At 46.5% G+C, this 132,375-nt stretch overlaps 3 protein-coding genes across 3 annotated transcripts; 1 reads left to right on the forward strand and 2 right to left on the reverse strand.

Annotated features, from left to right (window-relative positions):
* Positions 1–23,880: 23,880 nt before the first annotated feature.
* On the reverse strand, positions 23,881–70,852 carry LOC126533963 (uncharacterized). The gene is made up of 10 exons (XM_055072934.2): positions 70,575–70,852; positions 63,986–64,080; positions 60,950–61,023; positions 53,313–53,403; positions 51,882–52,152; positions 42,658–42,817; positions 40,686–40,810; positions 30,872–30,989; positions 27,368–27,535; positions 23,881–24,294 (listed from the first exon to the last, which is right to left on the reverse strand). The coding sequence occupies exons 2-10, from the start codon at positions 64,056–64,058 to the stop codon at positions 23,881–23,883; spliced, it is 1,494 nt and encodes a 497-aa protein (XP_054928909.2). The 5' UTR covers positions 64,059–64,080; positions 70,575–70,852.
* An 11,424-nt stretch (positions 70,853–82,276) lies between these two features.
* LOC126534924 (uncharacterized) lies at positions 82,277–87,372 on the forward strand. The gene is made up of 4 exons (XM_072289504.1): positions 82,277–82,740; positions 83,232–83,563; positions 84,044–84,240; positions 87,119–87,372. Exons 1-4 carry the CDS (start codon positions 82,537–82,539, stop codon positions 87,298–87,300), a joined length of 915 nt encoding a protein of 304 aa, XP_072145605.1. The 5' UTR covers positions 82,277–82,536; the 3' UTR covers positions 87,301–87,372.
* Positions 87,373–123,944: 36,572 nt separating this feature from the next.
* On the reverse strand, positions 123,945–127,579 carry LOC140219317 (uncharacterized). The gene is made up of 2 exons (XM_072289099.1): positions 126,917–127,579; positions 123,945–124,458 (listed from the first exon to the last, which is right to left on the reverse strand). Exons 1-2 carry the CDS (start codon positions 127,278–127,280, stop codon positions 124,205–124,207), a joined length of 618 nt encoding a protein of 205 aa, XP_072145200.1. The 5' UTR covers positions 127,281–127,579; the 3' UTR covers positions 123,945–124,204.
* Between the last annotated feature and the right edge of the window lie 4,796 nt (positions 127,580–132,375).

The raw sequence follows: 132,375 nt of genomic DNA on the forward strand, positions 1-132,375 counted from the left end.
CACCCACATATAGGCTAAAGCAGATTGGCGTGTCAACTTACGTAAAGTGGACACGTGGCTCCTGCGAGTCGCGTGAGGGGTACCTGCGCGCAAGAAGCAAAAAAAAAAAAAGACAGAAAGCCAACTTGGTTAACCGCGTAGTGCCTTTTTTTTCGTCGAAACTACACTCACGCCGCCTCACCCTGACACGAACGGAAGATTTGTCCGCGCAATGAATTAGTCCGCGCATCAAAATGGGGTATAGCATGGCTTCTATATAAATTGAACGGCTGCTTTCCTGACACAGTGCCCTCCTCTCACGCTGTTTTCGCGAAGGTAAGGACGATTATTCGCTCGGAAGCTGCAACTCTCCCTAAAAGCGGCACTGCTAATGGGCCGCTGTCAGTGACAGGCCTCGCTTATAAGAAGTCACGTGTCCGCTATCACCACAGCGCATGCAAGTGGGCAAAGAGCCAAGCGCTACCAAGCACGCACGCGATTGCCATCACTTGACCTTTCGCAAGTCAGCACGGTACCTAACACTACCATGCACTTGCTTGGCTGAAATTACTAGAGGGTTTGTAATCAGCATGCTACCTATACTACTGCCAAGCGCTGGCGTGCCTGCTATGAATATGGACTGTTCGCAAGTCATCATGGTACCCAAGAACTACCAAGCGCTTGCGTGTCTGTTATCAAGACAATGTTGGTTTACAGCCAAGTCACTGCCGAGTACTTGCGTGACTGCTATCACTAAACCACTTGCAAATCAGCGTGGTTCCAAGCACTATATCATGCTTTTCCTTCCCTATATCACACGGCATTTCTATGTAGAACTACTCTCCGCGATGCTTTGTTTCTGCGAAAGCCCACTTCTCGCAGCGGATAGATCATCACTGTGTGAAACTTCACGTCTTCCTCATGTATAGAGCAATAGAAAGCGGGAAAATTGTTTTTCAGGCCTTTAGAAGAGCTTATTCACATACAGGCACTACGAATGCTTCTAACCACCGTGATATCATTCTAACAGACTGCATGCAGAAGGAGAGTTCCTTAGATTCCCTTTACGTGAGCATGCGCGAGCACAGAAGTACCACGTGCGCTTTACACTCGAGCACAACAGTTCAAGCAGGAAGTGTCCATTGTCCCTTTTGAAAAGGTTCAGACAGCAACGACATCCCCCTTTGACCCTTACCTGTTTTATGGCCTTCAAGAATGGGTGCCACTTCGTCCTTGGGGATGTAGGGTTCGTACCAGCCGTACGCGTACTGATGCTGGGGATCTTGGGGCTGGTACTCTTGGTTGTAGGCCTCCGGCTGCTGGTAATATTGCTGCTGCTGCTGCTGCTGGTCGTAATTGCCTGAACACGCAAAGAAGCAGCCACGGAGCAAAAATGTTAGTAACCTGCAGCGCTGGTTTAGAAGCTGCAAGAGCAAGATGTCGAGGGTTAAGGCGTAGACCAGAGCGGCCAAATTGTGACGGCATCTTGAACGCAAAAATAAACGCTTTCGCTCGGTGCTTCGTTCGGACAGCATACGTGTAGTGCGCGCCGATGGACGCGCCACTGGTGGCGGCCTTGCGCAGAACACTCGGGAGAGGATCCAGCCGCGCGCCGTAGTTGTTTTTTTTTTTTCGTTGATAGTGCTTCTCTGTCTTATTCACGTTTTCAGAGTAAAATAGGCAACACCCTTCGCATGTGTGGGGCGGCCAAAGTTTCAAGGAACGTCCCAGAAGAATTGTTGCTGGGTGGGGGGCTCAAATACCGGCGAAAACGGGCCGGCGATACGGTTCTAATCATTCCCCGCAAAGCCTCATCAGCTGGAGCAACTGTAGCAAAAATGTATCCTCGCTTCGGCAGGAAATTTGTTGTTCGCACTCTTTCGTTTGTCTCATCGGCGTTTTTTTTTTTTTTTTCACTCGATCATAGTTGAACGCTTACGCGACGAAGTTCGTCTGCAGCGCAGCATGCAGGCTTAAAGTCATTTCGCTAAAGTTCGGAATGCCGTTTGCCGCTTATATTGTTTTCCGCTTCTTTACCGCGTGGGGCTAGCTAGGCAGCACGACTGCACGAGCGCATTGTGATGTACATTAAAGCTACTGAAGTTCGCAAGAACTGAAATTGTTGGTTTTATGTGGCACGGTAAGTCCTCGCGCCAGCTGTCACGCACTTCATGTTTTTACATCTATTTCATGCGTGGCTTCGCACATGTTTAACTGTTGCTATTTGCTCCATGCATAACTCTTGTTGATTCTTTTGAGCTGCAAGGTTTTCACCCTGCCTCGTTTGTAAAGGGTATAAATCACGCTGTGTCTTATCGGAATGATACAAAGAAGTGCTTCTTTAACAGCTTTATTCTTTCCGCCCGAGCGCATCTTAGATATTGTGTTTTTTGGGGAAATGTGTTTAGAGAATAGGTAGTTCAGGGCGAGAATTGGTAATAGTTGCTGCATATGGTATTTTCGTTCCATTTTTCGCTGAAAAGTTCACGTCACGTTTGGGAAGTCATCAAACTTCGATGCGGCCTGAGCAGACTAAACACGCCGAGTGATTTGCTTGTTTCACAACGTAGTCCCTTCTTGCATGTGAATTTTGTACTCAAACGAATTCTTCTTTATTATGCTTGCGCTGCAGAGGACTAAACCCGGCCTTGCGGCCACCGATCATCTACTTTGACTGGCGCAGCTCCGCCTTTAAATATATCATGCGGGACCTCTCTCTAGTAAAGTTAGACTTCAGCTTTGTACGTTTCCAAGCAGCTCCCTTAGGGAATGTAAAATTGCAAAAACTGCAGCGGGAACGGCAGTTCATCGGCGTATGCAGCAGAACTCATTGTCGGTACAGCACTAACACGCACTTTTATTGGCCCGTGTGTTTGGTTAGTTCGTTGACTTGGTTAGTTCGTTGACTCGTGTACGCGTTTCCATCAATAAATTTGCAATTACTCTTCTTGAGGCGGCTCTGACTGCACTTATTCAACGAGGTCGCCTGTATTCATCGGCACAAAAATCACAACGGCATGTGCAGACATCACACCGTGCGGATTTGTTTGATATAAGTCTGCACTAACGACGGGTGCTTATTATTGAAGTACAAAAGCAGCATTACGGCAAGGGTAGAATTAAAAATAACGATCGAGAGATCGCATCACTCAACAAAACTTATCGGCTAGTTAACATGAGCTCCACTTCATGTAAATGGGGTTCATGGAGTTCGTCTGCGGGATACACCTGGCACGTATGTGGACCATGTTTTCCCAAACACCGGTAAAATCGTCTTCATACCCGCTGCCACAGAGATTAGCGTCTTCCCTACAGATGTCACCGCAGAAGAAGCAGCGTGGCACCCGAACAAAGGAGAAATCGCAGCCGCGAGCTTCAGCCATCCTTGCTGCAAAGGGTTGTCGTCTGCTACTCCTCCCGAGCGTACTGTTGGAAGCGCCCGCTAGTGGAGGTGCATAGACAGCTCTTTGGCACATGACGTCACAGACACAGCTGCTTACGGTGCTTGTTCGCCAACATGCCGCCTATGATGACGTCAGTGCAAGTCATCCATACAACCCCAAGGTGTCGAAATGAGTGCAAAGGTCCCCCTCATCCCAATTACCTATAGCCAAAGCAGCTACGGCTCCTTTCAAAAAGCAGCGTTTTGCTCTGGGACGTGAAACCTAACCAATTTTCTGCGTTTTTTTTCTTGCAATCAATAAATACAGTGCTAACTAATTGTTAACGTCCTCGGCGCTTCGCTGTTTTAGCGCTTTCATCCGTTCATCGTTAACTCTCGAGGAATGAACTCTCCGAAGGGCAGTACCACCGACTGACCTACAGGCTGGCGCAGCATTGCCCACGCCGCTAAGTCGACTGCATTTTAGGTCTACAGGAAAGCGAATGTTTATTGGAGCTGCATTTTATCATAATTAAGTTGCCGCGTTTCGGCGGAGACCTATTCATATAAACGGAATCGCAGTGTTGTGAGTGGAAGTAAAGACGTCATTCCTCGCGTTACACGTGCCGGAGGAAGAAATTAGCTTCGAAGGTTCGGCAGTCATGTTTTCAATTTAGGGCACGGGTTCCCACAGAGGGACTGAAGCTGTTGCGTACTCAAAGCATAACCACCTAGTAGGTACACCCCTGCTGTTACCACGTTTCCAGGTGTTAATCCTCGAAAACTGCCACGAAATACATCAGTGTTCAACACAGCCGAGTCCTGCACAGCGAAAGCAAGGATTTCGGAGAATGTGCTTAGTGCATTGTCGGCGTACTTCGGCGCATGTCCGCTGAGGGATCACAGTCTCAAGTTATGCCTACTAAGTAAAGGTACCTCGAACATTGGCTAGCCACCATGGGCGATTGCAACATGTTCCCTAGAGTATTTGATTGTGGTGTAAATAATATGTAGAGATAAACTGCGATTGCGTGTGGTCCGCGTCGATGAACGCGAACCGCGACGGATGCGTAACATCAACCGCGCCATTTCTTCGGGCTCTTCGGACCGCCGTCATAGCGGGCCCTGCAGCTTCAGGCTCTTTTTCACAGCTTTTTTCTTATCTTTAGAAATGATGGAAGCAGAAGCTCTAAGTAACGATTATAATTCGTAACTGCGCAGATAAAGAGTCCACTTTAACAGCGGTTTGCGCGAGCTGTGAAACAATGTTTTCACAGCTTGTCTTGTTTTAATTTCTACGTCGTGGGCGTCGACATATTGGTTACACAGGGCCAGAAAGCGATGTTGGGTAATTGACTGTCTTGAAGATAGATTATTTTCGTGAAGACAAGAGACGCCCTAAAGGCTGTACACCGTGTTATATCGTGCATATTACTCAGTACGACAGGAATAGAGACATTACTCATCCTCTGCGTTTATTCCATCCTCTTTTTCCTCCCTCTTGGGCGGCTCCAAGCGCGCGCCTCCTCATGGCGCTGCGGTAGGTAGCGACGCCTTATATAACATATCTTCTCGGGGAAAAAAAAGAATGGTCCGTTACTTCCTGATGTAGTCACGCAGCTTCTTTGGTGTCTTTTTGTTGGTGATCAAATATCGCTGTTCTTATCTCACGACGTTCTAACAGGGCTAATTGAATATAGGATTTTAATACCCTGTTAAATCTTTCCACTAAACCGTTAGCTTGCGAGTAATACACAGAAGAGTTGTAATGGGTGATTCCGCGCTCTGTGAGAAAATCTTCAAAATTCCCTGAAGAAAATTGTAGTCCATGATGGGATACGATACCACGTGGATATCCTTCTCTTGCGAAAAGTAGAAGTAGGAATTTGGTCACTGTAGATGTAGTCGCATCGCGTACGAAAGTCACCTCTGGCCACTTGCTGTAGTAATCAATAAGCGTAATGGCGGATCGACAGTCAGCTGGAGCTTCCGCGAAAAGTCCCACAATGTCGATAGCAGCTTTGTCCCAGGCTTTCTCGGGAAGAGTGACAGGTTGCATTGGGGCTGCAGATGTACGCGCTGATTTGTCACATGACTGGCAGGCTACACATGTGCGTACAAGTTCTTCAATGTGATTCTCCATGCACGGCCACCAATATGACTCCCTAAGACGAGCTTTGGTACGACTAATTCCTGGGTGTGACTCATGAGCCAGATCCATTAGAAGGCGGGTCAAAGCTGAAGGCACGACAATCCTGTCACCCCGGCAAAGAATGTCGGTAACAACAGAGAGTTCGCATCGCACGTGAAAGTAAGGTAGCAGCTATTTTGACAAGGATTTTTTGTCAGGCCAAGAAGTAGTGTTAAACTGCTTAACTTGAGAGATAGCCTGATCGGCGGCACTTGCTTCTTGAAGCTCTTGCATGGTAACTACTGGTGACAAGAGACATATAAATTCTTCTTCGGGTGCATCATGGATGAAACTCTGTACGGGAAGCCGGAAGAGTGCGTCAGCCACGACGTTTTCGCTACCCTTCCTGTATTCCACGATGTAGTTGTAGCACAGCAACCGTGATGACCAACGCGCAATCCTTAACGGACGGTGACCTGTGCCTTTCGTTGAGAGGAGCGTCACCAAAGCAGCGTGGTCTGTCCGCAAGATGAAAGGTCGGCCTCACAGGTAAACGTGCCAGTGCTCGCAGGCCCAGACGCAGGCAAGGGCCTCACGTTCACCGACGGAGTACTTCCGTTCATGCGGTTCAAGAGTGCGTGAGGCGAACGCGACAGTTTGCAGTGATGTTCCGTTATCCTGCTGCAGTACAGCACCTAATTCATATCCAGAGGCATCAGTTGTAACGTACGCGGGTAACTGAGGATCGAAAAGGTGAAGAACTTCGCAAGATGTTATCAACGTTTTCAGCTGCTCCAAGCCGGTTTGGGCTGCCGCAGTCCAAGCGAAAGGCGCGTTTCCTCGAAGCAAAACACGCATTGGCTCCACAACATCAGAAAAATGCGGGATTAACTTGCAGTAGAAGCCTGCGAGTCCCAGCAGCGAGCGAAGTTCATTTATATTTGTAGGTGAGTTTGCCTTGGTTATCGCCTCGATAGATGACATCAGTGGGAATAACCCTTCGGCGCTAACAACATGGCCTAGGAAAGTCAACTCTGTGACGTCAAAAACACATTTATAGTTGAGCCTGAGGCCAGCGTCAGAGAGCCGTTTCAAAACAGTGCGCAAATTGACCAAGTGATCCTCTCTGGAGCGTCCGTACACGATTATGTCGTCAAAGTAAAACAAGACGCATTTGCATCCTTGGAGGATCATATGCATCATCTTCTAAAACGCTGACGGTGCCGATGCCAGTGCGAAGCACACCCTCTTAAAGCGAAATAGTCTGTCGTGGGTTATAAACGTCGTAAGATCACGACTCTCTAGACTTAGTGTTAACTGATGGTATGCAGAAGCTAAATCTAGCTTGGAGAATCGCTGTGCACCAGCCAAGCTGGTGCACATGGGTTGTTAAATCCTCGTCGCCAATTATGTTATATCGTGCATATTACTCAGTACGACAGGAATGGAGACATTACACACCCTCTGCGTTTATTCAATCCTCTTTTTCCTCCCCCTTGGGCGGCTCCAAGCGCGCGCCTTCTGATGGCGCTGCGGTAGCCAGCGACGCCTTATATAACACACCGTTTTTAAGAATACTACGTTCCGAGAGGCGGTACTCAGTGTATACCGTGTGGCCCGCATAGCTAGCGTGATTGAACGAGAACCGGCGCACCCAACGCAACATGGCCAATAGCCTCCCGCACGAAGGTCGAGCCGCATCGTGCAGCGAGGAACCGTGGCAGGAAATTTCCAAGACTGAATGAATGAGGTGCTGAGGCATCTGACGAGGTGCCGCGTGCGAAGATGAAATGTTCCGCACTCACCTTGTGCCTCAGCCATGTCTACTTCGGGGAGGAGTCAGTCAGAGGAGAAGCTCGAACCTGGTAGGGGCTGGCGGTTGAGGGGCTGAGATACGCGAGCGTTGAAGCCGTTGTAGTGAATCTCGTGGCACGAGGTTATGATGATGACGATGAAGAAGCCTCAAATAATGGCACAAACCCACTATGGGGGATAGGCCACTAATCGGGTGGTAATATGAATGAATAAATAAAAGAAATTGAATAATAAATAAATAACACAAAAAGGAAAATAAATATGTAATCCAAGCGGAAAAATAAACTGTGAATACACGATATAAAGTAGTGATCAGTATTATAGCAAGCCTTGCGTTGATAGGAATACTAAAAAAAGGACATACTTAAACTTGAGTATGGTAAATTTTGAATAATAATACTAGTAAGATTTAAACTGTGAATTTGTTCTTTTACTTTTTGAATTTTCTAAACTGAAGTAGAAGTAAATAAATTGTGGGAACTAAGAACTATTAAGAAGGCATCCTTTTTGTGCCACATAGAAAATCATAAATGGTTAGGCAAACGTCACTCTGGCAGTATCCCTATACTGTTGCTTCAAGGGAGAGTATAACAGTACTGCTCAAAGGCAATCCTAAATTTTGAAGTGGAATTTCTAGACATAGTTTTCGATGAGCAAGAAACCGCCGACATGATAATAAAAATGATCTATAGATTCCGGTTCATTGCCGAGGTAGCATAGAGGGGATACCACCAGACCACACCTGCGCAAGTAAAAATTAAGTGTTGGAATACGGCAACGGGGGAGCCTAGTAAATGAAACCTCGGATTTCCGGTTTGGCCACCATTGCAGGTTCCAAGAATAATTTAGGTGCAAAAAATCGGTAGATTTTGCTGATGACGGTGGCCCATGACTACGGTGTACTCGCTGTCCGAGTCCATCGCTTCTGGCGTTGAGCTCTCCCAGGAATAGAGCTGGTCCGAGCTTCCAAAGACACGTCGTCCAAAAATGAGCGATGAAGTAGACGACTGACCTTGTCCAGGTGGTCTTGGAAACATCTTCTTGCTCATCCTTGATGAAATGATTCACGAAAATGGCAAGAACTTTAAAAATGCATAACAGCGAGAGGCCCAAAGCACCAGTGAGCTCTGGGTGACGTGGCTCGAGGCTCCACGTCGCCAGCGCGTCTCGACAGAGAAGACATGGCGACGCGACGCCCTGGGGCGACACTGGCTGTCGCCGGCGAGGCAGTCACGTGACGCGCGAGAGCGGGTGCAGCCGTCTCGATCTGGGAGCTCGACGCGCTGTCTCTATCTCTCTTTCTCTCACGCACTGGACTTAGCTGCTGCGCGCGCCTGATGACTTTGGTGACCACTGCTTCTTCCTCGGCCTCTTGTCGCGGAAGACGTCGGTTGAATGCGGCTGCTTGCTGGCTCGGACAGCACGTACCGGTATGATAAATTAGTCGCAGCGCAAAACTCGAGCAACCGCTCAGTGGCGTTCAATTGGATATTAATGCTTTCGCATTCATAACTCACAAGAAGTGCTTTGGTGTCCTCCGATTTTTCTTGCGGGGAACTGAAAGCTACGAAACATTTCTTGATAGAATGTGCCCTTCGCCTACTAGAACTGGTTATTACGAGTCCTGTGATACTATATTTTAGGCCTCGGCACTCGGGGGCTGCACTAGGTACGTATGTGATTTTGTAAAAGAAACGAGGAGACTGCGACGTTAAATTTATCGTTTTTCCCCTCAACACGACAACAAATAACAATAAATCCAAATTATGATATAACATAGCCTGAAAATTTATATTAACAATTAGTATTCGCCTAAATCTCTTTCTTGAGTTACAAAATTCGATTAAAGGTTTCTTCCCTTTTTACCTACTACCGGCCGATTCATGCCCGATCACCCGTAGTGAATTGAGCCGTGCACATTGAAACAAAACCAAACCAAACTTAAATTGGTCGAAAACTGGGATCCAGCTACGAGATATTTTAAACCCTTCGATGTCACCTTGTTACTCAAGAACAACTCAATGCACCCAAGGTTACTTTCTCTTTCTTACTCTAAGCAAGTTGTTGAAAAGGTGGCGCCAGTTTCTGCCGATGATAGATGCCACAGACCTCCATTTTCGTTTACTTCCATTCCTAAGCAAAAAAAAAAAAGGCGAGCGAATGTGGACATTAAAGCAGGAAGGAGTACGGGAGAATCTAGAACTTCACCTTGCTTACTTCGTTGTAAAAGCACTGAAATCAGTCGAAGACTGGGATGAAACTACGAGATTACATTTGAATCCCTCAATGTCACCTTGTTGCTCAAGGACAATTCAATGAACTCAAATATGCTTCCTTTTTCTTGCCGTGTGGAAGTTACCTAAAACGTGCCGTCATCAGCTGTCGCGGATGGATGACAGAGACTCCTATTTCGATTCCACTCCATTGTTAAACAAGACGTAAAGGTAGCGAATGATGAGAGCGAAATAGGGGTACCGGAGAAGCTATATCTTCATCCTCGTTACTTCGCTGTCGAAGGAATAAAATTGGTCGGAAACTGAAAACTTTCGTGATATTTTACAGCGATAGCTGTTATGTGCTTGTTTTAACCATGAAATGCTTTTTGCTACCGTTGTCGGCGACCTTCGCTTGACCTTGAGGCAAAAACCAGAGCCGTTATCCGGGCGCTCAAACGAGAACATCCGGCCAACCCGTCAAAACTTAAGAAAATGCTGCTTCTGGCACCCACTCCTTCGTACAGGACGGCATTACATACACCAGTTACTGCCCAAATAAGTTACAAAAATTATTGCTACCGAGTTCTTCCTAATGGTTGTTCAGAATGTCACTCCAGCTGTAACTTCTAGTGCGCTGAATGTTTATTTGTCATTTCCAATAGCGACGTTCAACAGGCAGATACAAGGCACCATACACTTCATTGTTTTCGCTCAGACAGGGCTGCCTGTGCTCTTTGGACGCCAGCGGTCCGTGAGTCCCGCGGCGCGGGTTTCGCGTCGTCTCGAGAGATGGCGCCACGCTGCGTGGCGCTTCCTTCAGGCTCTTTGCTTCTTCTAGCGGGGCAGAGCGCTCTGGCTCCCTGGCGTCTTTGCTACCTGCCGTGCCTCCAACAGTCGGTCTTCTTTTATCTGGGCAGCGTCCACATGGGTGAATGCACAGTATGGCGCGATGCAGTGTGGTGCGGTGTGGTGTGCTGTTGCGAGCATGCACCACACCCATATTGATATTGTGGCTAGTATCATGTCCCACCAATTTGTTTTGCCGGTTCCCATCTGATGCTTACATCTACTCTCAAATACGGGAGAGCCAGCTATTTTCGCTCCACCGGCATCCTCCGCAGCGCACTGCTGGAATTAAATTAAATGACGGGGTTTTACTTGCCAAAACCACGAACTGATTATCAGGCACGCTCTAGTGGAGAACTGCGGAAATTTGGATCACCTGGGGTTCTTTAACGAGCACCTAAATCTATATACACGAGCGTTTCCGCATTTCGCCTCCATTGAAATGCGGCAGCCGTGGACGGGATTCGATCCCGCGACCTCGTCCTTAGCAGCCCAACACCATAGCCACTAAAGAACTACGGCGGGTATTGCTGGAATTCCCAAATTGTTTGCGAGTAAAGTCAAATTGAAATTAATTGTTCCGCGGGGATTGTAAGTTACGACTAAATGATTGCCAGTTCAGGATTGTACCTGTCAGCCACTTTGCCGCTGCTACAGCTGTGCTGAATAGTGATCCTGGAGAGCGCGATCCACCCCGAAGCTGTTTTGGTTGGCTGACGCTCGCTCAATATCTGTGCACTCAATAGAGCCGGCGCTCACGCTTTCTTCTTGTTCTAAAACCTCACCTTGCCTGTTGTTGCTTTTTCCCCATTACGTAGGAGAAACAAGATTTTTTTTTTCTGCTTGAACTGGAAACGAGTGAGCCCGCCTGTTTCGTCACAAAAAAGGACCGAAAGACATGTCCTGTGGAATAAACATGTGCGTCAAAACCTAATAAAGAACACATGAAAACTGAAGGGTTTGTCCTGTAAGTGATATTAACGAGAAATACTGCAGCAACTCTTTCCCACTAAGGGTCACAGAAATCTTGCTTATGAATTTTTCTTCGTGATCAATAAATAATGCTTCCATAAGTGCTCTTGTGTTCTGGTCTTTCTGATGAAACAATCGTTCTTTCTGCCCTATATACCGCAACACCAGAGGAGTTCCAGAAGCAATATTTATTGATCACAAACGAAACAAATGCATAACCAAGTTATCTGTTGCCCTTAGTGGGAAAGAGTTGCACTTCTCAAAAGAGTATTTCTCGTTGGGTAGCATCACCTATCGGACAAATCTTTAGCTTTTTCGAAACATTTGTCCGAAAGTTCTCGTTTTTCACGCACGTTTATTCTACATGACATGGCTTTTTCATATTTTTTGTTGTCGCACGTGGCTGTTTCTGCCACGCATGCACGGTTTTTTACCTTTGTCAAGTTGACCAGTCTCTTTAATACATCTGTCTTGAAAAATAAACTTTTACTTGAGCTTGCGCTCGTGTGTGTATTTCGTCGTCCGTCGTCCACCTTTGTTCGCGATGCTGTTTCCAGTACGCACGTATCACTTAGTTAGGCTACTAAACATTCTCGCAAGCAAAAGGAAATACCTCCCCTCAAAAGGTAGCCCATCCTTTACTTCTAAAAGCCAGAGCAAATCGAAAGTAAGCCTTCACAGCGTTCATGCGGCAGCTAGTACACCACAGAGCAGCAAAAAAAATAGTTAAAAATCCCACTTGATGGAGTGGTAACAGAGATGCAAGCTTCCTAGTAAATCAGATACATATCAACGGGTGTCTCTTGCACGACGCCAAGCTTCTCTTGACGTAGAAAACTTCAGCACCTGGGCATTTGCTGCATGCGTAACCTGTTAGAAGGGAATGCGGACAGAAACTGAGATTACGCGGATTAAAAATCTGCCACACACTGCACATAACTACGCACGAAATAGAAGTACACACTATACTGGCAAGCAAAAATTCGCGACTCTTTATGAGTGCCGTCGAGAAAAGGAAGAAATAGGTTGCTACGGTAAATGTTAGCTAAAACACGCACAGCGATGTTTCACAGCGGCGAAAGATATTCCCGGCTCTCTCGCAGAACCAAAAACCACGCGACAGTGCATATCCGATACCAAGCAGATATCGAATCCTTGGGTAGAAGTCCCGCAGCAGGAATGACCTAAAGATACGCCGAGAGCGATGCGAGTGTGAGCGTGCCTGTACGAGTGAGAACATGTACCGCTTCTTTGAAGCTCGCCGCTCCGGCGTGGCTCCGATCATCCCACGCCATTTGTGTGCGGAACTTCGCGTAACACCGTTCGCCGCGCAAACGGTGCTCGAGTGCGACGCTTAGCTCGAGGCGACAACGCGCCGATTGGCGCTCCTTCCGCTTCTGCAAGCAACGCACATTCGGATCGGTCCAGCTAAAAGAAGCAGCAGAACGGTGGCATGTTTCGGTTATCGCCTATTGAAATTGTACAGTACGCCTTCAACGGCAACCCGCCGCGCTAGATAAAGATGCTTACCGCGGTAGTTTTGGCGGTGATAGGCGATAAGGCGAGACCGTCGGCGGCTGTGTTCCTTGCCGACGTCACCACACCTCTGTTCATTTGCGCTTTGTATCCTAATACAGTCACCGCGCGCAAGCTGCGACTTATCGGTTGGCCGTTTTCCGCAAATTCCGAAGAGGCAAAATATATTTCGCGATGCGCCGCATCATTAGCCACAACCTAAATCGAGGCGCACTTAAATGCTACGGCACAAAACGTGATCACACTAATTGTATAGAATACGATGAGTCACTATGGATTAAAAAATAATAATTCTGATGTCCTCCGTGCCAAACTAACGATCTGATTACGAGGCAGGTCGTAGTTGGGGACTCCGTATTAATTTAGACTTCCTGAAAATATTTACGTGCGTACAATGCACAATGCACGAGCGTTTTTGCATTCCGCCCCTTTGGAATGCAGCCGCTGCAGGAATCGTATCCACGACCTCGAGCCCCAAATTGCCACGGCGGCCGCCACAGTTACGAAATGCGTAAGCGTGAAGTGCAACACTGCCTTCCGGTACGAGTGTGGTACAAGCGTAGCACAGCTGCACACCTGCTGCACGATTATTTGTCGCGGTTCTCCCAAGCTCGTAATGCCGGCCTAAATACCTTGAAAGGCAGCGCGCCTCTCACGTATCGGAACGCGATAACAAGCACTTAGACGGCCCACGTGAGCCCCTATGAAAGATGGCATGGACTCTGTACAAAATTATCACTGCTCAGAGAAGCTGATCCTTATGTTACACTTGTGTTCTCTCATACAAATTAAGGAAACATTCATTAGACAGGAACAAACGAAGCAATGCAATTTTACGCGCGTGAGGCGCCGCTGCCTCTTCGCCTACCATTGTTTCAAACGAAGTGACGGCGGCAGCGAGCGTTAGTATCGCGCGCTTTCGCTCCGGGGCATGCGGTTTGCTTGAAGAAAGTGAACGGTGTGCTTAACATCTCACGCTTGTCAATGTCAAAATAGAAATAAAAGGCTACGTGCCCAAGAAAACGAGATTACTTACCTATCTGCAGAAGTTCGGCTGCGACTGTTTCGGGGTGCCTTCTCTCCAACAGGCATAATTACCTCTGCCGCGCAACTCATCAAAAAGCCAGGCTCGCACATCAGTCGAAGACTAGTAGCTGGGTCAGCCAACGACTTCAATGGATAAACGTTCTTATCGTCGGTAAAGCATTTCACTAAAACGTGCGTCATGATGTCCCAAAAAGAAAAAAACACTTTCATCAAAAAGCGTGAGGCTTGAACCACCGCACAACTGCGACCAACTGAGTTAGAAAGCCGTTCACAGCTTCACTATCGTTTTGAGTTATAAAAACCTCTCAAACACAACATAACCGCACTGAAAAACCGCTAATTATTTAGTGATAATTTCTCATCTACTAACTTTCATAATTTTTTCAGAACAACCTAATTGGTAGCGTAAACAATACATACTACGACAAAAAAACGCGACTATGAAACTAGCGCTAACCATGTGTACTGTTGCAAAAGTTTGCGCAAAACGAATCTGCAACGGTTACAACCGCTTGCACACACACACACACACACACACACACACACACACACACACACACACACACACACACACACACACACACACACACACACACACACACACACACACACACACACCGGAACGCTACCTTAATGTTTGTAGCTCCACCTAGAAAAAAAATTATTAGTAACTTTTAAAAAGGAAACTCTATTAAAATAGTTTACAGCGCCTTTACAGATGACGAGGTGACAAGTAAGGTATGATAAGAGTCCGTCACCTGTATTTCTTTCATTTCCCTTTTGTCTTCTTCTATTTAACTGAACCAACGGGACCTGCAGGCTTGGGAGACGAGAGGACGACAGTTCGGCGAGGCTCAGATAAAGCGCATGCTTCTTGCAAGGCGAGAGTCAAGAGCAGTCGCAGATACAGCGATTAGCTGTGATACTGTTGCGGCTGTTGCTGAATCCGAAGCTCTTTGAAGTCAATGGTTATAGCGGCTGCGCGCTGCGATCTCAAAGCGCGTTCGTTGTTTGATCTCTCGTACCACGGCCTTTGAATAAAAAATTTGCTTTCCGGACAGAGGGTGCGTCGCAGGAAATTCGAAGATCTCTCACGCGTATGCTTGCAGCGTATGCGCCGCTTGCATCCTACGGTTCCCACAGCGCGTGGGATGCTCGAAGGTAGCGTCGTCGCGTGTCGACGCCTGTCTTATCGCCGGCCGCGTTGCCGCCGTGTCTACTTTTGGGGAACTCAACATGCGCGTAGTCACCGTGTTTGCAAGTGAATTTTGCGTTCTTCTGCTCCCCGAAACGTGCTCATTTTGGATCGTACCGATGGCTATGCCATCTAGTGTATGTTAAAACGACGATGGCATTTGTACACCGGCGAAGAAATGTTAAATCGTTATGAACTTGGGCGGTCACGAAGCTAGTCTAACGTTGCAGTTCTTAATTAGCGTAGCGAAAACGGCTACGAAAGTGGAGATAGGCGCTTCAAAGCGGCAGCTGTAGCGACAGCACGAGGAAGTGGCACGCGGCTGACGCGTCAAGTATTTCTGAGCTTACTGGCTTTCGAACGAGAGGAGTATGCGCGCGCTCGTGGCCTAACGGTTAGAGCACCGGGCTCGACGGCCGACGTTCGATGCCACACCATCGGTCGCCCATTATTTTCTTTTAATGAAAGCGAGGCGAAAGAAGAACCTACCTACCGCAAAGTGACAAGAAAGACTGGAACGCTCCGCATTAAATATTTGGAATGTCTTCATTAAGAGTCCTAATTATTGTATACTGGACTCAACTGCTACACAACAAAAAACAACGACAAAAATCAACACAAATTACCCAATAAATTGTTTATTGAGAGCACTCAACGGTAATATTGATGTGCAAGTGTTGAGCGAACTCAATTGCTTTTGAAAATTTGTTGAAGTCCGTTGTTTCAACAATTGCCCAACAATATATCTACGGTTAATCAACAGTCATTTTTGTGCTGGTTGGAAACGCCCGGATCTTGCGTTTTCCTTGTGTTTTTCTTTTTCGTCCGCGCCATTTTTCTCCTCAGCTCGGCTGCCTTGGCGCTTTAGCTCGGCGTAGCGAACGTTGTACGCTGTGTTTCCTGCTTTCTGTGCTAGGGCTATACCGCACTGTTGCGCGTATAACTGCAGCAAGAAGCCTGAAGTTGGTTATGCAATATTTCTAATGCCACAAGGAAAGCGTAACGGCTTCCGCAGGAAGCAGTGACTGCATAACATTGGCCGAAAGAATTTGGTTCCGACAAAGAACAATGTTGCTTGCGAGGTGAGGCGTCTTATTGGTCGTATCAAAGCATCTCCTAATGCAGTGTTTTTTTTTATTCTTCCGGCCTGCTCAACAGCATTTTTGCTTCGGCAATTTGTACGTTGCATAAAAATCGGGTTGTCCTCAGTCTGCTTACTATTCTGGCAGCACTCCATCACCTCGCAAGTCGCCAACTGTAGTTATTCAGTGGGAAGTGAAGCACTATAGGTTGTTTTCCGCTGTGAAGAATTCTGAGCGATGATACAGCCTCTCGATCGCATTTTTAGTTATTGTTAGGATCCGTTGCCTGTTTTTATTGAAAATCTATATAGCGGCTTGTAGAGTAGCTATTATTTTCAGCTTGCGTCGATGTGTGCGTCAGTCATACAATGAATGCAGGCCCCGAAAAGATTAGCGGCAAGTATACCTGTATATGGCAGGTGATGAGCGCTAGCTAGTCCACATTGCGTTTTCTTTTAAGTTTTAAGGCTAGAGCCTTAGGGCTCTCCTTCAAGGTCGCCTTGTGAACATAAAATATCACGCGACCCAGGAAGACCAGTAACGACCCAAAGCATGTTCAGCCGTGTATAAGAGATTAATGATTAGCCAAGTTAATTAATGATTCATTAGTGATTGAATTAAGGTGGGTTAGGGTAGAATGAAGGTTGATTATGGTGGATTAAGGTGGATTTAGGTGCGTGAACAAGGATTAAGGTTATTAAGAAGGATTAAGGTGGATGACGGACGATTAAGATGGATTACGGTGGATTCAGGTGTATTATGGTGAATAAAGGAGGATTAAGGTACATGAACAATGATTAAGGCGTAATAAAGACAATACGGATGGATTAAAGGAGATGGAGGATTAAGGTCGATTAGGGTGTATTAAGGTGAATTATAATTGACGACAGAGGAATAAGACCAACAATGGTGTATTAAGGAGGATTAAGGTAGAATAGGGTGGATGAAGGTTGATGGAGATGCATTAAGGTGAATTACAGTAGGCTTCACAAGGCTTTCGCATTCGCGCCTCTAGGGGAAGCCTAAGTTCACTTTGGATTTTTAGAATTTGCTTTGAACTGCACTTCCACGCACGCATGAGTGGGCGCCGATTATTATTTGGTTTTCTCGCGGATGCAGGCAAATGCAAATGTTCACATGATCGTGCACGCTTGCTGTTGATATCGAAATTTAGGCGGCGGGCGGGAATCTGCGCTTCAATAGCGAATGTTTTAAAACCACCTTTCTGCGGTTTTGTTCTGTGTGGAAAGTTTTCAATGGATTTAACGCGAGTCCAAATCATTGCATCAATGCGCTTTGATTACGAAGATTGAGCAATCAATTATGATTGTGGTCATGATCCAGTAATGCAAGAAATATTTTGCAGGCAATGATATTTAACACTGCAACGTATTTCATTCTAATCAACCTTCATCCTCCCTCATAGACTTCATTAATTCTTAATCCACCATAGTTCTCCTTCAACCACCTTAATCTACTCTAATCCTCTATAATGCACCTTCATACACCCTAATCCTCCTTCATCGACCTTAATCCATCCTAATTCTCCTTAACACACCTTATTCCTCCATAATACACCTTATTCCTCCATAATACACCTTAATTAATCCCAATACAATCCCTAATCAATACTTAATTAACTTTGATAATTACTAACCATCTCTTATACATGGGTGGACATGCTTTGGTTCGCTTCCGGCCTTCCTTTGGCAACGTGATATTTTCTATACCTCACAACGCGACCTTGAAACAGAGATCTAAGGCTTTAGCTTAATTAGCCAGACGCAGAGCGATGTGCCACAAGCAATACTATTTCAGACGCAGAAAATAAAACATCACATCATGTGGCAGAAGAATTGTCTCCAGTATCAAACTCGCCTCAAAGCTCCTCTTACATCAGTATACCCCATTCATACGGCTTTAGGAAAAAACCAACCTCTTCAATAAATGTTGCCTTCAGCATGATCGAGGCGCCTATAAGCATTTCTCAAAATTTTCAGCACCACTGGGCCGTGCAACTGGCCCAAACGAACGCGCCTCCATAGAATGCTGCGGCCCCTCCGCATGGAGCCGAGGAGAAAAGGCGAAGAGAATAGAGGAAAAAAGCGCCGCGGGGAGGAGAGTGTCGCTACTTTCAAGTTATCAAGGGGAACAACACTCGCGCCACCTCCCGTAATATGCCGCAACAACACCGATCGCGGCCGGCGCTTAGCTAGGGGAAGAAGCCGGATTACAGGAGACTGGAAAGCCATGCGAAACAACATCGGAGGACATGTGAAAGTCGTGCGTCCCCACACACTACGTGTGTGTGGACGCACGACTTACGTGACACGCGCCAAGCAGGCCTGCGTACTCTGAAGACTGAACAATTGCCTTACGCTTTCATATACGAGTGTGCATGTGTTTGGGCGTGTTTGCACATCAACTTACCTTATTTTCTCTACTCTCTCTACATATGTTGCTCTCGCGAGGGAAGATGTATCGATATGTGGCAGGCTACGCGGTGTGGTCTGGCCGCTCTGGTCGCACCCACACAGCATATAATGTCGTGCAACGCAATAACTGTGGTTCCTGTGCCGGTCGCAGTGCCAGCGTCGTGTAACTCGAAGTACGTGGCTGCTCTGTGTATTGAACACACAAGTGCGGAATTGCGCTGCTTTTTCCGTATCATAGAAATTACTTATGACCTTACTTATTAGCACTCCATAGATCTTGCCCTGTTCTACGCCAAGTTTTCTTCCGGTTTTCGCACAGGAGCAGCGCCATCGGAATAGGCTGAATGGAAGCCCGACGCTCAAAAAAAAAAAAAGGGGGATATTGATGTACCCAAATAAAAATTTCGTTTTGAGCTAATTTAGGGTATAGTAGGAATGACCCGTGCGTTTCTCACAAACATGGAGCAATGCAAGTATCGAATTCCGCTACTTTTACTAAATCATAGAAATTTGCTTATGACCTTACTTTATAGCACTGTATAGATCTCGCCCTGTTCTACGCCAAGTTTTATTATTTTTTCACAACAGCAGCGCCATCGGAATTGGCTGAACGGAAGCACAACGCCCAAAAAAAAAGAACGCGACATTGATGTGCCGGAACTGCGGCTTGTGCTCATTTAGCGTATAGTAGCAATGACCCGTGCGTTTCTCGCAAAACTGTGGCATTCGAGGGCAACACAGCAACAGTTCACTGCAGTCGGCGTGTTTCATTACTAAGAAATTGGCCCAAATCGATTGCAGCGAACCTCCGCCGTGTATATTTCAATGCGCGCCGCCAACCACCCATCCTCATCAACGGGATAAAGCCCCAACCAGACGTACGCGTTGGAACGCGTCCGCACGCGCCGCGCTCACTCGACGTCGCGTCGCGCCCGGCGGAGGAAGAGGGCGCGCACCCAAACGATGCAGGAGCTGCCACGCGCTCGTCGCCACGCGTTTCGTCGCGGCGATTCAAGGCCGCCCAACGCTTAACGGTCACGTTAAGCAATGTGCTAAAGACGGCAATAGCACGCACTAAGTTATAACTTAAAATTTGTTTTTCTATTTAAAAAAAAATGGTGTTGCAGGACTCCTAGTGGTTCAGTCAGCTCAACTGTCAATGTTGTGAACTCGGCGAAGCCTGCAGCAGCGTCGGCATAGCATCACTCGCGTGCTCTGTGCCTTACGCGTTCTGCACGCCGTGTCAGGTCCCGAATGTCGACGATGAACATTTCGTTAATAATGCATCCGTTGAGGCTGAAGACTTGAGCGGCTGCCATCAAAAAAATAGCACAACCCGCGCGCAACTCCGATCACAACGCACGCAGCTTGCCAGGGCTTGCCTGCACGCCGTGCGAAGGATCGTTCCGGAAGTCACGTTGGTTGGCCGTCGTCACGTGAGGCGCGACGGGCGGGTGACGCGAGCGGCAGCTTCGGGTGCGGGTGCAAGAAACCTAGCAGTGCAAGGTCTCCACGGCGCCGCGCGTCAACAGGCGGTGCAGCCTCCGCGCCTGACGCCGTACGCGTTCAGACGCGGCGCTGCGCAGGCGGCCGCGTACCAGCGCGTACGTCTGGTTGGGGCTAAACCACCCTGCCACCCGATCTCGTGGCCATTAGTGAAGGTGATCCACCACCCGAGACCACTCAGGTAAAAATTGCTAGAGCAATGAGAAAGGTCCAAAACCGTTTGACCACAATGTGTTTATCGCATGCAGTACCGCAAAGAGGAACAGACGTTGAATAAAAATATAGGCTTTTTTTTTCTTTTTCTACCTGGTCAAGTAGGGCTAACGAAAAAGCCCGCCCATAGACACGTCACCCGATGGCTCGCAAAACGGTGCGACACCTGCACTTCGATGCGCAATTACCCCACAGCAGCAACGTATGCGGCTAACCCGTCGGCATCTGTGCTCGCCCGTAGTAAAAGTCTCTGAATCCCTTCACGCGCTCGAAGGGTTCTTGGAGACAACGCCTCGTTGAGTCCGTCAGGTCGGCGTTGAGCAGCAGCCACGTCAGGTTTGTCCGTACGTCGCGCTTCTGCATGATGATCGTGGCCTGGGAAGCCGAAACGGAAAGACTGGTTCTCCGCTTCCTTAAGAAAGCGCGGACACCTAATCTATAGAAGCTGAATTGAATATAGCATAAGCTAGGAGTGCTTATGAATAACGCTTTCACAAAGTGTGACTGACAGCACACGGCTAAAGGGTAATATATTTCAAAGTCTAGAAATATAAATGTGGCTCGTTTCTTCGAATTCGTCGCAATAGCCATCGCGAAAACGTCACGGCAAAGCAGCGTGACGTTAAAGAGGCTGGTGGAGACGCACCTTCAGAGTGGATGCACGTCTCTTTGCCGAAACACTGCCCGGGAGACGCAAGTGCGCGTCTTCCGCGTGGCTCAGGCGTCGACCAACGTAAGCGCCCGTGTAATATTGAGCAGACCCCTTTGGAGATGTGGTCAGTTCAGCCATACCTACAAGTGGATTCGACTCCTACCAAGGGTCGGGCGTTTGACTCTCGACCTTCACAGTGTCAATTGGAATTCAACACGGAGATATGGCCGATCGCCCATATCTCCAAGTGGGTTCGACCCCTACCAAAGGTCATGGGTTCGAGTGCCTTAGGTAACTTAATCAAATCTTAATCAAATGTACCTTAATTAACACCAAAGGTAGTGGGTTCTACTCTCGACCTTCGCGATCGACCTGGAACCCAACTTGGATATGGCCGAACGCCCATATCTCCAAGTGGGTTCGGCTCATTGTGAGTTTTTGTGACATGAATTTTTGTGCATTTACACCGGTAATCGTATTTTTCGTCGCATGAACCGTCTAAGGCTTTCGTCTTAGCATCGCTAATTGGAAATTAAAGCAGGGAATACGACTAGACGTCCCATCGAAAGACAACAAAATTACATGAAGTGAGCACTAGAACAAATTATTAAGCATTTTATCAAGAAAACTAATTATAGGTAATGTCCGAGTACACTGTTATTAGCTCTCCTAAGACCAGATTTAAAATCACGGAAATTAAACGTTTTTTTTTTGTATATGAAATGTTCAGGGCGAAGCAAGTCACCTTGTCGATAAGGTGGTCGAGCGTATCAAACGCCAACAACCTAGGCTTCATCAGTCGCTTGGATTGCGCGCTCGAGGTCAAGCCGATGGCTGTCTTCTCGATGTTAAGATCCGTCTCTTGCACCTGGCATGCCTGGAACATTCAAGGAACGATAATGCAGAATACTGTCAGCTGTGCTTTTCTTTTTAGCGCAGTCACTGCTGTCCGAGCTCTACTAGCTATCGCGAAAGTTGAGCACCCAACACAACCTAGTGTCTTAATTTCGAACGTTGCTGTGATTAATAGAAAAGTGTGCCTGTCGTATCGCCAGAACCTGCCTACGACAACGAGAGCTCACTGTGCTAGTTGGCGTTGCAGGTTAGGTGTTAGAGTTACACACCGGGCTCGTAGATTGTTTTAATTCGTAATTTTCAGAGTGGCAGTTATTCGCTAACGCAACAGCAGCAGCCATGGCCGGTTTCGAGGGTTCGGACGCACAGCTTCGCAACTGAAAGCGATCAAGCCGCATGCTACGTGTACAAACCGCGCAATTTACTGAAAGAGCCGCGCTGGGGCGACAACATTTGGTGGATGTCAGCTAGGTGTTGTACCACCTTCTAAGTTTTCTGATTGGATTTATATGGTCCCCCCCCCCCCCCCCCCCCGCCCACACACACACACCTCGACGTCAGGCACTCTCTGCACGTTTGTTTATCCGCTCGACAAAGTCCGCTTCGGTCAGCACTTTCTTCGGACGCCGCATGGCAAACGCGAAGGTGAGAGGCGAGCGACCGTGCGCCCATGCCAATCCACACCGTAGCCCCGATTCGGATAAATTTCCTAGGCGCGAGCGGGATCTACCGCTCCTCCACGTAGCGAAGGCGGGTTCACGGTGCCTGGTGCTATATATATATATATATATATATATATATATATATCATTGTATATATTCAAGAATTCAAGATATAGCAGTTTTAGAATGATAAGCAGCTATACTATTCTACGGGTACAAACCAAGGATGTCTATGCAGGTATACCATCTACGCATCAACCATGTCCAGCTAAGGGTACAAACAAGAATGATACAATCCAGAAAATCAAACAAACAGCAAATTTGTAACTACAACTTATACAGGTACTATAGAAAACACATCCGCCATGTCTCATCAGAGATTAGGTCAGTCTGGTAGCATTATACTCAGCTCGGCAAGCTCTAGAAATTTCAGGGCTGTCTACTACGTTAGAGTTGAGGCGTCTAGCGCATTCCAATCGCTGACTGCTTGGGGGAAAATATTCTTTTTCCCCCAAGCAGTCAGCGATTGGAATGCGCTAGCATTGTTATTGCAAGATAATTCCTCAAAAGTGAGAGGGTGTTTGTGACGGGTGATTCTGGAGTGGCTTATATTGATGAAGTCTTCGGAGTTAAACTTAAATTATTGTGCAGAAGTCAGCATAGGAACTTCGAACGGTATATCTGCGGTCGGCTAGATATAGCGTAAAGCTCTGCGCGAAGTGTAATTTCAGTCAGTGAATACGTGCGACTGTATTTGTTGTAGATAAATCGCGCAGTTTTTCGCTGCACCCTTTCGAGTGTGGCTACGTTGGTAGCTGTATAGAGAGACCATGCAATATTAGCATATTCCAATATCGGGCCTATAAGCGAAACGTAAGCCAGTAGCTTTATTCCGGGAGGCGAGTTATTCAAGGCATGTTTAATTAAATAGAGCTTGTTCATGGCTTTTTTGCTACATGCTGAACGTGTGTTGTCCAGTTTAAGTCGAATGTGATAATACCCAGATATTGGTATTCAATAACAGTTCGCAGTGCGGTTTTATCAGAACCATAAGTGAACTTGAGCGGAATTTTTTTCTTTGTAACGGACATAGGAACTGCCTTTTCTTTGTCAGCGATTATGCTTCAATCGCGACACCACTGAAAAACATCATTTAAGGCGCTGTTTAATTTGGTCTGGTCGGACTGGTGTTTTATAGTGTCACCCATGGCGTGAGTGGAATAGAAGGAGCGTCGGACATTACACTGCACTACCTCCGCAATCGGCCCGCGATTTTAGGCTGTACCATCTCCAGAATCGGCGATAGAACAAGGCTAGAATAAGGAACTGACATACACATTTCGATCAAATTGGCGGTCACTCGCCAAGGAAGATATTGTTACCCAAATTTGGTTCTCTTTCAGTTGAATTTCTTCTGCCTTCAGCAGGCTCCTCATTTTCGATGCGAGTGGACGCGGAGGCACCGGCGTGATAATGTCGCCTGACGTGCAGCTGTTCATACAGGTTCTCTGCGCATGCCTTAGCTTCATCGTTGGAGACGCTGCGAAACCGTTTGACGCTGGAAACATCACGCTTCCCTACCATACTAGCCTGCTGCGACACCTCTGTGTGGGCGGTTACTTCGGCCAGTTTGCTGAGCTCACCGGTATCCAGGAGCATCGACACGTGGATGGTCTTTTCGGCTCGCCATCTGGGCCACGATGACGTCAGGAACCGCATGCCCAGAAGGGATGAGCTGTATGCTATAAAACCATGCCCATCGCTCACCAGCTTCAGTGGACACGGCAGCACCGCCGTGACAATGTCGCCTGACGTTCATGCAGGTTGGTGACCAAAAAAATTGGTTCCATAGTGATGTTCTTGGTCTTGTAGTGCTGCCGTGTCCACAGGTTGTCGTTGACTATATATGCGACTGTTTTTCTATAGCGAGCCCGTTGTAGAGTCTCTCTGGGGCGTGGAGAAAAGTCCAGAACCAATAACAGAAGTAATGTGCAGGGAATTGCTTCACAACCAGAAGGAAATGTTGTCTAAACTCACTGCCGTTCAAGACAAGCCAGACTCGTTTGAAACAAGAATCCTAGACATGCAGAACCGGCTTCTTGTTATCGAGAGTAAGGTACAAAGCTTAGACGAGACTCGAAACAGGCTCGCAACTCTTGAGGGAATTGTAGCTGACCACAGCGTTGAAACATATAGTCTGGTCAAACATCTGGATGATCTGGATATCCGTTCACGACGAAATAATCTTATCATTAGAGAAATTAAAGAAGAACATGAAAACGAAGAGACCCTATTAAGCAAAGTATAAAAGACGGCATCCAGCGCTACTCTGAAGGTGAATATCTTCTATTGAAAGAATTCATAGGTTAGGCAAAAAGATTTCTGGTAGAACTCGACCAGTCATAGTGAGGGTGGCAGATTATAGGGATACAATGAAAGTTTTGCAGAACTGCACAAAACTGAAAGACACGGATTACAGCGTAAGTCAAGATTTTTTGAAAGAGTACAGGGAATAAGAAAAAAGTTATGCGACTGAGCAAGTCAGGAAAAGAAGGCAGGAAAGAAGGTAAAGCTTCTTTTTGATAAATTAAAAGTAAACAATACGCTGTACAGCTAGAATGAAGAATGTGGGGAAAGGTGCAAACAGCGAACTGTTTCAGGAGCAAGTGATAATCGCGTATGCAGGACCAACATGCTGGTTTCAAAGCAATAATGTTTGCATTTGTACCTGTTTCTGATGCGCATACTGCGGGTGTTTTGTCTTTGATCACCGCATGTCCCTTTTTGCAGATACTGCTATTGTATTGTTTTTTGTTCTACATGTACCGATATTATGTATCTTTTTTTGTTGTGTTTCCATCCCCTCCTGTTATGATCCATCCTTGGACTGACAGTATAAATAAACACACAAACAAACAGCGTAATTGTGATCAAAAGGTATCAAACACAGAATGTCGCTAAAGCGAACGTTTAAAACACCGAAGCTAGTCTTAAGCAAGGCCCCTTCTTTGAGTTGGTCACACTGAGTCCCCGAATAGATCCTCACAAGTGTACCCGACATCCCTTTGGTGCATTCATATCAATGCCTCTGTAGAGGAACCGAAAGCAGCCAGATAAGTTCATGGCAGCGTGTTCTAGTATTTCCCCTCAATGTTTCTTAGGAGTTACCACTGACCAGTTTCCAAAAAGTTGGCAACTGATTGACCAACCCACAGTGGCGGTGGTATTACCCGCGACCCCGTAAAGGTCACACAAAACTGCGTGAGCCAACAGTCGCGCATACTTTATGCGGATTCACAATAAACATCGCCTTTTGCTTATATAGGCTACTGAACTTTCGGTGACCCCGAGACCCTTGAGCAACTTCTCTGCGCTTGCGCAGCGCTGGCACGGGAACGCTCAAGGGTCATCATTGTCTACAGGCCACAGGGCGCACCTGCTGCAAACACGCAACGACCCCTGTTCCCGTCGCCTCTCCACATCGAAGCTCTCCACAGCCTCTTGGAGTTTGTGGGGGCGAATGGGATGACCGCCTACCGATAGGCGCCCGCACCCTGCTGGCCACTACCTTCATCAACGGCCTCTTCCATGAACGGACGAGACTCCTGATGCTTCGCCTTCTCTACCCTTTCTCTCATCTTTATTTCCCACTTCCCCTTCCCCTGACGCTTCACCGTGCTCCATATTGGGGAGCAAAAATAAGCGTGATTTTCCACAGTAAACCACTACTACCACTATTCAACTTGAAGTTTCCGTGACGAGTCTGCTAAGTAGCCTAAGTTCAATTGCAGAGGTAGAACGTGTTTAGTCGAAAGTAAAATTAATACAGTGGGGAGGGGAAATCATAATAAATCTTTTCCGAAAAAGCTCTGTATATTCGTCTACGCAGCCTACCATGGCTGTCGTCACACTAAACAGCGTTCACTTTTATGTGTATTTGTGTATGTGTACAAGAGCTACCCATGTAGCGACCGGAGGGATAGCCCCGCCGCAGCTGAAATGGTAGAGAATAAAGTGGGGCAGCTCGATATGTGCTGTCTTGACAGAAACATTGGGCCGCTTTGTGTGTGCCCGAATGGACACCTTGTGGCTGGCTTTGACCGAATAACCAACAGGGGTCACTGAGTACGTGCCATTGGGTCGGTACCTGAGACAAACAACTTTGGCACTGGTATGCGGCACCGAATGTGTGCCAGTTCTTGGTCAATCCACAAGAGTGATATGCGACTAGGGAGGCAAGAGGTGTGAAGCCCTAATTGTATGTAGGTGTACGTTGTACTGCTCTGAGCCCCCGTAAACCTCTCATCAACGTTCTCCCCACAACAAGCGTCATAAATATCCCTCAGCCTCGTTATGCAGACATCTAAGAACTTCAAGTACAAAGGCTGTGTTCGCAGAGGGAGAATTCTTGCGACCGCCAGTGCTCTTCCGAGAGGACAACACAGTAGCGGCAAAACTTGTCACTCTCCGAGCAGGCCGACACTGGCACTGAAAACGATTATTAATGAGAAGGCTCACATTAGTGACGCTGTAAACTAGTTTCAAGGCACAGGCAAAACCTCACTGCCTGCTATGCGGAGGATTCTTCGCAGCCTACGAATGGATTCTTTGTGCACTTCGTTTTACCACTGCAGATGACAGATGCCTTTATAAAGAAATCTTCACAAAGCTACATTTAGATTATGGGCGTGCTGTTGGTGCATAAACCTGTTCGTTATAGTCATGTTCAACTGCAGTTGAAATTGCAGCCATGCATCCATTTGGATTCAGACACCATACATTGCTATAGGAACAGGAAGAAAAAAAAGAGTAAATACACAGATGCTGGAACACTGGAACTTGCCTGAGAGTAGTCCGAGAGGCCGAAGCCAGTGCATGGTTTGTACAGCGCACTGTTGGCACTGCTGTGGCTCTCGTTCATGCTGTAAACGGCGACGCCCATCTGCAGTGCCAAGGCCACGACGAGCACCGGCCTCGAGAATTGTGACGTCGCCATGCGGTAGGCCTTGTCCTGTTGATTTCACAACGCAAGTTCACCGACATAAGCTCTCTACGAAACGGGAAATCTGCCTTTAATTACCATCGCTATTCGTATCTTCCGTATCTTATAATGTCATTTACAGAGTGTTTCACGTAACTTTAACCAAACACTTACAAAAATAGTGGTGAACTGCAGCTGTATGAAACCAATGACCTCTGGTTTGCCGCGACATGGCGCTCCTTAGAGTATTGTTTTAATATTCCGCTTAATTAGTGAATTGAATAGGATCAATTTTGCAAAAATATAAATATTAATTTTAGGGCAAAGTGCGTTTAGTGACGCTTTTAAAGTTTCCATATTCCTTTATGGTGACGAACATGCTGTGTGGGGATTAATCTCGCCGTTTTACGAAAGCCCGCGAAATAAATCAAACCACGTGACTACGCTCATGCGCTGTCGTATTGCAGCGCTCTCAACCGTGCTTGCAGTTTCACTGCAAGCACGGTTGTAGGCATCGACTTGTAGGCACCGAGACTGTAGGCATCGACTTCACAGTGCGTCAGCATCTTTGACGGTAACACGGAATGGGGGCGCCGTCGTCCCTTGTAAGCGATAGGTTGGCCGCGCACAGGGTTCTTCCGTTCAAAGCACGGTACATTCTCATCTCCGAAGAACTGGCGATGTGGCTGCAGCGTGGAACATTCTTCTTAACTACAAACTCCCGCATTGGAAATGGAGCCATCCTGGCGACTCCTGGTGAGCATAGTATGAGTGGTTCGTAATACGGCTTTAGGCGCTGTACGTGGACGGTTTTACGACCACGACAGCACTGGCCCGTAGGTGGCATGAGAGGCTCGATGATATAATTCCCAGGTGATTTCGGCGCTACAACACGGTAGGGTTTGTGACATTTGGAGGCAAGCTTGGGTGAGAGGCCAGCAGTATTAGCTGGGGCACAAATCCATACAAGGGATCCGGAAGTGGGTGAAAATGCGGGGGGTCATAGTCACGTCCCGATTGTTGTTGCGATTCGTCGACGGAATGGTAAAAGAATGGGCAAGCTTATAGAATTTCTCGGCACGGCGGGCAGCTTCACGGATGCGCGTCCACTCGGATGATTCGCGTAGGTACGGGAGAATGGTGGCGAGCGTTGTCGAAGGCTCGCGGCCCTACAAGAGGAAGAATGGTGAAAAACCTGTGGTCACTGTGGTGCAGTGCTGTAGGCGTACGTCGCGAACGGCAAAATAAAGCCCCAATCAGTGTTATCAGAGGCGACGTATAAGAGAGCATGTCATCCAAACCATTAGTTTGAGGATGGTTGGCGTTGGTGGTTCAATAAACGATGCGACATTCAGCAAGGAGCGCGTTTACGACCTTGGAGAGGAAGACACGTTCTCTATCCCTCAGGTCTTGGCAAGGTGCGCCGTGACAGAGGAGGAGGAGGAGGAAATACCTTTGTTGAGCCCTGAGGAACCCCTCTCCACCCACCGATGCCAGAGAATAAAATTTCTCATGAGGAAGGATGCTATATCACGAGCTCTGGCTGTAGGCAGAGCGGCTGTTTCCGCGTATCGCGTCAATGGCGAAGACTATCAATAGTAAATGGGCGATGGCAATAACTATTCAGCAGTTTCCGAAAGCCGTGCTCGGAAGGGTTCCATACAAATCAATGCCAATGCGATCGAAAGGCCTGGCAGGGCACGCGACTGACTGAAGTGGACCAGAGATATGGTGAGCAGGAAGCTGGAGGCGGTGTCAATGTGGGCACGGTCGAAAGTACTTGCACACAAAGGTGTACATGCCTCGTGAATAAAACCTGGAGCGAAGCCGGGTGTACATTTTGAAGACACCCGCATGTGCACACTGTGGATCAGCGTGGAATGCAAGCATATTGCACCACGAAGATACCGAGGTATAACCAGCAACCATTTGCGGCCGTCAGAGAGGTAGTTCCGGTGATAGAGAAGGTCATCCCACACTTCGAAGTGAAAAGCTTTACGGTGCAAAGCTCGAGAAGGTGAAGGAAGAGCCGACGGGTTTGAAACAAAGCGGATAAGAGCGCTAATCCAGGCATTCTTGCTTTGCTCCCAAGCCATGTGGCAGCCTGCTGGGAACGAAGGGACTTTATCAACGGCAGACAAGCAAGCAGCGTTTCGATTGACACGGGCAAACGGGAATGCACGTCGACATCAGTGTGGCGCGGCGGCCAGACTTGTAGACAACGCGCACGTCGAACTGTTGCAACCGCAAAGCTCACCGAGGTAACTGGCTTGAGGGGTCCTTCAACGTGGACAGCCAACAAAGCGCACGGTGGTCCGGAATTACGTCGAAGGGACGCCCATATAGGTAGCGTCTAAATTTACCAAGGGCCTAGATTATCGCGAAACTTTTTTTCGCAACGGAATAACTGGTCTCTGCTTCGGTGAGGGTGCTGCTCGCATATTCAACGATGTACTCGTCGAAACCAGATTTGCGTTGCGAGAGCATAGTGCCGTGTCCAGCACCGTTGGCGTCGATGTGCACTTCAGTCGGAGCTGTGGGGTCGAAGTGACGCAGCATCGGCGGCGAGGTTAGCAGGCGACCCAACTTTTTGGAGGCATCGTTGAAGGTCGTGATGCCTCGGCGGCCTTCAGTGTACCTCGTTCTCCCTCGGCGTAACCGAGCGTACGAGCACGGCGAAGGATGAAAGAGCGAACGCGGAGCGCAGCGGGTGATGGAAGACGGTGATAGCGAAGAGAGCGCGAGGGGGAAAGCGGAAGTGGAGAGTATCTCGAAATGGCGAGGAGAAAAGCAGAGTGCGGCGCGAGACTAAGAGATGGCGCCAGATTATTCGTAATGTGATTGTACGGGCGACGCGAATAGTGTGGTACTTTCTTTAAGCCACGCACGTACCACTGATTACACTGAAACCTTCGACGATTCATGTATAGAAGCCAACGCGCTTGAACCATAGATCAGATTTTCGACGATCGCCGACTGTGATCGCGGCTATCGTTGTACTTTATTGTGTCTTGTTTTTCAACGCTTCGCTCCGTCTGCAACGGGCCGCACGAGAGAGATTCTCCGCGCCAGCCAATATATCACGAAATGAAAACATATGCAGAGGTGGGCTCAGATTCCGCATTAGGGAGTATTATCATAGTCATCATCATCGGTGAATTTTCGTGCTGTCTTTTTTTTTTCTATCTACACTCTAGGCGTATACAAGCCGTTCATAATGGCTTAACAGAAATAGAATATTTTGTTATTTACCCGTTTTATTTCTGGCTGATCTCTTCAAAGCGCAAGTACTTTGAAAATTTTTAAAAATATACCTTTTTTCGCACGCTTTCTTAATTCACCCTGTAAACATGCGGATACACTTGCCAGAGTGGCTGGATGCGAGTCCCGGCTCTTGTACACGTTGACAGGCAGCGTGAGGCAGCGTGCGGGGCTCGGCATCGTCAGAACTGTGGTCAGTATCACCACGATATCTACCTCAGTCCTGCGGGCAACAAAATTTATTCAAATGACACGAGGTACAGAGAGTGAGCAGAAAAATATCTTTCCGAAACTAACCAACGAAAGGTCCGCGCAGCGTTGTAATGCCAGACTCCAAAACGTTGTTTTCGCTCACTCTTGTTGAACTTACCTTCGTATTCTAGAACTTTCCTCGACACAACTCCACCGCGAATCTAGAAGGCGAATGGCAGCACCAACTTTCCACAAAAGGGGGTCCCTGCTATCCATTGCAGCCGTTCGACGGTAACAATGGACGTACGAGGCGCTCCGGGCTATGTGGAAAGGTGTGATGGTTCGAGGAATTACATTTGTAAATGCGGTTGTTCGCTTCAAATCAGGTTTACAATCAGGACTCGATGGCAACCAAAGGTTTGTGAGACGTCTCGCATTGGGTGCTCACGGGAACACTACAAATGAAACTTTCCAAGGTGGTAGGGGCTGGACAAGGTTTGAAGAGAGAGAAGCTCCCAGCAAAATTAGTTATCAAGAACGACTCAGGCATATCGAAGAAAAACATTGATTCACAGTGAAGGAAGAGCACTAGGAAGCTTACCAGCATGTGTGCGGCCTGTAGGTGAGCAACACAGCGACAAAGAACGGCTAACGGAAATCAGACAAGCTGAAATAATCTCGTAGGTGGCGGCAATAGTAAAGAAACCTGCCACGAGTAGCTACTTCAGAGGAAAAAACGAAATCAGGAAAGAAACAATTTATAACTCAAATGGAAGCTCATTACTTGTTGAAGCGAGATCAGGATGCCTTAGAAAACGCACTTATAACGCAAGATATAAAAGAAGGAGCATGTCCTTGCTGCGGTAAAGCTAGGGAAACGGTAAAGCATGTTTTATTACAATGTATAGATATCTACCCAGCGGTTGATATATGCGCCACTGTCATCGTTGAAGCCCATGGGTTCAGCGAGAGCAGGGGGAAAGCAAACATATCCGCAGTAGAGATTAGTAAGCGGCGATTGGAAAATTGGTGGAAGAAAAGTAGGGAAACGACAAACAACGGAGGCGTACAAAAACAAAGTTCACAATAGGGGTTCAGAAACTTTGCTTACGGGAATTTATGGTAGTTTCTTTTCTTTTTAATTTTTTATCATTATTTAACATAGGTAGGGACACTAGGCAACATAATAACAAGAGCTTGGTGGCGCAACCCACCGCCCCATTCCAAAAGGGACGCTAATCACATCCATCCACCCGTCCATCCATCCATCCATCTATCCATCAATGAGAGGATGAAGACGTTCCAGTGGAGTATTGTCTGAGAACGCGAACGTTAGCATCTTTCTTATTCTCAGTGTCGTTGGAAATGTAAACCTGAGACAGTGGATTCGTAAAGGCTATTCTGAATATAACACGCTTCATAAAATGGGCATGGCTATAGAATGCATAGTGCGACTAGACGCAGTCAGCAAGGCGACCACGCAACTACAGTGATCCTTTCAACTAGAAATTTTGCTTTGAGAGGTGCCCCATATATATATATATATATATACGCACCCAATGAACAGAAATACAAACAAGAATAACATTCATTTAGAGCTACGCATTGGAGAACTGTGCACGTGTGCACAGTATGTAAAACATAGAATGTAAATGTAAATAGCCGTAAATCAAGAAACAGAGGGTTTATTATTTTCGTTTTTTTTACAGTGATGGCATAAGCGTGCTCACGCGGTGTCTTTCCTTCCAATCCCGCACGCCTCATTTTTTGCTCTGGTCATATTACAACCGAGTCCCGCGTCATTTATGCATGCATTGCCGAGAACGCGGCTGAATCCCGGTAACGGAAAAAAAAAACATAATCGCGCCAAAAGTAAAATAGCAAGATAAATTATTTAGGCCTCTGAAATCAGAAGAATATAAGGGTGCTTGAGCCTGCGTTCAGTGTCGCTATCAGAAAACTAAATGCGGTTTCTTGAAATATATATTGTTACGAATGATGGTTGTTTACAGGCTGAAACGAGGTCCGAGAGGGAAGCTACATGCCAGGCCCAGCCGGCGCAGAGTACCCCGAGATCACGCGCGCACACTCCACTTCTTTCTCTGCCTCAGTCGCGCCGGGCTACGACACTTTCCCCGGGGGCAGGCGAAGCTCGCTGAGCGAGTCAAAGGGACCTGTGATTGTACTGCTTGAGTCTGGCCACGTGAACAACTTGCGTCGCACGTGAACGCCGATTACTTGCCGTCACTTTGGCGACGACATAGTTCACATCACTCAAGCGGCTGAGTATAACGAATGGCCCGGTGTAAGTGGCGAGAAACTTGCGGTACAATCCCGTTTTGCAAACAGGTGTCCACAACCAAGCATAATCACCGGGAGTAAAGCTGACGGGGATATGCCGCGCATCATAGCGAATCTTGCTGTTGCCTTGTGAGGACAACGGCCTAAGATGTGCCAGTCGACGTGCTTCCTCAGCACGACACAGAGTTTGGGCGATGGAAAGATCTTATTGGCACGATAAAGGTAGAATAGTGTCCAGAAAGCTCTGGGGAGCGCCTGCGTACAGCAAAAAGAACGGCGCATATCCAGTAACTTCGTGCTTGGCACTATTGTACGCGTACTTTACAAAAGGTAAGACGGCGTCCCAATTCTTGTGGTCAGCAGTGACATACATTGATAACATGTTGGTAAGGATTCGATTCGTCCGCTCCGTGAGACCATTGGTTTGCGGGTGGTAAGGAGTGTAATGACGATATGTAGAACCACAAAGCCGTAAAGGTTCTTCACTGACGTCGGCGGTGAATTGCAGTCCACGGTCACTGATGAAAACACGGGGAGCGCCGTGATGGAGTATGACGTGGTGCAACAAAAATGCAGAGACATCTGCTGCAGTGGCAGATGGAAGTGCCGCCGTTTCTGTGTAGCGAGTAAGGCAATCTACCATACTATTATCTAGCGGTAGCCAGCTGACGTCTTTGGGAGTGGGCCAAGCAAGTAGATGCGGACTTTTTCAAAGGGTAACGTCGGTGGCCTAATTGGTTGTAAATAGCCTGCTGGGGCGTCGTCGTTTGCTTGTGGCGCTAGCGAACAGTACAGCTGGCGACATACTGTTCCGTTGTTTTCCAGAGCTTGGGCCAAAAAAAACTCTGTTGAAGTCGGTGTCGTGTGCGTGCAAAGCCAAGGTGTCCGGACGTGATATCGTCATGCATGGAATGAAGGACAGCAGGGCGCAGGTTTTCGGGCACAACTAGAAGCAATGGGGGACCACCAGCCGAGTAATTTTTTTTGTGCAGCAAACCATTACGAAAAGTAAACGGTGTTGTTCCTGCTGGCTCACGTGCAGCTGCCCGTAGAGATTTCAAGGTAGGGTCGCAACGTTGCTCGCTCTCGAAGGTACTCAGGTCTGGAAAGTCGGAAGAGATGGAAACTAGGTAGCCATCGAAGTCATCATCCTCAGCTTTAGAGTGCGGGGAAGGTAGACAGGATAGGCAATCAGCATCCGTGTGACAGCGTCCGCTGTTGTAGTTTACGGAAAAGCTGTACTCTTGAAGGCGCAAAGCCCAGCGGGCCAACCGGCCAGACGGGTCACGCAGCCCAGCCAGCCAACAGAGTGAATAATGGTCAGTCACTATCGTGAATGCGCGGCCATGTAGATACGGATGGAACTTCTGAATGGCGAAGATGACTGCTGGGCGCTCGAGTTCAGTAACGGTGTAGTTTGTCTCCGCTTTTGTAAGTGTCCGACTAGCGTAGGCAATGACATGGTCACGGCCACCGCAGAGCTGAACAAGCACAACGCCAACACCCGAACCTTTGGCGTCAGTAAGCAGCTTAGTTGACGCCTCCGGATAAAAATGCCGCCGTACCGGTCCAGAAGTCAACAAAAACATCAGCTGTTGAAACGCCGACTCGCAGTCAGCAGTCCACAAGTATGGGGTGTCTTTGTGAAGGAGAGACGTGAGGGGAGAGGCAAGCTGTGCGAAATTCTTGATAAAGCGCCGGAAATATGAGCAGAGGCCCAAAATTCTTCGCAGATCTTTCACCGTTTGTGGCTGTTGGAAGTCGCGAACCGCTGCTATTTTTTCAGGGTGTGGTCGTACGCCGTCTTTGTCGGCCAGAAAGCCTAGTACGAGGACTTGACGCTCACCGAAATGACATTTCTTCGAGTTTAAAATAAGGCCAGCTTGCTGGATAGAGTCAAGAACGATCGACAGGCGCTGATTGTGCTCGTGAAATGTCCGGCCGTAGATAATGAATTGTATTGTATTGTATTGGGTTTTATGGCGCATAAGCAACTTTGGCTATCATGCGCCAAACACATGGTATACCTTATTTCAAAAATTGGGTATCCTCAGCGAGGTCCTTGTCCGGACAAGGCCTCTGAGGAGCCCAACAAACCAAATGAAGACCTCAGCCTTCTTCTCAGAACTGAGAAAATGGGTGAGGTGCATCATAAGATGCGTGAAAAAAACCAGGTAATAATTTTTTGAATTAGTAGTTCTGTGATACATTATATTTCGTTTAGGATCGCTGCGTCTTTCAAAAAACTAAAAACAGATGAAGTTTCTACTAGTGGGTTGTCTCCTAAAAGCAGACTTGGATGGAAGGGAATGCGTTCATTGTAAAATACAGTAAAATGTTTTTTTCCTTAGCCGTTCGAGTTGTGTGCACGAGAATAAAATTTGATTTACAGTGAGTTCATCTCCACATTTCTCACATAAGGGTTTGTCTTGTTTTGTCAGTAGAAAGTTATGTGTTAGGTGTGTGTGTCCGATGCGCAGGCGGCATAAAATTACTTCTATAAAACGTTCCTGATGCCTGCATGATCGCCATTCTCCTAGAATAGGTTTTACTAAATGTAGTTTGTTATTTTCTTCGTTATTCCATGTACGCTGCCATTTTTCTTGAAGCTTGTTTTTTACTAACTTCATGCAATCTGCATAGGGTATACTTACAGTACTCACATCCTTATGGCAGGCTTGAGCGGCGCACGCGTCAGCTCTCTCGTTGCCTCTAATTCCTTGATGGCTTGGTATCCAACAAAGCTTCATTTCATGTCCTTGTGTTTGAGCGGTTATTAAGTTATGGATTATATTTCCTATTAAAGGTTCCCTTACGTTTCTGGCTTTCAGTGCTGTGATTGCACTTAGCGAGACCGTGTAGATAATGCTGTTTTGAATGTTCATCTCGACTATTTTTGATACAGCCACCGAAATGGCATGACATTCGGCTGTGAAAATTGACGCGCACAGAGGCAACCGTCTAAATAGCACAGGCAAATTTCCCATGTGAGTCCGCGGAGCACGGTATCCATAAATCGCTCGAATATCGCTGGAGCGTTGCATAAGCCAAAGGGTATAACGTTGAACTCAAAGAGACCGTCAGGTGTCACGAAGGCTGTCTTCTCCTTGTCTGAGCGGTGCATGGGAATTTGCCAATATCCTGACCGCAAATCAACAGAAGAGAAATACAATGCGGAGTGGAGGCAGTCGACGGCGTCATCTATTCGTGGTAGGGGGTACACGTCTTTCTTTGTTACGGTGTTTAGGCGGCGATAGTCCACACAGAATCTCCATGAGTTGTCTTTTTTCTTGACTAGGATCACAGGAGCAGCCCAAGGGCTACATGATTCCTGGATCACTCCTTTCTGTAACATTTCTTCGACCTGCTCGGCGATGGCTTTTCTCTCTGAAGGTGAAACGCGGTAGCGCTTCTGACGAATTGGCGTTGCTTGCCCTGTATGGATGCGGTGCTGCATACGAGACGCCGGTGGTGTATGGGACGCTCGTCGGCCTTGGGAAAAATCAAACGCTGTGGCGTAGCGAGCGAGCACAGTTTCCAGCAGACACTGCTCACTAGAAGACAGCGACTTGTTAATCATGCGCTTAAAGTCAGCAGAATTATCGTGGTTGGAATCGGGGCTGGATTTTTTTTCGGCAGTTGACATTTCGACCGCTCCGACGCTGACAATGGCTTGTTCATCAAAACTTGCCAGTTTAAGTCCTAGCGGCAATGTTATAGATTGGGTTGAAATGTTCACTGTCCACAAACGAGAACAACCATCAGTGGTGACTACGAGGGAGCGAGGGACTATCGCATTTTTCTTGAGCGCATTGTTATAATCGGGCTCGGCTAAACCACAACAAGAACCTGTACGAGGGCGAGAAGTATTGACAGGTACAAATATTGCAGTCTGAGGGGGCAAACACACATCTTGTGACACGGAGAGAACGTCGGCGGCATCACTGGTGCTATCTGTCATTGACGTTCGCACGTCGCGGCGAAGAGAAATCACGCCACTTCCCCAATCCAAAGTTGCCTCCCACTCACGCAAGAAATCGATTCCTAAAATAATGTCATGCGTTGTACGTGCAAGCACAGCAAATTCACTTCCAAATATCTGGTCCTCTATCGTAACTGAAACAGAACAGACCACAAGTGGGCGTAACATTTCCCCGCCAACTCCACGAAAGGTAGCGTTCCGGTCCCAAGAAAACATAACTTTTTGTCCAAGGTGATTTTTGAAGGACAGGCTCATAACAAAAACTGCCGCCCCGGTCTCAACTAAAGCGAAAGCACTCACATTGTCAACTAAAACGCACACTTTGTTTTTAAACAATTTTACACAAGGGGATCTTGATTAAGATGAACATATTGCGGCCTCACCCCCGTCGGTCGCACCAGCTAGTTTCCCAGCGGCGGTGGTGATAACGAGCGACGAAGAGGTGATGGAGAGCGCCGTTGTCATGTCGATGGTGGTGTGAGGCTGCGATCGGAAACGGGGGAGTCCCTGCGGTTCGCGCGTCCCTGCTGCAGCCGCTGGAAGGAACTGAAATACGGCCAGGGCTCGTCAGCGGGCACGCGGGGTGTGTAGGAATTAAACGGTGGAGCACGCTGCTGGCGGCGGTGGCAATACCTAGCAATGTGTCCAGCCACACCGCAGCTGTAGCAAATGCGGGAGTCGCGGCTTCTCGCGGGTGACACCGGTGACATGGGTGTCATGGGTGGAAACGTACTCTCAGGCTGGTTGTAGGAGGGAAGAGCCCGCGGAACAAATCGTTGTGGTGCATCATGTCGGCGTTCCAGACTTGTCGGTTGCGGTGGCACTTTGCTGCTCTCCGGACGATCAGCATAGGTCCTGCGAGGCTCTCGGTAATTATGATGTGCCCAGGTGGTCGGTGGCACACGAGAGCGATGATCAAATGCACACTAATGGAACACATGAGCGTCGTCAACAACTTTAAGGCGTTCAAGCTCTTCTTTAACCACTTGCCGAATTACCGAGATGTCGTCGCGGGTTGGGACGGACACACTTGCAATAGTAGTAATATTGTCCAAGCGTCCGAACTTTGGCCCAATCCTTCTCATTTTCAGCGCTTCAAACGCCCGGCAGTGTTTCTTCAGATCAGACGGAGTACTAAGATCTTCCTTCGTTATAAGAAAATTATAAACATCTTCAGCGATTCCTTTAAGCAGATCTCCTACTTTGTCTTCGTCTGGCATAGTAGCGCTGACGATTCCGAATAATTTGAGAACAGCCTCTATGTACGTTGTACACGTTTCGCCAGGCAGTTGAGGTCGTCGGGAAAGCGTCTGCTTAGCCTTCTTTTTCTTAGAGGTCGGGTCCCCGAACCACTTGGTGAATTCTTCGACAAAATTATCCCAGATTGTCAGAACGTCCTCGTGGTTTTCAAACCAGAGAAGTGCGGTTCCAGCGAGAAAAAAAAAACCGCGTTATCGAGCTGCTTCGTAGTGCTCCAGTGGTTGTGGTGACTCACTCTGTTGTAGTGTTTAAGCCAGTCTTCGTTCGCCTTCCCCGAAAAGATGGGTGGCTCTCACAGCAGTGTCCAGTAGCCAGCTTGACCTGCGTGGCTGCTGTATCGTCCACGGCAGGTGGGGTCGTCATTGCGTTCTCCGGAATCGGCCATGTCCGCTGCTTGTGGCCCTAAACCGGCGAAGCGTCTACTCCGTCGGACAGTTGGTAGAGCTGGGTCGTCCAGGATCATCCAAGATTTACCCCGCACGTCCACCAAAGATGTTACGAATGATGTTTGTTTCCAAGGTGAAACGAGGTCCGAGAAGGAAGCTACAGGCTAGGTCCAGCTCGTGCAGAGTACCCCGAGATCACGCGCACACATTCTGCTTCTTTCTCTGCCTCAGTTGCGCAGTGCAGCGACACACACACACACACATATATATATATATATATATATATATATATATATATATATATATATATATATATATATATATATATATATATATATATATATATATATATATATATATATAGAGAGAGAGAGAGAGAGAGAGAGAGAGTAGCGCTGTCGGGTGACACATCGCGCACGGGTACCAGGATCTACATACCACAGAACGCGTTCCCTGTGTTGCTGAATTTCGTAATGATTTCTTCGCACGCGCGTGACAGAAATCTGAAAACCTTGGATGGAGTCTACAGTGGAAGTTAATCTCTGAGAGATGTTCACGAATGCTAACACAGACATCTCTCAAATGCAGCGTGAGAAATCTTGCGGAACATTTATTACCATTAAAACGCAATGTGACAATGTTCAGATAACATAATTATGGTGAAGCCGGCATTTCCAATGTCTTCGCAACACAATTTATTCGTGATTCTTCCGGGTGCAAAACTTGCCCGGGTTGAATGTTTCCGCTTTTCTAATGTAGATTTGTCAATACTTAAATTCCGGCGTTTTACGTGTCACAACAACGACGTGATTATGAAGCACGCCGTGGTAAAGGATTCGCGATTCATTTTCACCACCTGCATTTCTTTAACGTGCACCAGGCTTAAGAAGTGCAACGCGAAATAAACTGCGCCACAATGGCGGGTCTGATTTATCAGCTCAGTAGCCTCAAAGGCCTATTAGTTCAATCGCATCCTGGATTGAGAGATAGACTGAACAGAATTGCCTTTTTGTAAATCCCAAGATCGCTTTCGATAGGAGGCTGGATCTTTGAATATAGCAATAGTGGTTGAACAAGGTGAACCTTAGTCTTGAAGCAACGTTTCGTAGAAGAAATTTGCATCACGTGACGACTCTAATCCGAGCCGCCTTTGTTTGCGTAACTGGTGCTTTCAAGTGAACAATACTTCGTTGACGAGATATAAGGGAATGCGTGTTTGCCAGGGTCCCACCGATGGCAAGTGCTCCCGTCGAAAACGTTGCCTCCGGGTTGAGGTCTCCCTTGGCCATTCACTATTGCTGACAAGGTTGTTATAAAAATTGCGAAAAAAAAAACCGCACCGAGTACGTCAAACTTTTTTTTTCTGTTCTGCTTGCGTTTAGAGTGACGCCGAAGACGGAAAACATTCGAATGAACAGAAATAAACACCGACACAAGGGAACGCGTTCATTAAAACGCCACCGTGTGACATATTCGACGCTAACAGGTTTTTCAAGCTGATTCGCGCAACAGTGATCGTAGTTATATTCTTGCGTACATTGTCCTAATCTTCGTCGCTTTCTAGTCAGGTACGCTCTTCGCGTCTAAGCGCTTCAAATGATCGGGGGTAGGAAATTGTGGAAACAGAGGTGGGAAACTATACCGGAAATTTATATGAAAATCTTGCGCTCTGCAGTGCCTAGTGACGAACAGACGGATCGAAGCTTGTAAAATAAAGTCTCCGCCTTTCCCGGGTATCTTTGGAGCAATACGCTCCAAACCTCAGGCTGCATGCGTTCACTGGACGTTGCGTACTCACAATGCGAGGTTTTCCGCAGTGTACTCCAGGTCAGTCCATGCACTTCTCTCATCGTAGAAGTAGTACCCAACGCCCACGAAGACCTTGTTGCGTTCTCTGTTGGAACCCAGCAGCTTCCGCATTACCTGTCAATATTAACAAGGTCGGGAGACCCATTTCTTTATTTCAGACACAATATTGGGGGGAAAAAAGAACAGCAGCAAGATTTTCCAAGATAGTCGCAAATACATATGAAACTGGTCTACTTTATCTGCCTGAACAGACTACTTTCTTTATGGCGACTGTTTGGGCATATTGGTAGGACATGAGTGCAGCTTTTTGCACACAAGACGAGAACAAAGAAGAGGCTGAGACATGCGAGCGCGCTCCTGTATCTCAGCCTGTTCTTTGTTCTCGTCGTGGGCGCAAAAAAGCTGCATACTTTCTTTTCGTTCTTCTTAACACATGTCGAGATAATAGCAGACTATTAAAACTAGATTTAGAAACGCACTGGTAGCAGACATGACAAGTTTTCTTCTTTCTAGCCCGGTTTACAATCGTATTCGCAGGTAAAGCAGCGGGGAGGAGAGGAGGGGGCAGACATAATGTTCCGTTTTTGAATATGTCACGTACGTCCCACATTGCATAATATAGGCTAAGTTCGAGATATGTGGCCCAGTTGCGGTATTTGCAATGTATTAGATGCGCGAGTTCTCCGGAGCTTTATGACTATTCGTTCGTTTTACGAGTGGTGCGAAATTGAGCCCGCTTCCTTGTCATAAGTGCACTTTACACCAAGTCCAAACCTAGAAAAAGCGCGGAGACCACTACGGCAAATGAAGTTAAATGCGTATGGATTAGTTTCCAGCCTTTGCGTCAAATTCTTTCTTATTCAAGCCTTCTAGGATATCATATTGTCATTACCAGGAATGTTTCTCAGAGTCCTAAAATAGCTTTATATGACTAGATCATATACGGAGAAAATGAGGGAAAGGAATGTGGGGAGGAGGGGCAAGGGTGTTTTATAGCATCTGAGAAAACATCGTACAATGTTTGCAGCCTATTTAGGGGCAGGGGCTTTGAAAAAAGATACTACCCTCTTTTGTTTGTTTTGGACTATTTTCATGCGTTACACAGGTTCGTAGTACGGTTCTCCGGTGTCCTCGGTGAACAAAATAAGGCATCTTACATTTGGTTAACATTAGGAGTGACTTATGGTCAACGTAAAGGCGAAGTTAGAAGTGTGTGGATGTACCAACGCCTTAGCAGTAAGTTACGTACGCCAGTGATCATAAACGTCACAAGTGTGTTTTACGAACGATGCACAACTTCAACCGCTCCCCTGAGCACGCTATAAATCTGATGTATAAAATTGAGGTGAAGTTTAGCAAAAATGGTGGCAACACTATATGGAACAGGTACTAGAAGTCAGATGAGTATGGATAGAATAAAGGCTTCGTAATATGTTACTTAAGAAAGTGCTCAAAAATCATATATGAGTGCACGACTTCAAAAGGGCGAGCACATACGGGCAACGGTTCAAAGTACGTGTTTTAATTTGAAGCCACGAAAATTCCAAATGCACCTTCTCGAAAGGAACACCTTCGCTGAAGATTCGGTTGTGAATATTTCAAGGTTGCGAACAAGTATCATCTGTCTTCTTTGTTGAGTGACAGCTCGTGCTCAACGGTCTCCCCCGCCAAGTCTATCCGGCACAAGATGCAGCCATCCATCTAAGCGAAACCTTCGGGACCAGGCTAAGAAACTGCGTCCACTAACACGGACACAGTGAAGAAACACAAGAAAACACCACGCTCGCTGTCTTTTCTTGTGTGTCTTCACTGTATCCGTGTCAGTGCGCTGCTTCACCAGCGAGGTATGATGATTAATCACCAATTAGCCCAACATTCCACATTACTGAACTTCGCTTTGGAACTTGTCGGCCACCTTTAGTCGAAGTGACGATCATTGAAATGACGTGCCAGCCCCTTACCTTGAGTATAGCAGGCACGATCACGGTTGCGAGTCTTTCGACATGTGTGCTATCTTCGATGATGTTCAGGATGCCGTAGTGGTACACCCGGTGGTGCTGCTTCAACGTGGACAGGTCGTCCCTGACTTCCACGGTCTGAAACATGTCCTGTTCGAGGTGGCTACAAAGGAAACAAACGGGCATCTCTATAAGTGTTGTGTAGGAAGTGTCCAGCTTTCGAAATTTAATTTAGTAATAAATATTCGAAACAAAAAACACGGCATTCGAACGCCGAACCTTCTATAAGTTGGCACGTGGCGTTATCACGTGCCCTTCAGCATTATTCCTACCAAACGACATAGTTAACATTCTTGACCCTGTATCCTTAAAATCACGCTTATTGGTATTATTTCCATAATTCATCACATCTACACCTTAGTGCGCACATAAGTAAATACTTTTAACGATGTTGTATAGTTTATTTTGTTTTGTTTGTTTCTTTTGTATTGCGTTAACATTGTTAGAGACTGCTTGCATCTTCACCAGCTACCATTTGTATAATTTCTTGGTACTCCCTTCTTGCTACTACACAAGGTCGTTTTGTTTCATTTATTGCGTCATTTATATTGTTAGATATTTGTTCTTTCATGCATGCTTACTTGCTAAAATGCATAATTTCATTGTACTCCTTTTTTTTATAATTCCCTGTATCCTCCGCTCACACAATACTCCTTCGGGAACCTGTGAGCTAACTGAATAAATGAGTAAATAAATAAATAAATAAAGTTGTGGGGCTTTAGGCCATGCTGGCGTCTCGTTGGCACCGCAGATGTGTTTGCACGCTGCAGTGCGTGATAAAGTGCGAAAAGGTATGTGCCGTCCCTCCTCCCCGTGTCCACTGTAAAAGCAATACAAGCCCCGTGCGTGGCTTCATGTTCTCTCTCTCTCTCTGTATACTCACTATACTAATTGTCCGGAGGCGTCAAACAATGTCGAAGAAATGTTTGCATGCGCTTTGTTACGGTACCAAGTCAACCAAATAGATACAAGTAAGCTGAACTAGCGTATAGGCATTTCGAAGCAAAATTTTTTTTTTAAATGAGGTGGAGTAGTGACTTCTTTGCCGAAGTGAAAGTGCTGATCATGACCTAGTGCACTCCTTTTTCAGTAAGTTGTTTCTCAATTATTAAGGGTTGTTCATCTTTTTTTTTCTGTTATGAGCTAGTGCACGACGTATACTTTGGTGTAGAGGGAAGCACCAAGGAGAGGCCTTCACCACTACAAAGTCGAAATCGAATTCTGCAGAAAAGAGAGATAAAAATCAAGGAAACCCCTATACTGCAACTATTGTTAGCATGCATTTAACACTAAATATCGTTGTTCTAACAATAAATTGAACTTCTCACTTCCCTTAACTTTTCTCGCTCACTGCATAGCGAGCGACTCGACCTTGGCAGCCTTGAAGCTCTGAGGGATCATTGACCCGTTTCCTGCGCGTACGTTCACGTGATGCCTGCGGTTGGCGGGGCGCTGTTTTTGCAGGCCTCTCCAATTCACCCACGTGACCACCGCAATGATGTACTCCGATAACACGTCACTCATCTCCTAAGTGGTTACCCTGACAGTTCCCGCTTTCCGCTCTAGATCAAGTCTGGTCAGTCAAGTCAAAGTCAGTCAACATCACTTTATTTCGACATCCATATTGAAAAGTACAGCGATGCTGAGACTTGTAAGCGACAAACCACAAAAGGGGTGACAGGGCCTGCACCCCGTTTAAAACACAGGCAGCAGGATGCAGCAAGCAGCAGCGTCCAGTTAGTCTGCTCACAAATGAAATCTCTTTAGAAAATGCTTTAAGCACATACAGTACTTGCAGTGTAAAAAATTGAGAGAAGGTTCATTTAGATTCGCAAATTGTCAGATAAATACGTCATTATGTTTAACGCCTACATTGTAGCGGCTCATAAGAATGGATTTAGAGGCCAAAAACGAGTAGCAATCTGAGGTAATCAAAGATAGGCCTATTGTGGCAGCCATACGGGACATTTACGACTATTCACGCTGCTTTCTTCTCCAATTTGTGAATGTCTGTCAAGTTTGCAATGATAGCTGTGCCCCATATAAGGTGACAATATGTTAAAGTAGAAAAGATGAAAGAGTTATGGACTAGAAGCTTTATGTGCGACGGGTGAAGAAACGACAGCCTCGATAAAGCTCCAACTGTCCGTGATAATGTAGAACAAACCTTTTCAAGGTGTTCTTTCTAATACTTGATTTCATGCAATAGAACTCCACGACTCTTAACAAGTACAACTTCAATGCTAGGAGAGCTCAGGGTAAAATTTATGTCAACATGCTTAGTTTTGTTCTTGGCGCGAAATATTACAGATTTATGGCCAGTGAACTCCACTTATATATATCTGCAAGTACATCATCAGCTCGATTTATAAGTGCCGGCCGTTGAGAATCTGAGAAATATAACTAGTATTGTCGGCGTATACGATAAAGTTTGTATTTCTGCCGATATTTACTAGATGGCTTACATATACGTTAGAGAGCAAAGGTCCACGGACATATCCAGCTTTTCTGGACACGTACCAACTAGCGCCCCAAGCGGGCCCGGCACGAAGCTAGCGCGTTTTCAATAGAACGAGCGGGCTTTTCGCGAATAACAAAGCTGAAGGTCGATTATTGAAAAAGGCAGGTGACAGACGTGTTCTGGAACACAATCCACACGAGCCAAATACAGTGATCACGCTATGGCACGTCAGAATTTTGTTCCCACAGCGGTCAAAGATTTAGCAATGGAAGCCTATGGAAACGATGAAAATTTGTGCTCGATTTTGGAAGCAAGAACAATGTCTGTAATAAAACTACGGCGTCCATCATAATACCCAGTGCAGCGTATGTAGTCCGGAGACTCAGGTTTCGATTGATGCCTATCTCGACTCTCCACACCATGGCGTAACATTGTTCCTAAAAACGATTGTTGTAGCACTGTCGTAAAAATTCACGTAGTATCTATAAAAACATGAGCGTAACTCTTGGCGAAGCCTTTGAAGCCTGAGTGCTAGAATCGCGCGCACCTTTAGTCCCGCATCACGGTGGCCGCGGTTCGATTCCTGTTGCGCACTTATTTTTTAAGCCGCATAGAACCTAGTTTTGTAGTCTCTCACTAGATGGCGGAAACACAAAACACAAGATTTGCTTTCGGTTCTCGTTTTTCAGCAGCGCAGTTTTTTTTTAAGCCGCATAGGACTTAGTTTTATTATCTCCTACCAGATGGCAGAAACACAAAACTCAAGATTTGCTTTCGGTTCTGGTTTTCCAGTGGTGCTCTTGAACTATTATGTTTTCTATTTTTCCTTCCTAAAACGTAGCAGTGTCGGGTTCATTTGTTATGTCATCGCTTTTATGAAGATTTTGTTCATTGGACATCATAACTAGAAGCTTGCGCATGGCTTCGTGTTATGCAAAAAAAAAATTTCGTGCTTTGTAGCGTGGAACCTGGGAGAACAAAATGGCTATTCTTATTGCGTTCTTCTGGAAGGCTGTTTTCTTCAACTTTCGCCTGTCCTTAATGGCACACACTCCGAGTGAATCAGGTCCACCTGGGCCACAATGCCACCCGGTGACCAGTGCCATTCCTATGCAACATTTGTGTGGAACAAAGGGTCTGCTAGGCTGAGGCGCTGCCCGAACGTTAATTATTTCTAAAGATTCATCCGAATAAGAAATGCACCAACTAGGAGATGTGCAGCATCTGGATTAATAGCTACTGTTAATGTGTTACCTACAGCCAAGGGGTATGAATCCGTAGGTATGGCCGTAAAAAAACCATTTGAATAAATGTCCCGTGCTGTGTCTGCCCCGGTCGCTCTACAGAGAAGCTAGCTTGGCTAGCCGTCAGCATTTAGGATCAACATATGGCGTCCCTCGTTCGGTGCATTTGCTTTTAATGCGCAGCATTCTTTGGCGAGTACCCCAGCAATGTGGTAGCAAAATCGTGCAAAATCGTGTCTGTAACGCCAAAAAACTTCACGCATTTCCCATATAGATACAGAGGTCTTTATAAAAAGGGTTGGGGTGGCCAACTTGAAATTGTAAGTGGCATCAGCATAAATTTGGGCGTGATACAGGGATGGGGCAAGCTGAATTTGGTAGTGATATGGGAGTGGGCCAACTTAAATTTGGGGTGAAATGGTAGAGAGCCAAGTTGAATTTGAGGCTTATATGGGGGTGGCCCAACCTAAATTTGAGGTGATATAGCGGTGGGTAGGCCTAAGTTTGGGGGAATATAGGGGGTGGGCCAGCCTGAATTTGGGGATTTGGGGAACCCCATATCATCCCCAAATACTTTTGCTATCTTCCAGTATTTAGGAAGCATACCAGTTGTAAGGGATTGGTCAAATAGGTGTAGCAGAATTTTGCTTCACACTAGCATTGCGTTTTTAGTATTTTAGAATTTATACCATCTATGCCAGAGGATGAAGACATTTTAGGGTTATCTATAAGATCTACTACGCATTTTAAAGTGATAGCGATGGGAGCCATGTACCGGAAATCAAAATCGTGTACAAAGGGTACGTTAGAATTATCTTCTCTTGTAAAGACGGATGTGAAAAATGAGTTGAATGCTGTCGAACATTTACTGTCAGGAATAGTTGAGTTGTTTTTATCCTCCAATGAAATATTACTATAATTATTACTAGGGTTAAATTTCTGGTAGGTCTTTTGAGAAATATTTATCCTTGGCGACCAATAAAGCTGTGCAGTATTCTTTTAGGTAGCTTTTGTATTTAACCCAAGCCAATGTTGTTTGTACATGCTTCGCGTTTTCACATAGGCATTTTTTTTCTTCTCGTTCTGTGAAGAGTTTTAGTAAACCATGGGTTGGAATTATCGTTAGTTATAGTAACAAGAGGAATGTGCTTTTCAATGAATGCAGACAACTTATCTCTGAATAGCACCCAATTTTCGTTGACAGATCTGCTGTAAAAGGATGCCTCCAATACATCAATAAAAAAGTTGTCTAGTTCTAAGTTGATGATACTATAATCACCTTTATTGTAGTCTCTAATTTGCTTTGTTGCGAAATCGGTGGACGTGTACGGAATATCGATGGTCACTTGGAGTAGCTGGTGATCACTGAATCCATCTAAGTAAGTTATGTGTGACAGTTTCTGGAGCTGTTGTTAAAATGAGATCCAAAAGATAGGAATTACGAGTCGGTTCATTAACTACTTGAAGTAGGTTAAAATCTAATGTTAAGGAAATAAAACTTGTGCACATATGACACGATGCGGATAAATTGACCCAGTCGATTAAAGGAAGATTGAAATATCCGAATATATACATTATATCTGCCTGATACAGACGAATTACCTCATTAATACTATCATGTGCAGTTAGGAAGGAAAAATCAGAATCCGGCGCACGGTAACAGTTACCCAGCGGTACATTCACGGTTGATAAAGAGCAAGCCACCCATGTGATTTTGAGGTTAGTATGGGTTTGAACAACAAAAGATGTGATATTCTTTTTAATTCCTATCATGACACCGCCCCCTCTTTTCTTATCACGGTTGCGCCTGTATATGTTGTAAGTTGTGTTACCGGGGAAAATTTCGTTGTCAGTTGTTCCAAGGTGTAACCAAGTTTCAGTGAAAGCAAGAGCATCCGAATTGCAGTCGTCAAGAAAAGAAGAGACAAGATCACGCTTTGACATAATACTACGGATGTTAGCAAAGGATAATGACAAGGAAGTAAGCGTTTGATTTGGTTTATGGTGATTGAGCACATGTGTATTGGGCCGCAGCTATATATTGACCATGACAACTGTATCAGTTGCGACATCGTAGGTGTACGTCTCAGTCTATGCGCATTCGGTCGACACAACTAAAACGCCTTGTTTTTATTCTTAGCAAAGTTAATTAATTTCCGTCTCGCTTGTCGCGTTGCGGGTGAAAAATCCTCGCAGATTGAAAACCTTGATCCCTTAAGAGGAAGCTTTAGCTCGGGCGCCGAACTCCAACACGGCCTATTCAAATACATGTAAAACGCAAAAACGTTTTTTCTGAGATAATCCCTGGACCAATTTTAATGAAGTTTGTTGCATTTGAGAGAGAAAATTGAATTCTAGTGACTGTTGGAAGCGTAATTTCGATTCAGGACTTGAATTTTGTTAAAAAGATTTTCAAATATTCGGCCGTTTGAAAAAATTGAAGCACGAAGTTTACAAATTCCTAGTTCTGCATCACATTCTGTAAACGGCATCCATTAGATCATTCAAAGCGGACAAATTTCATACGTCATTTTACATCTTACGTGAATTTGTTACGTTGGTCACAAGGGTTCTGGAAAAGCTGTATTTCCATATTACTCAATTTTTTTTATATTCATGTGTAACATACCTATTTTGTCCGCTTTAGATGTACTATTAGATGCAATGCACAAGATTGCATTTTCATTTTTGTTGAGTTACAGAGTTGTAAACTTGATAGTATCATTTTTTGAGAAATTCCGATTTTCGCCAACTTGTAATAAAAAATTTACGACCTAACTGAAAAATCCAGAACCAACAGGCACCACATTTTGAGTTTTTCTTTTAAATGCAACAAACCTCGTCCTATTTGGTGTAGTGGTTGCCGAGAAAAACGAATTCTCCGTTTGCATGTATTTAGATAGGAGCACCCGAGCTAAAGCTTTCTCTTAAGCTTAGACGCTGAAGCCAAGATACGCTCTTTGTCTTTGAAAAAGGGGACCTTTTGCTATGATGGGCCTGCGCTTTTCTTGCGAATGTTTGACCAAACGGTGCACGCGCTCGAATTGCTGACCTGTCGTGGTAACGCCAGGTTTTTCTGAGCAAAAGTTGATAATTGTTTATCTGTAACATGAACCAGCGTGAGCGTGCCATTCCCGATGCGCTGTCGTGTCCAAGGTGCACTGTCGATGGCTGGCTTTTAAGGCTTCCGCACGATGTGTCGATGGTAGTTGTCGCACACCCGGGTTGCCAGTTGGTGAGGCAAGCATCGTTCAGAAGCGGCTTCCAGCGCTGTGATGCAGACTCTGGCAGCGATAACTTGATACCAGAGTGTTTGCTTGGATGAACAAGCCAAGAACAGACCGCCCAGGAGATAGCGCCCTGTAACATGAACCAGCGTGAGCGTGCCATTCCCGATGCGCTGTCGTGTCCAAGGTGCGCTGTCGATGGCTGGCTTTTACGGCTTCCGCACGATGTGTCGATGGTAGTTGTCGCACACCCGGGTTGCCAGTTGGTGAGGCAAGCATCGTTCAGAAGCGGCTTCCAGCGCTGTGATGCAGACTCTGGCAGCGATAACTTGATACCAGAGTGTTTGCTTGGATGAACAAGCCAAGAACAGACCGCCCAGGAGATAGCGCCCTGTAACATGAACCAGCGTGAGCGTGCCATTCCCGATGCGCTGTCGTGTCCAAGGTGCGCTGTCGATGGCTGGCTTTTACGGCTTCCGCACGATGTGTCGATGGTAGTTGTCGCACACCCGGGTTGCCAGTTGGTGAGGCAAGCATCGTTCAGAAGCGGCTTCCAGCGCTGTGATGCAGACTCTGGCAGCGATAACTTGATACCAGAGTGTTTGCTTGGATGAACAAGCCAAGAACAGACCGCCCAGGAGATAGCGCCCTGTAACATGAACCAGCGTGAGCGTGCCATTCCCGATGCGCTGTCGTGTCCAAGGTGCGCTGTCGATGGCTGGCTTTTAAGGCTTCCGCACGATGTGCCGATGGTAGTTGTCGCACACCCGGGTTGCCAGTTGGTGAGGCAAGCTTCGTTCAGAACCGGCTTCCAGCGCTGTGATGCAGACTCTGGTGGCGATAACTTGATACCAGAGTGTTGGCTTGGATGAACAAGCCAAGAACAGACCGCCCAGGAGATAGCGCCCTGTAACATGAACCAGCGTGAGCGTGCCTTTCTCGATGCGCAATAGTTCCCCTGTATATATGCCGAGGTAATGTATGTAATGTATATGCCGAGGTAATTATATTGCTTAACTATAAGGGTATGACTCGCTATTGAATTGAGACCATGTAATTACTCGTCTCTGGAATAAAGATCATAATTCCAGATTTCTCTGTGCTAAACTTAAGGCGTAGATTTGAAACTGCGTTGCCACAGAAATTCGCAAGTGTGTGTAAATGTCTTACATTGTCCGCTATGTCGTCTGTTAACATAAGTCCTGGGACCTTCTGTTGCATCGATTATCCATTACGCATGCAGGATAAACCAAATCATAAGTCACCGTTTTACAACCGTATTTCTGGGCCCTTTACATAAAGCGTGCATAACAGTGGAGGCAGAGGTCACCCTTGCTCCAGCATTTGTTGATTGTGTATGACCTGATTACGTTTTCGGCCTGTCCATACATTTGTGCTCGGTTATGCCGATATACCTCCCTCAGCAGCGTCCCCGAACTCGTGATCTATGTCTTCGTTTTTGAGAATATCCCATAACAATTCCCTGTCTGCGCTGTAGTAGGCTGCCTTAATGTTGACAAGAGTATTTATTTATCGTTTTTCCAGGTACTGCATTTCACGCGCTAACAACTTAATGTTACCACCTGTCAACCACTGATAACTACTTCATCTTATCTGTCCTCTCCCGCCTGCCTGCCCGCCACCGCCCACCCGCCCGGTGGCTCGACATGTTGCTCTCTATTGAGTTGTCTGTCTGTCTGTCTGTCGGTCTGTCTGCCCGCCTGTCTGTACGTCTGTCTGTCCGTCTGTCTGTCCGTCTGTCTGTCCATCTGTCCATCTGTCCGTCCGTCTGTCCGTCTGTCCGTCTGTCCTTCTGTCTGTCCGTTCATCCGTCCGTCCGTCCGTCTCATTGTGCACCCCGGTTTCGGACAAAGTATGGCCCGCAAAAATTAGTAGAAGGGACTTTGGTCCTAATATCAACGGGAAACACAAGCATGGTGGTTCAGCAAGAATGGAAATTGTGGTTTGTACAGGTACTTGCCTAAACTTTGTCCTTCTGGCGTCAACCGGCTTTGTGACTATGCTGAATGATCAATTTCAACAAACGATTGTGTTATAAATGCTACAATAGGTGGCGTCTAAAACTTTGCGACCGTGACGTGTACACTTCACCCATCGCAGTTAGCGGTCCGTATACGATCGTTATTAATAACGACGGTTTCCTCTGCTACAGTTCTAACCAGTCCTTTCAGTCGGATACTAAGGGTCCAAGCTTCGCGTGTGTCAGCGACTCACCGGACGTGGAAGGACAAACCGCACGAGGTGTCAACGTAAGTGCTGCAGGCGTTCCTGAATGCCTGGTAGCTGATGTCGTTGACGGTCCCAATCACAGTTTTGTGGAACACGCGTACGTGCGTGTATATGACGATGTCGCATAAATTGTCCGGCGGGAAGAGCTTAGAAATCGCCGTCTGCGTCCCCACCGAGCACAGCAAAGGAGGGGGTGGCGTCGTTGTAGTTGTCGAAGTTGTTGGCGTTGTTGGCGTTGGTGTCGTCGGTGGAGGTTCTGCGGGGTGCGAGAGATTTGCGTTGGCGTGAGGAAAAAGAAGCATTAGAGAACCTCGAAATGATCGAATAGAAACAATTATAAATTATGCATGCTGCAATATAATATCGAATGGAATAGCGAATACTTTTCAGATTCAGAACGTAAGAAACGAAGACAAAAGTGGCGGCCGCAAAAAGAAAAAAACAAACATGCTTTCTATATAAAATCTGGAAAATGCCCCACATCAAAGTATGCTGAATGAGACGAGCAATCTCAGACTTGGCCAAACCAGAACTGAACTGGCTGCTAGAGACAGAATAGTGTATGCTTGGCGTGGTTGAATTTTTAAGACGTCTTCTTCCATGTTAATAGCAATAAGTGTGATTGCAACAGCTCCATGCGCTCCTCATGCGATTCTGGGCTTGACGTCACATCCGCTTTGGTCGCGTCACATGGGCCTTGAGCGCCACAAGGGGTGCGTGTCTTCTTATAAGTGTCAGCCTGAATTCTGTTAATTAAATAATCGATGTGTTCGCTTAGCGTTACAATGTTGCCGTGTGCTCGGTGACGCCAACTATAGGGTTTTCAGCTAGATAACTTGCGGCAAGTCTTAAAAAACGCTAATATCCATCCCGAGAATCTGACCAACTTGTTATTATTCATCATCCTCTTGATCAACCCAAGGTATTGCTTTCACATGTCATTATTTAAGCAAAATATTGTATCATGCAAAACAACCAAGCGAATATTCCTAACACTTTCCCCTTGAAAATTTTCTGCTTAAGCCAATATCTTATGTGTTGCATAATTTCTAATTATAGAGCTAACCACATAGCAGAAGTTGCTTGGATGTCTCAAGGGGCAGTGAACAACGCTGAATTGATCACATTCTTGTAGTGCCCACTTTCATTTTCTAAGGCTTGGCAGACGCTACCTGAAATGCCCTGTACTGCCAGCCTCTACCAAACGGGCATGTCGAATCGCAATATATATATATATATATATATATATATAGTGCGTGAAAAGTTGGCGGAATGAGATAGATAATAGGAGCTCTACTGTTCTTTTCGTTTTTTAGATACCACGTAAAGGTTGAAGCAGTTCTACGAAAGCTAGCAATCGCCCTCATCACCAAGCACCGAATTCCCGATCGTCACAAGATAGTCTGAATGGCTCACTTGGCCTCCGAGTCTCCTTTGTAATGGACGAGCCCGTATCTTCTCCCGGTACGACGGGTGGCGGAGGTGGTGCCGGCGCCTGCGGAACAACCTATAGAGAGGTTAACGGTGAGATTTAGTCTCTTCGGTACGGATGCTTTAAAACTGCCTTATAAATATGGATTCCAACAACTGTCACGAATTTGACCAAAAAACACCGAAAAGCAAGGAACTCTGTCCCTTTTTTTCTCCTTCTTATTTTTTAAGCTTAGCTTTACTCGCGAACCCTGCCTGAATTTCCAGACCGTGATTGCTAGGTGCTGCTGCTGTTTTACCGAATAGATCACAGCTTAAAAAAGAAAGAATGAGTTACGTGCCCGACGGTGGGATCGAACGTCGGTCACACAGCACAGCAGCCCCAACTTCTAACCACGAGACGACACCAGCTTTTTGAGATAATTACCAACTATAGCTCTTTGAAATAATGGCAGCGTCTGTCACATTGCGCATCCCAGGTGTGCGATAACACCTGCCCGCGGGCCAGTCTCCCTTACGCCAATGACGTGGAAGTGAAATGGGTAAATTTAGAGCGTTTGATTGGTCGCTTCCCGCAAGCTTTGCTTCGAGTAGATATCGAAGCGTGCGTTGGATGTGCATATTTTTTTTTTCTAATATGCAGGTAGTTTGTTTTAATGGCTGGTAATGGGGGGGGGGGGGGAAGACACGTGGCTGTGGTGAGTTTAATTAGCGTGATTATTAGGCGTTCGGCCGATTCAATTGTGTGCAACAGTCAAATCACATACGGTCGTTCAGTTTAAGCAAATACTATAACATTATAAGATTATAAGATGACTATTACTATAAGTTATTATACTATAAAGGTGTGATGCTGATATTTCAGAAGCTACCACGCGTGCTCTCCAAACCCTGCTTTCGCTCATCCCGAAGCCACAAGTGCCCAGCTATGAGGCGTGTAGGTGCCAATACGAAGTCGCGACCTCTGTTAAGGGTGTTGTCAGTAGTCTGCATTAAGAGAGTTTATATGAGGCCGTGATGACACATTGCGGTCTGTCACCAACACGCCAGCCTGGGCGTGTCGGTGGGCGCACATAATTGTGTTTCCAGGTGCTTCAACATCCTGCGCTAAGGCATTTGTCGACGTGTTTCCCTTCTTGACGTCATTCTGGTGCTGCTCCGAACACTTGTTTAAATTTGCAGTCTCATCTACATACAGAAATTTCCAATCCGCGCATGGTATCTTGCACACTACACCAAGTGTAGTGTATCACTCATCATTCGAACTACTGACAAAACCCTTAACAGAATGGACTGCAATCTTCACGCCATCTATGCGAAGTCACTTCACATATTAAAGATTACGCCAACAGTTTCAGTGATGGCCATTTCGTTGTGTTTCGTAAACAGGGTTCCCATACGAGCACCGACGCGTCACTATCGTCGTTTGCTGGTCGGTTGCAAGAACGACCCAGCCGGGCGGTTCTCCGTGAAACCACTTACAACATAAAACGATACATGTCGGCTAATGCCGGGCCTAATTATATTGTTTAGATAATCTAGAACGGGTCTTTCAAACATTTTCAGAAGGTTGATGTAGAAATAGCCTTAGCAAGAACGTAAGCGAGCCCTTTGCCTGGCCTATCAGCATGCGGTTTTCTAAATGCCTTCAAGTAGTAATCAAACAAAGCTGGTCTAGAAGTAGACTTGAAAGGTTTATGATGATCTCAAAATTCACTTTCGCGGGTTCCAGTGAGTCGAAGCTGAGAAGAGGTTTATTGGCGGCTCCTAAGGCAAAAGCGCAGCGACCGGAAACGGCGAGACAGCCCGAAGCACTGTCCAAAACAGGCGACAGTAATCAACAGCGCGAGCGGAGCCGAGCCGCGCGTTGGCGATGTGTCTGTGCCGGGAGGCGCGTCTTCTTCACAATCTCCCCCTGGACAAAAAGAGCCATCCTGGCGCCTTAAGAATCAGAAGGCAGAGGGTCGTGGTAGGGCTTGAGACGCGAAACGTGGACAATGTCACGTCCACGCCGGCGCAAGTCTTCAGGTGGTGACAGTGGCTCAGTTAGAAAATTCACCGGAGATGTTTGCTCCAAGACTCGGTAAGGCCCTTCGAATTTTGGGACGAGTTTCGAGGAAAGCCCCGGAGTCTGGAAAGGCACAGACAACCACACAAGAACGCCTGGAGCGTAGGTGGTGTTCGGAAGCGTGTCGGTGCGGTTTTCTTTCTGGCGCTGCTGTTGCTCGGCCGTAAAGGAGCGCGCTAGCTGGCGGCATTCTTCGGCCTGTCGGGCGACGTCGGACACAGGTAGAGACTCGGAGGCTTCAGAACGGTATGGAAGGAGCGTGTCGATGGTATGCGTAGGCTGGCGGCCATACAGGAGGAAGAAAGGTGAAAATCCCGTAGTGGCCTGGATCGCGGTGTTGTACGCGAACGTGATGCATGGAAGGATGCGGTCCCAGTTACCATGATCAGATGCCACGTACATCGACAGCATGTCACCAAGTGTGCGGTTAAATCGCTCTGTGAGTCCGTTAGTCTGGGGATGGTATGCCGTGCTTGGCCGATGAATAATACGGCATTCCGAGAGCAAACTTTTGACGACGTCGGAGAGGAAGGCACGACCTCGATCGCTGAGGAGTTCTCGAGGTGCGCCGTGTCGAAGCACGAAGCGATGTAGAACGAAAAAGGCTACATCCCGTGCCGTAGCACTTGGTAAAGCAGCAGTTTCGGCGTAGCGTGTCATGTGGTCAACAGCAACTACGATCCACCGATTGCCGTCTGGCGTCATGGGAAGCGGGCCGTATAGGTCGATGCCGACGCGATCGAAGGGCGTGGCAGGGCACGGGAGCGGCTGCAAGGCACCAGACAGGCGTAAAGGCGGCGATTTGCGGCGTTGACAGTCAAGACAGCACCGAACAAGCTTTTGTACAAAATTGTACATACCGCACCAGTAGTAGCGGTGGCGAATTCGTTCGTACGTCTTGAAGACTCCGGCGTGGCCACACTGTGGATCGTTGTGGAAAGCGGCACATATTTGTGACCTTAAGCTGCGGGGAATCACCAGAAGCCACCGACGGCCTTCAGGAGAGTAATTGCGTCGGTGGAGCAGCTGGTCACGAATGGCAAAATGAACTGCTTGGCGTCGGAGGGTTCGGGATACAGGGATGGTCGATGATCCAGAAAGATAGTCGAAAAGAGAAGCGATCCACGGGTCACGACGTTGTGCGGTGGCAAAGGAGTCCATGTCGAGAGATGAGATGGAGTGTGCGGAAGTTGTTCCGCAGGCCGAGTCTGGAGATAAAGGTGAACGAGACAGGGCGTCGGCGTCGGAGTGTGTTCGCCCACTGCGGTATACGACGCGAATATCGTACTCCTGGATGCGTAATGCCCAACGGGCTAGGCGGCCAGTGGGATCTTTCAAGTTGGCAGGCCAACAAAGCGCGTGGTGATCTGTGACCAAGTCGAATGGGCCCCCGTACAGGTATGGTCGGAACTTGCCAAGTGCCCATACTGAGGACAAGCACTCTTTTTCGGTCACGCTGTAATTGGCCTCAGGCTTCGTCAGCGTGCGACTCGCATAGGCGACTACGTATGCGGGGTAGCCTGGCTTTCGTTGGGCGAGGACGGCGCCGAGACCGACCCCGCTGGCATCTGTGTGTACCTCAGTTGCAGCCGACGGGTCGAAATGGCGAAGAATAGGTGGGGAGGTGAGAAGACGACGCAGCGTAGCGAAGGCGGAGTCACATGCAGGGGACCAGGAGGAGAGGGTGGTGTCACCGCGCAGAAGCTGAGTCAATGGCGCCATGATCGATGCGAAATTCCGAACAAAGCGCCGGAAATATGAGCATAGGCCCACAAAGCTCCGAAGTTCTTTGATGGTCTGAGGCTTCGGAAACTCAGCGACTGCTCGAAGTTTTGCAGGATCGGGTAGAACGCCGTGCTTGGACACAACGTGGCCTAAAATGGTGAGCTCTCGCGCGGCGAAGCGGCACTTCTTGAGGATGAGTTGGAGGCCAGCGTTCGTTAGACAGGTCAAAACAAGTCTGAGGCGGAGCAGGTGAGTCGGAAAATCAGGCGAGAAAACCACGACATCGTCGAGGTAACACAGACATATGGACCACTTGAGGCCACGCAGCGTGTTGTCCATGAGTCGTTCAAAGGTGGCAGGGGCGTTACAAAGCCCGAACGGCATTACGTTAAATTCATATAAGCCGTCAGGCGTAATGAATGCGGTTTTCTGTCGATCGGCTGCAGCCATCGGTACCTGCCAGTACCCCGAACGCAAGTCAAGGGACGAGAAGAATTCTGCTCCCTGAAGACTGTCGAGGGCGTCGTCGATGCGCGGCAAAGGATAGACGTCTTTGCGCGTTACCTTATTTAGCCGACGGTAGTCGACGCAAAAGCGAATAGACCCGTCCTTCTTGCGAACGAGAACGACAGGCGATGCCCAGGGACTGTGCGAAGGTTGAATAACGTCACGGCGCAGCAAATCTTCGACTTGGGTGGTAATGACACGACGCTCTTCGGCCGAGACGCGGTAGGGTCGTTGACGTAACGGCTGATGTGAACCGGTGTCAATGTAGTGCTGCACTTCCGACGTGCGGCCCAAGTGACGTTGTGAAACGTCGAATGAACTTCTAAAGTGGTGCAGGAGATCAAGAAGGTCGGCGCGTTCGGCAGGTGTGAGGGTATCGGCGATGGCACTCGAGAATGCATCCTTCGACGTCTCTTCAAGCGCGGAAATCGAAGACGACTGGCCGGAGTCGACATCAAAAGAGTCTCCGGGGACGTCAACCAAAGACGAAGAGTCGAGGAGTTCCACGATACCAAGACATTCACCAACTAGCAATGTAATAGGCGCACAGAGGGGGTTGCAGAAGTATATATTGCTACAGCCGCCAGCCATGTCAAGTGTTTCGAAGGGTAGTCAGAGATTTACGGCTCATGAAGACGTCGGAAGGTGTGAAGAGGACCATTGCATCATTGATGGCATCGCAAGAGACGGGTACAAGAGCGAAGGAGCCAGGTGGAATATCTGTGTCCTCGCGCACGGTAAGTTTAGAAGGGCGGTCACAATCTTCGTGCAAGGGTGCGTCACAAGGGGAAAATTCAACTTCGGCGCGTGCGCAGTCGATCACGGCTTTATGACGGGATAAGAAGTCCCATCCGAGGATGACGTCATGCGAGCAGGTGGGAAGAACAATGCACTCGACTATGTAAACAATGCCGTGAATAAGCACACGTACAGTACAGGCTGCGTGCGGAGTGACGTGCTGAGCGCTTGCCGTACGAAGCGACAGTCCAGAAAGCGGCGTGGTCACCTTGCGCAGCGAACGGCACAGTTTGGCGGCTATCACAGAAACGGCTGCGCCGGTATCCACAAGAGCGAATGCAGGAACACCTTCTACACTAATTTCGACCACGTTAGCAGGACAGGCGCGAGGACTTAGACAGTTCGAATGGGGCGCAGTTCTTGCCTCGTGAACTGCGACGTTCAGTTTTCCTGGTCAGGTGGTGCGGGTCGCCGACGCATTGAGGAGAGCGAGCGTCGGCGAGGGGATGGCGAGCGACGCGAAGGAAATTCTGGAAGGTCAGCACGAGCATACGGTTGGTGGGAAGGAGTGGCGTATTGGCGAAAGGGCTGGCTGCCGTACTGGAAGGGCCGAGAGGCGTCGCCGAACGCTTGAGGCCGACGTCGGCAATATCGGGCGACGTGTCCAGGAGTGCCGCAAGAATAGCAGATGGGACGATTATCAGGCGTCCTCCAAGGATTAGCTCTCGGTGCGGTCCAAGATGCAGCATGGGCTTCCGGTGGCACCGGTTGGGAATGGGTCGCGAAAGACGCAGGCGGAGGCCTGCGTACTGCCTGCGCGTACGTAAGAGGCGCAGCCACAGGCAGGACTGGCGGCGCATAGGTGGGAGGAGTCGCGACAGGCTGCACTGCCAGAACAGAGTGGAGATTCGTGGCTGCAGGCGGCGGATGGTGTGCGGAAGGGACAACTTGAGCGACCTCTTCGGAGATGAGAGTGCGGAGCGTGTTTGGAAGACGGGAGGTGGGCTCCTGAGTGAAGGGGACTAAAGAAAGTTGGCGGGCAACTTCCTCACGCACGAAGTCCTTGACCCGTTGAAGTAATGAGCATGGGTCGTACATGCTGTCAAGGCTTGCCACCAAGTCGTCGCTGCCCAGAGCACGCCGAGTCGAAGCGCGTTGCTTCCGTAACTCATCATAACTTTGGCATAGGCTGACGACTTCGGACAGAGTGCGCGGATTCCTGGCTAGAAGCATCTGGAAAGCGCCGTCATCGATGCCCTTCAGTATATGGTGAATTTGCTCAGCTTCGGGCATTGCCGCGTTGACTCGTTTACACAGGTCCACGACGTCTTCAATGTAGCTCGTGAATGTTTCTGCTGTCTGCTGTGCTCGGGCGCGCAAGCGTTGTTCAGCGCGCAGTTTGCGAACAGCGGGTCGGCCGAACACTTCTGTAAAGGTTGTCTTGAAGACTGCCCATGTGGGTAAGTCACTTTCGTGGTTGTGAAACCAGAGTTGGGCAACACCAGCCAGATAAAAGATGACGTGGGTTAACTTCGCTGGATCATCCCACTTGTTGTGCGCGCTCACCCGTTCATATGACGCCAACCAGTCTTCTACGTCTTCGTCGTCTGCACCGCTGAAGATCTTGGGGTCGCGTTGTCGTGCAACGCTGGTGCAAGTGACGGACTGTGGCGTCGGCGCCGTTTGGGATGAGCTGTCGGTCATGGCGGGCGATAGCGTTCTTGATCGCAGCTCCAGGGTTACAAGCGACGGGGTTTGAGTCCCAGCACCTCCACCAATTGAGAAGAGGTTTATTGGCGGCTCCTAAGGCAAAAGCGCAGCGACCGGAAACGGCGAGACAGCCCGAAGCACTGTCCAACAAAGGCGACAGTAATCAACAGCGCGAGCGGAGCCGAGCCGCGCGTTGGCGATGTGTCTGTGCCGCGAGGCGCGTCTTCTTCACAAAGCTAAGAGTGTGTGTGAAGTGATTTTAGGAAAGGAAACGGAAGAGATGAGTGCAGCGCCGTAACTGTCTCTCACAGGAGGACACCTCAACAGCACTGCACGGGGAAGGGGGAATGGGAAGAAAAAGACGAAGGAGAGAAAGACAGGTCGAACGTGGCAAGGGGAAAAAAATGTGAGTGCGGGGCTCAGAGCCGCGCTCTCAAGTGCGTCGCATCACAGTAGTCTAGCAATGCCGAAAGAGCGCCCTTCACGATGGACGAGTGGGCTGCAGGGAATAGCAGCGTGGTCGCCGTATCGTAAGTCAGTCCCAGTCGCCGATAGACTGTACACAAGTCCGTGCGCTCCACATTGAAGGCAGGGCAGCGAAGTAGCAAGTGGTCGAGCGTCTCCAAATCGGCGCAGTTGCTGCACGCGGGGTCGCCAATTCCCTGCAGCCTGTGCGTTCTAGCAGCAGTCCTATAGCAGCCGACGCGCAGGCGAAGCAGGAAAGAGCGGTCCGCCCGGGAGAAGCCTTGCTATCCCTTTAAACGCTTGGCCATTTGAACAAAACTGCCAGCTCTATTTAAAGGTAATTTGTAATTTAGAGGCAGTTGAGGTTTCAAGGGACTTTAGGTTGAGGTTATATCAAAGCTAAACTCACCAACACGTTGCTTCCGCCACCACCGCCTTTTCCAGATGATCCTGGTGCAGCTTCATTTTCCTCCATGTCACTGTCTGACAAATGCAAAGGAACACGTTTGTATAAATCACGCTCCAAATTACTAATGACTAGAACAAACAGCCTTTTATTGCAGCCTGTGAAATCCGCACCCGTCGCTATATAGAGACGGCGATTAGAACTGCTTATTTCCGCATCGTCGCGAATGAATTAGTGAGATAAACTTCACAAGAATGAGACTTCTGTGTTTCATTTTTCGCAGCATAAAGAAGAAAACACTTCCTACGAGATGTGTTTTAAAGACGAAAGTCATGAAGGCGAAAACGGTGCGCTTGCAGCGTTTTGTCAAAATATAAAAGCCTGAAAGAATTTATCGGCAAAAAATTCGTGGTACTAACCACTTTACCTTTTGAATGGTCCTTCACTTGGCACCCCATCCCGACACAAGAAAGTGCGGGGCAGCGCCACCCCTCAAGTAATTTTTTTACTCGGCTTTGTGACACTCGACGACCTTTTCTGAGGGAACATCTCGCAACCAGAAGCTCGTGGCGTGTACTCGAATTCACTGGATTGGAGGCGTGATGTTTTATATGGCTACTACTCTTCGTAGACAATTCGAAGCGTCGTGTCCTTTTGGCGCGGGGAGTGGCACTATGGGGTGGGCAGCCTCCATTCAAGCGCTTGTATGAAGGCTCCGTACTCTGTCGAGGCACGTCGGCAATATGCGGGCAACAACTATGTTTTTTCAAGGAATACGTACCACATTCTCCTATTGCGAACAACCTGTGTGCCCGATATGCCCTGCATCCGTACGTGGCTATGGACGTATACAATACTATGATCATATGGCTATGAAAACTCATATGTGCTTGATTCTTCACTGTCGCTACAACGTGACAATGTGAATATAAATTTATGGTACGGCGCACATGGTATTTTTTTACTGGATTGTCCTGCGTACGCAAAAACGCTTGCAAATGAAACATCCACAGCACAGACACAAATGTGCTCGCAACTGACAGAAACTGAAAGCGCTACGATCAGAAACATGTCCCTGCTGTTCTTAATTCTCTGATGTGAAAGGTTTAGTCTGTACTTTTTTATCTGTAGAGGTTGTAACGTAGGTGTACTTGACACAGCGTTGGGTCCGCACATGTGAGCAGCACCTCAAGAGCTCGTCGGGCAAGACCAGCGGAAGAGCCTTCTCGGCTCATAATAACGACACCAAACCAAAAGAGGCTATCACAGTGCTCCCGTATGGAGGCCGGCTTTGTGTGCTCTACGATGAAACATGCCGGGTTTTGGCGAGAAGCCTGAAAAGCCTCCGAAAAGTGCCTCATCTTTCGCGGCTTCCGGTTTCACGAATGTTACCTCGCAAGCTCTGCCAGCTCACATCTTCCTGTGCTTTCTTAAGAACTTCAAGACACCCAAGATTACCAGGTCACACAACTTAAGAGACAATACTATACTCACGTGAGCTACTGTTTATCCTCACGAGCTGTGCCATGAAAAACAAACGCGATGAGCAACCTAGACAATTATGGGGAGTCAAGCCTAATGATTTTGGTCGCGGTGCCAACAGCAATCGCGGATATCAGCTTCAACAGGCAGCTCACCGTGACATTGTACAGGTGTATCCCGAATCTAACAAGGTGAAGCTTGTTACAGCGATGGACAGCGCACACGGCTGTCATCCTCTGACGACACCTCTCTCACATAAAACCTCCCAAACAAATTTCTCTTAAGCCCCGGAGCTGGGTGCGCCATTGTTCGTTAGCACAGTTACCGCAATCGCTGTTCGTTTGAACCATACTGCGTTTGTTCTTTCAGAGCACGAGCTACGAAGTGTGTGTGCCACCGATGCTCTCGCATCCTGTCTTTCATTGTTTTGCGTCGCTCTAGCTTTTCAGCTTGACTATACCGTAGACATCAGAAGACGCCCCCACATCACCGGCTAGATAGCCAACGGAAGGTGGTGCCTTATACGTGTAGCGAACCAATCAATGCTAGGGCTGGGAGTATCGCAGAGTTGGGCTGAGAGTCTTAGCCGCGGGTGCGAGGAGTGCGTGTAAAATGTGTCTGGTCGCAAATTCCGAAGCACCGATGCTCAAAAGGCTTAGCTGCGCATCCGAGGATTCCGCACGCAATGCTTGGTTACGAAGTCTGCATCGCCGATCCATCGGACTGCTTATCCGCTGGTCTGAGACGTCCATAGACGGAGGGAGCGGCCACGCTTATGGCGACGACCGCGTAGGCGTAGCGCCCCTATTTAGACTCGTCGAGATTACGGAGACGGTCGAGAGTTCGCGATGTGCAAAGAGCCGAGCAGACGACGCCCATGCGAAGCGAGCCTTAGACCAATGGCGAAGCGCGCTGGAGCCACGTGACGCGCACGACCAATCGGAGAATTTCGCATGACCTTCAATCATTTGATTTTTGTGCGGGTGTATCTGTGGCAAGCATAGATAGCTGAAGCGGCACATTTAAAGCAGGAGATACGAGTTCCGCAGACACTGCGGCTTGAAAAACCTTTTTTTTTTCGGTATTTCCGTGAAATATTGCACCACCTTAGCTGATGCAACAAATCGAGTACCTCTGCGTAATTTTTAGTGAAGACATTTCGCATTCGGATAGAAAAACAGTAACGGAAACTTAATATGCGATTTCCAAGAATTCATTGCTCTTTATCATTTCTCGCGATACGATAGCCACGCCCAGCTTTGATAAAGAATGCTAGCCAAAATAATTTGGCAGAGTTCTGCCATTACGGTGCCCTCTATAGCCAAGTGGGGTTTTTAAGGACGTGAACTCCGTTTAGAGACGCTCGAAAAGAAAAGGGAAGTGGGGCTCTCAGTACACGTTGGAGGAACGACACTAACCCTTCTGATTTCCCTCCCCCTTCCTTTTTTCGTCATTTGCAAACATGCCCGAAAAAAAACACGCTATACTGCAGCGAATAGACACCGTCCTAAGCGTGTTCCTCTACATACTAAGTACATGCGACATGTAACATCTCACCTCTTATGGACAGAAATAAGACCGTAATGATGATCACCAAGGCCCCGAGAAGCATGAGAAAACCGCACACCATGGGCCAGTTGCTGCTGTGCGACCTGCAATTCGTGGAACACGAGTATAGGACACACGACGAAAGGGGCACCATTTTGCATTGATGACTTTTTCTTTTTGTGCGTTCTTTCTTGCCCGACACCTCACTTGCCCAGGTTTAGCTGGGATCAGCCGCTAAGCGTAGCAGATAAATTACTAGAATCAAAAGAAAGTAACTCTTTATTTGTGATTTGTGATAGCAAAAATCAAACGAGAATGTCGTCCTGTCGAGCGCTGTCCATACAAGGTAGCAACATCAGTCAGCGGAGAAACCAAAGATGTCAGCACTGCATCATCGCACGGCCAGTGTTTGCAGTCGAACTCTCACTTTAAATCCCCATTGAAATGAAAGATTACATTCGGTGAGCCTCATTGCCATCCTTCCCGCGACCTCGCAAAAGAAAGCTGATCAGACGAGCGTTTCAATGGCCGTTAATCTCAATTGTCACTGAAAACGAAAGTGCGACTGCTGTATTAGACTAGTCAATGCGAGACGTTTCTGTATGAGAAGGAGCGAATCAGCTATATGTTAGGATGAATATCCTATATATGTAATGAGGTCTGCTAATCACTCTTTAGGGAGCAAATTTATGCTATGCAATACAACTTTCTGTCGCATCAGGTGGCTACGCGCAGGGCTCTGTTTCAACTACGTTATTGAACACGTAACGCTTTAGCCGAGTTCACCCCTGAGCCCATCCGGCGAGAAACCCAGCCAGCGAACCAAGCTGAAGCCAAGAGATGAAGGCTAAAGAATGCAACCTTGGTTTGAAAAAAAAAAAAGACAAAATCTGCGAGAGATTTCCCTCTTGACGGTGAATGAGATGTACTGAAGTTAGCTTGAAATCCAACCTGTTTTCTTCGATAAATAGATTTACAGGAACCCTTTACAATGGCTGAAATAAAATGGGTCGACACCATATTTACGGCGAACGTAGACTGCATAATTTACTGACATTCCCTGCGACAAGTGTTTCAGATTTATTGTGCATCACGTGGGTAATCTTGCTTTACGCAAAATAAATTTCCTTTTTCTCGTACTCGCGTGGCGTTGCAGCGCTTGCAACAACAGCCTGGTCCTTCGCAAAAAAAAAAAAAAAAAAACGGTCAGACTGCGGGTTCTCTTTTCCAGCGTCTGCATTGCTCCTCATACTCCTCATATTGGGTGAAAACCAGCAACACAGCCTCAAACTGTCGTATTGTATAAACTCGCTCGCCAGTGCACAAACCTTAACCCTTTTGGATACTTACCTCGCGTGAGTTCACGTGGGAAATGTTGGAATACTTCTGAGGTATCTATTCCTACACATAACCTTTCTTTATTGTTTAAATCAAACTGCATCCCACTTAACGGTATTGCTATAGAAACAATGCATTTGTTATTTTAGCAATGCGCCGTGTATGTGCGTGCGTAAGGTCTGGCGACACCGGCGGTGCAGGAACGGACACAATGTTTCTTACCGGAGGTGAGAAAATATGTTGGCCCATGGGAGCACTTGGCAAAATACATCAGTGCACCAACTCAAATGAACACCTTTAGAGCTCAGCTGTTAGGCGCCCGTTCCTGAGTTGAGCGTCGGCGTCCCTTGGCGTCGTCGTAGTAACCGAGCGAACGAGTACAGCGAACGATGAAAAAGCGAACGCGGAGTGCAGCGGGGATGAAAGACGGCGACAGAGAAGAGTGCGCGATGAAGAAAGTGGAGGAGGAGAGTGTGGCGAAAGCGTGAGAAGAAAAGCGGAGTTCCGCGCAAGACGGGCTCTGCAGCGACGACCGCTACTAGATGGCGCCAGAGTAGCGCACCTTCGTCTGTTCACCAATGACGCCATCGATAAGGCATGCCGCGGCGGCGTCCACCGATACCATATATGGAACCATAGCGCTGCAAGAGGGGAGGTCCGTCTGCGGCGGCGGCTGCTGTGAATTGCGCCCACGCGTCACCCACGCGCTACCTCTCGCGATCTCCCGATTAGCGAGGCAGTCGCGCCACACCTCCCTCGGTTTGCAATATGCCGCACAAACAGATTGTCCGTGCTAGGGACGCTTTCTAATATAATATCGACATGTTTGCACAGCGTGAAAGACGAGGACTGAAGGAAGAACACAGTACAGGCTTTGACTTCAACTGATCTTTATTTGCGAAATTGCCAGAACTATATACATGAGCAAAAGTAATAAAAAATAACTTTTGCATTAAATCACACGTGAACACCTATTGCATCACAGCCAGGTACTTGGTTTCGTTTTTTTTTTTTTTGTGAGCGCAATCGACGGCATGCTGATGCACAGCCACTGTATCTTGTCAGCCTCTTTGATTTCATGGGTAAGCTATTCTCGGTGTTAGGAAATTATGGCGCAGTTTTGAAATCCAGTGTCACAATGGCAGTCTCTGCAGTGAATGCCAAGATGACCTTGCAACGGCATTCACTGTAGAGACTGTCATTGAGACCCTGAATTTGAAAGCTGCGTCATCATTTCCAAACAGCGAGAACAGCTTACACGTGAAATCATAGAGGCTGACAAGATGCAGCGGCTGGGCGACCTTTGCATTAGCATGCCGTCGATTGCCCTCACAAAAAACGAAATCAAGTATCTGGCTGTGTTGCAATAGGGTTTCACGTGTGGCTTAATGCAAAAGTTGTTTTTTCATTACTTTTGCTCGTGTATATAGTTCTGGCGATCTCACAAATAAAGATCAGTTGAAGTCAAAGCCTGTACTGTGTTCTTCCTTCAGTCCTCGTCTTTCACGTTGTGCAAACATGTCGATATTTAATCAACTCTCCCATGCTTCCACCTTATCAAGTTCTAATATAAGCCGTATGCCCATATAATCCTAATACACAATATTGACACGCATACTCTTTAAACGCATAGAGCTGCGATCAAATTTCATATAATCTAATACACAATTTGACACTCATACTCATTAAACGCATAAAGCTGCGCTCAAATTTCGCATTAGAGGGTACCGTAATAGTCTGATATTTTATCTGCTTAACTAGAGTACGATACTCACAACTGAAATATTTAGGAACGTTACTGCAGCCTAAACGTTTCAATTTCGGAAACGAAGATAATCAATGCCAAAGGCATGTGATCGTAGTGGAAATCGTTATGCTACATGTACTAATTCCTAAAAATCTTCTCTCCAATACTTCGATCGAAATGCGATGGCGTTCCATGTATTAACTTTTGATAAACACTTCCTTCGGTAATGAGGAACAACTGGCGGGATAATAATCTATTGTTTAATAAATATTAAGGGTAAATATCTTGAGAAGTTGCTAGCTTCAATACTTCTGCGGAGTAAATGTGGCATAGAACACAAACCGCGTTCTGTGGCCAATTGGAATAAAAGACCCGATGCAATACAAAGCGTTCGCTTACCGATCACCTCCTGTAAAGGAAAATAAAACGCAATGTGAGTGATATCATGCACGGTCATCAAGGTGGTCTTGCAATAACTGTTCAAATGGCGTATAAAAAACTTTCCACCATGCCAGAAATCATTTTAACCGCGAACAGCGGTGTCTGTAGCGCCATGCTAGCGCAGGGGGATGGAAGGATGGATGGATGGATGGATGGATGGATGGACGGATGGACGGATGGACGGATGGACGGATGGACGGATGGGCGGATGGATGGATGGATGGATGGATGGATGGATGGATGGATGGATGGATGGATGGATGGATGGATGGATGGATGGATGGATGGATGGATGGATGGATGGATGGATGGATGGATGGATGGATGGATGGATGGATGGATGCTATGAGCGTTCCCTGTGGAATGGGGCAGCAGGTTGAGCCACAAAGTACCTATTATATTTCCAAATGTGCTACCTATGTGGAAAAAACCCACAAACAATTCCTATAACCAAACTTTGTTTTTGTACGCCTCCATTGTTTCTCGTGTCCCTACTTTTCTTACACAGTCTTCAAGTCGCCTCTTACTAATCTCTACTGCGGACATGTTTGCTTTCCCCCTGCTCTCGCTGAACCCACAGGCTTCAAGGATTCCAGAGGTGCCCCAATCGACCATTGGGCAGATATCTTCACATTCTGATAAAGCGTGCTCCATCGTTTCCCGAGCTTTACGGCAAAAAAGGAGCCCGCGTGAGGCCAGTGCCACCAACATTCCGCCACTCAATCAGCCACTAAATCCCCGCGGCTCGTTGTCAGTTCACGTGTGCCGATGTGCTCCCGGCTGGCTTTGTCAGCGGGATAGTTGAGAAGGGAATGGTTCGGGAATGGACGAAGCGAGCAGAGCCCGACTAACGGCTATGGGCAAATCGCAGATACCCCGAAACGAGCGAATGCAAGCACTCCGTGCCCGGGACGTCGCTCCTCGTCAAGAGGTTTTCCCAGGATGTCGACGACGAAAGCTCCAACAGGGAAGCCAACGCCCCCAATTGCAAAAAAGAACAAGTTAGTCGCACTATGTAAAGCATAACCGTCACAGCAGTTCCTTAATTGTGATCGCGTTTTTCAATGACGTCTGACGTCTAATAACGTATGTCGTATAAATTGGCTGCCTTCAGTATCAGGCATCGAACCGTCCTCGAGATGTTCCACTATTTTGCGTTCTTCGGTCATTTAGACACTCATGACTGATTTGCAAAGTCATGACCGTCGAAAAAATTTAGGGAAGCAAAAAAAAAAGCAGATCTCCTCGACGGTCTGTTGTACGACATGTAAGCAGGCCATCAGAATATTCGACGATATTCGAATACTGCCAGACAATAAGAAGTGTATATCGCTCACATTTGATTGTGGGAAGGCAATGTTCAGAAACGATTGAAGTACGGGTTTGATATTGGACTAATGATTCGTAGTATATTAACTCGGCCATACTGCTGGGCAGATATACCTCCTTAGATTAATCCTTTTGCTTCTTTATTGCATAGAAAAATAAGCAAAACTTCCGGAAATACGTCCTTACGCATCCAGTTGGCGTCTATAGGACGTTTGTGTTAAACTCTGTATTTGTAGCAGTTCCCGAGGGCCTAATACATACAACCAAATTATGACATTTTTTTTTCGAAATCACTTCGTTATTGCGTACGCAGCTGTAGCAAACATAAAACTATAGTTCTTTAGTGGCCTTGTAGCTTTTGTACTACTGCTTTCCCATCGCAAAGGCGCCGACATTTACTAAAATCAGGGCTCGCAAACAATGCGTATCTAATTAGCCCGTATATACTTCCTGTAAAATCACGAAACATGTAAAAGGAAAGAGCAAGATACGTCAAGTGGGCAGACTCTCTAAGCGTGCTTCGTTTAAGGATTCACCGTCCCCTTTCTAAGCGGGACTTAGGCGAACCACTACAGGACACGAAGCACGTTCACCCACATACAGGCTAACGCAGATTGGCACGTCAACTTACGTGAAGTGGATACGTGGGAACCTGCGAGAAAGAAGCGAAGACAAAGACAACGGCAACTCGGTTAACCGCGTAGCGCCTTTTTTTTTTTTCGTCGAAGCTACACTCACGCCGCCTCGCCCTGACACGAGCGGAAGATTTTTCCGCGCAATGAATTTGTCCGCGCATTAAAATGGAGTATAGCAGGGCTTCTATATAAGTTGAACGGCCGCTTTCCTGACACTGTGCACCCCTCTCACGCTGTTTTGGTTCTGGTAAAGACGATTATTCGCTCGGAAGCTGCAACTCCCCTGAAACCGGCACTGCTAATGGGCCGCTGTCAGTGACGGGCATCGCTAATAAGTCGCGTGTGCAGCTATCACCACAGCGCATGCAAATCGGCAAGGGGCCAAGCGCTACTACGCGCGCGCGTGTGGTTGGCATCACTTGACCATTCGCAAGTCAACACGGTGTCTAACACTACCATGCTCTTGCTTGTCCGCTATTACTACGGGGTTTGTAGGTCAGCATGCTACCTATATTACTACCAAGCGCTGGCGTGTCTGCTATGAATATAGACTGTTCGCAAGTCATCATGGTAGCCAAGAACTACCAAACGCTTGCGTGACTGGTATCAAAACAATGTTGGTTTATAGCCGCGTCACTGTCCAGAACTTGCGTGACTGCTATCACTAAACCACTTAGAAATCGACGTGGTGCCAAGCACTATATCATGCTATTTCTTGCCCTATATCACACAGCATTTCTATGTAGAACAACTCTCCGCAATTCTTTGTTTCTGCCGAAGTACACTCTTCGCAGTGCATAGACCACTACAGTGTGGCACTTCACGTCTTCCTCGCGCATAGAAGCAATGGAAAGCGGGCCAATTGTTTGTCAGGTCCTTAGAAGAGGTTATTCACTTACAGGCACTACGAATGCTTCTAACCACCGTGATATCCTTCTAACAGACTGCATGCAGAACGAGAGTTCCTCAGATTCACGTTACATGAGTATGCGTGAGTACAGAAGTACCCCGTGCGCTTTACACTCGAGCACAACAGTTCAAGCAGCAAGTGTCCATTGTCATTTTTGAAAAGGTTCAGACAGCAACGGCATCCCGCTTTGACCTTTACCTCCTTTATGGCTTTCAAGAATGGGTGCCACTTCGTTCTGAGGGTAGTTATAAGCGTCGGCCGGCTCGTACCAGCCGTAGTTGTAGTGATGCTGGGGATCTTGATACTGGTACTCTTGGAGTTGGGCCTCCGGCTGCTGGTAATATTGCTGCTGCTGGTCGTTATAACCTGAACAAGCAAAGAAGCAGCCAAGGAGTAAAAGCGTTACTAACCTGTAGCGCTGGTTTAAAAGCTTCAAGAGCACAGCTGCAGCTTTGCTCTGCTGAGCGAGATGTCGGGGGTTCGGTCGTATATCCGACCGGACAAATTGTGACACGCCCTTGAACGCAAAAATAAGCGCTTTCGCATGGTGTTTCGGTCGGACGGTATAGACAACTGTTTGGCGCATGACGTCCTTTCAAAAAGCAGCGTTTTGCTCTGGGACGTGAAACCTAATCAATTTCCATCGTTCCAAGCAATAAGTACAGCGCTACCTATTTGTTAACGTCCCGGACACTTCGATGTTCTCGCTCTTTCATCTATATATCCTTTACTTTCGATGAATGAACTATCCGAAGGGAGTACCGTGATGCTCCCTACACGCATGCGCAGCATTGCCCACGCAGCTAAATGGACTGCATTTTAGTTCTGCAGGAAAATGAATGTTTATTCGAGCTGCATTTCATCATAATTAAGTTGCTGTGTTATCGGCGGAGACCTATTCATATAAACGGAATCGCAGCATTGAGTGGAAGATGTAATTTTTCGTGGTACACGTGTCGGAGGAAGTCAAGTAATTAGCTTTCAGTGTTTCGTTTCGCAGTCATATTTCCAATTTAGGGCACGGGTTGCCACTGAGAGACTGAAGCTGGTGGGTACTCAAAGCATAACCACATAGTAGGTATACCCCTACTGTTACCATGTTTCCTGATGGTAATCCTCGAAAGCTGCCACGAAATACATCCGTGTTCAACACAGTCGAATCCTGCACAGCGAAAGCTAGGATTTCTGAGAATGTGCTTAGTGCATTGTCGGTGTATTTGGCGCATGTCCGCTCAGGGATATCTCAGAACTGGTGACAGTCTCGACTTTTGCCTCCTAAGTACAAGTACCTCGAACATTGGCTAGCCACCATACGCTATTGCGACATGTTCGCTAGAGTATTTGATTGTGGAGTAAATAGTACGTAGAAATAAACTTGGCTAGCCTGTGGTCCACGTTGATGAACGCGAATTGCGACGGATGCGTAACTTCAACCGCGTACTTTCTTCGGGCTCTTCAGACCGCCGTGATAGCGGGTCCTCCGGCTTCGGTCTCTTTTTCACAGCTTTTCTTTTTTTTAAAAATGATGGGAGCTGAAGCTGTAATTAAACATTATAATTGCTAACTTGACAGCTGAAGGGTTCACTTTAACGGTGGTGGGGTGCGAGCTGTGAAACAATAAGGTTTCACAGCTTGTCTTGCTTCAAATTCGATGTCGCGGACGTCGACATATTGATTACACAGGGCCAGATAGCGACATTGGGTAATTGAGTCTCTTAAGGGATAGATTATTGTCGTGAAGCCTAGAGGCGCCGCAAAGGCTTTACACCGTTCTTGAGAGTCCTACGTTCCGAGAGGCGGTACTCGGTGATCCCGTGCGGTCCGCATAGCTAACGTGACTGAACGAGAACCGGCCCACCCAACGCAACATGGCCGACGGCCTCTCGCAAAAAGGTCGAGCTGCATCGTGCAGCGAGGAACCGTGGCAGGAAATTTCCAAGGCTCAATGACTGAGGTGCTGAGGCATCTGACGAGCTGCCGCGCGAGAAGAAGAAATGTTCCGCACTCACCTTGGGCGTCAGCCATGTCTACTTCGAGGAGGAGTCAGGCAGAAGTGAAGCTCGAACCTGGTAGGGACTGGCTGTTGAGGGGCTGAGATACGCGAGCGTTGAAGCCGTTGCACCTCGTGGCACGAATATCGTGGCACGAAGGGCATGCGGGAAGACAGAGCTTCATCTTCCTTACTTTGCTGTAGAAGCACCCACCGAAATCGGTCGAGAACTGAGAAATATTTCCGTATCGCGTTGTTTTTTTCAGAAAACCCAAATAACTGAAAGAACTCAAGGAAAACTTATCTTTTCGTGCCTTGTGGAAGTTAAGGAAAATGTGGTCCCCGTTACTGCCGAGGATGAACGCATGAGTCCATCCATAACAATGCGTTGGGGAAAAGCTTGAGATAAACATACTTTATAAGACAAGCGGGACCAGTGCAGAAACGTGCACCTACCGAATTTGGTAAGATATCCATTACCACACTCGTTAGCTTTTCCTCAACTATTCTTTAACAAACATTTTTTTATTTATTCTTCTTAATGCAAAGCTCACTACTTCATACATTTTATTCTATTGGATCTATGATCTCTTTCTTTTGTACTTGCATTTATCTTCTTTTTATTTTGTTTTATTTATTTTCACTTTATTTTATTTTTTGTTACTGCCAAGGTCTGAACGCAGCAAAAAAAGAATACGGCGGAACTCAACTCATGATGTCTGTCGACGGTAATACGAAAAGCCAAGGTGAACGCCATACATCCACTCAACCACCAACCAAGGCACTTTTTGTTCGATGGTCGCTCACACTGCGACCAGCTACAACCTCATATTTCCTTTTTTTTTTTCGCAGGGTGTAAATATTGCAGAATTAGGACGTCACCAGATAAGCAGAGAGGAAAGAACCCGGAAACGCCAGATTACAACGAGCGGGAGAGATATGCTGCGATGTACGACTCCTGTCAGGTGACCGTGCGGTTTGTTTTCTTGTTACCCTCTGCTGTAGTCGGGCTTCTCTGCTAAAGTGAAGGAAAAAGAATGCCATTAAAAAAAAATACGAAAGAAAGGAAGAAAAATTAAGCAGACTCGAAAACCCGTCTGGCAAGAAGACAGCTCATGTCGGCAGCGCGATGACCCCGACCTTCACCGGGTTGGCGCAACGCGATTTCATTACGTCTTTCTTTTTTTTTTCTCAGATGTTTTTCCGTGCCACCCTGCGTGACGCCAACGGTTCGGGTAGAAGAGCCGTCTGCAAAGGGTTGAGTCTGTCGGTCGGTCGCTTCCGTTGCGCGGCGACAAAAACAACGTCTACGCCGGTTCGTCTGGAAAAAAGAAACAAGAAAAAACACGCGGCATCGCGCTCTTTGCATAAGTATCTTTCTTTCTTTTCCCGCCGTGCTGCATTTGCCCGCGCACTACGTTTTTTCAAGGTACGCTCAGTGTTTGCATAAAACCGTGCAGTGTTCAAGATACAATACGACAAGTGCGATCTTCTCGACGTCAAACGGGTATGCAGGTGAAGAACCGCTGGCATAACACGAAAAAACCCAAACACTAATTCTGAAGAAAATTTGAGAATTGTACCTGTTTTCTTTTCTTTTGTTTTTGAATAATGAGGTTGCAAGTCAAATTACATCAATTAAAATTAGTCCAATTTGTTCTTCCCTATTTCTGGCCATGAATATACTTTCGCACCAAAAAAAAATAGCCTTCGCCCCCTTTTCAAATAGTGTTATTCGAGATGAAACATAATTATTATATAATTATTTATTTAGTAATAGGTTTGCTTATCTATCCACAATTAAGAATTTCCTCCAGCTTAACAAAGAATGCTACTATGGCCTTTGCAATAACACGTTCCGCGCCTAAATCAGCATGTTGAGGTACAAAACCTGGCGCACAAAAAAAATGACACGCTGTGCTTTGTGACCCTAACAGCATCGATGTTAGGCCCGATTCACTAGCTAAGTATTTCAAGAACTGGTGTTGCACCATCAAAGAGACCTTGTTGGCCTTTCAGTGTTTGAAATATCGCGTCGCTGAGCTTCTTGCTTTCTTTATTTTTTTTATTCATTTGTTGTTAATTGGTAGATTAGCTTTTTAGCCACCGGACCGCTTTTCATGTCATTCACAGCTGCTGCTACTGTTGTTGTTGTTGTTGTTGTTGTTGTTGTTGTTGTTGTTGTTGTTGTTGTTGTTGTTGTTGTTGTTGTTGTTGTTGTTGTTGTTGTTGTTGTTCGGCACAAGTGGCCCATACCCACTGTGGGGACTCAGCCAAGAATTGGGGGGTTTGCACAAAATCAGTAAAAGTTTACAGGAAGGAAAAATGTCTTAGGAAAGACTTAATATTGCACACGGTTCAAAGCGTAACGGTCATCATGATATAATGAGTCACAATATGAATAAATAATTACCATAAACTTACTATATTTAGGAAGGCAGCAGATGGGTCTCAAAAACAGTCTTTCATCGCATTGCAAATATTCAAGCAGTTGCACTCCAATGCAGACGCTCCACACACACACAAAAAAAAAGAAATAGCAGGCAGCATTCATGTTGAGGCCAAGCTTGCCTATAGGGACCTCGAGGAACCTTCTTCTTGCTGAGAAAAATCTCCAACTGCATTGGCAATTTTATCTTCGGACAATTGCCCCAATTTGCGGTCCAACGCGCTGCATTTCTAGAGGGAAGTCGCTAACTGATGACGATGATGATGGCTTGCCCGGAATTGCGCATTTTTTGTCTTATATTTTTTTCCCAGATCTCTTCCTTGTCTTTTTCTTAACACAGCTTTACTTTAGCTCATTTGGTGAGAAGTCAGCGGTCGGAATATGAAAAACAAAAATGAGATAGCTTTGATTAACGGAGATGGCTCCCATCTCCGTTAATTCGGCATATCTTTAGACCTCCCTCTATTTCTTTATGGAAAAATAAACTTGACTTGATTGCATTTCATTTCATTTGAAGTAGCGACAAATGGAGACGTATACGGGGAGAGGGGGGGGGTACACCACGAAATGAAACGGGGGGGGGGGGGGGCGCGAACCAGAGAACTCAGTTAAATTTTCGTGAGAAATTTTACCATTGCAATTTACGGACCCTTTACGTTACCAAACAAAATTCACTAATATAACTGTCAGGACTTCAAGCAGGCGTAGTTCTCATTACAATTACCAGAAACTCAGTAAGTTTGCGAATGTTTCGCTAAGTTAACAACACTGGGGCTTCTGAAGCTAGCTTGCTTATCCGACAGCCCTACTCGCTGATTTAATTCAGAAGGAATGTGTTTACGCAAGCTCAAAGTGTAGCGATATCAATAAAGTTACAAGAGAGTGAGATAGAATTTAATGAAAACTGAAGTTGACCGCCATGATGCAGCGTGTGGGCCACTTCGAATAGGGTGTTTGCATTTGCGCGAACACGATCAGAAAAATAACCACTTGCTGAAATTAAAAGGAACTAGAAATAAGCTACCACATCTAGTCCAGATAACGAAAGGTCAAAAATGTATGTAAGTCGAAGTGGGGTAGATGGCTCACCATCGAATTTTATTCTTCAAACAGCACAAAGTATTGGCGGTAAAGGGAAGTAGCTAGGGGACAGACAGAGCGCAGATTGCCAACTGAATTTCGTCAAGGAAAAACCAGCACATATACATATAGCACTTCTACGGACACAGAAAAAAAGAGATGGAAAGCGATCATGCGTACATTACAAAAGTGTCATTTGTAATTACCTAGAAACAGTATTGCTTTTACCAGCTGGGTGAGCGATCACACACTGAAACATTTATCACCAGTTATTCTTCTGGCGCATTTCGCGCCCGAAATTAAGCCCCTCAGAATGATTTCACTCAAACAACAGCATTCAGTTCCTCAACTTTCATCTATGTTTCACTTCCAATGGGCACCTGTGTTGGGCATACCAGCACATAATCAAAAAAAGAAAATTATCCTCCCTTACGATAGCGCCTACATTAGGTAGATTAAACATGACATTGCTTCTACCGGCCTTCAGGCTGCACTAATAAAGTCACGTGAGCGCGAGCTTGATTGTGTGGCTCCCAATACCCACACAACGCGAATATAAGACACAGGGTTTTCTAGTGATCCTGCCATTTCCGTGCGACTCTTTAAAAAGGAACGCATGTAGAAAGTAAAAGATGTGAAAAAGAGAAAAAAAATCGCCAGTGAATGTAGCTGCTCATGTGCAGCCTTTGTCAAATGTAGGCAGGCTACACCGCGCCGCCTTCATCATACCGCGCGTCCCAGTTGACGTTAGTCAAGTTGTTCAACGAACAAAAAAAATTAAGAAACAGTGAAAAATAGAAATACAAAACCCATGATGTTCGGTCGTCAGCACTCTGACTACCCAACACCGTAGGTCTTAAAAATGCTATCTTGCACCGTCTCTTTTCTTTATCATTTTTTTCTCTCGTTGAACAGTTTCGCTAACGTTAGCTGGGACACCCTATATATGTACATGGAGCTCTTGACATTCCAGGCCTATGTATGGTGAACACGAAACATAATTTATTTTCCAGGGTGTCGAAGTTTCGGCGTACCTGAGCAACTCCCTCAAACAGACTGGGGACGGTCTGTTGGTCAACGGCAGCGTAGTTAGTACTTTTTTGACAAAGAGTGCACGTAAGCACCCTCACAATGTCGTGAAGGTAGCCAGCAGACACGAAGTAAATGTAGTTGTTTCTTCTGCTCCTTGTATGTTTGCTACCTTACACGTAAAGAGAGACAGCCGGCATATTCCACCAACCACACAAAAAAATAAAAAGAATACACGGACTGCATATCAGAAGTCGCGTACAAAACCTAGCTAAGCTGTAGTGAACTTTACATAAAATAGTTCAGCGGTCGAGCCAGTCAACACCAAAACCACGTAAAAAGCTGATACGGCACTTATTTGGTTGTTCATTGTAAAAAGTGTTTCAACACCTTTATTTAAGAAGACCAAGCTCCTAAAGCAGAAGAACGGGAGAAAACTAAAGAGGAAAGTGAAATCGTAAAAAAAAGTTCTTTAGTAAAGCTGCGGATAAGAGTATTAATGCGACACCGATGGGTCCTTCTAGAAAAACAAATATTTATCCTAGATATTCACAAATGGTCATCTTCTATTGCCCGCATGGTCGCTGTCTTCGTGTGTGTGTGCTTCCATTGCACTAGTGTAGGGTATCTTCAATGTGTTATATGCTTAGTAAAGCCGTAGAGCCATCCGATAATTGTTAGACAAAATGCAGAGTGTTTTCGTAACGGTGTAACCGTAGGGTAATTCACGTACTCTAGGTGATTGTCAGTACTTTCCGCAATGCACCACGAGGAGAACTTATAAAACACATTTTCCGTACTCGATCGTGGCAATGCTACTGCAGCTACTCCGCACAAAATGCACAGCGATAATAATAAAAAAAATGTCTTGGCGAAGACCGGGACTGGTCAGCTGGCAGCAATGCCGTGGAAGCGAATATTATAACTTTAAGTCGATGAAGGCACTGAAATTTCCAACATTATAGGCCACTCTGCTATGTTGTGCGGTACTTTTCAATCGAAAAACAGAGGTTGCGGCTCAGCTCTGTGAAGTGGTTCCCTTGGGCATGATTTGTTGTTCTCCCGAGGTGCTTGTATCAGTACTTGAAAACTGATTAACGCAGAGGAACATCCTTGTCGAAAACATAGTTGGCCTTGCCTGTGGCAATGCTAATCGTCAGTCAATAAGATTATTTGTTACAGAAATTGCTAAAAATAGAGATCGAAGTTTCATCGTCATACGCTGTAAGCAAAGCTACAAGGACGTTACGTAGGTATACGTTAAAGACTTCTAGCGCAATATTGCGGGTAAATTGTCCTTCACAAATGCATTGAGCGTGTATTAGAAAAAATGAGATACACGGAGGCTTTTCTTCTAGGAAGCTGTAATCAATGATCATGTTATCATGGACGGGAAAATTGTGAACAACATGAACTGCGCCACCAAGGCTCATTTCAGCTTCATGGGGTAAGTTCTGAATTTATTCAACGAGTCAATAAACTTTTTTTTCAGTACCGTCAGAATCTGAAAGCAGAGCGCCTAACACAGGACGAACGTCTTCTTGGGACCCTGTTGCAAAATTTTATCCAGCCCAGCGCAGTATTATTTAATGGCCTCATCCCCGTGAACCCGGTTAGAAGACGTCTACTTTGGCGCAGAGTTCAAGCGCTGCATAGCTGCTTGCATTGAAACTGGCAAGCAAACTGAAGCATAAGACCTCCCTTAGATGTTTGATCGGACAGCTTTCCTTGAGGTTAAACAAATAGACTTCCGGTATCCGGCCCGTTTATTTCACGGGGTCAATTTCATAGCACCAGTGATTGTACTCAGCGTGCAAGCCAGAGTGGACATGACAGGCCAGCCCGCACTTCAGAAGCGTTATGCCAGCTTACTGCGTGACCCCGGAAGATTCGAACAGGAATGGTGAACTCTCAATTCCTAGTTATCTAGCCACGAATAAGTCACCCTGTAAAATATTAATCGCTTTTCTTGTTTGTGTGATAAGTGTCCATCGATGTTGAAGGAAAATCAACTGCGCCATTCTGGGCAGAAATGAGAGAGATGAAAACGTGACGGCACGCAAGAATTCAGGACTATCCAGACATTGGCCCAGCTGATATTACGTTTACCACTCTCTAACACACAGCCTCAAAGGATCTTCATTAGTATCGCATGTCTAAACAAGAACGCCAAATAGAACTGGAGCTGAAAACCTGAAGGTCGCCCTCGACATGAAATCAGGCTTAGCAGCGACTGACTGCATGGAACTGTGTAAATATGAGCTTTGAAGAACGACATATTGAACTGCATCGAAAGGAAACGTACTGAACAGAAGCACGTGGTGCTGTTTTAACAGAACTTTAACAGAGGTCTTCGACTTCGCTGTCAGTTCGTGTTCGTTATGGCTCTGCAAGACACCAAAATTATTTGAATAAAGGGCTAGTAAATCATCTATTGGGCCCTCTCGCTCGTAAGCATACTTTAAAATTTTGGCTTTTATTTGTGGGAAAACACGGGGGATGCGGGAGATGGAAATTCAAGACGATGAGCAAAACGTGAACAAGGTAAAAGCAGGAGCCAACGTTTCGACAAGTGGACTTGTCTTCTTCAAGGCGACGTATGCTTTCCTCGCCACCTTGTTCACGTTTTGCTCATCGGCTTTTATTTGTGTATTACATGTTCAAAAAGATATTTTAGACGAACTTGCACTGTTTTCTTCACAGAATAAATTTTAGCTATAATAAATTGCTTGCTCGGCTAACGCACGTGTGACGTAAGTAACGTGAAATGTATTTTTAAGAATTGCTTCATTGATTACTTTATGGCCTCGGGGGATTATATTGGGACACCTTTATTTATTATTAACTTTCCTTTCTTTTAAATAATTTATTGAACTTTATAAGCACAAAACTGCTGCATAGGGGATAGCGTAGTGTCTTGGCGAAGTCCACGTAGGGTAATATAGCATAGCGTATTTTCATCCTGCCTTCACGTAGGGCCTTATTTTTTAATAATTGGTGACAACGTGCTGGCATTTATTTATTGAAATTCAATTTCTAGTCACAACTATGTCTGTCTCCTCCTCGTTTCTTTCTTGACAGCATTTCTCATTGTTTCAAGTATAAAGATCGTCCACAAGTCCTAACTAGCGCAAGTATAATGGCATGCTCTTCGTGGGTAGGATTGCGTACCCTCTTCTGTTCCAGAGTCCCAGGAAGTCACTAGTGTGTATTTGTCCTGTATATCAAGTAAAGTCTGTTGTTAAATGCATGGTTGGATAGTAGCAGTGCAGACTGAAGCAATCGCATATGAAGAGGATGCATCAGCAGGGTTCATTGTATTTCCAGTATACATATGCCAAAGGCAGCGGTGGGTATACGTGTATGACATTCTAGTGCATACTTACATCGAGGTGGCACATTCGGTTGCCGACTACAGTCTCATAGAGGCAGAAGGCAGACATTATCTTCCACTTGCAAATCTAACGGCACGTAATATTGTAAATCTGTAGCTCTCCGATATGGAGCTTTCATAGCAGAGGTGCGTATCCATGCGAGTTAAAACTTATAAATCTAGAAATAGCGCTTAGCCAGCTTTAGCACACCCAAGTACTACGTGGCAGGGAGTAAAGTTGGAGGAGGAAAAAAACAAAATATGACTTTTACACCTGATTACTTGAGAAAGCCACGCAGACCACCCCCGCCACTGCGGTACATAATGCCGAAAATAGAAGCAAAAATATGCATTCTGTTTAGTTTCGATCCGTTTGCATTCCCTTTCGAGTCCGACATTATACTTGTAATGCAGTATGCCATTCTAGTGCAGAAGTGCAATTAGTGCGCTTGTCGGGCGCGTTTAGTATACTTAACGATTGTTAAGGCTGAAAGGCGGGCTGTAGTTGATGCTTTCTGCTTGACTAGGACGGACGGACGGACGGACGGACAGACAGTCAAGAACAGGTCAAATTCACGAAAAGAGATTTGTCTAGGTTTTCTGCGTGTCGTGTTCCTTGGCTAAGTGAACGACTTTACGGAATTCCACTTATTTTCCGAAATGAGGTCCGCGAGAACTGGTTGGGTGACCCTGATAAGCTAGATAGATGTCTAGCTTATTGTGGTTCTCGTAAACAGGCACCAAGAAACGGAGGTGGTTTGCGGTAACCTACAGAACCACTGCACAGTTCTCGTGGAGCGGAGCTCCGAGCCTCCCGTTATCTCTCGCACATTACTTATTTCTCTCCCTCCCACGTGGCTTTCCGTGTGTTGGTCACTGAAGCACGTGGATGGCTGCGAGGAAACCCCTTTCCTGTTGCCCGCAACAACCCGTTCCTGTGGTGCTCGCATCACGTGCTTCGGGGGAACGGTCCACCAGACGTGGTGGCGGGTCGTCCCGTTCGGAGTGAGCAAAGCCCCGTCTAGGAAACACGTTGCCAGTTCACATCGCCCAGTCGAGGCCAACTCTGTTTACGGTGCCATATAGCGCGTCCCGGTGAACGACCGTACCGGCCGTTGTTACAGGGTTAAGTTGATACGACCTATCAGTGGAAGTGGGCACGAGTTGAAGGAGTCGTCATCGGGCAAATGAGAGGAGCACCTGAAGACGAAAGCGAGGATTGCGCAAGCACTGCGGATAAACAACAAGGTAGGACTCGTTTGGGTGATTGCGTCGCTACAGTCTGAAAAAAAAACTTTTTACACTAGTCTCCTGCTCTGACACAACTCATCATCCATCTTTGTGGAACATTTTCTTTATTTACAGCTCGTTCCACAGGCGATTTTTGAGCGTTCTGGCTGAGGTATTAATGTCGTTAATGGCAGATTTAAAATTGTATTGCTAGAATAACCGTATGCAGTAGTTCTGATCTGAATTGGTGATCGCCATTGGCACCCGCTTATGCACGCAGGAAGGCTTAGTCGCTGTCGTGCATAATTTTTGTAGTGCAGCCTGGAGCGCTCTAATATCACTCTAGAACGAAAAGCCGAATATGCCATAACACTCTGATCTTGCTACTTTCCGGTCAGGAACGTTTTGTGATGCTGATAAGCGCATGCCGTTCCAGACCCGAAAGTACCGAGAGCGCGGCAATAATGAAAGGAAAAACACTCAAGATAGATCGCGATTATTGCTGGGAAACAAGACAAGATCTAAAGGGTGTAAACTTTCTTGGCAACCACCTAGAGGCGTGATTAACGTCGGGAAACTGATATGTCACGCCTCGCGAGTGTTCTTGCGAAAATTCATTGCACTGGTCTACAGGTCCCATGTTGGTACCAATACCTTTATTCGAAGAAGTTCTTGTACAAAGCACGCCGTCACGGACATGCCTAAGCAATAACCGAACGCATGTTAGTGCTAAACTAAGTGGCCCGCAGACGATATCACAAGTTGGTTACCAACGGCACAGCAAGAAAATTACTCAACTGACACGTAGACCAATGTTACCCAAAGTTAGAAGCGCCTGCAGAACTTAGATGAAATTGATGTACGCAACATTATTTTTTTTTATTTTCTCTATACCCAGAAACGCTGTTAAACAAATGCTAAGACGCGGAGCACGTTATATTTATACATTGACATGATTGGCACAGCATAACCTTTAGTGTCTTTTCCAGAGCCAGGAGACGTCTTGACGATGTCTTTCAACACAGTCCCTTCGTGGATAAGGAGGCCTGTGATCTTTGCCTTCTGTTCGGTTATGTTTGTCGTACTTCACGCTCCTGGAACACAAGGCCATGGCAGGCTCATCGAACCGCCTGCCAGAAACGCGATGTGGCGGATAAGCTACAACACGCCTCCCAACTTCGAAGATACGGAACTCTTTTGTGGAGGCATAAAGGTAAGCCATTCGGTATGCAAAGCGGCGAAGCCTGCAGTATACAATGGCAATTGTGGGCCATGTCGTAAATATATGGACTCCCTGGAATACACCATTCTACCGTCAAGCTGAAACTACGTGAAAGGCATTTCCTTTACTTCATGTTTTGAAAGATGAACTGAAACTGTCAATATCATGTAACTTTTGGTAAGCGGTAATGAAATGCTTCATGGAAGTATATTTTTAGCAATAATATAATGAACGTGTCCCTAAGACACTCTAACGCGGATGGCGAAAACACACCCGCTAGCCATTTGACGCCGATATACGTGCTTGTGTGCGGACGTGAGAGTGTGCGTGCGTGTTTGTGTACGTTTGGGTGTGTTGCGTATGTGGCTACTGCTTGAATTCGAATAAATGCACAACGAAGCCGGATGATCGTGTGAGCACACTGACGCCTCTGCGCGAAACCTCTCTGCCGTTGAGCTCCGGTGCTTTGCGGCGAACCGCAGGCCCAGTGGCAGGACAACGGCGGCCGCTGCGGCGTGTGCGGCGACAACTACGCGCAGCCGCGACCACGGCGCCACGAGACCGGCAACATGTACGCGCGCAACGTGACGGTGCGCCGCTACGCGCCCGGGCAGCTCGTCGACCTGGTCGTCGACGTCGAGACCAACCACCTGGGACACTTCGAGTTCGCGCTCTGCCCCAGGGCATCGTGGGAAGAGGCCGAGAGCGAGGAGTGCTTCGACATGCACCCGCTCACCGTGGTGACTGCCACCGGACCGGCACGCAGGGTAAAACACCCATCTCGACGCGGAAATTACACGCCCTCTATCTCTCGGTCATATACATCTCTCTCTGCATTGAACAGTTACCTATGCCTGTAAGGACCCTGCCTCTACCGATCTCTTGCAGGACTGCTCGTTTGCCCCGATACTTAAACGTCTGTTGCTTATCTCGACCGCTGGTTAGGCAATGCTTCCATCCGCTTTGAACCCCCGCGCTTCTTTCTGGGAGGTGAACTTCCCCGACGGTTCTTGTTGGTATTGTACCACGCCACGAACTTCATTCATTGCAGGGAGGTTTTTTCAAAGAGATAGTAGAGCGGTAGGTTGGGGCAGCACGCTATGTCCTAGTTTCAGGGTGCGTCACTTCTGCGCAGTGTTGACGATGCAGCTACCGTTGATGCTCCTTTTGTTCCTCACTGCTTATGTTCTATGTATATGTATGGCACTGCGGATAAGGAAGGTTTGAGTGGTGTGCCTACGAAAACCAGGCCGGCCGAAAAACAAGTTTCACGCCAACATCAACACTGACAAAGAAAGGTTATCATGTATACATGTATATCAGTATGCATACTTTCTCGCCGGGCGTTGCAGAAGTCCGTCTTCTACTCGGCCGAGCCGCCGACCCGCTACCGGCTGCCAACCGCCGCCAACGGACTCTACATGATTCAGGTCCAGCTGCCGGAGAGGCTCACCTGCGAGTACTGCGTCCTACGCTGGCACTGGCGATCTGGTAAGCGGTGCCGCGTCGATGCCACAACGGCCCTGATGCGATCTAGTACACATTTACAGCATCCTCTCGTACCTTGCTACTCTGATGTCCTATGCACTCCGACGACCATTTCAGTACGGCAGAGTCATCGCGCCCCGCCGTCAGGTAAACAGAGAGAGAGGGAGAGAGAAAGGCAAAGGAAAGACAGGGAGGTTAACTAGAGATGATTTCCTATTGTCTACACTGTACCGGGGGAGGGGAAAAGGGATGGGATAGGTAAGAGAGAGAAAAAGAATGAAAAAGAAAACAAAAAACCACACAAACACACACACACACACACACACACACACACGCACACACACGCACACACACACACACACACACACACACGCACGCACCCACGCGCACACACACAGAGAGAGACAATACAATACTGTTTTTGTGGGCACTGTCACACAGTCTGCGAAGGCGTTCCTAGTGTTACACAGTCAAGAATGAGGCTGACAGATGGAGTGACACGCTGTGGTATAAAGGTTATAAGCAGGGGTAAGGTGCGTCAGAAAGGTTGGCCAACGTTTCGATAGGGGGACCTATCTTTGACGAAGATAGGTCCTCCTATCGAAATGTTCGCCAACCTCTCTGACGCACCTCATCCCTGCTTATAAACTTTATACCACAGTGTTGCACAGTGCCAACCGTCAGGCAAGCATGCTCTCGTACCAGTGGTGCCAACGTGACGCCTCTGAGCGCGCAGCTCATCATGTCGTATACGGCTACTATATCATGCGTTTTCTCAAGCACGTAAAGTAAGCTTACAAAGCATTTCAATGAAGATATGAAAAATACAATTTTTTTCTTATCCACACATATTTGCACTGGCTGACACAACAAATTGCGTGCTAATAAAGATCAATGCTTCAGTTAACAAAATTCATTGATTATCCATTAAATTTGTTAATTTAGGCACACGTGGCAATTACGGAGTTCAAGCGGGTCGTGGTAGAGGGCATGTCTATGTTGTAGTAATGCTGGGAATTCCACTCCCTTTACGCATATTCGTGCAAGGCATGTCCTATAAGTTCATCATTGGTGTACCGATGGGCCATGTTCCTAAGATAATTCAGTAAAAGAGAATTATAGCGTAATCGTTTCATAGAAGTTAATCTGCAGTTTTCTCTTATTTGGTGCTGTTAGCCGCATTTAATAGCCTGTCGCTTAAATATAGGTCCTTTATTTCTACTGCGTTAGGCTTAAAATTTTCTTAACGCACAGTTGGCACTTTATCGGAATTGTAAAATGAACCGTTTATTGCACCTGGTTCAACCCTTCAATGCATCGCAGCGGCATCTCGTGCTCACTACAGATAAGGTGGGCTCCAGTAGGGCGCAAAATTGAGCGAGTTGGTTCAGCGCTTGTCCTGTGGGTTTACTTCTTTGTCGCCGTCCCGCTTTTGCACCGGCGCTATAATGAAGGTGAACTGGTCCATCCGCGTTGTCTCAATGAATAAGCAGCTGCGGGATAACAGGACCAGTTTCTAAAAAAAAAAAAATATGTGCGTGTACTTCGGCGTTGCCGCAATGTACCATTTGCTAAAGTATGGCGGCCATTGCAACATTGTTCGAATTACAATATGTGCACATATTTTTATGCGTTGCATATTGCAATCACTCAGTTCAGCCCTTGGGCGCGGCCGGGCAGCCACCATTGGGGGTATGAGCCACCATAGTGGCTCATACCCCCAATGGTATGAGCCACTATGGTATGAGCCACTATGGTGGCTCATACCCCTACACTAGAGTTTTATGCGTTGCATATTGCAATCACTCAGTTCAGTCCTTGGGCGCGGCCGGGCAGCCACCATTGACCTTTAGCGCAACCACGTGACGTGACGTCACGACAGCCGGAGGAAAAGCTGGGCCCCAACACAATATGCAACGCATTCTTGGCTTAACCAAGCTAAGCCTGGCCATTTTTTTTCTCTTTTTCTTCTGAGTGGAATGGATGTGTGTATAATCAGGATTTACGGTGCGCAACGCAAGTTTTCTATTGCCACCGTCACTTTAAACGTAGTTTAACCACGAAAAAAAAGGACCCTGTTGCAATCCAAAAATCAAGCTTGACATTTCTACGAAAAGTTTCTACGAAGTTGACTACGAAAAGGGGCCACCATTTCGACAAGATGACAAGGCATTAAATAAAGACCATGGCATGTTGTGCGGCCCCTCCATAGTTGTACTTAGCTCTAGGGCCAACTTGATACTTGCTGAGGCCTGCGACGAGGAGACGTTCAGTAGCTATTTCGACCCGTGCACCATGAAACGACGTTTCTTTCACACGCCTCTGTCGCCAAACGCAATTTGTCACAGCCTTTTGTTTGCAATGTGCACTAACTGCGCGGACGCTTGCTTCTTTGTATCCTTCTCTTCGCTTGAGCAGCTCGACGATGCGATTAAACCAGCGCTTCCGTACCATGATGCCGCAAATCAAGAGATTTGATTTGATGAGAATAATAGAAAGCACAGAACTTGGAAAACGCTTAACGGAAGTTAGGCATCTGTCAAAGGTGAACTAAACGACGCTAATTTTGTTTGTCAGAATTCATTTGGCCAATACAAACAAAATACCTGCGCCGCTATCTATATTATCTATACAATGCATGTTTGTAGAGAACCTGTAGGTTTATCGGTAGATTACGATTATATTTACAGGAGGTCTTTGGACTTCCAATTTGATTAACTAAGGGGATGTCTAGTATATTATGCACATAGAAATGAAAGCCGGTGAGAACGGGAGGTTAGATGTCGTTCGACTTACATAAACTTCCCGGTCGTTCTCATTCAGGAATAAAGGTTCTGACTTAGCGCAATTTCTGAACGCGCGCTCTGCATTTCTGTTGCAGCGAACAACTGGGGAGACTGCGGCGACGGCAGGATGGCGCTGGGCTGCGGTCCCCAGGAGACGTACCGCAACTGCGCCGACGTCGCCATCGGGAACCGCTTCGGCCTGCGAGGCCCTCTGGGGGCCAACGCCGTTCCCAAGCGTTTTAGTGCCACTAAACCGAGAAAGGTCAATGCCATATAGGTTAGGGTCGGGAATCGCACGCTGTGTACCGCGATTCAAACATCTTGCTTAATTTATTTGACAATAAACCTGTCTTTCAAAATATTCAAAGGCGAGAAAAACTCGACGATAAGGTTCCCTGTATAATTTCCTGGGGACCGAACGTATATGTAAGAAATATTATGATGCCGATGCTCGAAATACACTTTTCCTTTGTGAGCGGCATCATAGTAGGGATAGCCTGCACATGTGACGACCAGAAGGTGAGATCAAGGTGTTCACCGCTGGCTATCCAGCATAAACATCCGTTGTCCGAGAAAGTTCCTATGACGCGGTACACTCCACGTCTCTTGCTTACAATAGTGCACAGAAATCTTGCACGGGAGATCACGCTCTCTCTATGGTGCACACCAAGCTGCGAGACCAACCGGAGCAATCGTCAACACGACCTGCCCTCTTTGATGCATTTCTGTATGGCAACTTGACACGGCCGAAGTGATGCCACCCTGCTGTATCGCTTATGGCTAGGGGTGGCCTTCACGAAATCTTACTCATTTCGCATTGGAATGGCCGACAACGCTCTCTGCAATGCCTGTCTCTGCGAGGAGACGCTGGAACACATTCTGTGCGACTATCCTGAATATAATGTTCAGAGACAGTCCCTGGCGTCTGTTCTAGCGCACCTTGACAATAGACCATTGTCAGTTGCAACTATCTTCCCATATCGCCGACAGAAGACATCGCAGCTGAAGGCGACGAAGGGACTTCTTCGGTTTATGAAGGTGACGGACTTGGACAAGCGGCTGTGACAGTGATGTCACGTACCGCACAAGAGTGACAGACTGTAACCAACGATGTGTGTGCCGTGTTATGTGCCCTCTATCTCTTCTCCCCATCTTTCATCCCCCCATCCCGCTCGCATGTGTAGGCTAGCAAACCGGTTCAGCTAAGCTGATTAACCTCCCTGCCTTTCCTTCTCCACGTATTCCTTCCTTCCTTCCTTTAATGGAAATTTAGAATGGTGTTGTGCAGATGCTGCGTGTTTCAGATATTCATTTCATTTCCTCTTTATTCAGACAAATACGTAGTTGCCCAGGGGACAGGCGTAAAAGGGCTCAGGAAGCTTGATGTACCAAGCGCCCCCCAACCTGCTTTCCTTGTTTACACACCTCAACACCATCTAAAGCGAAATAAAATTTGTACAGAGGTTAGTACAATACAGGGCGGCTAGATGCTATAAATAAACAGATTTGATATACAAAAGAAATATGTACCGCTTACATACGAAAGCATTAGGAAAGTTAAAAGAAAATAATAAGTACAACTTTTCCACTGCGAATAAATATATATTGTGAAACAGACGCGAGAGATATTTGACAGAAGAATCAACAAACGTTATGCGAAGGTAGCTTCGAAATATTAATAAATGTATTTGCATTTTCTTTTTAAAACTTGATTAGAAGTGAGTTCAACAATTCATGCGATTACCGAAGGGCATTGGTTAGGAAGCGTGAAATTTCACAAGCTATCTTTTTTTATATATAGTTAGTACGACGTCTACCTATTTTGTAAATTTTGGTCATAAATTGTGACGCAATGTTTCCGCTGATATTTCTTTGAAAATATTGATGAGATTAAATTTCATTTGGTGATATACGACCACCGCTAGTTTCTTATACATTATATCATTAATTCTTAGTTCATATTTTCTCAAAAGTACCGCTGTTTGAGAGCGAAAGGGACACTCCAATGACACCCTTTCACCAAGTTCTTTTCGTAATAGATGTATATATAATCTAGTATAGTTTTCGTTGTAGTTCCCCACAAGAAGGCAATAATGAAAGTACGAATGAACATTTGCATAGTAAATTTGCTTTTTTGTCAATGCCGGCAATAATGGGCGTAATGTACAAATTATATTATACAGCCCAGGAAATGTTCGTCCATACATAGCTGATGCAGGAAGTTCTTGAGGGCTAGTTGGTTCATGCTTGACGGTAGGTTGAAACTGCGCGAAAAATGAGGACAGCCTAGGTATGGACACACCACCTAGGTTGATACATCACACCACCTAGGTTGACACGTGTACTACCTTGCATGTACTCTTGAAGGTATCTAAATGATGCCTTGCTAAAAGAAATTTGTAAGTCGGAAATTATCGGCTTCCTCCATAAACCTCCATAGCTTTAGAACAAACTAGTAAAACAAAGATTGCTCTGTAATGATTCAGTTAATTTTTATTACCTTACTTGAAAATGACTGTTACCCTTCTGATTTCAGTCGGTCAGGGTTCCAGAGCTTAGAATCAGATTGCGTGCGTGTGAAAGCAGTAGACTAATGATGTGAGCAACTGCTTTAAGATGTTGTGGCTTTAGGTTATCTACAACGTAAAACCCCATTATTTTTTTTAATAAGGCCATGCATTTCTGATGCTGGGGTAGCGAACATAAAAATGTATTAATCTTTCGTTTGGCTAATGTAAGACGTACTGTTAACACTTATCAAAAAAGAGACAGGGACATCAGTCTGTATAAGATAATCATAGTAAAACACCGCTGCCTAAAGTTTAGTAGCCATACCGATAACCAATCAAAAAATCAAATTTTTATTCTAGTGTTCTGGAATAGCTACGGAGCCTTCGTACTGGTCCACCTAAAAAGTAATACGTGAGATAAAATGTATAAAGAAGACATATGTGGTAGACAAAACAATGTGACATGGAAAAACAATAGGGTAGCCGAAAACGAGGAGGCGAACGTAAAAGAGAGACAATCATACATGATTACATACCTCTACACAAAACAAAGGAAATGAACTTTGAAATATGTCAATACAGAAGGAATGCTTATTCCATGATTATTTTTTTAGTCGAGCAATAGGACCGTCTTTAATGCAAAAAGGCCGGGCAGCAAATATGGAATGTTGCCTAGTATAGTTTTGTGGCACGGAAAATTGCACATGAGGAAGAAGCTTTAAACAATAATGCCATGGACTACTTTCTAGAGGAGAAAAAGATCTGTTTAATACGCGTTGATTTTACAGATGTCAGTTGAGGTAAATTTGAGAGGGCTGGACTATGGTGGCCAGAAAGGCAAAAGCGGTGGTTAGAATAAATGTAAGTTTGAATTGGACGAGTTAAATTTGGTCAGAATTGGATTTGCACGCTTCACTTCGAACTGCAGAGGCATACTTTAGTAGTGGAAGGCACATAGTAGAATAGAATTTCAGAAATTCAACAGGGGACTGGAAGTCATGCGATATGCGACAAACAATTCCAAGAGCGCGAAGGTCACGTTGTTTCGTATATTTGGAGCGGGAAGAGATGAAGCTTAACGTTTTGTCGAAGGTCTTTCATTTCATCGACCCTGGGCCGTAGAGCATCCCGAAGATGTATGGAAATCGCACATGGTGTGTTCTGCGGGTATAAGTTAATATCATTGTTTTGGAAGCCTTTAAGGGTAGCTTATTGTTTCTGCGCCAGTTACAGGGTGAAAAGATGTCTTTTTGGAAGTAACTGCCGTCGCGAACACTATTGACAAACTTAATTAGCCAATAGCCCTAAGTCCGCATATAGTAGGAATGAACATTGTCTAATTGCTGACGAAATGTCATTTATTAACGGTAGGAATAGAAGCGGGACAGGAACAGATTCATGAGAAGTTCCGCCAGCGACATTGGCTAATAGAACACTGTTCATTAATGCCAACGAAACACAATCTATTGCTTAGTTAATTTGATACCAGGACGATGATGAAATGAGCTATGTCCATATGCGTGAGCTTTGTAATATGGAGCTCATGGCGAGCTACATCAAATGCTTTACTTAGGTCAAAGTAGAAAGCGTTTTATTCACCACTACTATGTACCACACTGCAATCATGGGTCGTAAATGTGACCAAGTTTGTTTTTGTGAAGGACAAAACAAAGCCATGCTGTTCATCTTTAAAAGTGTTCTTAGCACTAACAGAAAGCAGGGAATGCTATATAGATTCTGATACAAGCACGCTTGATGCAGCGCAGTGGATAGATATAGCCTGGTAGTTGGTCAGTGCCCTTCTAGCACCCCATTTCTTTACGCACACCACCTGTGCTGCCTTTAAATCGCTAGGAAACGCACTAGACATTAGGTAACAGTGACGATACTCGTGAGAGCAGAGGCAAATATACTTCCGTACGTCTTAAGCAGTGCTGGAGGAATAACATCAGCGCCACAAGAAAGAGAAGATTTGAGGCGCTTCATACACTTAAAAACAAGGGACGCTTTAACGTAAGTCTATTCCAAACTTTTCTATTCAAATTCTACAATCAGCCCTTCACAATTCATCGAAAAAATTTTGGGCAACCTCCACTGCGCGTCTGTCACGCAACGTCACGAAAACTGCGATAACTCGTGATCTGATATGACGTATATGCACTGATAATTCATGATTAGGCCGAACAAAAGAAAAATAATCGGTTCTGATTCGACGCTTTTTTGCCATTAGCCCTCTACTACTGGTCAAAACTTTCCGGGCTGCACCCACTTCGCCCGTACGTGACGCGACTTCACAAAACCACGAAAACTCACCACGTCATAGGGACGTGCAAATGTTAAACGCATTAATATGCCGAACAAAACAGTTTTTTTATATATATATATAGCCTGAGACTGCCCCGTTTCGAAAGAAATAAAAGGTAACTGCCCGCCGATCGCTCAGGTACTGGCTACTCGCGCTTGCCGGAGAGCATAGATTTATTCGCGTAAAATAATTATTTTTTTGCGTGGCAGTATAACATTATCGAGCCCTTTCTGCAAGTATACGACATCGCTCTCCCAACTCTTCCTTGCTGAAAATTCGTTTTAGTGGTATTCTTAACCTTCCCGTGTCACGCCACCGCGATTTTCGACCAGCCACCGCAAGGTAAGTAAGGGAAAGCGGACCAATCGCTGACGCCCTCAGCACCCTCCTCATCGGGTTATCTATTTTCACTGCGCTGGCTCAGCCCCATAGAAACCCTCTCCATTTGATCGTGCTCTTCAGCTCTTGTGAGCCAATTAGATAAGAAGAACCGTTAAATGTAGGCAATTGTACTCGATCTTAAAGCAAACAGAAGTGCCCTCCTATGAACGAAGAGAGATTTGATTCGGCTGTTCAGATAACGCTGCGGGTCACCGCCCAATGTTTGCGCCGGTGGCTACATAAATTTGGCGTCGGGAGATCGGTATAAAAACAAATTGGAATAGTTTTGCGTGTTGGGCCCATGATCTTCATTGAGTGATAGCATACACGCCGTACCAGACTAAGAAGGAAGGTTACTTGAAGTAGAAGCATATTTTACATCAAATACAGAACAAAAATGTTCTGCACTGCAAAAGCAACAGCAGTGTTCGCGACAACGTTGACATTTTCATCAACACGGCATACATCTTCAGCGCTCTCTCTATAAGAGTGAGAGCGTACGTAGCTCTAGAAATATTTTGAATTACGTTTCATGCTAGCTTCAACAAGTTCAGCACGGTAATAATAATAATAATAATAATAAATTTCAACCAATGAATAATTTATTTACCGGGTGCAGTACCAACGTCTTAGGGCTGGCACACGCGTAAGTAAAAAAATCCGAAGTCCGCGAGAATGTAACAAAGTGGCAAAAGATAAAGTTAGGACAACTGGGCATAATAAACGAGAAGAAACTTAATAATATACACGGGCAGTTATGATAAGAATAGTGTACATGCAACGAAACGCCTGGTGCACTCAATAGAAAAAATACTGAGGAGCCATTCCAGTCGGTGAACGCGGATTACAAGCGAAGCTGCAGCACATCACGCATGGTTAGACAAGAGTTCATATACTAATTTTCATCATTTGGTAACGATAGTGACGATAGCTTCGTGATTACTGTAAGATACACCGATTGTCTCGGTTACAACCTTAGACACATCCTTGGCCAAAGCTAAATCTATCCTCGACCGTTGTTGAGTAGTTGAAGAACTTGAATTTGTGTGGCGCTTCAAGCCTAACTCTTCTAGCGCAAACTGAGTGAACCATTTCTTGTCTCGCTCTGAAATGCCCACATTGAAGCCTGCAATAATGATCACAGGAGTAGTGTCAACGCGTCAACCCAGGCAAAGTGCGTGGTGATGAACTTCTCGATATCACATTTGAATGTGCCTGGAAATATATGCACAGTGGATGTCACAATTTCGTCTTTCCTCTGTACGGCACAGACATTCCCGCAGTTGGTGCGTTGTCCTCTTGCTAGTCAAGGGTGTATGGCGTATGGATGCGCTGGTAGTTGAGGACACACTGGTAGTTGTTTCCCGACCGGTGCCGAGGTCAGCAGGCCACGTTTTGATGAAGTGTTCTCGCCTCTTGAAGTCCGCTCTACGAACCACGTTCTTCGAGCAGGAGGCAGCAGAACAGGAGGGCAGCATGACAGCCCATACTCCACCACGCGATTTAGCAAGCCGTACCCAACGTGAAGGTACCCACCATTTTTTTCCTCCGTGTGTCCACGTACGTTTCCATTGAGCGGCGTTACGCATGGGCTGCGTCGCGTTCCGAGCCATGACCAGAGCCATAGTCACAGCTTGTCACGTTTCGTTGGGAGCGCTACTGCTACGTGCTAACGTTTTATTATAGAATAACACAAAATAAGAATTATGATTTTTTTAATCTTTAGAAACTGGTGCTCGGGCGCGAAATGGCTCGAATGACCACTATTTCCGTTTACGGATATTGCCCTATATGCTTTACCCGAGCGGCAGTTATCAGTGCCACTTCTGCGCGCTTCGGGTGAAGCTACAATTTATTTACGTGTGCCTCTTTTTTTTTTTTTTTTTGCATGGGGCATGGAGTGGCTCGCCGGCACAGGCCTCGCCCCTCAGTTGCATTAACTTGAATGCATTCTCTTATCACCATAATGATTTGTGCGGGAAGCTTTGAGAACGAATGGCGCTCTACAATGTTACTAGTCGGCTTCTCATATTAATTTATTCTTAATGACACGTAATTCTTCAGTGAAGGCATTCTTCATAACGTTAAGTAAAGGCCCTTCTGTCAAAAAGTATCGCAAGGCTTTGCCAAAGAGTCCCTGAATACTTTCACGATTAGGATCGTAAGCAGTAGGCACGGTTGGAAACGTGCCCATGGCAGCTTCGTTGTTAGTAGAGTGCTCTTGGCCGAGCGAGTATTGAAACTTTGGTATAATGAGCAATAATTCTTGGACTTCCCCAGGACCTGTGCAAAGGGAGCAAAGCCAGATTAAGTTTCTTGCTTTTTGTTGAGGAAAAACTAAACCTTTCCTTTTTCTCATATAAAGTGTAGCTGACTACTTGCGCTGTAGAGAATTTAAGCATACAATGCGCCTCCAATCCGAAGTGAGTTCCACATTCCAAATTAGGGGGGGGGTGATGTAGACAGAAGAGAATGAAACAAAGTGCTCACCCGTGAGATTTAAAGTAACCTCTACACAATTAGTGTGAGAATCCAACAATGCATGTTATGGCCTTAAAAGATTTGAAAATAAACGAGCAACTTCTCCTTCGCAAGCTGAAGCTATGAAAACTGTGGCGCTGCCCCTTGATCTGACATCGTCAATTGAGTGAGAGGCTTGATGATGATGATGATGGTGGTGGTGGTGATGATGATGATAATGGAAACCAATACGTGTGTCTCCGCGTTACAAAAAATAAAGTGGCCTTCACCCTTATCGGCGCCTACATCTCCCCATATAGTCGGTTTGTTGGCAACCAACTGCGAGACAACCTGATGGCGACTTCTGGACCTTGGATTATCACGGGAGACCTTAATGCTCATCACTTGGTTTAGGGAAGCTCCAGAAAAGATTCCAGAGGCCGGAAGCTTGTGGAATTTGCTTCCGAGCGCGAATCAGCATTATGAACAATGGCAGTCCAACGTACTTGCGTGGTTCGACCTACAGCAGTTGCTTAGATTTGACTTTGGTGTCATGGCATCTTGGTCAAAATGTTCGATGGCTCTCTGACATCGAGACTTATGGTAGTGACCATATTTCCACCTGCTTGCGAATCACTGGTTTTGGAAGCTGCTCCTTTTCTACATCCCGACAAGTAAGGTGGTCAACATATAAGACAAAGGCGGAAGAGGCATGCAAAGAAGGATTTACCTGCACCATTGAAAATCTTATTACAAGTGTACTGGAATCTTCTAATTACACCTTTACATCCGCTAAAAAACGTGCGCATTTCGACATGGAACTTGAGTGACTTCGAACGATTCGCAGAAGGTTCGAGAGGCGATACACGCTCACCAAGTCCATTCATGACCTTAGAGTCGCTCGACGTATATAGAAGAACATCCTACGTCGTATGGACAGGCTGGAAGAACAACGGTGGAAGATGTTCTGCGAATCAATTGACCCCCGCAAGCCACTGTCTATCATACGGAGGACGGTGCATGGCCTTGGCTCGTCTCCACAGCAATGGCACCCATTCTGAGCCCTAGCCCTCCATCAAGGCCGCTCGCAGGTTGATATAGCCGAAGATTTCTGTGTGAAGATTGCGGGCAGTGTGGTCATCATCAATAGCGAAATTCTGGGTGAAGTTCCTGCGACACGCTTCCCAGAATTGAATGTGTCCTTCTCACTTGAGGAATTGGACGCTGCTCTGGCCACATGCAGGCGCTCATCGTCGCCAGGACCAGACGGCATCACCTACGCTGCTTTATGCCACCTAGGTGAAGATGGCCGAGGTAGACTTCTGGAATGTTATAACCAGTCATGCAATGGTGGCGTCGTTCCTGAGCAGTGGAAGTCCAGCCGCTTGATACAACTCCTGAAGCCTGGAAAGTCGCCACTTGACCTAGCGTCCTACCGACCCATTGCGCTGTCCAGCTGTGTTGGGAAGGTCATGGAAAGAATGATTCGCACACGCCTAGAGTGGTATCTTGAGCGCCACAACGTACACCCCGAGGCCATGGCTGGGTTTAGAAGAGGCCGTTCCTCAATTGACAACGTCATCGACCTCGTGGCGTCTGTACAACAAGAAAAACACCACAAGCGCATCGGTTGCTTTTTTCCTCGATTTTAAAAGCGCCTATGATAATGTAACGCATGAAGCCATCCTTGATGCCCTGGAAAATAATGGAATTGGTGGACGCATGTTTCTGTGGATTCGGAGCTATCTATTCAAAAGATTCTTCTTTGTGCACAGTGCAGATGGCTGAACCGCAGGGTGGGGTTCTTAACCCCACTTTGTTCAACCTTGCAATCCTTGAACTTGCCGACGTTCTACCACATACAGCAAACCGTTCCATATATGCTGACGACATATGCATATGGGCCTCGGCAGTTACACGTCTCCAGGCGCGTGCACGGCTACAAAAAGCAGTGACCCTAACATCATCGTACCTGCGTGCTCAAGGCCTCAGCATTTCGACCGAGAAGTGCGCCTTAGTCACTTTTACCCACAAGCCCACGACGTGGTACCCCATTTCTATTGACCACCAAACAATTTCATACGCAAAATCTGACCGATTCCTAGGCGTTATTATCGATAGAAACCTTTCATGGAGCCCCCACATCTCATACTTGAAGAAGAGGCTTACTTCTATCGCCCATATACTAAGGTTTCTTGTCGGCAAAACGTGGGGCACATCCGTGGCATCTATGCTTCAATTATACAGGACGCTCTTCCTAGGATACTTGCGATACAGCACACCAGTGCTGTCCAATGCTAACAAAACTAACATCCATGTCCTGCAGAGCATTCAAGGCAAAGCCTTCGAGCATGTCTGGGGCTACCTCGAAGTGCTTCAACCGTACCAACAACTGTCACCGCGAGATACCACCCTATAATGACCTATATAGCTATCGACGCACTCCCGACGAATGTTCGCCATATATCCTGAGTCCCTAACAACTTTCTCGCTCTCTTGCCTGAGAAAAGACCCAAGGCAGCGTTCTCCAGATCAGTTGCGGCTAACCCGCACTCTTTGTCATTGAGGCACTAACGCAACACGCCATCCCCTTTGTGGTGCTTGAAAAAGCCTCCTGTGTACCTTGCTGTTCCAGGAATAGTAAAGAAAGCTAGCCTGACCACCACGGCTCTGAAGCAAATCACATTGGAACTTTTGCATTGTTCATACGCTAACCGAATCCATGTTTACACGGACGGTTCCGTCTCGGTAAATTCGAAGGGCGCCATTGTTATACCATCTCGATCGGTCATCAAGTTTAAGACTTCGCACGTAACGACATATACAGGTTCCGAACTGACTGCTCTTCGCGCTGCTGTCGAATGCATTGAAAAAGAACCACCCAACAAATGGGCAATATTTTGTGATTCGAAAGCAGCCCTCCAGAGCTTGCGAGGTTTACGACGTGGCAATTATGAACAGCTGGTGTCTAAAATCAACGAAACTTGCCACTGCGTTTCTGAACGAGGACATGATATTATCTTTCAGTGGCTGCCGGGACATTCTGGCATCGTTGGCAATCACCTCGCCGATGACGCTGCCCGACGTGCCCAGGATGGCGCACCGACACTCTTTATACCTTTATCGAGAGTAGACGCTGCAAGAGAGCTTCGCCGTCTCGCTCGTACCGTCGCGTTAAGTTACTGGCATACATCACAGAACTCTAACTATCCTTTATACAGTCTCGACCCATCACTGAAACTTAAATTACCAGCAAACCTTTCACGACGTGACGCAACACTGCTGTGTCGGCTGTGGGTAGGAGTAGCATTCACCAACTCCTACGGCTATCGTATTAGAATGGCGGACTCCCCAATGTGCGATAAGTGCAAGTGTGAGGAGACCATCAGTCATCTTCTGTGCCACTGTTCTCGCTTTGATAACCAACGTCAGACTCTCCAGTGTGCCTTGAATAGACTGGATTACAGGTCATTTACAGAAACAAAGATCCTGGGAACCTGGAATTACACAAATGATAAATAAATGGAAATGAAAGTTGATGAAAAAACAACTTGCAGCAGGTGGGGAACGAACATAACGAGGTTCTCGAACCCGGCAACATTGATGCTTTCAGGTAGCATGTGTGGGTTTATTGAACAGTTGCCTTCACCCACAAAGATGACGTACCCGTGACGCCTGCGGCAGAAAGGACGTTCCACATCCCCCGCCAAGGTTTGTGAGTGGTGGCGCTGGCTAGCACTCTCAAGGTTAGTTCTAGTAGTAAAACATGAATACCTAAGTAAGTGGATGGGAAAACGGCGCCACGGCAGCTCAATTAGAGCATCGCACTCGTAATGTGAAGACCTGGGATCATTCCCCCCCCCCCCCCCCCCCTGCGGCAAGTCCTTTTTATCCACTTTCATTTCTATTAATTTACCGTTTCTTTAATTCAATTATTAAGCAGAAGTAATTCCCCTATGTTGTCCTTCGTTTCTTTGTTTGTTGGATTCTTACCACAAAAACATATAAGACCCATGGCACGAAAGCGCTGCTACGTGAAAGCCAACGTTTTGACAACCGTGGTTTTCTTTCGGCGTGGCCACGGACACTGAAAATTCTCAAGACCGAGCTTGTAGAGGCGTCTGAGAGCTGCTATGTTTAGTAGGCTAATGATATATATACTATAATTATTATTTCCTCATGGCCCTTTATCTTAATACAGGGTAGTCAGCTTGTTTTGCACTATATTTCCCTTTGTTTTCCCTATCTTCCCGTCTTAAGTAGCCCAATTTAGAGCCAGGTTGACGTGGCTTCCGCATTGCAGCGACCGTGCGCAGTACAGCCTTCGCTGTGCATATCATGGTATTTAGGAGTTTTTCAGCATACACAAATGTCATGATGGCAGTAGATGCAAATAAACTAAGGACCTATGTTGTCCGTTTATTTCTCGCGTTATTCAACAACCTCTGATGGATGGTTGTCAATTCTTCTGCCGCATCGTGATGACGTTGAATCCAGAATCACTCCAGTAAGCGACAGGAAAGTCAAGGTCCTCGCACAAACAACAATAACTATATTCTGGGTGACTTTGAACGACGCAGCACAAACAAAAACTAATCAAGGAAAAACTGCAGGTCTGTGTCCAAACAGTAGGTCACAGGCGAACATATGCAACCGTCCTGCTCATCTGCTATCGAGTCAAGAGAATTGATGTGGCCGTCGAGAACACACTGCTGGTTGTTTCCCGACCGTTGCCGAAGTCAGCAGGCCACTTTTTGATGAAGCTTTCCCGGGCCTTGAAGTCTGCTCGACGAAGAACTGGCGCCGGGCAGGAGGCAGCAGGAGTGGAGGGCAGCACGAAAGCTCATACTCAACCACGCGACTTAGCAAGCCTTAGCCAACATGAAGGAAAGGTACCCACCATTTTTTTTCTCCGTGTGGCCACGTACATTTCCATTGAGCGGTGGTGCGCATGGGCTGCATCGCATTCCGAGCTATATGACCAGAGCCACAGTCACAGTTTGTCACATTTCGTTGGGAGCGCTACTGCTACGTACTAACGTCTTTTTATAGGATAATAAAAATAAGAATTATGATTTTTGTCAGCTTTGGCACCTCGTGCTCGGCCACCAAATGGCCCGAATGACCACTCTTTTAGTTTATGGATTTTGCCTTATGCTTTAAATGATCGGCAGTTATCATTGTCACTTCTGCGCGCTTCGGGTGAAGCTACAATTTATTAGACTGCACCTTTTTTGGATGCGACATGGAGTGGCTCGCCGGCACAGTCCTCGCCCATCAGTTGCATTAACTTGAATGCATTCTATTACCACCTTAACTATTTCTGAGGGAAGCTTTGGGAAAAAATGTCGCTCTACAATACTACCAACTGGCTATACTAACTTTAATTTGTTCTTAATTACAGATAATTTTTCCGTGAAGGCTTTCTTCATAGCTTTAAATAAAGGCCCTTGTGTCAAAAAGTATCGCAAAGCTTCGCTATAGAGTCCCTTAATACTTTCACCATCGGGAAGGTAAGCAGAAGGCACGGGTGGAAACGATCCAATGGCATCTTGGTCGTTAGTAGAGTGCCTTTGGTCGAGCGAATAGTCAAGCTTTGATATAATGAGCAATAATCGTTGGAGATCCCCAGGACCTGTGCAAAGGAAGCAAGGGCAGATTAAGTTTCTTGCTTTTCGTTTAGGCAGAACTAAACCTTTGCTTTTCTCACATCAAGTGTAGCTGACTGCTTGTGCTGTAGAGAATTTAGGCATATAATGCACCTCCCAATTCGAAGTGAGTTCCACATTCCAAGTTTGGGGTGGCGGAGTAGGCAGAAACGAGATAAAGAAACTGTGCACCAGTGAGATTTAAAGTAACTTCTATACATTTGAAGTGAAAATCCAACAATCCGAGTTATGGACTCAAAATATTTGAAAATAAACAAGATACTTGTCTTCAGCAAGCTGAAGCTATGAAACTTATTGCGCTGCCTTTTCATCTGGCACCGTCAATTGCATGAGAGACTTCACAATATTCTTAACTGCACAAGTTCTCAGACAGCGAGACGCACGATGAGGGGTCCGATCGGCGCTGGCTAACACTTGCCAGGGCTCCACAGAAAATGGACGGATGGATGGAATAACTTTACTGAAAGGTCCTGCGAGCTACCATAGAGCGGGCTACTCCCACGCTTGGACCGGGAGTTTTTTTTAACTCCCTGGCCGCATCGTGGGCTTGCTGGACGGCCCAGAGCTGCTCCGCCAGGTCCGTGCTGCTTAATGCTTCTTGTAGCCTGGCTGAGTCTTGATTCTTGTTTCCGTGGGTCCGACCCCATGGTCAGAGCAAGTGATGTGTGCTAAGGCAATTTTCGCAATATGATGTTGTGTATAGTTCAGGCATGTAGTGATGTAGTCTGTTCTGCGTGGGGCACGTGCTGGTTTGAAGCCTTCTGAACGTGAGGACTTGAGGCCGGGGGAGCTTATTGTGAGGTGTGCTGTATATTCTGCGGTCTAGATAAAAGTGCTTTGTGATCTCGTTGTATTTGGGGGGATGGTCCCGATTCTCGCTGGGATAGTCACGTCCAGAATAGGTGGGGTCACGGAGGGTTAGGTCTCGCGCGCTCCTGTGAGCCATCTCATTGAGATTGCGAGGGGCGTCCTCGATATCTCCGAGGTGTGCCGGGAACCAGCAGATAGTGTGATGCTGCAGTGGTGCGGATGTATTGACTATTCGTAGTGCTTGTCTTGCAATGGCTCCTTTCTGAAAGGCTTTGACGGCCGAGCGTGAATCGCTGTAGACGTGGGTGGTGGTCGGGTCTGTGAGCGCGAGTGCGATGGCGACCTGTTCTGCTATCTCGGACTTGTGGGTCTTGACTGTGAGAGCGTTTGTGTCTTGACCTTGCTTATTGACCGTGGTGGCAACAAAGGCCTTCCTGGACGGGTACTGTGCCGCGTCTACGAAACAGGCTAGGATCTTCTGATCACGTATTTCGCGAAGGATGAACGATCCACGTGCCAGTCTTCTGGGTGATGGTGCGCGGGGTTCATATTCCGCGGGAGTGGGCGAACCACAGACACAAATATCCAAGAATATCCACTGACATGAATATATATAAAAAAGATAAAAAAGAATATGAACCTTGAAGCAGTCGCCGCCTTAAGACAATTCGTAGCGCATCGCACGCTTTTCCCACGGTGACCAGTTGCTTTTACGTCCACTTACATTTCCGTTTATTTTTACCATTTGTACACTTCAATTAAAAAACTTCAACTAACTTCGTATATCTTTCCATGGTTTCATTATCTGTTGACTTCATATGGCTACGATAAAGCACTGAAGTGCAAGCCATCAGCGTAAATCACATATGGGCACTCTCTCATGCAAATCTGTGTGACTTGCCGAGATTGCTTAGTGGCTATGGTGTTGGGCTGCTAAGCACGATGTCGCGTGTTCGAATCCTGGCCGCGGCGGCCACATTTCGATGGGGGCGCAAAACACCCATGTGCTTAGATTTAAGGCACGTAAAGAACCCCAGGTGGTCCAGATTTTCGGAGTCCTCCACGGTGGCGTGCCTCATAATTAGATCGTTGTTTTGGTATGTAAAACTTCCATAATTTTTTCATCTGTGTGATTTATTCATTCATGCTCAATGGGACGCTAAAATCGAATTAAGTAAAAAGTATCAATGGTATAGTTATCATTCCTATACGCGCAAACTTGTGGTATGTGCGAACGACGCAAGCATATTTTTGAACGGGTATATTGTTGGCCTATTTAAGATGCAAACGCGTAGTTAAATGAGTCGGTAGCGTTGCTCAGCGGGAATAGACGAAAACTAAAGTGATAAAGAATGTCTGCTTTCTAACCAAAAAAATCAAAAAATAAAATGACAGCAATAATTTTGATGTTACTTTTCAAAGCATTGTAATTACACTGGTTGAATTGGTTAAATTCTTTGTATTATTTCAATGAATATCGTAATGGACAGATCCCCTTAATATATCCTCTCAGATTTCTCTATCTCCTGAACTAATTGAAAAATTAGGCACCTCCTGCCTCTATGTTTGAGGAAAAGGCCTTACTTTGCGCTCATTCAATGGCATTTGCATTACTGTTTTTTAGGCAAGATTCCTGCGAGCAACAGAAGCCTCCATTCAACTCTTATTCTAGAAAAGAAGGCAATAAGGGCTGTCGCAAACATATTGTATTCCGAAAGAACAGCTACATATTTCATTTCACGGAGTAAAGGAAATGTAAAACAATCACTAGCCTATAGCGGTATGTAAAACATTCCTGTCAAGCAGCTAACATACTGCAAACGTAAAATTGCATCCGCAAACTAATTGTGAGATGATATACGTCCCTCCTAGAATACCGAATGTAAGAACAAATTATAGTGCGCCAAACAATTTAACTTTATTTAATACACTTTCTTAATATTACCAATACATAGAATACTGTATTTACATTCTTAAACAAAATTACACCCTTTGGGTCGTGTCTTGCCGAACAATAATCGTCATCTGTTCTGTCCGTATATCCATTCTTTAACGCTGCGAGCCAGGGGCCGAATCTTATAACGGTTCGGTTGGGGAACCGTTCGTTTGGCCTCACCTGATTGGCCAAAATTTTGGTTACGTCCCAGGTCGTCAGAGGGAGCGGGGTGGTATCGCAATTTATGAATACGTCACGCATCTGTCAACCACCTTCAAGGCGAACCAGTTGTAGGAACCGGCGAAGGGGTAGTCCGCTTTGGGTTCCGTAGCTGTGGCTTGGCTGTTGGCTTGCGGCCCTGGCCGCGCGCGCCGGTCGCGCGAGCCCGGAAACACGCGGGCGTCGCGCACGCGTGCGTTGGTTGCTTCGGAGGCTATTACTTGCCTTCGTCGTCTGCTTGGCGTTGCTCTTTCGGTGCCGACCACGGCTGGAATTGCGATACGCGTTCGAAGAAGGGACAGGTAATGAGTTGCACCGCCATTGCCGGCTTTCTAAGTAGACCTTTTGCAGGCTAAGCTATCGAATGGAGTAGACTCGGGTGCAAGCGTACCAGTGGTCATACCACGCAGAGGAAGGAATATTGCGCGCTGCGGTTCATCGCCACCGGCCTGCAGCACCCAGAGGTCGGGCGGACGCGAAGCATTCATCGGAATGCCCTAGATCTCTGCTGCCGACACTGTCCACGAAGTTGCTCTCGCAATTATAGTGTTGGCCGGTAGAAGGGCTTGGTCACCTTTCCCCTGACCTCCGCTTCAAAGCCAATGCGAAAGGGATATTTGCATGGTGATATCGATTTTCCAGTGCTATCGCCAGCGTGAATAGCTCGCAGATCGCCGTTCAGCAATCAGAAGGGTTCAACCTAGGCTGGTTCAGCGCTTCTTTCGTTCGGCCGATAAAACTATAGAGTCAGGATGGGAAGATATTGTGGAGATCTCTTATTTGGCTGCCCTTTTTTCTCTAGTTCCCCGGGAGTGCCACACTTTGTTCCTCAATTTCACGGCACAGCGCGCACCGTTAGCACAACACTCTTCGATTTTACTTCGGGCAGGCAATGCAGGACCTGTATATCATGACGTTTGATTTCAAGTTCCATTGCTTCTATCACGCGATGCGCCGTGGGGCAGATCGCAGTAATAGCGGCAGCGCGGCGGTGAGCGAGTCATGTCCGAGCCGATGACGAAGGGCGAAAAAAGAAGGAAAATTGATATAGTCGGCTAGTAAAGGTGTCCCTAAGAACCAGTTCACGGTTTTGTCGCGCTCGCTACTTATGAAGTGCTGGCAGTGCGTTCCTGTTGCGTGCATCGAGCGAGCTCCTGGTAGCAGACGACATAGCGCTGCGCTCTGCCAACTCATTTACGCTTGCGATACCGCCTGTCGGCTGAGAATGAAAAAAAAATGGCTGTGGCTTAGCTAAGGTTAAGCCCAGGATGTGAAGCATACTAGCCTTTATTTTAGTTGTTGAACCACTGTTTAGCCTGGTGAACTGCTGTTGCTCGGCTATGTTTGGTTCGGCTAGACGAAGAAACAACTCGTGCGTTACTCTGCTTCGCCTTCAAGAGTGGAACGCGACAGCGTTCCCGTCGACCCGCCAAGGGGTGTAAGACGCGAAAAAGAACTGCAAGCCCAGTTAGACTTCTTGATCAGCCAAGAAAGTGTTACCCCCGGCCTGCGCAGTAAAGAAATTCGAGACGTCAAGCGACAACTTGAGCTTATCGATGTCGAAAATTATAGAGGAGCAGTGATACGGGCTCGTGCAGAGCATTTGTGGATGGGCGAAACGCCCACCAAACGCGCCCTTAGTGACGAAAAAAGATACGCGACCAAAAAAGAAATCAAAGAAATAAGGTACCGAGGTGCAGTCACAGATACGAAAAGTGATATAGAAGACGCTTTCGTAGAGCACTTTCGGAAATTGTTTGGTGAAAGGAAAGAAGTAAACAAGGGATTCGTAAACGCTTTTCTTCCACTTATGCCGCAACTAGATGACAATGCAAAATCAGTCCTAGAAGCCTCAATTACATTAAAGGAAATTGAAAAATCAATCGATGATTTGAACCCCGGAAAGTCGCCCGGTCCCGATGGACTGGGTTCAGCGTTTTATAAGAAATTTAAAACTCCTATAGCTAAGGCATTGCATGCGGTAATACAAGAGGCATATGAAGTAGAAGAGCTTCCCCTTTCCTTCCGTCAATCACATATCATTCTCATTCCTAAAACGGACGACCGACTTAAGCAATTATTGGTAGGTTCTTACCGGCCAATTACCCTCTCTAACGTAGATTACAAGATATTCATGAAGGTCTTGGCAAGAAGATTACAAGGTTTTATTAAAGATATAGTCGGACCACACCAGACGTGCGGAATTAAAGGTAGGAGCATAACGACGAACATTCATGTAGCAAGAAATATTTTAGAGTGTTGTGATGTTTTTTCCAACCACGTGGCAATGCTCCAAATAGATCTGGAAAAAGCTTTTGACCTTGTCACGCACGAAATATTGTTTGCCATTATGGAATATGTAAATGTAGGGAAAATAATACTGGAAGGTGTAAAAATGTCGTACACTGGATGCTCTGCCTCAATTATAATTAACAAACAAGTCAGCAAAAGCATCCATGTCGTCTCTTCGGTGAAACAAGGGTGTCCTCTGTCGTCACTACTTTTTAGCCTTTATTTAGAGCCATTTTGTTTAAAGGTTATTCAAAATGAGGAAATAAGAGGCTTTCGTATTATGGCTTGTGAAGTCAAAATATTATCTTACGCCGACGACATAGCTGTTTTCTGTACCGATAGAGAAAGTGTAACAAATGCGATAAAAGATGCCACAGCTTTCTGTCAATACACAGGGAGCAGAATAAACTGGAATAAATGTCAGGGTTTCTGGCATGGTGAATGGGATAGTGTGCCAGTCACGTACGCCAACATTCAGTGGACGACTACTCCAAGTAAATGCCTAGGCGTTCCACTACAACATTACAAGGATACAAAAGAATACTGGAAAGAACAGACAGAAAAGGCTCGAGAGAAAACACAAAAATGGGGAGGACGAGACCTATCAATTTTTTCCCGTGCCACAGTGTGTAACATTTTTATTATTGCTCGAGTATGGTATGTTTTGCAAGCGTTGCACATGTCGCGCATGAGTATTCAACGACTGCATAGAGTGTTGGCTGTTTTTGTATGGAACTCATCATGGGAAAGGGTGAGCCGCACAAATTTGTTCCTTCCAGTGCGATTGGGAGGACTGGGTTTGATTCATTTGTTCGTGAGACAAATTGTCTCTAGGTTCGTATATTATCGCAATCAAAGAAATCCTTTTTTAAGAAGTGTTATGCAAGTGAGATTGGCGAACGCATTGCCAGATGTCATTGTGTCATCATGCGCCCATATGCAACGCAATGTGCGCGGATACATGCATGAAATTGTTGCGGCTGTCCAGTTTCTAAAAGTAAGATTTTCAATGGAATACCTCAGCGAGGTCAAGAGAAAACGCCTCTACAAAGACCTAATTGATGTGATGATGCCTGTTCCCTTGTATCGAAGGATGTACAATCCTGGGCCAGGCAGCAATGTTTTAAAAAGGGTTAAAAGTATGACTATCCGATCGTCAGTCAAAACTTTCTTTTTCATGCTCCATAGTGGCACACTTTCTACAATACCGTGGCTAAAGGAAAAAGGGTTGTTAGTACCATGGTCGGTAGATTGTGTAATATGCAAAAGGCCTGAAACAATCGAGCACATGTTTCTCGATTGTTACGATGCCGTATTCTTATGGGACATCTTGCAAAGAACCCTGAAAAAGGAACTGCCGCTTACACCCTACGGCATTCGATTTCTTCCCGTCGAAAGCGAAGGTGTGCCGTACGATATGCTAATGATTCTAGTAATGCACAGTGTTTGGAAAACCAGAACGTCAGTGCGTAATGCGGACGTCAACGCGAGGTCAGCCCGGGACAACTTCAACGAAAGCATTGCATATTTACGAGATGTGTACAAACAGAAGGAAGAAAAGCCAGATTGGTGTGTTTATCTGGACGAACTCCTGACCGTGAAGCGTTTTTTTACCCACTTATGCTAGCCAGACACAAGCTAGCATTTTTAATGTGATGTTGCGATGCTGTTTTTCACTGTATTGTGCCAAGTTGGCAATAAAGAGAAAAAAAAAATACTCGTGGCTCAGTGGTAGCGTCTCCGTCTCACACTCCGGAGACCCTGGTTCGATTCCCCCCCAGCCCATCTTGCAAGAGTTGAGCCTAAGCCACCTAGAAACAAGCGCAGCTGCTTATATACCGCCGCGACGCCGTGAGCGACGGTGCGAGTTGGAGCCCCGTTTCTCCTCTGTCGTGACGTCACGGTGTCACGTGGTATTGAAGGCGACACCGCCGCGCCTGAGGAGCTGGGTTGAGCTCTAGTAATATGCTTCGCATAAAAGAATGACATGAATGAATTACTTCTGCATTGCGTAAACGCCCGGCACTACAGGTTATACTTCAGAACTTGGCGTATAATATTTAATTTATATTTTACATTTATTTAGCAAGCACAAGCATTCTGCAATTCCTCGATTAGCTCGTCATATAATGACGTACACTTCAGAGGTGGCACCCTCTCATCTATTGTTCGCGTCCTCCCCTTCTTCCACCAGCGGCTTGGGAGTGGCACATTTAGTGACGTAAGCAGCGAAGCGAACGGCTCGTATTCCGAACCGTTATAAGATTCGGCCCCAGGTACTTCCAAGTCACGAACGACATGCGCGTGATCAGCGTGACATAGCATTCTCGACCGGAAAGTAGCGAGCGCAACGTTTTCAAGAAACGAAATGCAAGCAAGACAGATGACTGTTATTGTTGTGTGGCATGATAGGACCCAAAGGGTGTGGTTTTGCTTAAAAGTGTATGAGGGCACTTTTAAAAAACACATCTGTGTTATTAAGTGGTTGTTTTATAACAGAAAATATTAAGTGTATTAAGTGCAAGTGTTGCTGGAATGCGATATTAAATATGCCTTTCGAAAGTGTTCCCGAGGAAAATCTCATCGGATTCATGCTCTCGGCTGTGAACTGGTGTAGCTGCTGACTGTCGAATGTTGTTACATTTTGTAGAGGGATGGGTCTAGTCAGGCACCTTGACTATTACTCTGCTCCTTAAGCGTAATTTTATTAATACACTGGAAATAAATGTCACTTCACTTTACAAAAATTGACACTGCGAATATGAGAGACACCATTGTGGAATGCTCTGGAATAATTCCGACTATCTGCGGCCTTTTACTGTGAATCCTAATCCAACTATGGCAAGTGAGTTCTGCAGGAATCCCCTACAATCTGCGAGCCTCCTGGTTAGCTCAGGTGGTAGAGCAACCGCACTGTAAAGACGTTGTTGCCGGATACGTTCCCTTAGCCAAGGCCAGTCTTTCTTCAACTGTGAGGCTTTCTTTCCGAAAATTAAGAATAGGTTTCGTTTTACAGCTTCGAGTTGCTATTCACAGCTGGTCGAGCATTTCTTTTTTCTCTTTCATGCAACCTACTCTAGGTGCACGAGTAATTTTGCACATAGAGTTTCTCACTATAATACAGTGAGAAACTCTATGGTTTTGCATTTCGCCCCTGTGCAAATGCAGACGCCGCTACGGAGAATTGAACTCACGGTCTTGTGTTCCCGATGCGCTAACCATTGTACTATGGACTACCCAGTAACGCAGGTAGGCGGGAAAACGGTTATGTACATACAAACATGCATAGAGACAACCATGCATACTAGCACAGATGCAAGGGTTCGGCGATTTTGTATAAGTTTGGCACAAAACGGCGGTAATACGCAGAAAGCCCCAAAAAATCGGCCTACATTGTCCTTTGTATGTGGTATGGGGAACGAAGCAACTGCCTTAGCAACACCAGCGAACGCCGGATTGCTGGCAATATGTTCCGGGGATTTCAGCTGCTCATGTCCAAAGCGGCATTTTTCGCGATTCAGAGACAGTCCTGTCGTACGGATGGCCTGAAAAACTGTTTGAAGCCGCTCGATGTGTTACTTAAAGGCCGTGGAGGAAACAACTGCAGCATTTAAGTGCGCTAGCACGAATTCCACTTAAGGTCAGCTAAAACTGTGTCCATTGTGCGTTGGAAAGGGGCTGGAAAGGGAGTACTTTAAGTTCGTAAAGGACGTCAGGTGTAATGAACGCGGTTTTTTTCCCGATCCCCTTTCTCAGCTTCAGTTTGCCAGCGCCCGCTACGCAGATCCATCAAAGAGAACTAACATGCGTGTCGCAGGCGATCTAAAAAGTAATCAATACGCGGAAACGGACAAATGTCCTTTTTCGTAATATTGCTCAGTTTGCGATAAAATACGTAGGAGCACAGGGAAGCATCTATATTTTTAACTAAGGTTCAACTTCGGCCATAACTATGCAGGAATAGGTAGCATTGCGCATTAGGTACGTAAAAGAAGAACTGGAAATGGAGGAGATATTTGTCAGATTTTATGCGACCGCGGGCACTATTTTGAAGGTTGTGCTTTGCATGCTCAAACTAAAGTACGAAAATTACCGGGAGCATGGTTATGACGGCGCTGCAAATGTTTCTGGCAAGAGCAATGGGCTTCAAACTTTAGTGCATGGCACTGAACCAAGGGATTTGCATGTACATTCTGTTGCACATGCACTAAACCTAGGGCCCTCTAACGTAAAACTCTTCCTGTTTGTTTTTGTTCCCATCTCCTGGCGTCAAATTTACGTAACTACCCATGCAAACATCGGGTGCTAACCCGCAGCATTGGTTGAAAAGCCCAATCAAACGCGCTTTTTGTTTATAGGATGTCACGTTCTTTTACTTTCAAAGGGACTAGCATTGCTGACATTGAGCAGTTTTTCTTATCTAATTGGCTGAAGGCGAGGAGCAGGCTCAGTGGAGAGATTTTCCATGTGGCTGAGCCAACAGAGTGAAAGTAGATAATCTCGGGCCGAATTCACAAAGCTTTTCTTTAGTAAGTGATCTTTCCTGTTGGCCAGCGGCCTTCAATAATAATATGTGCTGTGTCAGGATTGCTTAAAATTATCCCTTACGAACAATTCTAGCGTAAGAGCTTTTGTGAATTCGGGCCCTGATGAGGAGGGTGGTGCCGGCGTCTGCGATTGGTCCGCTTCCCCATACTTAGCTTGCGGTGGCTGGTCGAAAATCGCAGCGAAGTGCAACGGAAGATTAAAAATGCCGCTACAACGGATCCTAAGCACAGTAGAGTTGGCCGTGCAAGGTAGCATACATGCTGAAAGGTATCCATAACGTATACTGCCACGGAACATCATTTATTATACTCAAATAAATGCGTGCTCCTCGGCAGCTCCGAGTAGCCAGTACCACAGCGATCGGCGGGCAGCCATCTTCTATACCTTTCGGAACAGGGCAGTCCCCAGCTATACAGAAAAATGTCCAGTTTTGTTCGGCATATTAAAACGTTCAGAATGCTTCAAACAAACACGTACCCTACGCAGAACAGACTACATCACTACATGCCTGACCTATACAAAACATCATATTGCGAAAATTGCCATAGCACACTAGACGTCCATCACTTGCTCTGGCCGTGTGGTCGGACCCACGCAAACAAGGATCAAGAGTCCGCCAGGCTACAAGACGCATTACGCAGCACGGATCTGGCGGAGCAGCTCTGGGCTGTCCAGCGAGCCCACGATGCGTCCAGGGAGTTACAACTCCCGGTCCCAACGTGGGAGTAGCCCGCTCTATGGGACCTAGCGCCCCGTAGCTCGCAGGACCTTTCAATAAAGTTATTCCATCCATCCATCCATTAAAACGTCTTTAACGCGCATACCTCGCGTGACAGGCATAGTGGGCGCAGCCCGAAAAAGTTTTACCAGTAGCAATTGGTCAAACGGCGTCTTTTTCGCTAAATGCAAAAAAACGCGTCGAATGGAAAAATAATATTTTTCTTTCTTTTGGTCTAATTATGCATAATCAGTGTGAATATATGATACCAAATGGGGCGTTTTTGCCGTTTTCGTGACGTCGCGTGATGGACAGGCGCAGTGGGTTGTGGCTCGCAAATTTATTGGCTGATTCAGGCTGATTGGCTGAATTTGATCAGGCTGAATTGAAAGGCTAATTGCAAAATTGGAATAAAAAAGTTTGGAATACATTAACGTTATAGGGCCCCTAGTGTTGCAAGATTTGTGCATGAAAATCGACGGTTGTCAAGATTTTCTTAGCCTATTCACAGATGTAGCCAATTTTAGCACAACATCGCCAAAGCGCCTTAGCTGGTTCCAGCAATTTTAAAAGGAAGGTGAACCTACTCTCATGCAGTTTTGTAAAACTAGGTGGACGCTGAAAGCGTCTTCCTTCCATTACCTGTCGAATCAATAACTACTCTGAGATAGTGAAATTTCTCTTGGTGCTTTCTTCCGGTGAAAAAAAAAATGAAGTAAGGACTGAAGCGACTGGCTACACAAAAAGACGTTCAGAAAATTTGTGAATTATTTTATGAATCAACTAGCGCTTAATATTGGAGCAAGTAGTGAAGTTCGCACTTGTATTGCATACACGCCTTGTTTCGGCTAAAGCGCTCGTCTTTGCAGCGGTGGGCATCGCAAGCTTGCTGATTTTACGAACAGGTTTAACTTTAAGAATACGCTTTTTTTTTTCGTAAGACATTTCTTACGCCAAAATTTCTTACCAAGTTCGCTTAATGAATTACGGCCCAGAGCACGAGGTGGTTTAAGCGTGTCACGCAGGGATAGAGCGATGTTGGAGGCATACAGTGTCGACAATATCTACGCTACGCAGCAGCGTGGGGTCCGAGATTGCGGAGGTCATGTTGAAGAGCCCCGCGTTAGGTCATGCGTCACTTCGAACGAATGGAAATGGCGGTGTGTTTTTTCAGTTTCAGTATCAAAAGTGGCTATCTTTACGAGCTTTTGGTGGCGCTCCTGTTCGCATTTCAAATGTCATTTATTTGCATCGAGGCTCTTGCATATCTAAACTGTATATCATAAACTGGAGTTTTTATGCAGTCCAACATCGCTGAGGTCGGCCTTTAACGTCGCGAATCATTTACGAAGAATGTAAGTGCAACCAATTTTAATAGCTGACTATTGGCGCATGTTGCGATTGCGAAATTGAAGCCGAGAGCTGCAGAAAGCACATGCTTCTTAGCTCTCCACCTTATCCACTAGATAAATCTGCAAGTGCTACTGTGCTGTGCGGTGGCAGTATGCGGCTACAGTGACCGACTGTGATTGTATGTCTACGCTCCTTTCTTTCTTTATCTCTACTTTGTTATCACTTTACCTCCCCCTCCCCTCTCTCCCCAGCGTAGGGTAGCAAACCAGATCTTCCCCTCTGGTTAACCTCCCTGCCTTTCCCCTTTCCTCTCTCTCTCTCTCACTATTCATCTGCACATCACGCGACCAAAATGATTGAGCGGAAGAAAAATAGTAATCCCGGTGGAGCATTGGGCGTTCGACATTTTAGGCGACCATACGAAGCCAACACAATATGAAGCTAACGGCTAAAGGAACACACACATCATTATTGGCTTTGATGCAAGCCCTGTATTTAACAACACGACCCGAGCTTGTGCAAAGCACTTAATCACCTAAGAGGTGTGAGAAATATAAAGGCAAATTTCAGAATATCATACGCACCTTTGTAAAGACGAAAGGAGACCCTTCCGGTCGCGTCCACTTTCAAGATGTATATTATCTTGCTCAATCTCGGAAGCACGCACTCGAGATTAGAAAACTTTACAGGACACCGCACATTGTAGCGTTTACTTTTCTCTGTGACGTTGCAGCCTCCTGCTCTTTCGAGCGAAGTCAGTCCTTGTACTGACCCAAGAGAAATTGCGTTCACAATGACTGCATGGCCTGCATCACTCGAAGGCCTCGTAAAATTTCGTATTACCACCGGATTATACGGTGGCTCATCTCCAATAGTTTCCTTGAGTCTCGTAAGCGACCCATCAACGTAGTTTTCGACATCTGTGTCAAATTCATATCGACCTGTGGTAGAAAAGGAAGTACTTAATATTTCTAGAACTGTACAGTTTTAGAACTTCATTATTGTTATTAAGCTACCTTCTTTCATTATACGAAACAACGTGATGCTCATTTAAAGTAATCTTAGAAAAAAATAATAAGCTATATATAAGCCTAATTTGACAGGTATTCATACAGTGTCTAAATATTTACCACATTCAGCAGAAACATGCGTAAATGAGCCGCCGTCTCTTCATTTTTGCTTCTTGAGTGAAACCCCTAACACAACCCCCCGTGGTTGCTCAGTGGCTATTGTGTTGGGCTGCTGAGCACGAGGTCACGGGATCGAATCCCGGCCATGGCGGCCGCATTTCGATGGAGGCGAAAACATCCGTGTACTTAGATTTAGGTGCGCGTTAAAGAACCCCAGGTGGTCAAAATTGTCGAAGTCCTCCAATAAGGCGTATCTCATATCCAGAAAGTGATTTTGCTACGTAAAACCACATAACTTAAAAAAAAGTAACACACAGATTAATGGTATTAGAGATACCGCCGAGAGAAACAACATCGTCTTCTGCACTCCGTTTTTATGATGTCCTCAGGAGACAGTCATAAAACAAAAAATGAACAACGCTTCAATGCGTGCCGAGCTACTTCACACCTCCAACCGTATTTTATAGAGATACTTAATGGCCTGCGTTCGTATTCACAATGGAATTCTAGTGCTAAAAGCTTTTGTATGAGCACATGCCGGCAAGTCACGATGTTTGGCGTATCATAAGCGAAGGCAGCTGGCCACTGGCAAAGAGGACGAATACGCACAAAGACATATTTGCAGCTTAGATATCTTTAAATTTTCTAATCGATTCCCTCATCTTAGAATTTGCGCCTATTCAAGAGAGGCCAATAACTATAATTTTCGTTTTCATGTGTTGTACCCAGAGGCAACGATAGCTTGTAAGTACTATATTGTTGCGGTTGGATGCGTTTATTATGGGTTATATTGTGAAAAATGATAGCGAAGATGTAGCTACCGATCAGCTGAGGCCCGATTTAGTGACTGTATGCCTTCGATTCGTTGGCTTTCCCTGATATGATAGCTGAGCTTTGTGCCTTCTTCAGCTGTCGTTAGAGATAATGTCGACACTGTCAGTTTCATTGTTGCAGTGCACATTTATGAAACTGTTTAGCGATGATAAAATAACTTTGCCATTGTACACAGTAACCTATACGTTTAGCGTCCATGCGATTAGTCAATTTGCTTCATGCATCGTGCATTTCATATATGCATGCGTTATGAATAATATAAACAGGCCTACGCACAGGAACGATCACCTTGTTATCGGCAGCATCCTTGTATAACGTGTATAACGTGGTTAAGAAAAAGTCACAAACATGACGATAGCGTGAGTAGCACCCAAGCAAATACGACTTTATTTTCTAACAACGAACGAGTGGGCCTCGCCAATATGTAAAAGAACGCGTCGTTGTATAGGCTATAGAAAATGTTGCATACTCTCTTTCGGTAACAAAATTTAAATAATAGTCATTTTTGTTATCACTTGCTTATCAGAGTAAATAATGTGTTGTCCTTCTGTTCTTTTTAAACTAATTTACGTCGCTGTTCGTCGTATTTTGTTTCACATTTTACGAAAAGGTGCCTCTACAATAAGTCTTATGGTTTTGTTTTTGGGTTCTTATTCAGTAGCTTCGAGCGGTAACGCCTTTTCGCAATATCTGACAAAGAAGGAGGTCACGTTGCCGCTGTTACACGAAAAAAATCTGGGGTGCTCATGCTACAAATGGAAGCAAAAGCAACCTGGCGCCGGCGGAAGCCGAACCGGCAACCTCAATACGATTTTTTTTTAAAATCAACTTATGAGGGTTTTACGTGGCAAAAGCACGATCAGACTACGAGGCAGCCTGCAGTCGTGGACTCCGGAATAATTTGGAGCACCTGGGGTTCTTTTGACGCACACCTAAAACTAATCACTCGGATGTTTCGGCATTTTGTCTCCATCGAAATGCAGCCACAGTAGCCGGGATTCGATTCCGCGACCTCGTGCTTAGCAGCCCAATTACGCGACCTCGTGCTTAGCAGCCCAACAAGGTAGCCGCTAAGTAACCGCAGCGGGTCAACACAGTTCCGTCACCGGAGCTCGGTTAGTAGTCTTTTCCATTTGGCGCCTTGATGGATGAGCATTCCGACTCCCCTTGCCTCTCTTTCCGACTTTGTTCTGTTGCATCCTTCCCAAACATAATTCTCAATCACTGGAGGCGTTTCTCAGTCTCTAAGGTGCGTTTCTGTAACCGCATACATCCCTATCTGTTCTCACCACAATGGCCCATGCGAAAACTGTTGGTTAACCTCCTACCGGCAGAAAAGTTGTCTTCTCTACTAGTTTCCCTTCCCTTGCCCTTTAGTAAGCACAGAGGGGGCGAATTCACAAGCTCTTCGTTCTCAATAGTTGTCAGCCATTGGGCGGTCGCCTTCGCTTAATAGAATGTCCAGTATCAACACTGGCTAGAATTCCAGTATAAGAACATCTTGTGAATACGGGCCACGAAGTACTACATCGCAAATTTTACCCTCATTCACAATAAGTATTCCCTTCAATAAAAAATTCCCTTCAGGATTATTTGTTTTCTTTAGTTTCACCGGCTGTTGGCTTGATGTGGTTGTTACTAAAGAATCTACGCACATTTGGTGTGCAATGCGCATTTATGGGAAATTACGGACTTTTGTCACATCAACTAAGCTCGTAGTTTCGGCCTCAAGGGGATGTCGGGCGCACCCGTTGCGGTAACCCAGTACCTACGGCGTTGCACTACTGAGCTCAAGGTAGCGAGTTCGATTCGGGCCGCGGAAGCCGCATTCCGATGGCGGTGGAAGGCAAAAAACAAACGTGTACCGTTCACCGGTTAAATAATCCCACAGTCCCCAGGTGGTTAAAGCTAACCGCGGATCCCTATTGGGGCTTGCTTCATAATGACATCGTCGTTTTGGGACGTAGAAACCAAGGATTCATTTTGTAATTTAGTTGTCAGACACACGAAAACATAAGACGAAGGGATAGAATTTCGTGTATTTTTTGGCGTCTCCCGTTTTTATATTATAAGCCTGTGGAGCCTTCGCCGGTCTCGAACGTGACGACACGAATCTCTCGTGAAGAATGCGGCGGAATCGAGAAGCACCTCTGCCACCAGCTAGGCGGAGGCCGAAGCGACGCCTTCATTCGGAAGCTCTCAGATAGAGCACGAGAAAGAAGAGGAGATCTAGCAAGTAAAGAGTGACTGCAATGTTTGTACTTTACCCGTAAGTCAGTGTATATAATATAATAACATCTACAGCCAATGTAACCAAACGCGCTACATGCGTAGTGCGTAAGTAATCGAGTACCATGAAATACGCACGATTAACATTAAGTATTCATAAAATCCGTAGTAACAAAAGACATTGAAATAACATATAAAAATGCGCGCAACAAACTGTGGCAGCTCTGTAAAAACGGTTGTTTAGGTAGTTACCCAAAGAACGCGATCAACCTAAAATCGTTTACATTACCTTGCGTCGTGGTCTCACTTAGCAGACAAACTACAAGACCTGCTATGATCCTCCTCATTGTGCACGTTGAGGTTCACACGAAAGACTGCTCGGAGTTCATTGTGTATCCACGTTTAAACATCGGCAAAAAACACACGCGGTACTTATTGCGACAAAAGGAGCGCCTTCGAAAAAGTTTTGCCATTAATAAAAAGGTAAGTAAGGCACTTGCGAACCGTAGAGTTTGCATTTACGAGCTTACGGGCACGAGTTTGATTCTGCGCGCATAGAACAGTGACGCATCGTGCGACCTTAACTTTACGAACGCCGTAGCTACAATATTTACCACTAGAAACTGAGGCACTAGCGTTTACGGGAGATATACAAGCATGGTGGTTCCGACAGCGTGGGAATGATGCTAATTACATGAATTTGGATAAACTTCGTTCCTATGTATTCTAGCGGTTTCGGGTCATTGCAAATGGTCCACCTTAAAAAAATATTTTCTCGCAAATGCAATAATTTGCATTTATTCGGCATTTTCGCACAGCGTTATTGACTTCGGAGTTTTCAAAGTTAGCACTGCTTCAAAATCCCGGTGTAAAAGGGCACATTACGCGTAGTATACCAAGCCGCATGAATATATGAAACGCCAAGTCCGAAGGTTACAAAAAGACACGTACTAACCTTAAGCTGAACGATCGGAGCGCCACAGTTCTTTTTATGGTATTAAGGTTATAAACACGGATAAGGTGACTCAGAAAGGCTGGCCAACGTTTCGATAGGAGGGCCTATCTTCGTCAAAGGCGGCCTCGTCATCCTCGGCATGTTAGTTTTGAGGGGTTAGTAGAATGACGTCACGTGCGGTTGTCGGTCGCGCTGTCTCCTCATTCTCTCGGAAGAGGAGACAGCGCTCATTCTTTTTGAAGTCTCTTCCTTTACAACCAGTCGAACTTACAACGCCATGTCAAAGTGCGAGCACGGACGCATGAAATTCACGTCGTCGTGATTATTACGCCTGTAAGTCCATCTTTAAAAGAATTTCACTAAATTGTAATAAAAGTGTGAGATTAGACTGGCACGGTGCGGCAACGCTATTTAGGCCTGTTCCTCACCCTTTATTAGGCTATTTGCACAATATATTTCTTGAAATATCTTACAGAGACCCTCTGTGCTTCTTCGGCTTAGTCATGTAGCCGACTGCTAGTGCTTCAAAAATATTCGTAATTATTCATGAAAATATTGTTTTTCGCTCCCACCCCATCTTCCTTTAGAAGGAAATGCGTAGCGCAATGCCAACGCGATGATCCGCGGAAATTCAAGCCCTTTCCCTCGAGCACAGGACGAGCTTTGTCCTGTGTACTGTGGCGGTCCCGGGCTAGACTAGGGCCCGCAATATTACGTCCGGGCCCGAACAGGACCCATGGCTCCAATTTCGGGCCCGAGCCGGGCTCGTGTCTGCCTCACCAGGCCGTGACTATATGAAAAGGCCCGGCCCCTACCGCCTCAGGTATTTAGTCTATAGATGCCTTAAAACTGTCATTGCTTCGGCGGTGTGTTCTAAGACATTGCAATAAAACTGCACGCAGTGACAATAAAACACCGCGAACAACATTTTCCTACAAAGCACGCGTATATAGCTAACCAGAAAAGGCCGACAGAAAGCTAAAACCTGGGTTAAACTTTTCTGGCAAAGCATTTTGTTGTGCACAAGGGTGCAGAACTCTTGCGTACACTTCGTGTTGCAAACCCCATAGAATTATGCGCAGCGGTGAAACGTGCGACAGTGTCGCCAGAAGTCGAAGCGTAGACACGATAACGAGGTCTATCGAGACTGCTGATTGGACTACAATGTCGAATTCACGGTTAACAATAGTTCAGGGGAAACGCAAGGGACAAAGAAAGGAAGGACACAACAACACGAGCACTCGTTGCATGCCAGCTGCTCGCACGCTTTTCTGACAACATGCGGAGGCGACATGGCACCGTACGCGCAGTACGACACAACAGCTGCTGCACAGCGGGAACAGCGCCCTGACAGACATCTTCCGTGTCACTGCGCTGCCGGGAACTTTAGCAACGGCATTACTGGTGTCGCCCCTCGATGGGGCACGAGGTGAGACCGACGGAAAAGAAAATGGTCAACATTTTGGCGTTTGGCGGCGCTATATTTTAGCCCGACGTTCACTGTTCTGTCAGCCCAGACCATTGTATGCACCGCGGTGTGGTAAGCACACAACTTCTGAATAGGCTAAAGCTTGAGCGCACGATGCTAATGGCCGCTGTAGGCGGACTAAGCGGATCACGAGGGTGACTCATTTTGTTGCACAGCGCGGAACACGATGGAACGCTAGCAAGCCCGGTCTCCTACCCTGCGTGCGGGTGACTTGGCTTCGATGCTTTTGCTGCTAGACGCAACCTTCCATGTCCGGGCTACGAATTCGCGTGGCACGAGCGCCCCTTCTTTCTCCTAATTGCTATCGCAATAAATTGCTCCTGCGAAAGTTCATGCAGCAAAAAATGACTTAAAATTTATTGGCACAAAAGCGGCCTAATGTTCAAAGACGCATATTCTGACTTGGGCACGACCGAAATTGAGGTCGGCAATGCACTGTCACACCAACCCACATGTGAGCCATGCAATGACGAAATAACTATCATGCATAAACGTAACGCTCATGAAGAACGCCGCAAATACTGTTAAGGCGGAGCCAATGCGTACTACGGTGGCCCTATAGTAAATGTCAATGCAGCGCCATAAATAAAAAAGTGGCAAAATGACGCAATTGTAATAAAATAATCTTATCGAGAGCCGTGAAATAGCGTAATCGTAAAAATCGGTAACAGCCAGACCATATCAAGCGCGTTTTGTAGTATAATTCTTTTTCTTTCCCGAGAACAAAGTTTGTTTTTAGAGCGCAGCTGTTAAGCACCTATTCCTGCTGCGAGCGTCGGCGTCAGCGTCGTCGGCGTAACCGAAAGAACGAGCACAGCGAAGGATGAAAGAGCGAAGGCGGAGCGCAGCGGGTGATGAAAGACGACGACAGGGAAGAAAGCGTGAGGAGGAAAGTGGAGGGGAAGGGTGCAGCAGAAGAGCGGAACCATGAGGCAGAAAGCTGAGGAGGAGGGTATCGCGAAAGCGTGAAAAGAAAAGCTTAGTGCCGCGCAGCGACATTGGCTACAAGATGGCGCCAGAGTAGCGCACGTCGTCTGTTCACCGATGACAGCACCGATACCATACATGGAAACAAAGCGCTCCATGAACGTAGGTCTGTCTGCGGCGGCGGCTGTTGTGAATCGCGCCCACCCGTCACCCACGCACTGTTTCTCGCGATCTCTCGATTAGCGAGGTAGTCGCGCCAGACTTCGTTCCATTTGCAACGTGCCGCATGAGACACATTGTCCGCGCCAGCCAATATATCGGGAAATGAAAACACATATAGACCTGCGCTCAAATTTTGCATTGGGGAGTATCCTAATGGTGGGCGAATTTTTCAGTGACAAAGCCTCAAAAATAATTAGAGGACGTTTTACACAAAGGAATAAAAGAATTAAAACTCCTTTTTATTTTGTTTGGCAAGGTAATTACTGGCCAGTTCATTGCTACAGACTATCCATAGGCCCGTGCAGTGCTCTAGTCCTCCTTCTCCATTCATTGCATTCCATCTATTCCAACTAGCCCAGCTTTCTATATACCGATAACTTTTGCAGCAGATAGTGTGCGCATAACTTCGCCGTTTCGTAGCTACTTCTCGGTTATTTCTTGCTTTCGCTTCCGTCTTAGCATTCCAACCTTACATGTCCCGGCACTAAGCGCTATCTCGACTTCCGTGCAGCGATTTCCAGTGACTTTCCCGCACTGAGAGTACCATGCTCGCTAATGCGCGTTAAATTGGTTTGACACTAAACGTTTTGCCGAGGCTAAGATCCTGAGTTCGTGACCTCTTCCGTTAGTCCAGAAACCTTAAGCGTGCCGCTAATAACGCTCGTAAAGTGAACGGACCTGACAGACCTCCAACAGACAGGTTCTGCCTTCTGTGCCCGTGAACTGCTTCCTTTTTTGCTCTTCCGTGTTTCAATCTACCCTCTCTCGTATTCCGAGCACTCCGGTTAAATGGCTCTAAATTGTCCTACGTTGACCTGTTTGTTCAGATAATGAAAAAGAATATATCCGTTCGTTCTAGAAGAAGGGGGAAGATATATAAGCAAGTTGAAAGAAGACAAGTAAGGTCATTACGAAAGGTGAGTTCGGTTGAGCCTCCCCCCCCCCCCTCCCACGCACTCCTAAAAAAATGAAGTATCTCATTTCTCAATGACAGACATCTGCTATGGCGAAGACCCAGATTTCTAGGCTGATAACTGCTAATTAAGTTACTTTGAACACTTATGCAATTTTTATTTGTCGTGTCATCTCGTTGGCAACTTCCTCCTCATCTTCCTATCGTGATGTATTCACCCTACGTTGGCATTTTTTGTCCGCTTTTTGCTCGGTCCACGACTTGCTTCTCCATCATCTGCTGCGCCGCATGTCAGCAACTCTACTTTCACAAGTTGTAGACAACGCAAGCTATGCTGTTCGGGCATATTGGATGCTATTTCATCCAAATATACGTACGTGTAGGCGCCACTGAGCTCTAGTTCGCGTCGCACAAGCCACATGCACCGCACACACTGCGCAGCAAGGGCAAGTTGCGCGACTTCAACGGATATGCAACTTGCCTTCCTGGTGCGTACGACGCCCAGACTTATAAGCGAGATCGAGTTATGGCACATTCGACTGGTTCCTATACCGCGCTCCGACTCGGTTTACAGCGATACGGAGCCTTCTCAAGATGGCATATATCCAGAGAAATGCTGCCCCCAGCCGAACATGCTAGAGCTGTTCCCAGAGCAATCGGAGTAGCCACGTGATCGATCTTCTGTTGGATCTCGGTCGCGGTCCGAGCTCGGAAGGTGCACAGCGCTCCTCCGAGCGCTCTGAGCTCGAGTACGGCGCTCTGAATGGACCCGGCGAATGCGTTCCGAGAGCTCGATTGGGACCAGCCAAACGTAAAGCGCAGCGTCAGAGCGCTCGAAAGCCACCGGTGAAATGCGCCATTAAATCGCGAGATGTAGTGCTATACTTCAAGGTTTTAGGGTAGCGCATTTCTTCCGGCCATGCTCATCGGCTCGGACATGAATCACACGCTGCCGAACCGCCGTTAACGCTGGGATCAGCAACTTAGCTGGCCACGGTGATAAGAAAAAAAGAATGGAAAAGGAAGTCCGTCTGCCTGTGTGGCGGCCCTTGTCCGTTGTAGCAACGCCTTGGTTGTACGTATATTATCAAAACAAACGTGGCCACAAAATTTAATGGGCCTGGTGTTTTCGCTCCTTGATATTGAAAGGCAAATGGGCGTTAAAAAAGATAGGCATGCCTTTTTTACAACGAAAGCTGTATATGACTAAGCTTCCGTAGTTTTTTCTGCGTCCGGCAACAGAAACGGACTTAGCGATTTCCAACAAACTCATTCGGGTGCAGTGCGGCGGCGCTGATAGGCGGAATGAAAAAACAATCTGAGCATCTCCAAGCGACGGCAAGCAACATTATTTTTCTCCTGTCCAGCTACGTGGCATTTGCATAGTTTTAAAGTTTGGTTAGAGTTACGCGGTACACCCCGCATAATTGAATGTTTTCGCTTCGTTTCTATTGACTGCAGCATTGCCTCTAGTAGAGCAGCGAACAGGCATTTTTTCGCTCAATAGGAAGCTTTAGCGCGAGGGAACCTAGCTAAAGGCGTGGGAAAGGAAAAATCGTTTTTAGGACCACTGTTGCACTGAACTTGATGAGGTTCGTTGAATTTAAAGAAAAAGTTCAAATGTAGTGATTGTTGGAAGCGGAATTTTTATTTAGGGCACCAAGTTTTTCATAAAAATCCTTGAAAATTGCACAATTGAAAAAAAAAACAAGGCGATCCCGGTTAAAAACCCACCTATGCCATGAAAAGCTGCATCACGATTCTGCAAACTGCACCTTATAATAAATCCAAAGCGAACAAAATTGGTGTACTACACACCACTCCGAAGTAAACCACTCATGTTAAGTAGGGCTTCTGCAAAACCCTTGTAAACGTTTTGGCAAATTCACTTAAGCTATACATTAATATCTCAAATTTGGCCGCTTAAAGTGCCCTAGCGAATGCAGCTTACAGAAGTGCGACATCTATTCTTGCTACAGAGTCGCAGATTTGTACACATCGTGGTTTTATTTGCTTTGGAATTTTAGTTTTCAGGAGATTTTGAATACATTAAACAACCTAATTTGAAATTCTGCTTCCTACGGTCACTATAATTCAACTTTCGCGCTGGAAGGCAACAAATTCTGCTCCATCCGGTGCAGCGGTTGCCTCATAAAAGCATTCCTGCGTTTCACGTGTATTTGAATACACGTGAAACGTCGGAGACGGCCCAGTGCCAAAGCTTCCTTTTGATGAGAAGAGTCGCGGTGGAACCCGTACGGCACCTCCTCCTGTACGGAGATCAGTAAAATGTCGAATCTGAAAAAAAATCGGCCCCTATCGTTTTCAGCCCGGTGGAAAGCCGACTCCCGTCTCCGTTAGCATTTGTACCAAGTTACATTTATAGCTCTGTGACGTGTTTCGCTACAGCGAGCTCCTCAGCCCTTCTTGCAAAGTGTACCTCGATCAGAATGCTCCCGTCAGACGCGCACATTTAGCGACATTTTGAGCGAGTGAACATCGCCGTTAATGTCAGTGACAACCTGTCACCCGGAAACGTTTGGCGACGCTCGCCGAAGTACGAGCGTGCCGCCCAGTGCGGTCGTCAAACTCACTTCGCTGCGCTGATGTTTGTCGCCTCCTTAGTAGCACTTCAAATATGAGTAATATTATATCCAATGCAGGGTCTGGGGGGGGGGGGGGGGGGGGTGTTCACTAAATCTGTAACCATGTTTTCTTGGCGCTTTCAAATGCTATAGGCTTCCTGATGCCACTTGCAACAGAAACTACCGACGTTTCACGACTCCCACCTGTGCACACCCCATTGCGCAGCGCGTCGTTAGAGTGTTCGCTGCATTGTCGTGCTGTCTTTGATCGCGACGATTTTCTGACACGCGGCGAAGTGCAATCGCCCAAAGTGTCACAAAATGTTTCCCTGCGACTTGGGACACACATGTAGTACTTTAGCCAGTGTGCGCCTTAGACTATATAGAACCACAGTCATTTATTTCGTTTAAGGTATCGAGGGAGTCAGATAAAACACAAGATACGCAACGTTCATTACGTACACGGTCGGGTGTGGTGCTTTGTTCACTGGAAACCGCAAACCACTGCGATAAAACTTAAGCTATATAGAATCAAGACGGATGTCCTAGTCAGGCAGCTTATCTTGATCCACATAGCTGGCGTTTCAAAGATGAACTTTTACGCTTCATAACACGCAACACGTCCAGGTTGCCGTACCGGCGCGTCACCGCAGGCAAAAACCCTCAACGTGGCACGCGCATCCCAGCAGAGAAAACCTACGAAGAAGACGCCAGGATTTGGACGACCGCCGAGCTCCTTCGCAGGCGGCGCCACTCTCGCCTCCCCGGCAACTGCAAAACCTTCCGGTAGGTGAGGTAGATGAGGGCGGCGAGGATCAGCAACAGCATCGCGAGAGTGACGAACAGGCAGAACAACCAGTCGGGGCCCGACCCGCGCTCCGGTGTTACACCGGCGAGCCGTCGAGGGTGTTCGTCCTTTTGAGGCACGCCGAAGTCGCGCACCACGAGTCCTGATAAAAGAAAACCGTCGAAAGAGCTGCAAGAGCGAGTTGGTTCAGCCACGTGGCACGCGAGAAATGTACCACACGCGTGGTTAGGTGGGAGACGGTGAAAACGCTGCTTACACGGCAGGGCAACTTGACTAGCCCCGGCCCATCACCCTAATAACAAACAAGAAGGTACACAGGAAACAGAAAGTAACGGTGCACAAAAGAAACATGCATGTCGATTTTCAGAATGCAGACAGTAACTAGGAATAATGCAGCATACAAAAGCCACCTAGTTGCACAGGTGGATTTTGCACCTGTGCACCTAGTTGCACATATAGCATATTCCGCACAGCATTCCCAATATCGCAGTTCTAGACAGCACACGCGTTTCTTCGATTGATGATTTCCACCTGCTGAGTACACCTGGAAGACGGAAATGCAAGGTCTGAGAACCCCTGTATGTGCGAGAACAAGGCACATACCAATAATATGTATGCCGAGTAAGGCAAAAGTTAATAAAATTTGGCGTCGGAAAGCTGCAGAGTGGCATATGAGGCTTAATAATTAAGCTACTGGGCAAGTTGTAATCGTAAATCTCAGGTTGAGCGAAAATACGCAAAACAAAGAAGTTAAACACAGAAAAGAACAAAAAAAAGACAATATCAGCGCCTTGCCAATGTGTCTTTGTTTTTTCGTTAAATTCGGCGCTGAAAGCTATCGGGTTATGAGGGACTTCGTTGTGGAGGTGTGTTAGTGGGTGTAAGCCTGTTTTTCCTTTGAAAAACACACTCACCAAGATAAAACCGCATGCATGTTTTATCTTTCCGCCTCGATCCCCATGCGGTCACAGCGAGCGGCTATTGAGTCCTCGACCTCGTGCGCAAATGAAGAACTTCGTAGCCAATAAGGAACCGTAACAGGGGAAGAAGCTACGAGATTATTCGCATACCACGAACAACGGAGGAAATCTTACGGTGCAGCCATTCAACCACCTTAGAACTCACGTCAAGGTCAGGCCTTGAGCGGAGATTCTGCTGGCAGAAGTATGTCTGCCAACACGCCCAGTTATCGGGCTATAGCTTCGCGAGTTTCGCTTGTCTAGGTTTGGTGCGTTTCCCATGTAGTCATAAGGTTGTCCATGCTAGTCAAGGACGCAGTGAGGCGGTGTCACGCGGTGTCGCCAAGATCTTGCGCACAATTTCACAATGGTGCCGGCCTTAGCAGGCCTTCCTCAAAAAGTTATCGGCACGCGGCCATAGGTAAACTGGAGAATATACCGTGCGCCCCAGCTAACGTTAGCCAAGCTGTCCAAAGAAAAAAATTATTTAAAAAACACGGTGCAAGATACGATTATGAGACCTATGGTGATCGGTCGTCAGAGATTTGAGGACCGAATCCACCGCAGGGCTTACAATAGCATTTTGGACCGCGTTTTTCACATCTGTTTTTCTCTTATGAGCTTGGATAACTAATGTTAGCTGGGACACTCTACATAGTGAGTGCAGTGAGAGCTTCTGCTCGTAAGCTCTGGAAGAGCAGCATAGCGTGCGTGCCGCATTAAAGACTACGTGTTCTAATGCTCCGAAGTGATTTCAACTCAGGTGAATGAGTTAAAAATGAATTTGCGGTACAGTTTCATAATCATGAAGGGATCCCAATGCAGGGTCCCAACGAAGGCGGTGACCCAACACGGCAGCAAGGCGATGCGTGTCCAGTCAAAGACTATCACCACTCTCGGCGAGATACGACATCGAAGCACCCTAAAATCGGTAGCTGGCATTGCTTTCTTAAGAGGAAAACGCCACGTGCATGAAACAAACGACTGGAGGTCTGGGTTTTACAGGGATGCGTGATGCTAAACGACAAAAAAAAACGTTATGTTATGAAAGAAAAGGCCGAGCGCTGGCTTCAACTGATGCATTACTCGAAAACGCGCTCACACGGCTTCCGCGCCAGTCAGGGCGCATGAGGCAAAGCAAACCTGAACAAAAAAAAGATGTTTGTTGTGTCGGACGCATCAGAAGTCAGTGCGTTTCAGCGCCTTCTAATTCTCGCATCTTTTCAGTGCTGTTTCGGTCAGCACACTCTATGAATTAAAGCTGACTAGCCCGCTTGTCAGCGTTGGCTAAATGTCTCAAAATGGCGCAACTACATGTTGGTTTCCGTCTTGTATAGATACGACACTTCAATAGATATATCTTGCATGTGGGGGAGGGGGTTATGTTGCAAGTGTTGGTGCAGTGACATCTGTGCCGTCATACCTTTGTTACATGCTGGTCCACTAGCCCTGCCCCTCTGACACTGGTTTGACTTTTCATAAGTCTGCTAACGCAAAAAATAAAAAAGAAGCATAACGTCAAAGTGTGCAGCCAAGTTTCACCTATGTTACCCGGCGCTCAACTTGTGCTCGAGGCTTTTACTCCGGAATTATGTTTCAGATCTACGAGCAGCACCAAGCATACGAAGCCAGGAGTCTTACCAGCAGCTGCATCGACTCCCCACTGTTCGTGGGGTACGTCTGCTGGCAAGGCCGCACCGGGAGCCAAGGCAGCTGCGCGCGACATGCCGTGAGGTGGAACCGGAGCGTAGGAGCATGGACAGGTAGGAACGCATACAGCTTCAGGGACAGGCTGCGGTGGCAGGGGACAGTAGACGTTGGCCAGGCCAGGTTGAACTGGCCCGAGAAGGTGTGCCGCGCCGGGAGTGGTCGGCTGGACTGGCTGTGGATGTAAGCCAGTCGCAGCAACGCCTGTCTGGAGCGGCTGGGCTCTCGCTCCGGGAGGTGCGGTCGATGGCCAAGGCTCGACCATCCTCGGTGCCTCGGAGAATCGCTGGAAATACATGACCTTTTAGAAGCTTCACACTGGGAACCGTGCTGTTGTAGGCTCGGGTCCTCTTCTTCTTTCGCTTAGGATGCTCAGCTCGGAACGGGCCCCATAGTGCATTTTCTTTAATTTCTTCTCGAGAATTTATTGCTTTAAGGAAAAAGAATATTAGAAACTGTAACATTAGCAGTGCCGGTTGCATTCTACGTTGTAATCTGCAGATAAGATTGCCCCGCTTGCCGCGATGTCTTCCTTTCTTTTTCCACTCCCTGATTGGCTGCTTAGCGCTCAAAAAGCGCGTCGCCGAACGAATAAACGTCATTGTCTTCCTGGAGCTGCGTGGGTCGTCTGTTCCTTGGGCCGGTCGTCCTGCCGCCCTCGGCGTCTAGCCGTCGAATACGTAACAAAACACAGCTTCGTCTTATCGAATCAGATATGAGTCGGATGACAGTTACTAACTTGCTGTCCTTGTGTGCCTCAACTCTTGGGCATCACCATGAATTCAATGTGTTTCTCTTGCTTGTTTTTCATTTATGCTTTCATTTTCATAAGCTCATTCTCACCAATCTGCTTTACAGCGAAGGTGTTAACTTATAGCTGGCGGTGATTTTTCGCGCCCGCGTGCGCGGTGCTCGCACAGAAACAGGCGGCAGCTGGAATGCTTTGTCTTTGAGTTCCCGCGCCACAGAAATATGTTTTCTCGTTATATTCGAATTGCAATCCGATGCTATCATGTTTGCAGGTTGTGTGTAAGTCATACTTTACGCGTTTTTCTGACGCAATTTACTTCTAATCATTCATTTAGTTCAATAATGCACTTGCGCTTACCGGAGGGCCTATAAGAATGAGGAAGAATGCTGCACTTCCGCACACGTGCGGGCGCGCGTGACGTGCGTCGCTTGACGCGGTGGTGATGATGATGATGGTGGCCTCATATTATGGCTCATACCCACACTGGGGGAACGGCCAAGAATTGCGTGCTGAAACGAGTGAGTGAGTGAGTGAGTGAGTGAGTGAGTGAGTGAGTGAGTGAGTGAGTGAGTGAGTGAACTTTATTGTAGGTGCGGCGAGGACGCGAACTCGTCGCGCACCCGGCTAGTCCCACGTCGGGACCGGCAGGTCTAGCCCACCGGCCCGGTCGTGGGCACGCCGGACGGCCAGGATTTCCTTTTCTAGAGCGCAGCTACGCAGAAGCGAGTCCCACTCCTCCTTGATGAACTTGGGGTATGTCGACCCGCACTCCCAGAGCATGTGAGGTAGAGTGGAGGTCTGGCCGCAGGACGGGCAGGCGTGGTCGCGATACACGTCGGGGTAAGCCTCGTGGAGAGCGGACAGACACGGATATGTGCTGGTCTGTAGGAGCCTAAGTGAAACGGCTTGCGCCCTATTCAACTTGGGGTGAGGGGGTGGAAAGACCCTTCTGGACATGTAGAAATATTTAATAATCTCGTTGTGAATAACGATTACCTGTTCTTTTGAAATGTTACATATTAGATGAAAAAAGAAAGAAAACGAAACATACAAAAACAGAAAAATTACAAGACAGCAATAAAAATTTTATTTGTTTTGTTGATTGTATGTACCCGCAAACGGCATCAAACGCGTTCCTGTGGCTGACCCCTATAACTGACGCACCGAAAGCTAGTATGATTTCTGATGATAACATTAACCCTAATTTAGCAAGCGGAAGTTCTAAATATCTTTTTCTTAACAATTGGTATCGCCGACATACCAAAAGATAGTGATCTAGTGATTCTCTTTCTTGGCAGTATGGACACAGAGGCGATAGCGTCAGACCAGTCCTGTGTGAATATAGGTGTAATGAACGAACACGGTGGTGTAATCTCGTGATCACTACTTCTGGTTGTCTTGATGGGCACCACTGGATTTTCCACAGAAATTTTAGGCGCTGATATTCTGTCCATGTTGTTATTGATTCAGTGACATCTCTATGAATTGAATATTTTCTATATCTAATTGCTGTTATCTGTACCACTACTGGAAGAACCGGCATTATAGGTCCACTCAGGGAGACTCACGCTAATGAGTCTGCCATTTCATTTGAATGTAAGCCACAGTGGCCAGGTACCCAAATAGTGTTAGATAATCCAACTGTGGAGGAACTAATGTTAGAAACGTCTTTAGAGTTGGCGAATTGGATGAAGCTGTAAGCGATGTACAGACCGCAAGTGAATCTGTTATAACAACCGCACTTATTGAGTTCGAAGGGAGTTTCCGAAGGGCTAAAATCATTGCTAAAAGATCGGCTTCAAAAACGGGTGTGACATCTGGCAGTCTAAAGGAGAATGACCCGCCAAGCGGAAGCTAGAAAATGCCTATGCCCGCCTTTTCATTGTTCACTGAAGCGTCTGTAGCTATTATGTTATTTGTTTGTACTTGTGCAAGGTAATCTTGGAACAGGTTATTTGCTTGCGTAACTTCGTCTAACGTAGGCAACGGCTTCGCTGTACATGCACTTTCACAGGGGGGAATGGAGGAGGATTTTTTTTCTTTTTGCTGTAACCTTTCTGATAATGGGGATTGCAGTTCATTGGCGCAGTGTAACCTTTTTCGAATTTTGTTAAAATTCTTTTATATCTATCTCTTATTTAATATTCAACTCAGCTTTTCTTGGTTATTCTCCCAGAGGGGGCATGCTAAGTGCGGCGTGCCATTGGTTAATCTCCCGATAGTGCACCGCACCTTCCACCGGAGGGTTTCTGTGGTGGGACCGCGAGTGTTTAGCCTAGGCATATGCAGCTTCGTTGTAATAAATAGATAACTGTATATGTGTTAAATGCGTAAGCATTTTTATGCCTACCCAGCAAGAAATTTGACCGTCTGTCACCTAAGATGAATGCAATGGCTCATACTCCCCTAAACAATGGCTTGTAAACCACGCAGTAGGGTTATTGTGGTCGGACCGCGAGGGTTTTGCCTAGGCATATGCAGCTTCGCTGTAATAAATGGATAAATGTATATGTGTTAAGTGCGTGAGCATTTCTATGCCTACCCAGCGAGAAATTTGACCGCCCGTCACCTAAGACGAATGCAATGGCTCATACTCCCCTAAACAATGGCTCATAACAATGGCTCATAATCCCCGCCGGAGGGTTTCTGTGGTCGGACCACGAGTGTTTCACCTATGCATATACAGCTTCGCTGTAAAAGCAAAATAACACCGACATTACATTGGTATTACGGTCTCATTCGCAGGACACACTACCGTCCCCTGGGTCCAATGTATTGGTATATTGTTATGATACATATTCTTGAATGTACTGGCAGATGTAGGTATATGTAGAGCCTAGACGTTAGTTGCACTTACCCACAGTGGGGGATTGGCCAAGAACCAGGTAGTTCCATATAACAATAAGAAAAAAGAATGACAAAGTAACTGTAAATAAAATTGGTGAATAAGTATGGAAAGTAATAGGTAAGATTCTAGCTTATGATTTCTACTGGGAGCACGTTATTTAAATGGGGTTATCGTCGTTGCCTTTAACATATGACAGGCACCCTCGAGGGGGCATCGGCAAAAGTTCGCAGTGGAAACATAATATAAGTTGTTGCAGAAATTCTTCCTTCCCCTTAACTTAGTGGTCTGTACTACCTGTATTTAAATAATAATAATTATAAGTTCCAAAAACATATTTGAAAATTGATCATGCCCATTTTTGATGAAGCCGCTATATTATTTTTTTAATGTATTCCAGTGTTAATAATGAGGACTAAGGAAAGGGTGTCTAACATGCCAGCGTACCTTTGCAATGACTTTGGCATGCACAATCTGACGCACTTCCTTTCGGGCTCGACCAATGGTGCTACCGCCATAAGGTAAAATACCAAGTACTGAGAGAGGAAGGTCAATACACAATAGGCGTCACTCTTGGTAGGTCCTTCTATCGGGGTTATATTTTCGGTAAAAGAAGAAGAAATGGTCCGGTGATTCCAAATCCCCAATCCCCACATGACGCACAAAGGTCCGATGGTGCGAACCCGCGCCTACTCATGTGCAGGTTTATTTGCGTTATTCGACACCGTAGACGGGTAACGATAGCTTTGCATTGCCGTGAAGGGCCCGACTAGACATTCCCATTCCAAATCCCCAATCCCCACATTACGCACAAAGGTCCGATGGTGCGAACCCGCGCCTACTCATGTGCAGGTTTATTTGCGTTATTCGACACCGTAGACTGGTAACGGTAACTTCGCTTTGCCGTGAAGGGCCCGAATAGACATTCCCAGGCAACGCTATAAAAGTCTGGAATTCAGTGGAGCCCCCCCCCCCCCCCCCCCCCCCCAAAATAGCGGCTCATTTTATTCAACCAAGAAATTGTTGTCTTCGGTATCTTGTCACCGCCATCAGGGCATGGTTCGGTATAAAGGAACCTGCGGTACCACCAACCGCTGCCTTTGCCGAGTTTTCTGCAATCTCATTAAGTGCTAGTCCACAGTGTCCATGTACCGACAAAAGAAAAATTACCTAACCTGAGGTGGAATGAAAAAGTGCAGCGACCGGTGTACATGTGAATTATTTGTGTTTTATGCAAAGAATCCGTGAGAACTTTCATTGTAAATGTTAGTTAGTGTACGTTTACAATTGTCTGCTTTTTAAGCTTTTCTTGTGTGTAGTTTTCACTACCACAAGTGTGTACAATCCCTCTAGTAGGTATGATACACGTTTTGAGGCGACGACGAGGATGAGAACCACTACCAAAACAACGAAAACAACGATAACGAAAACAAGAATTTACATATCTACCTATTACTACTACAACGCGGCATGCATTGAGCTAAGAGCATTAAACTGCAATGAAATAAAGAAGTCGACCACAGGAAATTGATCAAGTCAGCTACAGAGAAGAGCTTGAAATGATTTATTTCGCGTCATTTTGTACCAACAATCCGGCCGTTAGCCTTACGTTCGCGCGAACATAAAAAAAAAGCTTTACTTAACGCCGATACCTCATATTCTGAGACTCGCCAAATCTTTTCGCAGTAGCTAAATTAGGCGGTATTCCTGCAGGCGCAACACCAGCATCGACACAGCTCCATACGGCTGCGCCGTATATTTTCGTACGATAAGTTCGTCTCACACAAAAATCGCGAT

The sequence above is a fragment of the Dermacentor andersoni genome, chromosome 7, assembly GCF_023375885.2.
Source record: "Dermacentor andersoni chromosome 7, qqDerAnde1_hic_scaffold, whole genome shotgun sequence".
Taxonomy (NCBI): domain Eukaryota; kingdom Metazoa; phylum Arthropoda; class Arachnida; order Ixodida; family Ixodidae; genus Dermacentor; species Dermacentor andersoni.

Bases quoted from the DNA above. Each gene is read 5' to 3' on its own strand.
- LOC126533963 (XM_055072934.2), bottom strand. From the start codon at position 64,058: ATGGTGTGCGGTTTTCTCATGCTTCTCGGGGCCTTGGTGATCATCATT. The intron at 61,024-63,985 runs GTGAGATGTTAC...TGCATTTGTCAG, and splicing joins CTTATTTCTGTCCATAAGAG to ACAGTGACATGGAGGAAAAT. The intron at 53,404-60,949 runs GTGAGTTTAGCT...ACCTCTCTATAG, and splicing joins GTGGCGGAAGCAACGTGTTG to GTTGTTCCGCAGGCGCCGGC.
- LOC126534924 (XM_072289504.1), top strand. From the start codon at position 82,537: ATGTCTTTCAACACAGTCCCTTCGTGGATAAGGAGGCCTGTGATCTTT. The intron at 83,564-84,043 runs GTCATATACATC...ACACTGACAAAG, and splicing joins TACACGCCCTCTATCTCTCG to AAAGGTTATCATGTATACAT. The intron at 84,241-87,118 runs GTAAGCGGTGCC...TTTCTGTTGCAG, and splicing joins ACGCTGGCACTGGCGATCTG to CGAACAACTGGGGAGACTGC.
- LOC140219317 (XM_072289099.1), bottom strand. From the start codon at position 127,280: ATGTATTTCCAGCGATTCTCCGAGGCACCGAGGATGGTCGAGCCTTGG. The intron at 124,459-126,916 runs GTAAGACTCCTG...TTCTTTTATCAG, and splicing joins GGGAGTCGATGCAGCTGCTG to GACTCGTGGTGCGCGACTTC.